Consider the following 106312-nt stretch of genomic DNA (forward strand, 5'->3'; position numbering starts at 1 on the left):
TTTCAAATGGGAGAAACTGGCCAAAATGAAGGAGCTAAAAGCCCCATGCAAGTCCAGATCCATCAAGGCAGTCAATTCTTAAAGCTGCAAAATGATCTCCTTTGACTCTATGTCTCACATCCAGGTCACACTGATGCAAGAGGTAGGTTTCCATGGTCTTGGGCAGCTCTGCCCCTGTGGCTTTGCAGGGACAACCCTTCCTCCTGGCTGCTTTTACAGGCTGGTGTTGAGTGTCTGCAGCTTTCCCAGGTGCACAGAGCAAGCTGTCAGTGGATCTACCATTCTGGGGTCTGGAGGACAGTGGTCCTCTTCTCACAGCTCCACTAGGCAGTGCCCTAGTGGGGACTCTGTGTGGGGCCTCCAATCCCACATTTCCCTTCTGCACTGCCCTAGCCCAGGTTCTCATTAAGGGCCACACCCCTGCAGCAAACTTCTGCCTGGACATCCAGGCATTTCCATACACTCTCTGAAATACAGGTGGAGGTTCTCAAACCTCAATTCTTGACTTCTGTGCACCCACAGGCTCAACACTATATGGAAACTGCCAAGGCTTAGGGATTGTACCCTCTGAAGTCATGGGCTGAGCTGTACTTTAACCCCTTTTAGCCATGGCTAGAGCGGCTGGGACACAAGTCCCTAGGCTGCACATAGCAGGGAGGACCTGAGCCAACCCAGGAAACTATTTATCCTCCTAGGCCTCCGGGCCTGTGATGAGAGGGGCTACCTCAAAGGTCTCTGACATGCCCTGGAGACATTTTCCCCATTGTCTTGGCAATTAACATCTGGCTCCTCGTTACTTATGCAAATGTCTGCAGCCAGCTTGAATTTCTCCTCAGAAAATGGGTTTTTCTTTTCTATCATGGTGTCAGGCTGCAAATTTTCTGAACTTGTATGTTTTGTTTCCCTTTTAAAACTAAATTCTTTTAACAGCACCCAAGTCACCATCTCAATGTTTTACTGCTTAGAAATTTCTTCCCCCAGATACCCTAAATCATCTCCCTCAAGTTCAAAGTTTCACAAATCTCTAGGGCAGAGACAAAATGCCCCCAGTATCTTTGCTAAAACAGAGCAAGAGTCACCTTTACTAGAGTTCCCAACATGTTCCTCCTCTCCATCTGAGACCATCTCAGCCTGAATTTCATTGTCCATATCATTATCAGCATTTTGGTCAAAGTCATTCAACAGTTCTCTAAGAAGTTCCAAACTTTCCCACGTCTTCCTGTCTTCTTCTGAGCCCTCCAAACAAACTGTTCCAACCTCTGCCCGTTACCCAGTTCCAAAGCCACTTCCACATTTTCAGGTATCTTTACAATAGCACCCCACTCTACTGGAATCAATTTACTGTGTCAGTCAGTTCTTGTTTTTTGTTCTTTGTTTTTTGTTTTTTGTTTTGAGATGGAGTCTTGCTCTGTCACCCAGGCTGGTGTGCAGTGGCGTGATCTTGGCTCACTGCAGTCAGTTCTTATGCTACTAATAAAAACATACCCAAGACTAGGCAATTTATAAAGGAAAGAGATTTAATTGACTCACAGTTCCACATGGCTGGGGTAGCCTCACAATCATGGCAGAAGGCAAAAGTCATGTCTTACATGGCAGCAGACATGAGAAGATATGAGAACAAAGTGAAAGGGGTTTCCCCTTATAAACTCATCGGATCTCATGAGACCTAGTCACTACCATGAGAAAGGTATGGGGAAAACTGCCCCCAGGATTTAATTATCTCCCACTGGGTCCCTCCCACAACATGTGGGCATTATGGGAACTACAATTCAAGATAATGATTTGGGTGGAGACACAGCCAAACCATATCAGAAGGCTACCACGATAGTCCAAGTGAGAGTTAATAATGACTTGGACTAGGATGGTGATAGCAGTGAAAGTGGAGAAAAATAGCCAACTCTAGGTATGTTTATAACGTCAAACCAACAGGACTTGCTGGTGGATTGAATACAGGTATGAGAGGGACAGTAGCATCAAGTATGGCACTAATGGAGTTGCCATGAATTTGAATGGACAAAGTACCAGGAAGAGCAACTTGAGAGGGAAATGAGGAGTTTGTTCTAGATTTGTTGGTTTTGAGATGCCTGTTAGAGACCTGTATCAACTCAGGCCACATCAGGAAGAAGAAGCCACTCTAGGCATTGCAAACAGAGGACATGGTTACACAGGTGACGGCATTGCTGAGAAGACAACCAGGGTTCGGGTGGCACCACAGAAATTATTAACAATAGTGGGAAGAGCTGGAGTATCATTGGATGAAGGAAGTATCATACCATAGACCAGAAGTTGAGCAGCAGCCTCCGTCAGAGACACTACCCCTTGCCAAGAAAGAAAGGAGCTAGAAATAGCTGGACCTTCCCTTCCTTCTTCCTTCAGTCTTCCACAAGTCCCTTCTGAGGATCCTAGACAGGCTAAAGCTGGCTGACACAAGAGCCTGCAGAGGTCAGACCACTCCACCCTCCACAAGACAGAGCAGAGCAGGGGTAGGACAGGGAATGGATTTGGAGACAAAAAGGAGAAGACTGGCAAAATATCCACATAGAGATGTTGAGTAGAGACTAGGAAATATAGATGCTGTATTCAAGCTCCAGGCTAGAGATATGATTTGTGACTAATCATATTAGAAACAGTATTTAAAGACATGAGGCTGGATGAGATCCCCTGTAAAGTAAGCATAAGTAGCAAAGAACACACATAGAGATTCAGAAGACATAAAAGCTGAGAAGACAATGAGGTTGGAGGAGAACTGAGTGTGTTGTACTTGACATGAAGTGAAGAAAGAAATTTCATGAAAGAGGAAATGATCAGCCCAGGCAAGTGCCAATGATAGCTTAAGTGAAGTGAGTACTGAGAAATGAGCAACAGATTGAGCAGCATTTCTGTGTGTCAGACATTGGGCAATATAGTTAACCTTTCTAAGCCTCAGTTTCTTCACTTGTAAAATGGGGATATAAAGGTAGTTTTGAGGATTGAATGAAACACTCTATGTAGAGGGCTTAGCACAATTTCGCAAAAGTAAAAAGTGATGCAGCCCAAAATACAACCCAGGCAAACTGAATCCAGGTTTTCATCTGTGAGTGAATGAATGAAAATATAACCACAAAGTTCCTTCACCCAGGTAGGGGAAGATTTCTCCTACTTCCTGCTTTGGGCCATTGTGATCCACAATGACTGGTGGATGACGCATACCTTTTCCATGTTAAACTTAATGAAAGAGAAAAGGAGACTCTACAGAAGAAAATGACATTGATTCAGGTTTGCAATGGGAATAAGTGTACCATATTATACTATGTGCATATTTAAAGAGGTTAAGACAAGGGGAAGTTTTTAAAGGCAAAATGAGAAAGAACAAATAAGTTGTTTTGAATCAATTGTCCTTGGCTACAAGGATCAATAACAAGGGTGGCATTGGTCCAAGGTCTGACAGACAGTTGCTGAATAGACGTCCTTGCGGAAGTATTTTCTGTGCAAGGCTGCATTTTTGGCAGTCTTTTGTGATAGTTCTGATTTTCAGGCATGTGTGTGAGAACACTCGCTTTATGACCTTCCATGGGTCCATTTGCCAGTTCTTTAATATAAAGGACTTCATTTTGATTTTGACAATTTTCACAACTATAAAAAGAAAGTTTTACAGAAAACAGGAGGTAGCAGTGGTGTGTGTGTGTGTCCATATATGCACATGTGTGTTTGGGATGGTCACTTTATATAATAAGCCAGACTGGTGAATTAAAGACAGAAACAATACTAATAGCAGTTCTGCTTCCAGCAAAGATAGAGTAACAATGACCTGATTTACTCTCCTACTTTAAACAGCTAAGGTGGAAAAAATATGAAACAATAGTTTCAGATGTTGGACAACAAATAGTGCAAAAGAAAGAACAATCCTTGAGAAGAGGAAAACAAGTGAAATGATCCCTGCACTGCCTCAGATAATTGCCTGGAGAGGTTTTCCAGGCTGTACTTTAGGGAGGCCAAATCCAAGCAAAATCCAGCCGTTGATCTGAATAGAGGAGAAACATGAGAATTCAGAAGGCATTCTCATCTGGCAGTAGGAATTCTCATAAGGCAGCAGAGTTGCAGAGCAGAGTACTGGAGCAGAGAGAGCTGAAGAGAGGGAGGCTGTGGCAAGCTGCAGATGGGTTCCTTCAGGTCTTTAACTAACAGTTTGCATGTGAAGAGACTATGCTAGATCATAGTTTACCGGAAGGAACCACCTGCAAACAGTAAGATCCCCAAGGCTCACACAGAACTTGGAATGGTTTCAGTTACAATCAGCCAGAGTGGGAAAACATTGTAATACACAACGCACTCAATAAAAAATTCTTAACACTATTGTCTCAGTATTGGAGCAAGATCAGCCCTAAATTAAGGCTGCCTTTTAAAAATAAGAATACTGAATAAGAATAAGAATACTGAATACTGGGAAGTAGACCCCCAACTGATTTTTATCAATGTTCCATGACAATTCAATGGGGAAAGAATAATCTTTTTAACAATGGTGCTAGAACACTTAAATAGCTATATGCAAAACAATGAACCTAGACCCTTAAGTCATAGAAAAATTAACTCAAAATGGACTGTACACATACATTTGAAAGTTAAAACTACAGGAGTTCCCGGAAAGAAAATAAGAAAATCTTAAGGAATTTGTGTTTTGTCAAAGATTGTTTAAACACAACACAAAGAGCACAACCTATAAAAGAAAAAATATCAACAAATTGGACCCCTTCAAAGTAAAATAACTTTTTTCTCTAAAAAAAGACACATTATAACCATGATGAGATACCACTTCATACCTACTAGGATGGCTATAAGAAAAAATACAGGTAATAACAAGTGTTGATGAGGATGTGGAGAACTGTGAACCCTTGCACACTGCTACTGGAAATGTGAAATGGTGTGGCCACTTTGGAAAACAGTCTGTCTGGAAGTTCCGCGAAAGGGTAAACATAGAGTTATCATATGACCCATCAACTGCACTTTTAAGTATATACCCAATAGAAATAAGAACTGATGTTTACATAAAAACTTGTACATGAATGTTCGTAGGAGCATCGCTCAGAATAGCCAAAAATTGGAAACAACTGTATGTTCATCAACTGATGAATAAATGAATAAATAAAATTTGATATGTTCATACAATGGAATATTCTTCCATAATTTAAAAATGAAGTACTTATACAAACTACAACATGGATGAATCTTGAAAACATTATGTCAGATTTAAAAAGCCACTCACAAAAGACCATTCCACTTGCATGAAATGTCCAGAATAGTCAAATCTCTGCAGACAGAAAGTAGGTTAGCAGTTGCCTAGGGATGATGGTGGGTTGATGGCTAAAAGATGGGGAGGAGAGGGTGTTAGGGTAATGAAAATGTTTTAAAGTTAATTGTGATGTTAGTTGCACAGCTCTGCAAATATATTGAATGCCATTTTTCCCTTTAAATGGTGAATTGAATGGTATGCTGATTGTATCTCAGTAAGTATTTTTTAACTTTATAAAATGATTTGGTCTGCTTCTTAAAAACTAAAACTCCAATCAAAAATGAGCAAAATATTTGGACAGACATTTCATTAAAGAAGATATATGGATGATGAATAAACATGTGAAAAGATGCTCAACACTGTTAATCATTAGGAAAATGCAAATGAAAGCCACGATGAGATAACACTATTCTACCCACCAGGATGGCTAAAATTAAAAAGTGTTGGCAAGGATGTGAAGCAACCAGGAATCTCTTTCATTGCCGATGGGAATGTAAAATGGGACAATCACTTTAGATAAAAGATTATAAGTAAATCTATCATATGACCCAGCTATTCTACTCTTAAGTATTTACTCAAGAGAAATGAAAGTGTTTGTGCACAAATGATCATAGCAGCTTTATTTGTAATAGCCATAAACTGGAAACAACACAAATGCCCATCAACAGGTAAATGGATAAACAAATTGTTGTGTATCTATACAATGGAATATTACTCTGCAATAAAAGAATTGTGATCTTCTGATGCACACAGCGACATGAATGACTCAAAATAATTATGCTAAGAGAAAGAAGACAGACAAAAGCAGTACATGTCTCATTTCATTTTCATAAAAATATAGAAATTGTAAATTAATCTACAGTGGTAGAAAATTAATGGTTTCCTGGAGAGGGGATATTTTTCTTTGGAGAGGAGAGGAGGCTGGATGACAGAGAGGCATGGGGAAACTTGGAGGAAATAAATATATTTGCTGTCTTCACTGTTGTGATGGTTTCACAGGTATATACACATATGAAAACTCATCAAAATGTACAATTTAAATATGTGCCGTTTAATCTTCATCTGTCATACTTGGATAAGCCTATTTTAAAAAATACTAATAGTCACTATTTATTGAGCCCTCGCTAGATGACAGATAGAATCCTAATACTTTACATTCATTATCTTGTTGAATCAGTAACCACCCAACAGAGGTGTTTTCCCTTTCTTCAGGTGATGATATAGAGACTCAAGCCATGAGATGATATTTAAACTCAAGTAGCTTAACCCCAAAGATCCAGCTCTTCTTCACTATCAAGAATTTAACCCATTTTCATTCAGCAGTTCTTTGAGCGACAGGCCACTCTCCAGAGGGTTGGAGATTCAGAGCTGAACAAGGATACCTGGCTCCTACCCTCAGTGCCTAGTGGAGGAAGCAAGAAGATGGGGAACCTGAGGCTCAAAACAGGAAGGCCCAGCTCACCTGGCTTGTGGATGAGAGGTTGGGTAGCTGCGGAGATTGGCTGAGCCAATTAGAACTGAATGTTGTCTCACCCTTCATTGCCAGCAGGGGGCAGAAGTTCCCCAGGAAGACCGAGTCTGGACCTATGCAGGCTTGGGCCTCCTCCTGGGAGGTGCCGACACATTTTGGTACTGGGGCCTCAGAGTCTCACAGGCCTTTGGCTATGTTTTCCCCACCTCCACACACATTTCAGTACTTAATAATTCAAGGTCCTCCATCTCCATATGTTCAGTAAAGGGAAAGAGGCTTTACAGAGCACATACAGGGCAGACTGCCCTGCCTCCCAAAGGGAGGCAATTTAAACATGTCCCACTGTGTTTTGTTTCCTTTGGAAGCGCTGATAAAAGGTTTACTAACATGCACTTAAAGACGGAGTTCAGGTATCCAGAACACTCCAGGCTTTGACCCGCGATGGTGAGCAAGGGTTCCTCTTCCTTTTCCTATGCTGGGCTTCTCAGTCAGTTTCATGACAAAAGGTGAAAGGTAGCTAATAGTGACACATTCCAGCACCAGAAGAATTTCTAGAAATTATTGTCTAAGGGTCTTTAATTTCCAGCCCATAGTTGCCTTTGATTCCTATTAACAACATGTATGGACACCTACTAAAGAACTAGCCTGGAGCTGAGGACACAGAAATGACTAAGTCCAAGCTTTCAGTGTCCTCCCACATAATGTGAGGAATTGGATGTGATGCCTAGTCCAGAAGTCATAGCCAGAGGCCTTCAGATATGCATCCTTTGCCAAAATAGCTGGACCCTCTGGGTGTTCTAGAAATTTGAATTAGTAGTCAACAGTTAAAAATCAGAAGAGCTCAAGACCAGACTGGCCAACATGGCAAAACCCCATCTCTACTAAAAATGCAAAAATTAGCGGGGTGTGATGGCGGACTCCTGTAATCCCAGCTACTCGGGAGGCTGAGGCAGTAGAATTGCTTGAACCCGGGAGGCAGAGGTTGCAGTGAGCTGAGATCGTGCCATTGCACTCCAGCCGGGGTGACAGAGCGAGACTCTTTCTCAATAAATAAATAAATAAATAAATAAATAAATAAATAAATAAATAAAAATTAAAATTTAAAAAATCAGAAGAGCTCACATAAAAATATATAATCCTGGCTTCTCTTGAAAAACAGAGAGAATGCTGGCTCTTGATTACAAGATGAAATAAATGTCTTAGAATTGTGGGAAAATTCATTGGCATAGGTCAAGTCCAGCCACCTGTCAGTGCAAAGGAAAATAGAACTCGTCTCATTCTGTACCTTCTGTGGTTTATTATTCTTCTTCCTTGTTCCGACCTGTGCATCTAACACTAGTTTATATTGAATGGGCTGAACTTGCTGGGATACATTAAGAAATTCTGTCTCTCTATGATTGCCCTGCAATGTGCTGTTTCTGAGCTCCCCTCCCTATCACTTAACAGCCCGGTTGATTTTTTGCCGTAACCAATCCAATTCCAATCTCATTTTTCAATTCAAAGTGCTCCCCCTTTTTTACTTCAGACCTGCTTAAGATGAAGTCCAGCCATGGGAAATAGTATGTGATCTGCTCTTTCCCTTTTCCCAGGTCTTTCCTTACCCACCTACCCAATGCTTACTGCTGGCTTCTTCAAGCTAGAATCAGGGAAAGATGAGACAATAGAAAAGGAGATTTTTCTTGTTACCTGACTGGTGCTGAGGACTTGTAAACTCCTGGTATTCCCTATGGGAAAGGATACGATTGCTAGTTCTCTCATTTAGCACACACAAATGGACTGAACTTTCCAAAATGAAAAATCAGAATATAACATCTGACAGTGGCAAGTTACTATGCAGGCAATGAGGCATGAATTAAACAGCATTGAGTGTCTAGTAAGTCTTCCCTCAGTGGCCACAGGTCATCCCTGGAGTCTGTTTACAAGCCATTCTCTTTGCCTCTGCATTCTCCATTCAGCACTTGTTGGCATCTCTCTTTTCCTTTTCTCTCTATACCTACAGCCTAAGGCTCCTAAATGACACCACAATGAGCACAGGGTCATGGAAACTCAGTATCTTTCTTCCTGTCTGAATTACAGCTTTGCAAAGCAAACCTTGACATTTTTATATCTTCACTCCGCAGATGTCCTCAGACTATCCCAGCCTTTTTACAACCTTGCTATACAAAGAATGGTCCCTGGCCCAGCACCTTGAGATCATCTGGGAAGATGTAAGAAATGCCAAAATTCCGGCCTCACCTCCAAACTATTGAATCAGAGTCTGCATATTTATCAGATCCCGGGGTGATTCCCATGAGGAATGTTTGAGAAGCACTCTTTACAAGATTCTAATTCTATATGTTAAACGTATTTTTCATATTTGTAGTAAATTTCATCAAAACAATTCCAAACCCTTTCCTCACGTTTCCTCAGAAATCCTAGTGGGCCCTTATCTAGGATTCCTCACAGTTGACAATCACTTTTTGTGAAGCGAACAGTAAAAACTGCCAAGCCCAATCACATGTGCAGTTGTTGGAGTTATGAAAACATACTAACATGTTGCTGTTGGCAGCTGATGCAGAATAAAGAGGAGCGGCAACTAGAGATTCCATCAAGTCTTCATGCATTCCTTACTCCTTTCTTCCCGGAACTTCTCTTCACATACAAAATAGATATCAGGGTATCAGGGCCAATTTGGCTTTGACTTTCACTTCTCTTCCTCCTAATTGCCCTTCACCACCTCCAAGACTCCCTCAGTGAACTTTCTTAAATGAAGTGCAAGCCTATTGGTCCATGAATAGATCCTGAATTCCTGCTGGATGACAACAGGTTTGGTTTTGCTCCAGGGTTGGTGACCTTATTCTGACTTTAGAAAGATTATAAAAACAATAGAAGGTCGTGTTAGTGGTATTGGATTTTACTTACTAAGTGCTCCATTTTGTGGGAAATTACCAGATATCTTTTGGTGGATTGCTACCAAAAACTACAAATAACACTTTTGATATGCTTGCATCTTTTGTTGGTTTTATGTTCAGGAAAACAACTTCATCTCTGTGATCCTTTCTATTTGCCATGGTAAAAACTCTCCTGTCCTCTAACCCTACCAAACGTGTCATGCCAAAGCAATACAAAACCTACACAGAAAGTTATGATTAATCAAAAGTTGCTTGAGAAGCATAGATTTAGTTCAAAGAAGTTCTGATAGCATATGGAACTGTCATAACATACTTAGGGTGTCACTTTTCCAGCCAGAAGCCTTTGTGGCTATTGGCACCTTTGCCTGAGCTTTACTCAGGCCTGCTGGGCTTGTTTTGCCCACTCGGCCTGGCAGGCTGTGCTTGGCTCATGCTAACTGACCAGATCCCATGCCTTCCAAGGGCAAGCCAGGTGTACAGTGGCAAGGGGTGCATGAGCAAGTGAGTGTGGGGTCCAGCCACTGCGGAGAGTCAGGCAAGCCAGTTGCTCTAGTGGGGTGGGCAGCTGCAGGCACCAGTACAGAAGCCAGCTCTGTGCCAGCCTACTGCTGGATAAGATGCACCACAAGCAGCTTCTGCTGTGGGCACCCAAGTCTAGATGAGGGGAATGTGCTGGCCTTCAGAGACTTGGAGATGCCAGAAACCACAAAATCCCAAAGAAGGTGTCACAGCCCTGGCTTGGGGAGCCCCTAGATTTGGGCTCCTGGAAGGGCCTCTGCTCTTCTCTGCTGCCCTTCTCTCCTTCTCATCACCGGCAACATGGCAAGCAGACAGGGTGGTGGGGGCATATTTCAGCCCTATTTGTGTTACAGCTCTTTCAGTCCCACCATTCAGGGGATCCTGAGTTCTTGTCCCACATCCAGGAAGACTGAGGTATGCAGACGACTGGAGGGTGAGCAAGGTGAAGAGGTCCTTTATTGAGCAACAGTACAGCTCTCGGAGACCCAAAGTGAGTAGCTCCTTTCCACAGGCAGGTCGTCCCAACAAGTGATCAGCTCTCAGTGGAGAGGAGATCCCCCATGGGCAGCTCCTATCTTCAGGCAGGTTGTCCCAATGACTGTGCAGCTCTCAGTGGAGAGGAGACCCGGAGTGGGTAGCTCCTATCCACAAGCAGGTAATCCCAAGTGTGTAGCCCTCCGCAGGGAGGAAACCTGGAGTGGGTAGCTCCTATTCACAGGCAGGTTGTCCTGACAAGTGGGCAGAAGCCCTCAGCAGAGAAGACACCAAGAGTGGGTAGCTCCTATCCATAGGCAGGTCATCCTGACATCTATCTGAGTCTGCTGAGTCCTGAGTTTTTATGGGCTCAGAAGGGAGGAAGTGCATGCTGATTGGTCCATAAGCGGCCATGGGTGGGCCCAGAAAAAGCACCATAAGTTCTAACTCTGGGCTGTGGACACCACCTGGAACTGACAGGTCGGCCCCCAGGCTTCAGGCCCTTCCTGGCTTCAAGGTGGTGCTTCACTGGGACTGCCCCTTTCTGCCCAGGGGCCTATCTGCTTCCTGCTGCCATCTGCATGTCATCCACGGCACCTGGGTTGTTTGTGCTGAGGGAAACCTGCAGGCCTATGCTAAGCAACCCTCAGCACCATCCTCCTCAGCCTCCCTCCCATGCTCATTGGCACCCAAATCCTGGAGGAGGCCCAGGCAGCAGGGAACTGGCATGTTGGTGCCACCCTGAGCACATCCACATCTAACCAGGTCACAACAGCACCCAGGCTTGGCCACAGCTTTGCTCTGGAGTGGGTGCCAGGAGCAGGGAGGGGCCAGGCAGTAGGAGCAGGCACTTCTGAGCCTGCAGGGGCAAGGGGCAAGGGGCAAGGGGTGGGATGCAGGAGGGTTGGGGAAGTGGGGGCCATGGGGTCCTGGGCCCCCAAACTGCAGGAATGACCAGGTCTGCAGCTACAGCTAGGCAGCTGTAGCTGTGCCTGGGAGGGTGGGGCTCCTGACCTGCCAACTCAGAAGGAGACAGGGCTCCCGCCAGCTCCATGGAGTACACAGTCCTGGTCACACCTCTCCTGGTGCAGCTGGCATCTTCACAGAGGCCACTCCAGATGGGCCACTGCTGCCATCAGAATCAGTAAACATATCCTTTTGTGGAAAATCATTTTTGAACAGTGTATAAGTAGCTTTCAACTACATAAAACAAGTGATACAGAAAAGATGCTTTTGTTCTTTGGGACTTGAATTGGAATTATTTTACTTTTCTTTTACATTTTTAAACGTTGCTCATAGGGTCAATTAATATCTAGTGAGTATTGATAATGTGCAGTCTAGTGTCTAACACTGGGAAAGATTGGAAACTCATAGAAGATGTTGTCCATGGTGCTTGACTATAGACAAACCTTTTCTTTGGCTCCTCCTAACTTGCAAGTTCTCCAATCTTTGCTGTGTTCAGACTTGTAAGATAGCTCACTAGTTAATGAGAGAGACCTCAACGTTAGAGGACTAAAAACCAAAGAAAATGCTATGTTATTATTACAGTTGGGGCATTCATTATCTGAAAATCCAAAATCCAAAATGCTCTGGCGTTCAAAGCATTTTTGGGCCAACATGAAAAATTCCTTTCTGACCTCATGTGACAGGTTGCAGTCAAAATGCATGTGTACAACACACAGTTTATTCAGCGTCCCTAAGAAAGAACCTCCCAGCCCACTTCAGCTGTGATATATGTTTTCTACACATCCCCAGATTCTCACATTAAAAAATACCTTGTACAGTAACTTTTTAATCAAAACACAGCATCATAGGTGGAGACTGAAAGCCTGCTGTTGTTCGTTGTTGCTGTCATTTAACAGCTGACGCAGATATGCCAGTGATGCTATGGTGCTGTTTAGTTACCCTAGACACATTCTTTCTCACTGTATTAATGATATATCCTTTTTTACTGTAAAATTCTTATGTGTGAATTAATGTAAGAAAATGACTGTGTATTGGTAGCATATAAATTCAGAGTCAAGAGTGATGGTGATGCCAAACAACCACAGATTGTCCACATGTGTGGCTGAGAGAGTGACACCTCTACTTTCTGATGATGGCTCACTGTACACAAACTTTGTTTTATGCACAAAGTTATCTAAAATCTTATATAAAATTACTTTCAGGCTATGTGTATAAGCTGTATATGGATCCCATGCCTGAAATATTATGTATATGCAAATAGTCCAAAATCTGAAACACTTCTAGTCCCAAGCATTTTGGATAAGGGATACTCAATCTATACTTTATGTTATCTTGAGTAGAACATAAATGGACTTTATAAAAAAATGTTTTACTCATGTCTGACTATTTTCTATTTCCCAGTTTCTAATTAAAGAGGGTCAATATGTTCCAGAGCAAGAGTGGTCTATAAAATGCTCTGTGACTTAATGTCTGTGTTTGCCAGAAGCTCTGTATATTGCCCTGAGAAGTGCAGAGAGAATTGCTTTTGTGTAATTATTCTGAGATAGCAGCATCTGTAAAACTGTAGAGTGCATCCAGATTACCATGCAACATGCTTTACAAACATTCCTAAAGTGTATCTAGCCTATCTAGGACGGAGAAATCAGGAATGGGGAATAAGGTGTGGGTGGCTATGAATGTCAAATAAAATGTCTTTGTTTATAACCATCAAGTTTACTCCCACACATTATCTATTTTTATATTGTCTTCAACCCTCCTGTTCATGTGATGTGTTTCCAAAATACTCAACGTCAGCTTTGTGAACGCAGGGATCACAACTTGTATGTCAGGATCCTAACAAGGCATTCAAAATGGAAGGATTCAAAGACAGCTGATTTGCAAACAGACTATTTAACAGTTGTTGGGCAGGGGAACCATAAGATAGTGCAGTAGCCCCAGGTAAGTAACAGTTCAGCTGTTAACCACCCTTAGGCTCAAAGAGATGAGGTTGTTACTGGAAAATGGAAGGAGAAAGTCTCATAGAAGCTTCCTTGAAAGGAAAAGTATTCCTCAGTAGACTGACACAGCCTGCTCCAGGCAGTCCCAGCAGGGAGAGAACCAAAGAAATAAATACTCTACCATCACTTTTTCCTTCTTTTCAATCTCCTGCAGGTGCCACCTTTCAACAAAACCCAACCAGTAGCTGGAGGACACTGGAACCTGCAAGTATAGTCTGCTGTAAGCCTCCCACTTTACAGGGTAGAGTGGAGAATGATGGAAAGCGGAACTCAGGGGACATAAGAAATGGGGAATAAGCTGTGGGTGGCTATGAATATGAAACTTAAAATATCTTTGTTTATGACCATCAAGTCTACTCCCACAAATTATCTATTTTTAAATTATCTTCAACCCTCCTGTTCATGTAATGTGTGCCCCAAATACTCAATGTCAGCTGCGTGTGAGAGATCCTTCACATGATCTTTATTCACTCTCCTTTGGAAGAGGAAAATGGGAGGTCTAGGATTGTAGTTAGGAGTGCAGACTCAGGGGTCAGGCTGCCCACGTTCAAGACAACATCTATAATTTGCTGGCTGTGCAAACTAGTGTAAGAATTTTAACTTCTTCTTGAGTCAGATTTCTCATCTGTAAAATAGAATTAATATTGTCTAGGGACATCTCAAAGTTTGGACAAGATAGTATGTGTTAAGTGCCTAGAATAGCACCTTGCACTCCATCGATGTTAGTTGATTGTGTATTTTAAAATATTTTTCCTGACAGTAATTTTTTTATGAATCCAAATTATTTGCTGATTATTAATGGATTCTAGTTACTATGTAGGTTCAATATAGTTACCATTTTGGTATGTACTTTCAAACTTGTTTTCCTCTGATACATAATTTCACAAAGATGGGCTCATGCTATATATATTATTTCATTATCCACTTTTATTCCCACTCAATAATAGAAATCTAAATATGTCATTCAGCATTTTTTGAAATCATTTTTAATGGTTGCATATATTATTTTGTCATTTGGAGTTACAATGATTTACTTTATGTAAAAATATTTTAAATGATTTACTTTATTTAAAAATACTTAGGGTCAGGGATGGTGGCTTACACCTCTAATCCCGGCACTTTGGGAGGCCGAGGCAGTTGGATCACCTGAGGTCAAAAGATCAAGACCATCCTGGTCAACACGGTGAAACCCCTTCTCTACTAAAAAATACAAAAAAAGTAGGTGGCACATGCCTGTAGTCCCAGCTACTCGGGAGGCTGAAGCAGGAGAATCGCTTGAACCCAGGAAGCAGAGGTTGCAGTGAACCAAGATCACACCGCTGCACTCCAGCCTGGCAACAGAGCGAGACTCCATCTCAAAAAAAAAAAAAAAAAGAATTCTTTAAGAAGTTGGTTTACTTCTATTTTTTTAAGCCAGGATAAGCTCTATAGCCATGGTAATTTCACTGGGATCATGCCCTAGAAATAAAACTTGTAATGTAGGTATATCTTCAAAGATTTTTTTTTTTGCTCTAATTAATATTTTATTCTTCTCTTCAACATTGTGTAAAGGCTCCAAAGTATTTGACAAATAAAACTTTGATGACATAATCATTACTTTTCTCTGAAGTCAGCCATATAATCCTTTAAGATGACATGAAAGTTTGTACATGAGAGGCTGGAGTTTCTGAAGCTTACGTGCTCCTCTTTTGGGGAAATGTAAAGTGATGCATTGGCAATACAGCAATGCAATTGTAGCTTCAAAAATATTAATTTCCTTACCAAAGGTTAATGTCCTATAACTGACCCTCCATACTTTGCTGTATTTAAAATTTGGGGGAGGATGAGGTTTTTTAAAAAACTTTATTCTTTACTAAAAATTGAGACTAATTTTTAACCATGAATCTGCAGGTACGGATTTGTAGGTGGCAACTTGATGAGATTACAGAGCCACTAAGGTCTTAAGTTGTGGGTATGTGGGCTTAGACTTTGGAGACAGAGTGCTTTGAATTCTGGTCAGACATAAGTTGTGTGACCTTTACTCCAATTTCTTCCTCTTTGAAGGATTGTTCAGTTATGTCTGTGCAAAGTGCAGATGGATCTTGGTAAATAGCTGTGGATTATTATTAACTGAATCAGGTGGTCACTCCAATGTAGCTACTATTCTAAATGTCTTTTTCTTGGAGATAATTGACACATTCCCTAGCATGTGGTGTGCCACAATATATTTGACAAATGTTATGTTGTCTATTTGTGTTGGTAAAGATCAGGTGAAGCAGTTTGCTTCCACCGGTCAGGGCCAGAAATCCACCTTCATTGTCCTGTTTTAGGGATATGTAATTCTCCAGAACTGCAAAGATTTTTACCAGCAAAAACTTATACTTCTCCATTTCACAATACATCATGTGGTCCAATGTGATACTGATAGTATTTGCTGATTTAGACCAAGTAAGCAGGAAATAGCACGCATTCTGGACACGTTGGCAAGACACAAGTGGGAGGGAAATAAACCCCTTATAAATTCAGAGGACTGCCACCTTATCGCGATTTCCAGAAGTTCATTGTCTGGAGCATGTTGGTATGTCCTTTCCAATGTGAAGGATACGTTTCTGTATCTGTTTTCTTCTACCACTGAAAAGGAGGCACTAATGCTAGTGGACCTCTTTGGAGGTCAACATATACCTCATTTGGGCCTGCTCCTCTAGCCCACTTCCTGAATAACCGCAAAGGCTCCCAGCTTTGAGTAGAGCCCAGAGCAAGAGAATGCAACAGCTGTAAGCTAAAGGCAAGCTGCTCTGCTACTCATATCATATGACCCAACAGATTTGATGGTGCTCAAAGTGTCTGTGACGGATAGGGATGCTCTGTGGCATCTTTAGCAGGTAAATCACAGAAGATACCCTTAGGATCTTGGAGAACAGCTATGTCAACCCCTGCAGATAACTATTCTTTTGATGAACAGTGTTGACTTACTTTGGGGCTCTAGTAGAGACTGAATGTTTAACAATGGCCCAAGACCTGAGCTATGAATTGGATGTTATCAAACTTTAAAGTTGAGTGTGCACAGCAGCATTCCATCATACGGAAGTGGTAAATGAAGTTAGACTTACATAGGTCCTGAAGGCAGAAGTCACATGAGCAAGATTCCCATGACCCCTACGCATACTACATTGCCCCTTCTCTCTCATCTGTCTTCTCATGGGGAGTTCCATGTAACCAGTTGACTGAGGAAGAGACTATTTGGTACACTTTATAGATGGTTCTGCACAATACACTGGCATTACCCAAAAATGGCCAATGCAGTATTCCTGTCACATTTAGGGACGATTCTGAAGACAGTGGTTATGGGAGATTCCCCCAGTGGAAAGAGCTTTGAATGGTTCACCTGGATATTCATTGTTCCTAGAAGGAGAGATGACCAGAGTGATGAATTTACATTGATTTGTGGCTCCATTAATCTGGAAGGTAAAACTGTCCCCAGCCACTTTGTACTCCCTATGCTAATTAACCAACAGGTTTAGAAAAGGTGATTATTGTTCTAATGGGTGATTTATCCTGGCTATGAAGGGAAAATGGGGTTGCTACCACACAGTGTGGGTAAGGAGTATGGTGGCTTGCAGGAGGTCTTCTGGGGTGCCTCTTTGTATTCCCATATCCTGAAATCAATATTAAAATGAAAACAATTCAATGCAGTGAGGACTGCTAATGGCACTGACCCTTTAAGAATGAGGTCTGGGACAGCTTACCAGATAAGGAGTCATGACAAGAACCGGTGTTTGCCAAGGGCAAGTGTAATATGGAATAGGTAGTAAAAGAAGGAAGTTATAGGCTGGGCGCAGTGGCTTACGCTTCTAATCCCAGCAGTTTGGGAGGCCAAAGCAGGCAGATCATTTGAACCTCAGGGGTTCAAGACCAGCCTGGGCAACATATCGAAGCTCCGGCTCTACAAACAAACAAACAAACAAAACCCACAAAAACTAACCAGATATACTGGCATGCACCTGTAGTCTCAGCTACTCAAGAGGTTGGAGTGGGAGGATCACTTGTGCCCGGTAGGTTGAGGCTTCAGTGAGCCAAAATTGCACCACTGCACTCCAGCCTGGGCACACAGAGTGAGACTCTGTCTTAAAAAAGAAAATTTAAAAAAAAAAAAACTTGTTTTAAGTTCAGGGGCACATGTGCACGATGTTCAGGTTTGTTACATAAGTAAATGTGTGTCATGGGGGTTAGTTGTACAGATTATTTCATCACCCAGGTATTAAGCCTAATACCCATTAGTTATTGTTCCTGATCCTCTCCCTCCTCCCACTGCCTGCCCTCCAGTAGCTCCAATGTGCATTGTTCCCCTCTATGCGTCCATGTGTTCTCATCATTTAGCTCCCACTTATAAGTGAGAACATGTGGTATTTGGTTTTTTATTCCTGTGTTAGTTTGCTAAGGATAATGGCCTCCAGCTCCATCCTTATCCCTGCAAAAGACATAATCACATTCCTTTTTATCGCTGCGTAGTATTCTATAGTGTATGTGTACCACATTTTCTTTATCTAATCTATGATAGATGGGCATTTAGGTTGATTCCATGTCTTTTCTATTGTGAATAGTGCTGCAAGGAACATATATGCGCATGTGTCTTTATAATAGAATGATTTATATTCCTCTGGGTACATACCTGGTAATGGGAATGTTGGGTTGAATGGTATTTCTGTGTTTAAGTCTTTGAGGAATCACCACACTGTCTGTCTTCCACAATGGCTAAACTAATTTACTCTCCCACCAACAGTGTAAAAGTGTTCCTTTTTCTCTACAACCTCCCTAGCATCTATTATTTTTTGACTTTTTATTAACAGCCATTCTGACTGGTGTGAGACGATATTTCATTGTGGTTTTAATTTGCATTTCTCTAATGAACAGTAATGTTGAACTTTTTTCATTTGATTGTTGTCTGCATGTATGTCTTCTTTTGAGAAGTGTTTGTTCATGTCCTTTGCCCACTTTTTAATGGAGTTGTTTTCTCTTATAAATTTGTTTAAGTTCCTTACAGATGCTGGATATTAGGCCTTTGTCAGATGCATAGATTGCAAAATGTTTCTCCCATTCTGTAGGTTGTCTGGTCACTCTGAAGACAGGTAAAAGAAAGAAGTTATAAACACTAGCTACAACCTTGTGCCCTATCACAGAAATGAAGACTAAACAGCTAACATCAGAATTCCTCTTTTGGTGGAGGGGAGGGAAGCATAAAGAATTCTTTTTTTATTTTTCTTTTTGTTTATAAAAGAAATTAACTTGATACATTTTCTAGAGTCAGAGTGGAACATTTTGTCCCTCATTGTAGGAGGAAGATGAGAGGAGGAGCTGGGTGTCCTCTGGAAAAATGGAGTTAGAGGTAGGGGGAGCTGGATGAGAAAGAGGAAGCATTTGTGGCACTATGTGTGACTATTTTGGGGGTACTGGGAAGTTAATTTCACATCTGGATCAACACAAGCAGCATAAACACGGTGTCAGGGAAGCAGGAGCTCAGGAGACCATGAGACTGGAACCCAATTTACCTAGGCTTCTGTAAAGCATCAACAAAGGCTCTGAGGAAACAGAGCTGATGGTTAAGAACATTTTTGACACCCTGAAAAGTGTTGTGCTGAAAAAAATATTGTGAAGTGGGGAACTGTGAGGAGCCTGCTAGGGAAAGAAGAAAGCCACAACTGACAGGACATTACTCATAATCTGGTCAAAGGACTTAGCCAATGTAAAGACAGACAGCATATGTGGGTATTCATTGAGATATTCTTGAGCTATTGGTCATTTATAGCAAGAAGGCAGATTAGAAATAAAACCAGGTATTTTACTGGGCCTCATTTCTTCAAGATGCTCTGTGAGCATGAAGAATTCACAGGGCCAGAGAGCAAAGGTAAACACACTACAGCTCATGGGCCTAAACCAGTCTGCCACCTGTTTTTGTAAATAAAGTTTTACAAAAAATAAAGCTATCTTTATTTTTACTTGCATTATACGCAGAACATTAGAGGCATGGAACAGTGTCTGACACATGGTTGAAATTCAATATATACTGAGTGAATTAATGAATGAATAAAGATGGATCCATAAAGATAAATGGATGGCTGGATGGACAAAGTATGTTTTCTGAGTTCAACTTCCCTAAATTTTTCCTCAGTCATTCAGAAAAATACAGAGAACACAGAGAGAACAACCACTGAAAAATTATTGGCAATTATCTCTATATTGGAGGAAACAATTTAGAACAACCTCTGCTGGTCATGATTGGGTTTAGAGATATGACTGGATTGGAGGCAGTAAGGTGCCTTCTTTCAATCATCTTCCAAGAAAACAAAGTACTACTATATTTGAACTTATCTAGTGACTTTTACTCTACGTTGTTGTTGTTGTTTTTAAAAAAAAGAAAAAAAAAAAGAAAACAAGGAACCCTCTGCACTCTTTCCTTATGTAAATATGCTTCTCTTGTTTTTGTTTGTATTTTTTTTTAAGTGTCTCATGCTCACTTACCTATATTACAAAAATAACTTGGAAACACAGAGGGCTACATAAATGTGAGGTGTAAGGGATTATATACTGCCATTTTGAGAACCCCTCATATAATCCTGCCTCTTTTCTTCAGTTTCCCTCTTTTTGATCAGATTATGCTCCTGGTATAAATCAGGCTCAGGACCAAGAACCCTGGTGGGACCAACAAGAGGGTCACAGCAAGAGAAAGAAGAACAATTTCTACCAAAACATGTTACTCAGTTTCTTTCTCTCAGGAAGTAATAACAGGAATGTTTTCATTGTCTCAGTTCTAATGATTTCATACTGAAAGAGAAAAAATAAGTCACAAGACCAGTGATCTCCATGGCTGGATTGACTCCAAGAGATAAAACCTGTGGCAAGAATAGATAGGAGTTGAGTCATTGTGCCCAGAAGGTCTGTAAACATGATTGAGGAGATAATTCTCTCTGCTTTAGTGCGGCAGGGAGGTGTGGAGAAGGGTCCAGTAACACGTATTAACAGCGTGCAGTTTGGGGCTTTTCTTGGTTTAGCTGATTTAATCCTTACAGTAAACATCTGTGATAGGAAGCAGAGGCAAAGAGAGGTTAAGCAATTTCCCCAGGGCTACACAACTAAAACGCTGCTGTATTTTGCTTCAGACCTGGAAGACCTGGCAATGGTATATGAGTTTAGAATATTAACCAAAAATATAAAATCACAAAGACAGGCTCCAAATAGTTCTTTATGCTTTGGAAAAGTAAGAAGTCTCATAAAATATAATCGAATTGTGAAAAATGTAAAATCTTCACTCTAGGTTAAAAAAAGGAATAATGAAGAACACAAAATATATGCTACTTACATATGTGTTATAGTAATTTTATTTACATATATTTATATTTTAAAATATAGAATATAAAATTACTTTTATATATAGTATAATTAAAAGAATGTACATGGTCTAAATATATTTTGATAAAAAGAATATATAGTCTTCTTTCATATGTACACACACACAGAGACATATATATAATGGCAACATACAGAATGATAAGAGGTTTTTACCAACAATTGCTTATAGCTAATGTATAACACACTTGATAAAATGGCTTCTGTGAAAGACCAGTTAGTACCAAATGATCTGCCCCCAGAAAAACAGCCACCATTCTTGACTACATTAATAGAAATAGAATAACCCCTAAAGGGAGATGAGAAGCATTCTAAGCTGCACTGATCATGAGTTCCTATGTGATGCTTTGTGTCCATTTGGAGCTCTAGTGCTTTAAAGCTGAAATGAACCCTGGCCTTTCCACCACCCTCCCTGCCCATAGTATGGTATATCCTCTTATTCCTACTCTCTCACCTTATTGAGAGTTTAATTTCCAACCAGTTCAGCCAAAGAGGACTATTCTCTAGAAAATGAGAGAGAGAATGAATTAGCAGATAAATGAAGAGTGTGAGGGAGGCCTTGGGTGGTCCTAGGGCTGGAAGAGAGTTTTGGAGATGCATTCAGGGATTTGTTTTCTACCAGGTGGCAGAAAATAGGGAAAGATAAGAGTGTAAGGGGTTTGCATCTATGGAAGGATTCCAGATTTCCAAATGTATTGGCAGGAACAAAGTTCTTGTCATGACCCTTGATTGGAGAGCAGGGCTTTGAGCCAAGCCACAAGGGATGATAGAGAACAATTGATAGAAAACTCCATTCATTTCCTGAGAAAGTAATAGGAAAATATAAACCCACAAACAAAAAAAGTGACCTTCCCATGCTCCCAGAGAGGTAACAGAATTGACAGTGCAAAGAGGAATTTTCTAGCATAAATCTGGGCTATAAGCACCGTACTTCAGTAAGGAAGTGGGAAATGGTAGCCATGTGTGAATTAAATAGCAGCTCAACACCATTTTGGACAAAAAATGGGGCCAGGATTTAAGACATGGTGTGAAGCATCTGGTCAATTTCTTTGACCTGGAAATTCTAATTTCTGGAATGCATCATATTGAAAAACCCAGACAATTGTACAAAGACGGACGTACAGTGATATTCATTTCAGCATTGTTTGTAATAGTGATAATCTGAACATAACTTAAATGTCCAGCAAAAATAGGTTAATTAAACACTAAAATATGCCTATTAAATGTTGTCCTTGAAAAAAATAGCAAGATTATAAGTACTGACTGGGAGAGATATCCAAGATTTATCATTGAATTGAAAACCACAGCTACAAAACAACATGGGTGGGGAGTGATGAAAGGATATTATGATCGAAGTTTAACTTCAGACTTTTATTTTGTTTATATTGATGAGTTTATAATATATAGATTTTTATTTTTATAATTAGAAAACATATGCCAAAAATTTAAGGGTATCAATGTGTAGCAAAAAAAAAAGCAAAAGGAAGAATCTCTCTCCCCAGTCGTTGCCTGAACATGCTCTCAGGCAAACAGGAAATGAAGCAGGAAAAGGTTCCTTGAGACACTAGAAGGCGGGGAGGGGTCTCCTGGGTACATTCTCCCTTCGCCTCCCACTACCTCGCCTGGTGTTAAACACAGCTGGAAAACTGTTTCATCAAGCATTAGTTAGATTTTCATAAGGAGTGCACAACCTACATCCCTCACATGGGCAGTTCACAATAGGGTTTGCACTCCTGTGAGAACCTAATGCCGCCACTGATCTGACAGGAGGCGGAGCTCAGATGGTAATGCTCAGTTACTGGCCACTCACCACCTTCTGTGCGGCCCAGTTCCTAAGAGGACACAGACAGGTACTGGTCCATGACTAGGGGGTAGGTATATATAATATAGTCAAACAAAGTAAGCAGCAAAACAAAATTGGAAGCAAAGATGGTTAGATCAGAATGTTTGTGAACACCTTAGTGTCCATTCCACAAACTTCCTACTGTGTATAAAGCCACACTAATCAATGTACATCATTGACTAATGTTTATTTCCAGGTGTCTCCCCTGGAAAATCTCTACCACCAGCCATCCACTCCCCCTCTTCACACACACACAAAATGCCCTCCAACTCTTTTTGCTCATCCATAATTGCATCCATCCCAAAAGAGTATTTCTGAAAAATTAGTCTCCTCCAGAAGATTGCTCTGACCACTGTCCTCTGTCTATCATACTCTGCTCTAGTTCGTTTGTTTTGTTTTGCTATCACTGTTAGGGAATTTACTTTCTGTGCAAAAAACCTTTATTGGACTCCCAGTGTTTGTCAAGTAATGTGATAAACAAGAGTGTAGCAAATGAAAAGGCGCATGCCTAACTATAGCAGTTCACACTACAATACCATGCTATCGTGCTCCAGTTGATAGCAGTTCGCATGACAATATTGAGCTATTGTGCTCCGGTTGAGAACACACACCCCCTTCCATTGTCTCATTTACCAATAAAGCAGGAGTAGCTCCAACCATTCCATATGCTCTTCAGTTTTGAAGGGCTTTCCTCTCTCCATCTCTTTAGATGTATGTAAATTTAATTTTGCAATCAGATTACAAACTCCAGAAAGACAGGGACCAGGGCTTTTATCTCATAATAATACTTATCTTCCCTGACATTGTGGGGGAATTTTAGCCTGTGGTGCTTGGCCTTGAGTGAGTAAGTGGTGGGGGCAAGGAGAGTCTCTGCCTGCATCCTTTTACTAGGCACAAAAGGAGTCTACAGGAGGGTGCAGCGTCTGATGGAAAACTGAAACACCCTAGAAGCTTGGTTTGTAAGGACCTGGTGAAGCAGCTGATGAGAGAAGTGGAGCTGTCCCTCCTGTTGATTTCAAAAATATCAGAAAGTCATATACTTGCAGATAACACTTAAACATTTCCACATATTTTCTCTAACTACCCTTACCATCCTTTATATGACCTTTTTCATCTCCCTTTTACTCACCAATGTTTTCATGATAAACTATTTTTTAATTTTTTATTCTCAGAATCAAACATTGAAAAATATTTGAGGCATTCTTTGCAATGTTTTGAATAAATACTGTCTTTGAAGAAATGTTTTAAATAAAATCTATTTTTGAATAAATGCTCTCTTTTAAGGTATACTATTGACAATGTTTCCATTTGAATACTGCAGGTTCTGGGATAAACAAAGTAAAAACAAAACCCCTATCCCTTAGTGGCAGGGATGAGTATAAAAGACTAAATGTCAAAAAGAACCTCCCCAGAGGATGGAGCCAGGTGAATGAACAGCAATGACTCAGACCAGGTGTGGTGGCTGACACCTGTAATCTCAGCAATTTGGGAGGTCAAGGCAGGCAGATCACTTGAGGTCAGGAGTTCAAGACCAGCCTGGCCAACATGACAAAATCCTGCCTCTACTAAAAACACAAAAATTAGCCGGGCATGGTAGTGCGCACCTGTAGTCTCAGCTACTCAGGAGGTAGAGGCAGGAGAGTAGCTTGAACCCAGGAAGCAGAGGTTGCAGTGAGCTGAGATTGTGTCACTGCCCTCCAGCCTGGGTGACAGAGCAAGATTCTGTCTCAAAAAAAATAAAAAAAATAAAAAATAACAATGGCTGGATAGTTCTTATCAGATAGCAAAATCAGGGTCTAATTAAGAAACTTCTGCCATTAGCAGGGAAGGGGATCTTCAAAATGTCTATCCAGCAGAATTTCATCATTGCTATAGATTCCTGACCTCTGAGATTCTTCCATTTCTTTTTTCAATTGAAAGTATTTATTATAGTTAACCTACCACAATACACATGATACCATGATACACATGAGTTATCTAGTCTTAACTAGCCTTTTGATTTTTTTTTTAAGCACCAGACCACAAGGAGTCACATACACACCTTTAGGTAGGACAGCGCTTTACTCAGAAATCCCTGACCATGAGCTGAGTGCAATGATTCCTTGACTGTGGGTTGGCTCCCCTGGGAAAGGTCTGATTATGTTCTATGTTTGGGAAGAAGGGTATACATGGTTATTTAGGGCCAGAGTAGGATACTGTGGTGGAAACAACTCATGATCCTTCCAAATTAGTGTTTCCCCTTTAATATGAAGTTGTCACCAGGAAGCGGGCTTCCTATTTCACAGCTACATGAACTAACCTTCACTTCTCCCCAGGTGGGCTGTGAACTAGTTCTTCCAAATGGAATATGAGTGAATGTGATGTATGTCATTTCCAGGTGAAGATGGTTAAGAATCAGGTGTACCCTCTTTACTCTCAATTTCCAGGCTCTCGGGGATGGTAGAGTCACAGGATGGAAGAACTCTGTGTCCTTGGATCATTGCATGGAAGAGAACTGCCAGGTGCCCAGGAACAGCAGCCTTGGACAGTTATGTGAACAAGAAATAAACTTCTTTTACAGTGTCATTTATGTTTTTGAACTTCTTTGTTATAGCAGCTAGGCATATACTAATTCAGGGATTCCATGATAGCAATATTTCTTCTCTTTTGAGTAGGTTTCCAAACCTTGCTTTTCCACAATTCTGAAATATTTTGGTTCTGGGATAAACTTTTCTACTCTTTTGGCAGCACAAAGATCCCTTTGTACAGAGGCACTAATTCTTCTTCTTCTGGAGTAGCATCCCAGTTTCTCACTGTGGCCAACAAAGAGAATAAAAGGAAAAAGAGGATCCGAAATAGCAACCCAGCTGCAGTTACCAATACCTGATAATACTATAGTCAAAGCTCCACATTAGAGAACAGACCACTTTCAGTAGCGTGACCTCTGGTCTTAGAAGTAAGTGGTATTCAAATATGGTAAAAGGTAGTGGTGGCAGTAGTACGTAGTAATAACTAACACTTATTTGGCATTTACCATGTGCCAAGCACTGTTCTCAGAGCTTTATACATAGTAGTCCACTTAATCTCCATAAAACCCTATGTGGTAAGTACTAACATAATTCCTTTTTCTTTTTTTAGAGACCTAGTCACATTCTGTCACCCAGGCTGGAGTACAATGGTGCAATCTTGGTTCACTGCAGCCTCGAACTCTGGGCTAAAGCAATCCTCCTGGGTAGCTAGAAGGACAGGCTCATGACACCATGCTTGGCTATTTTTTAAAAAAATTTTGTAGAGATAGGGTCTTGCTATATTGCCCAGGCTGGTTTCAAACTCCTGGCCTCAAGCAATTCTCCTGCCTCTGCCTCTCAAAGTGCTGAGATTACAGACATGAGCCACTGTACCTGGGCACAATTCCCATTTTAAAAATGAAGAAATTGAGGCACAGAAAGGTTTCTAATACGGTTTGGCTTTGTGTCCCCACCCAAATCTCATCTCAAATTATAATCCCCATAATCCCCACATGTCAAGGGCTGGAACTAGTGGGAGAATTGGATCATGGGGGTGGTTTCCCCTATGCTATTCTTATGATAGTGAGTGAGTTATCATGAGATCTGATGGTTTTATAAGCCTCTGACATTTCCCCTTCTTACATTCACTCCCTCCTGCCGCCTTGTAAAGAAGCGGCCTTGCTTCCCCTTTGCCTTCTGCCATGATTGCAAGTTTCCTAATCCCTCTCCAGCTATGGGGAACTGTGAGTCAGTTAAACTTCTTTCCCTCATAAATTACCCAGTCTCGGGTAATATCTTTCTAGCAGTATGAGAACAGACTAACACAGTTTCCACCTCTATTACTTAGCAGCAGCTGTCAGATCCTGACCCCTTTTCTCTAACCATATGTAATTCCTCTTACTGCTCCCACTTACTCTTTTTTTCCCATTCACTTACCCCATATTGTCTAACTTATTTATTATTGTATTAGTCTGCATTGGCTGCCATAATGAAAAATCACAGACGAGGTGGCTTAAGCAAAAGAAATCTATTTTCTCACAGTTCTAGATGCTAGAAGTCCAACTTGGTTTCTGGTGAGGCCTCTCTTCCCGGCCTGGAGACGGCAGCCTTTTCTCTGTCTTCACATGGCCTTTCCTCTGTGTGCGCTGAGAGAGAGAGAGAGAGAGATCTGAGGTCTCTTCTTTTTCTTCTTTGTATGAAGACATCAGTGTTATCAGATTAGGGGCCCCACCCTTAAGACCTCATTTAACCTTAATTACCTCCTCACAGGCCCTATTTCCAAAGTTATGTCGAGGGTTAGGGTTTCGATGATGAATTTTGGGAAAGGAGTGGGGAAGTCAATTCAGTCCATAGCAGTTGAGCTTATTGCGATCTCTCTCCTAATAGAATATAAGCTCCATGAGGACAGAGATCTTTGTGTACTGATGTATCTTAAGTGCCTAGAATGGTGTCTAGCACATAGTAGATTCTCAGTAAGTATTGACTTGATGAATGAATGGTGAATGAATGAATGAAACAAGCACTCCTAGTGTTCTAACAGAGATAAGGGTACAAATTGTCCCAGCAGAAGTTTATTTAGGGGAGTCTTATTTCTGAATAGGACTATGGAAAAGTAAAGTCATTTACCCACATCAAGTTTCCACTCAAAGACTGCCCAACTGCAGTCTGAATAATTAATGTTGAAAAATGTCTTAGTCCATTTTGTTCTGCTGTAACAGAATACCACAGATTGGTAGATTGGGAGATTGGGTAATGTATAATGAACAGACATTTATTGACTCATGGTTCTGGAAGCTGGAAAGTTCAAAATCAAGGAGGCACATGTGGCCAGGGCCCTCTCACTGGTCATCCCATGATGGAAGGGTAAAAAGGGGGTGAGGGTGAGCAAGAGAAGGTTGAAGTCATCCTTTTATATGGAACTCAGTCCCTCAATAATGTCATTAATCTATTCAAGAGGACAACGCCCCTATAACCCAAATACCTCCCATTAGGTCCCACCTCCCAAAACTGCCACATTGGGGATCAAGTTTCCAAACACATTAACTTTGGGGAACATATTCAAACCACAGCAAGAAGAAACGGTGTGTAATTAATTTTTGAAAAAGAATAAGAATGGGGAGCTGGCCAAGTGCTGTGGCTTATGCCTGTAATCCTAGCACTTTGGGAGGCTGAAGCAGGAAGATCAGTTGAGCCCAGGAGTTTGAGAGCAGCCTGGGGAACATATTGAGACCCTATCTCGACAAGAAATAAAAAATTACCTGGGTGTAGTGGTACTCACCTGTGATCCCAGCTACTCAGGAGACTGAGATGGGAGATCACTTGAGCCTGGGAGGGAGGTGAAGGCTACAGCGAGCTCTGATTGTGCCACCGCACTCCAGTCTGGGTGACAGAGCAAGACTCTGTCTGAAAAGAAAGAAAAAGGAAGAAAGGAAAGGAAAGGAAAGGAAAGGAAAGGAAAGGAAAGGAAAGGAAAGGAAAGGAAAGGAAAGGAAAGGAAAGGAAAAAAGAATGGGGAGCTATTTTATTAACCATATCAATATTTTTGAAGTTCACTTGGAAGATCATTTTAAACATATATATTTGTGAATGAGTACAGAAGAGAATGTTATATAGGTGGGAACACACTGTTTCCAAATTATAGCCCATTGTGGTGATCAAGAGAACCCACTGTCTACCTAAGTATTCCTCTAATAAGTGTGAATACTATTGAACTAGTCACCACCTCTTCTAGGTGGACAAAACTACAGTTAAACATAGACTCGAAACAACAAGAGGGTCGATTTTTACAAAAAATCTCAAGGAAAAAGCATAGAGTTTCATTTTATAGAAGTAAAAGTATTTTTGCCTACATTCAATATATTATTTGGTTCTCAGACTTTAGCATGCATTATAATTATCTGGAAGGCATATCAACACCTAGATTTCTGGGTCCCACACTGGAATTTCTGATTTTATCAGTCTACAATGGGGCCTAAGAATTTGCACTTCTAACAAGTTTCCAGGTGATGCTGATACGGCTGGTGGCCAGTTGCAATATGAGAATTATTGTGTTATACCATCTGTAGTTGATGTAACCCATTCCAGAAACAGGAAGCAAATCTATATTATATATAAACGAAACCTATTGTCCTAGGAAATATGAACAGGGCCTATATTCCAGGAAAAAGACACATATATATTTGTAGCAACCAGGGAAATCAGAACTCTTTCTAGTAAGTTTCATTTTCTCATAATAGAAATAACACCAGGAGAAAGTTGGTTTTCTTTTTCAGTTGCTATTTTGCAATCACATTGCATGCAGTCTCACACTAGCCCAGCTACTAAATCAGCTGATGCATGCTGTGGTAACATTATATACAGGCACTAGCCATACAAATTTCTGAAGTGTGAATCAGTATCTCAACTATTTCAAAGCACAGTGGTAAAAACCTTTCTCTATGCTTCTCCCCAACCAGTACCTTTGTTCATAAGATTTTTAAATTCCTGTCCAAATTCCTGTCTTGAATACTGAGTCCAAAAAATAAATCAAAACAAACCCACAGCATTTCTACTTTCCTATTTCAGCATTTCTTAAAAACCTAACATATATTTCTATAAGTACCTAATAGAACTTGTAAATAGAAGCCAGGTGCTGTGGCTCGTGCCTATAATCCCAGCACTTTGGGAGTACTTCCCAAGGCGAGCAGATCCCTTAAGGCTAGGAGTTCAAGACCAGCCAGGTCAACATGGCAATACTCCATATCTATTAAAAATACAAAAATTAGCTGGGCCTGGTAGCTGTAGTGCCAGCTACTCAAGAGGGTGAAGCACGAGAACTGCTTGAACCCGGTAGGCAGAGGTTGCAGTGAGCCAAGATCTTACCACTGTAGTCCAGCCTTGGCAACAGAGCAAGACTGTCAAAAGAAGAAGAAGAAGAAGAAGAAGAAGAAGAAGAAGAAGAAGAAGAAGAAGAAGAAGAAGAAGAAGAAGCAGCAGCAGCAGCAGCGAAGGAGGAGGAGCAGCGGAGGAGGAGGAACTTGTAAATAGAAAAGGAACTTGAAGCTCTTGAGTAAGACACAAAAGTAAGGGTTTCCAACTGGAGCAGGCTTAGCTGTGCATCCTAATCAAAGGGTAGAGACTTTTTAGGAAGGACAATTTCTTTTTCCTCCCTGCCCTAGGCGGAAAAAAAATATGATAAATAACCTTTCCCAAGACTGAATAACCTACTTAACAACCTCAGTTTTGCTGGAGAAAGTGTTCTATCTGTGCTTTGTGTAATTTTCTGACCTCAATCTTTGAGGTACTATTATTTTCTTTTGGGTCTATATACATGATTACTCCCTTTGTGACTAAGGGTATGAATAAGGAAAAATCAAGGAAAATACATTTCTTCTATCATTCCAAAACACTACAGCTGTACATTGTGATTTGGGGATGCCAAATACCAGGTCAACAAGCAGGGATTTAAAATATGGTGGGGATTCTGGTTCAGGATGACTGACTAGAGACATCAGACACCCACCCTCTTTAGAAAGAAGAACCAAAATTATGAATAGATAATTATACCTCGAATAGAACATCTAGGAGAGAACACTAGAATTCAACAGAGAAGTCATGGGAAACACCTGAGGCATAGAAGCAGCAGGAATCAAGTGACCAGCTTGGCTGAGATTGGCCAGGAGACCAGAGGGCCTTGGCATTTCAGGGAAAGGGCAAATGAGAGAACTTCAGCAGTCCACATCCCTCCTGCAAACTGCGGCAATCTGAAACATGAGAGAGTTTCTCTACCCATACAAACTCTGGCACCAGTATGGGTGGTGATTTGGAGACCCCACAAGGGTATTTCATGAGACAGGAAACTCACGCTGGGTCTCTCAGGTCCCCAAGACCTAAGCGGCACCATTGTGAGACTATAGTCATGGAATTGTGTCCTATCCTGGGAACCACAGCCCCCGTATCTCCATATCCCAGGAGCCCCCAGTGATATTTCCCAGTGTCCACCCAGTGAGCTGCAGTGACATAGCACTGGCTAGACCCAAAGGTAATACAGGGTCCGCAGCACCCCAGCCCACAGAGAGTACTACTCCCCAGGGAAAGAATGGTGCAATGTGCCAAAAAGACAGCCCCTGATACAAAGGAAACCAAAACATGTCCTTTCCAGAGTCCCCTGTTTGGGGCTGTGAGAAGTGACCCTACACTTAGCAGCACCACAAACTCTGTACTCGGCCTCACAAGTGGATAGTAAGATACCCTCCCACTGGTGCTTGGGCTTACATGTAGAGAGCGGAACCCCTTCTTGCCCTCCACACACTGCTGCAGGCACAGCCACTGATGCTACTACCAGAGAGGCTGGGGCAGGGAAACCAGAGGGCTGCCTGTCTGGTGCCGTGAGTGGTGACTGCACCCCCACTGGACGCATGGCCTCTGTGCCTAGGCTCACACATAAAGAACAGGGTCTCTCCTCTCTCTGTACAGTGCTGCGGGGTTGCTGTTATAGAGAATGAAAGAGCCTGAGAGCTGTGTGTCTGGGGCTATAGGTGGCAACCCTGCACCACAGCCACTGCCAACATCAGTGTGCACTTATCAGAACCCAAGGGGTTGTCCCACCGTTGGCTACTGCCATTGTCTAGATCACATCAGTTGCCCAGGGACTTGAGAACCCAGTCACCCACCTAGCCCACTGCTGCAACTACCATCATCTGAGCAAGCTATCTGGGGGCCCAGGAATTAGCCTACTTGGTCCCACTAACACCAGTGCCAGTGTATGTTGTTCTGGGGCCCAAGTTCAGACATCCTCAACCCACTGCTGCCACCACTGGGGACTGAAGACTGGCCCACATGGCAACCATGTTCCCAGTAAAATATCACGATAGCCTCCACTGATAACCCCACCCTAAACCATCAAGGAAATAACATATATCACTGATCACAGCCAAATAAATTTTACAGAGACTACACTACCATGTACATTCAGAATCAAAGCCAAAGTGCCTTACTCAACCAATATTGTTGATATATCTTCAGGAAAAAGTCCTCCCCTACAAAAGCAAATTCAAAAACTGAAAGAAGTGACTATTATACTAGATGCTCAGATATCAGTGAAAGGACACAGGAAGCATGTAAAAGCAAGGAAATATGATACCTTCAAAGGAATACAATTCCCCAGCAACAGATCCCAATCAAAAAGAAACCTAGGAAACCCAGGAAAAACAATTCAAAATTATGATACTAAGTACGGTGGCTCACACCTGTAATCCCAGCACTTTGGGAGGCCGAGGTGGGCATATCACCTGAGGTCAGGAGTTCGAGACCAGCCTGGCCAACACGGTGAATCCCCGTCTCTACTAAAATTACAAAAATTAGCTAGGCATGGTGGCACATGCCTGTAATCCCAGCTTGGGAGGCTGAGGAAGGAGAATCACTTGAACCTGGGAGTCAGAGGTTGCAGTGAGCAGAGATTGCACCACTGCACTCCAGCCTGGGCCACAGAGTGAGACTTCATCTCAAAAAAAAAAAAAAAAAAAAAAAAAAAAAAATATATATATATATATATACACACACACACACACACACACACACATATACATGTGTATGTGTGTGTGTGTGTGTGTGTGTGTGTGTATATATATATAATACTAAAGAAGCTCAGCAAGATACAAGAGAATTCCAAATCCAATACAATTCAAACAATACACAGATATCAGAGAAACAATTCAGGATATGAATGAGAAATGTGCCAAAGAAATAGATATCACAAAAATAACCAGACTGAAATTCTGAAACTGAAGAATTTGAATGAAATACAAAATATACAAAAAGTTTCAACAATAGACTAGACCAAGCAGAAGAGAGAACATCAGAACTTGAAGAAAGGTCTTTTGAAATAACCCAATAAGACAAAAATAAAGAAAAAATAATAATTAAAAAGTATGAACAAAGTCTTCATGATCTATGGGACACTGTAAGGTGACCAAATATATGAATTATCAGTATCCCAAAAGACAAAGAGAAACTGAAAGGGTTTGAAAACCTATATAATGAAATAATAGATGAGAACTTCCCAAGTCTAGTAAGAGATTTAGACATCCAGATACAGGAGGTCCAGCAATCCCCAATCAGATACAGTGCAAAAAGGTCTTCTCCATGGCACATTATAATCAGACTATCTAAATTCAGTGACAAAAAGAAAATGTTAAAGACGGCAAAGGAAAAGCATCTCGTCACCTACAAAGGAGCTCTGGTATACGTGACCAACAGGCATATAAAAAAATACTCAACATCACTCAACTCCAAGGAAATGCAAAAAATCACAACGAGATATCATCTAATCCCAGTTAGTATGGCTATTATTAAAAAAATAATAATAACAAATGCTGGCAATGATGCGGGGAAAGGGAACTCTTACACACCGTTGGTAGGAATGTAAATTAGTATAGTCATTATGGAAAACAGTATGGAAAGCTGTCAAAAAACTAAAAATAGAATTTTCATGAGACCCAGCAATCACACTAGTGGGTATCTATCCAAAGGAAAAAAAATGAGTAAATCAGTAAATCAAAAGGATACCTGCACTCACATGTTCATCACACCACTATTCATAATAGCAAAATATAAAATCAACATAGGTGCTCATCAGTGAACAAATGGATAAAGAAAATATTATTTATACACACAATGGAATATTATTCAGCCATTAAAGAGGAATGAAATCATGTAATTTGCAATGCAGTTGGAACTGGAGACCATTACATTAAATGCAGTAAGCCAGGCACAAAATGACAAAATACTGCACGTTCTCACTCAAATGTGGGAGCTGAAAAACTTTATCTCATGGACACTGAGAATAGAACAATGTCCCCCCTAGGAAGGGGAGTGGTGGGAAGATGAGAGTGAGGTTATGGGTACAAACATATCGTTAAATAGAAAAAATGAGTTCTACTGTTTGATAGCAGACTAGGGTGACTATACTTAACAACAATATTATGTATATTTTAAAGTAACTAGAAGAGAGGACTTGAAATGACACCAACACATAAAAATGATGAAGACTGAAGGTGATGCATACCCCAATTACCCTGACTTGATCATTAAACATTCTTTGCATGTAACAGTCACATGCAACCCATAAATATGTAAATTATTATACATCAATAAAAAGGGGGAAAATATTGTGCGGCTTGGGGAAGCCAAGAACATAAGGAGATGTTAGGAATTGTTTGGCTTAGGTCAGTGATCATGACGGATTGTTGAATGTCAGGGGAGATAAAGTTCTGGAAAAAGCAAACATTGAAATTTCCTCTGGCTGGGTGTAGTGGCTCACGCCTGTAATCCCAGCACTTTGGCAGGCCAAGACAGGCAGATCAACTGAGGTCAGGCGTTCGAGACCAGCCTGGCCAACATGGTGGAACTCCGTCTCTACTAAAAATACAAAAATCAGCCAGGCATGGTGGTGCGTGCCTGTAATCCCAGCTACTCGAGTGGCTGAGACAGGAGAATCACTTGAACTAGGGAAGTGGAGGTTGTAGTAAGTCAGGATCTTTCCACCGCACTCCAGCCTGAAAAAAAGAAAGTTTCCCCTCTGATCACTTTGGTTAACGATTTTAGATAATAATTATAATAGAAACTAACATTTACTTGTTACTGCCAGGCATTATTCTAAGGACATTTCATGTATTCTCTTATTTCATCCTCCTAACACCACAATGAACCAGTAGTGGTACTATTCCCAATTTACAAAACCAAAGCAGAGACGTTCAATAATTTTCCCCAGAGTTTCATAGCATAAAAGTGGGGGCTGATTTCAAATCCAGATAGACAGACATCACCACCCATGCTTCTAATCATGTATTCATTTATTCAACGACTACTTTTGGAATGCTTGTCACACCATGCAATGTGCAGGTAGTTTTGCAGGGACTGGAGATTCAGCAATGATTCAGACTAAAATCCCCTGACCTGTCGAGGCTAGATAACTGCTCCTTACAGTGGCCTGTGGATCATATTGGTATAAAGCAGAGCAAAGATGTGTTAATATGGTAATCACAAGGCAGAGTACTTTGTAAATATGTCCTTCTCCGAGTTGTGCTCCCGTGATGTCATCAACACATTCCACAAAGAGGAAGTTCTTCTAACTCACTACCCAGCGGGGCTTGGCTCTTACTCAAGAGCATTTTGGGGTGAAAATATCTAAGTTTACCAGACCTTGTGCAAATCTGAGATGAAGGACTACATTAAAAGTGAAATTCACCTTAGCAGGAAATGGGGTTTGCTATTCTGTGTATATCTTTAACAGTATCTGCTGAAAAGAACCCTTTTGTTAAATAATTGTATTACGAGTCCCCAACTTAGTCCTTTCGAATATGAAATAAGAGAGGGACCGTGCACAAGAGCAATGCCCCCAGACCCATCTTTAAGTGAAGCGCCGGGCGGATAAAACATCCCTCTTCTGCTGCCTTCTTTCTCTGATCGCAACTCAGCTCCCGAGGAAAAAGAGTGCTCATTTCCCTGTAAAGAGTCCTGCCAATTTCACTTTCTAGTTTCACTTTCCCTTTTGCAACGTCAGCTGAAGGGAAACAAGCAGAAAGGAACCAGAGGCCAGTTGTATATATAGGTTCCTTCAGCATTTATTGGTGGCAGAAGAGGAAGATTTCTGAAGAGTGCAGCTGCCTGAACCACAGCCCTGCCGAACAGCTGAGAATTGCACGGCAACCATGAGGTAAAGATTTTCCCTTCGTATCCGATAGTGCTGTTGAGTCATCTTGTCCAATGCAAATCCTGAGTAGCTATGCTTCCAGAGGGCCAGCTCCATTTTAATGTTTGTTTATGGCCTTACTATGCCTTTACCTCTGTCGGTTGTAAATCTGTCTTACCAATGCTGGTTTGTTCCCTCCTAAACAATCTTCTGCTTCACGCTGGCAAGCTTCCTAAATTCATCTCTGGAACTGCTCGCCTGGGGAGCTGAGTTGCAATCAGAGAAAGAAGGCAGCAGAGAGGGATGTTTCATCCCCCCGGCGCTTCACTTAAACATGGGTCTGGGGGCATTGCTCTTGTGCACGGTCCCTCTCTTATTTCATATTGGAAAGGACTAAGTTGGGGGCTCATAATACAATTATTTAACAAAAGGTTTCTTTTCAACAGATACTGTTAAAGATATACACAGAATAGCAAACCCCACTTCCTGCTAAGGTGAATTTTACTTTTAATGTAGTCTTTCATCTCAGATTTGCACAAAGGCTGGTAAGCTTAAATATTTTCACCCCAAAATGCTACTGATTGGTTAGAGTCCTCCTGAGTATGAATTAGAGATGGAGTGCTTGGAGAAAATAGTTCTCACCTCTAACATTCCCTTCTATCCCCAAAACATGAGACTGCCCTGGAGAGGAAGTGTTAGCTCATTGAGTAGGAAGGGAACTATTTTCTCCAGTTTGAGGGTGGGGTGGCCGGACCTGGTTGCCTCACCCTCATTCTGGGAGCTCTGGAATCCCGTGTTACCAACCCCAGTGCTTACTTCCTATAAGACACCTTGCCCTACTTCTGTGAGGTCCCTGATTTCTCTTCTTGAAACAATATTATTTCCTGCTAGTTTAAATGTTCTGCCTGATTTAAAAAAAAGAAAAAAGAAAATAAAGATTTGTGATATTTACAGATTTTTTTGTTTGTAGTCACCCAGAATCTATAGAACCCTTTTCTTATTTGTTAGAATTTTAGCATGGTCTTAGAATTCTTCCCATTATGATACAGACCCATCCCTCCTTCTTGCTTTCCTTATTCTTTATCTATTGTGACTTTCACTGGGCATTGCTCTTGTGCTCTAAGACAGTGGTTCTCAAAATTGAGCATGCATAAAAATTGCCTGGCCAGCTTATTAAGGACAGAGTTCTAGGGTCAATTCCCCAGAGATTCTCATTAAGTGGGAGGGGGTGGAGTCTGAGGATGTGTGTTTCTAAAAGGTTCCTCCGTGATTCTAAGACAGCTCTAAGAAACTGTGGTGGTAGCGTTAGTTCTGAGCCTGGTTGATAATGTCACTGCTGCTTTTATCCAGATAAGAGGCAATGGAAGAAATTGTTGTTGTTGTGTATACAACTGGAACTTCTATAGGAAGCAGGAGAATAGGTCCTCAGAAGCCAGAGCCCAGGAAGCAAGTGTCTGAGACCGACTTCTCTAACTTAACAGTGAAAATAAGAACCCAAAATCAAGCAGTGAAGTTGGATGCCTTTTAAATGGCTGCTCAAAGGGATTTTACATAAGTGTGTATATTAAATGTCTCTATCCTGCAAATGCACAATGGACTTTATGTTTTCTATGGTGGAGATAATCTCAATTCTATTTACTTTCTCTGTTTCTTTTGTAAAATGAGAAAGGAGCTAAGGAGTGTATGTGTTACACTCAATGTCAAACTCAAATGGAAGTTGGAAATGGAATTGAGAGGGAGCAAGGAAGCTAGAGTGAGTCTTCAGGTGTTAGGATGCGTGCTGCACATGCTTGGGATCTGAGAGTGGCCGTATTCTGTAGGACTCACCATATTCTGTAATGAATGCAGTACAGTAGAGAGTATGACACGGATGCACATGGAGAAAACACAGGGTCTGAGCCTTCCGAGCTCCCCAGTGTCCTGTTCTGATCCTCCTGGGGTCACTGCAGTTCTACCAGTGGTCCTGCGAGGCACTCTAGGAACTTTAAATCAGTTCCTGCTCATCTCTGTTTCTTGGAACAAGTGGAGACTTAACTATCCCAAGCAGAATAAACAAACAAACAAACAAACAAAAATAGGATGGAAAATACGCAGGAGTTTGTAGGAAGGACCCGCCTTTCATTCAAAGCTCCAAATAGGTCTTAGCAAAGAGTCAGGTTGTCTAAGCCTCTTAATGTAACTAACCCCAGAGGCGGGAGCCCTGGGGAGTGCTTGACTTGGTATCAGGCATCCTAATGGCAGCAGCATTCCCGTTGAAAAGCTCATGTCCAAACAGATCTGTTTTTATTCTTAGTGAGGTTACAGGAAGATTCCCAATCAAAATGGGAGTGGGAAGGAGTGGTATAAAAAGTAGGAGAGAGAGGGGCAGTTAGAAAGAGGGTTCACATAGGCCGGGTGCGGTGGCTCAAGCCTGTAATCCCAGCACTTTGGGAGGCCGAGACGGGCGGATCACGAGGTCAGGAGGTCGAGACCATCCTGGTTAACACGGTGAAACCCCGTCTCTACTACAAAATACAAAAAACTAGCCGGGCGCGGTGGCAGGCGCCTGTAGTCCCAGCGGCTCCAGAGGCAGGAGAATGGCGTAAACCCGGGAGGCGGAGCTTGCAGCGAGCCGAGATCCGGCCACTGCACTGCAGCCTGCGCGACAGAGCGAGACTCCGTCTCAAAAAAAAAAAAAAAAGAAAGAGAGGTCACATAATCTTCTATCTAGACATATATTTCAAAAGTGATCCTGCCACATTGCATGACATTCCAGATATCTATTGGTTGTATAAGAAGCCATACTATTTAGAAATATATACAAGGGTTGCTGTACAGATACCACGAAAAAAAATTTAAGTAAGAAAAAGCAACATTACAGAGACTCCAATACACAGACAGTGTTGAGAAACAATTGGGGCGTGGAATGTTATTCATCTCCAAAGTAATTCGAAGTACAGGCTTTTGTTCATTTTTCTGTTTGCTGGTTTTTTTCGCTTGTTTTTTGTTGTTGTTTTGTTGTGTTTGTTTTGTTTTGTTTTTTGGTTTGGTTGGTTTTGGTTTATTTATTTCTTTTGAGGACCAACACTGAAAGGAATGGAAAATCTTTCCAGGAGAGTCCTAAGGGTACCCTAAAGGAAAAAGAGCCCTTTCTATAAGAAAAGGGGCTAGTGGCTTTATGAGCCTTCCCTGTAGCTGCACTTCTTGCCCTTTGTTATAAAAGCAAAACGCAGAAGAGAAAAATAACATTTCAAAAAAATTAAAACAATCAAGTACAAAATTACTAATAGAGCAACTCAATGAGATGTATTAAGAACAGAAATCACCACTTTAAGAAGTAGAGGTATGGGGGTGGGGGAAAGGGAAAAAAATTACATTTTATTCCAAAATAAATGTTTAAGATATTGCTAACATAAATGATACTTGAAATTAAATGAGAGAATAATACAAAAGCAGATAAAATGAGTAAAAATTCAGAATGGTTGAAAATAAGATTCAAACGGTTAAAATGGAAAAATTCAACAGAAAAAAATGAAAATGTAGCATCGTAAAGTAATAAACCAATACAAAATAAAACCAATCTGATAAAAGCTCAGAAAGTTTGAATAGACAAAATAAATGAAGGATCTATTAAAAGCTGAAATAGAAAATCGAAAGTGGTCAAGATTTCTTTAAAGGCAAATGAAGGAAAACTAAGGAATTAAGAATATCAAAGAAAATGAAGCTGCATTTCAGAGGGATGAGAAGTTAAAATCAGTATGGCAAAACATCAAAAGACTAAAAAATTATAAAGCTGAAATTTTCAAAGTACAAAAGTAAAGCTAGGGAAGAATGAAGAACAGAAACAAAAAGCAATGAAAACCACTTACTTCTTTAAAACTACATAAATAAAACCAAGCCTCCACAGAGGCCTTCAAAAGCAGAGGGCAGAGCGATTTAACAAAAACTGTCTTATTCATGAAAATCTAGCCACAGACTCAGAGAATAACCCACTGCCCTCGCCCTAATTCTTCTGCTGCTCACAGTCTCTAAACTCCTGCTACAACATGCAGGAATTAACAATATGGCAAAACATATTATAGAAAGAAAAGAAGGAGACTTTCTTTGATTTGTGTTAACAGTCTTTAGGAGGAGGAGAATTTTATTTGCCTTGCTCCCATTTCTTGACATATAAATCTATTTCTCAAAGTGTCCATCTTTCTGTTTTCCCCTACAGTGAGAACGCTAAGAATTCCTTGGAGAGCAGCCTACGGCAACTAAAATGCCATTTCACCTGGAACTTGATGGAGGGAGAAAATTCCTTGGATGATTTTGAAGACAAAGTATTTTACCGGACTGAGTTTCAGAATCGTGAATTCAAAGCCACAATGTGCAACCTACTGGCCTATCTAAAGCACCTCAAAGGCCAAAACGAGGAAGCCCTGGAATGCTTATGTAAAGCTGAAGAGTTAATCCAGCAAGAGCATGCTGACCAAGCAGAAATCAGAAGTCTAGCCACCTGGGGAAACTATGCCTGGGTCTACTATCACATGGGCCGACTCTCAGACGCTCAGATTTATGTAGACAAGGTGAAGCACATCTGTGAGAAGTTTTCCAGTCCCTACAGAATTGAGAGTCCGGAGCTTGACTGTGAGGAAGGGTGGACACGGTTAAAGTGTGGAGGAAACCAAAATGAAAGAGCGAAGGTATGCTTTGAGAAGGCTCTGGAAAAGAAACCAAAGAACCCAGAATTCACCTCTGGACTGGCAATAGCAAGCTACCGTCTGGACAACTGGCCACCATCTCAGAACGCCATTGACCCTCTGAGGCAAGCCATTCGGCTGAATCCTGACAACCAGTACCTTAAAGTCCTCCTGGCTCTGAAGCTTCATAAGATGCGTGAAGAAGGCGAAGAGGAAGGTGAAGGAGAGAAATTAGTTCAAGAAGCCTTGGAGAAAGCCCCAGGTGTAACAGATGTACTTCGCAGCGCAGCAAAGTTTTATCGAAGAAAAGATGAGCCAGACAAAGCTATTGAACTGCTTAAAAAGGCTTTAGAATATCTACCGAACAATGCCTACCTGCATTGCCAAATTGGGTGTTGCTATAGGGCAAAAGTCCTCCAAGTAATGAATCTAAGAGAGAATGGAATATATGGGAAAAGAAAGTTACTGGAACTAATAGGACACGCTGTGGCTCATCTGAAGAAAGCTGATGAGGCCAATGATAATCTCTTCCGTGTCTGTTCCATTCTTGCCAGCCTCCATGCTCTAGCAGATCAGTATGAAGAAGCAGAGTATTACTTCCAAAAGGAATTCAGTAAAGAGCTTACTCCTGTAGCGAAACAACTGCTCCATCTGCGGTATGGCAACTTTCAGCTGTATCAAATGAAGTGTGAAGACAAGGCCATCCACCACTTTATAGAGGGAGTAAAAATAAACCAGAAATCAAGGGAGAAAGAAAAGATGAAAGACAAACTGCAAAAAATTGCCAAAATGCGACTTTCTAGAAATGCAGCAGATTCTGAGGCTTTGCATGTCTTGGCATTCCTTCAGGAGCTGAATAAAAAAATGCAACAAGCAGATGAAGACTCTGAGAGGGGTTTGGAGTCTGGAAGCCTCATCCCTTCAGCATCAAGCTGGAATGGGGAATGAAGAATAGAGATGTGGTGCCCACTAGGCTACTGCTGAAAGGGAGCTGAAATTCCTCCACCAAGTTGGTATTCAAAATATGTAATGACTGGTATGGCAAAAGATTGGACTAAGACACTGGCCATACCACTGGACAGGACTATGTTAATTGCTGGGTCTTCAGAAAGCCCAAGGAGTTCTGGGAGAGGGACCAGATTGGGGGGTAGGTCCAAGGGCTTGGTGATAGAATTATTTCTCAATTGACTTCTTGAGTGCAGTTTGAACTGTAACATTTGCTTAGTCACCTTTAGTGGAGTAGTCCACTGGGCTTGTTTCTATGTTTATATAAAGCAGCCAAATCCTTCATGTAATATTGAAGTCCATTTTTGCAATGTTGTTCCGCATTTGGAGCCATTTTGCATCCCATAGAGGTTAGTCCTGCATAGCCAGTAATGTGCTCAGTTCATCCAAAAGCTGGGGGCCAAAGTCTAAATAGGGCTCGGTATCCCCCATCTCTTACCTCTGCCTCCTTCCTCCTCCTTCCCAGCCTATCATCAATCTTGAGTATTCTACACAACGTGAATTCAAGTGCCTGATTAATTGAGGTGGCAACATAGTTGAGAAGAGAGCAGAGAACAGGAAGAGACATAGCTAGAAGCAATGGGTGCAAAAAGCAATGTGTACAAGACTTTCAGCAAGCATAGAGAGAGTTCACCTCTACTCTGCCCTCCTCATAGTCATAATGTAACATGTAAAGAATGAAAATGGATTCTGTACAATACGCTAAAAACCAACATAATGTATTTCTTTAAAACCTGTGTGGAAAAAATAAATGTTCCATCTGTAGGGATAGGGAAAAAGTAACCAAAAGAGAGAAAGAGAAGGGAATGCTGGTTTATCTTTGTAGATTGTAATCAAATGGAGAAATTTTCAATATTTTAGCCATTGTTAGGAATTTTTTTTTGGTAAAAGGAAGACTGACTTTGTTCAAATGCTTTCATGAACCTGGTTTGAGATGATAGGAAAGCAACAAAATGGGGAACCTGGGTGACTAAGGGCCTGGTGCAAGGTCTTGGGAAATGTCATTGACAATAGATGGTGGGGTTTTCCCCCCTTTAGAAATGTTGGATATTAAGTGATATAAACACTTCTAACTCTGAAAATCTTCTGAGAAATCCCAAAATTCATGGTATTCTTGGACAACTGGGATTTTCTAGGAAGATACTGAATGGCCTAGACATCAAAGTTGGTGTGAACCAAAATAGAGTCAGCTGACCCAGCATGAGACCATCAGTCATGCTCTGGGTTGGAAAATGTTTGCCTGTTGGAATTAATTTAAGCTTAAGTATATATCAACATTATTTTATTGTGCAATTAAAACAATAAAAATTCAAGGTTTTTTAAAGTTAAAAATTCTAACCACTGTAACAACAATTTTTGTGTTATTTTCTGTATTAAAAATCTTGTTGCATGCATTTGAGGTCATCAGGATGCAAAATTTGTATTCCTGAAAATGCCATATATTTTCATTAATAAATAGCCTAAATATGATAAAACATAAAGCAGTGTTCTGATTCATCTGGAATTTTGCTGTACTTTAAACCTTTCAGACTCAGCTACTGATAAATGAAATGTTACACAAGTATGAACCAAATCCAAATAACCTAGGCTGGTCTACTATCATAATCACCTGAACAGAACAAAACTTTTTCCTCAGCTTTAAGAGTCCAGGGCTTCGGATAACAGCTGCCTTCTGCCACCTGCTACCATTGACCTACATGAACACAGGCATTCTGTCTCCACCTTGATGGTGGGTGGGCTACTGCCCTTTTCTTTGTTAAATTTTGTGCTTTTATCACATTTTCTCTATTCTGACCTCTATTATGAGAAATAAATGTCACTGATTCCATTTTATGCCCCATCCTGGACTCAATCCAAATGCGTGTTAGAGAGTCTTCCCTATTAAGTAAAGAATAGGAAGAGACAAGAAATCTCCGTTATTTTTCAAGAGGCCTCTAATGGAAAATGCAAATCATGCCAACTGCAAAGGTAAACTCATTTCACTGGATCAAAATGGACAAGTGTATGTTTCAGGGGTAGATCTAGCTCACCTTGCCTGAGTAAATTAAGACTACATCTGGTTCCTGGGAAGGAACACCACACATATTCTGAGTGGAAGGTTAAAATGGAAAGGCATGCCGACCTTGAGAGAGGACCATTGGTACCTGTGTGTACTAAAGACAGATGTATGTAATCTTGTCCTTGCACGTCATGCCACCAGTCCCTTGCTGGAACAGGACCCTTAGTGGGAAAACAGAAAGAAAGGTAGGAAAGGGAAACATAACATCTTACACTTAATATTTATTTGGGGACTTAAAGTTAACAAATGATTGGAAAACAATAAAGAAAATTATGTACATAGCTCCTGTTTCCTGAAATTTCACCATCCAGGAATAACAAATGGAGTCACATTAATTGGGCTTGACTTGTAATTCCCTGCCTTTTAACCACATTTCCCAGGGCAGGACATTTGACTCCCTCCATATATTCACCCAACACAGCAAGCCCCTAGTAGATGTCTCCTACGTGCTGATGAACATGTCTATCAGAGTTATCTGATCACATTTGCTACTTGTGTAGCTTCAACACCCATATCCATCAATGACCATTGCCCCTAAAACTGCCTTCAATACATTTCACATTCTCCGTATTTGATTGCCACCTTAATATCTCTGCCAACAATGTTTTCAAGTGTGTTAGTGTCAGTGAAAGAGTGAGAAGAATTCTTCTTTTCTCTGTGTTGCTTCCAAGTAGTTGTTATTTATTTCTCTGCCTCAGAGTCCTCAGTGAAAAAGATTCATTGACTTCTGCTTGTCTTTCTCCACAGAGCTCAGACACAGTCCCTGGGGACAGCTGACCTTGAGTCATGCTGCAATTTCACCTTCCTTCATCCCCTATGTCAACTGACACATCAAATACAACTGGATCCAGTGCAACTGGAAGACTGCATGTATTAGAATCCTGATTATAACACAGGTAGGCCTTGTGTTAGGATCCCTACCATACATGCAATCAACCTTGGATGCCAATCTGAGGGTTGTAGTTTCCAACCTGAGATCATACATGCCCATTTCCTCGTTTCCTCCATTTCCCCCATCGCTGATTTTGGAAAAGGGACTAACTTAGACTAATATGTAAGAAATTTTCCCCATGATTAATAGTGCAGCTATCTCATTGCTGATTATCTACACCTTCTAGGGAGGCTGCAAAGAGGGAAACCGACTAAAATCCTTAGATGTACCTAGGTGCATGCACTTGTAAGACAGACATTCTCAGCTCTACATGGGGCCTCCCTTCAGCTGCTTTACATACAGGACTTAAGACTAGAGAAGAGACCAGAGGCAGGATTTGTTGGAAGCCTGTGGAAACAAATCCCAAACAGTTCTTCTCCTCTGGTTCTCTGCAGGCTGCTATTGAAAAGGAGGCTACCAAACAGGTAAATGATACATATTGACCCCAGAGCCTTGATTTATGTCTCGTTTGTTTTGGAAACATAATGAGTCAAAGTTTGTGTTATTTCTGAATTGGGTAACATGTAAAAATATGTAGTAAATTCTGCCCTGAACCTGGAAATTTCTGAAACCCTTCTAGAGACCTGGAAACTGGCCCCAGTGTGTTTATATATATATAATCTAATTAAAATGTTTGAAAAGTCTTTCTTTACCTTTCCAGCATCCTGGATATCCCAAGTCAATGAGCCTATTTATATTCTGCTTTTGATTTACAGATATTACGCAGCAGAGATACTGTGATATAAAACCACTGAGCACACATTTTCCTTTCTCATTTTTAAATTAAACTTACTAATTTGTCATCAAGCACTACATTTAAAAACTCAAACCTGGCCAGGCACAGTGGCTGAAGCCTAAAATACCAGCACTTTGGGAGGCTGAGGAGGGAGGATCACCTGAGGCCAGGAGTTCCAGACCAGACTGACAAATATGGTGAAACCCCGTCTCTACTAAAAAAAAAAATACAAAAAAAAAAAAAAAATTAACTGGGCGTGGTGGCGTGTGCCTGTAATTCCAGCTACTCAGGAGGTTGAGGTGGGAGAATCTCATGAACCTGGGAGGTGGTAGTTACAGTGAGATGGTGCCACTGCACTTGGTGACAGAGGGAGAACCTGTCTCAAAAAAAAAAAAAAAAAAAAAAAACAACTCAAACCTACTTGTACATTTTTTGCATTTAGTGAAAAAGCCTACATAAGTTGGAGCTTTAAAATATATGTATAAAACTATGTAATATATCTTCTAATTGTTGATTAAGAAAAACTAGAGTTTACTAGAATATTTTAAAATATGGAAACATTTTAAATAATGAGTAAGGCTTTTAGGTCATGGAAAAGAGTTGATTTGTCTAGGTGTTAAAAAGGAAATTATTATTTCCACTAGCAATGTATGAGAAATATTATTTCCAACATCTTCACCAATACTGAATATTACCAGTCTTTAATTTTTGTCAATCTGATGAGTGCATGCATATATTTCCAAAAAAGATGCTGGCATATAGATCACAGATAAATAAAATGTTCAAGTGTGGAATCTGTATGACGGAAATCCTCTTCAAACCCAGAATGCTAGTTTTCTCTCCTCTCTCTCTCTCCCCCCGCCACTTCTCTCTTCCTTTTGCTCTCTTTCTTTCTCACTTTCATCTTCCCTTTATGTCTTCTTCCTTCAAGTTTCTCTTTCTAGAGATGACTTTGAGTCTCTGTGCATGAAGTGGAAAACATCCCTACCAGTTTACTTATCTCTTCTCCTAATAATTCAGCAGAGGCCAGGTGCAGTGGTTCACACCTGTAATTGCCACACTTTGGGAGGTGGAGGTGAGCTGATTGTTTGAGCCCAGGAGTTCGAGATCAGCCTGGACAGCATGGTGAAACCCTATCTCTACAAAAAATACAAAACTTAGCTGGGCTTGGTGGCATGCACCCGTAGTCCCATCTACTTGGGATGTTGAGGTAGGAGGGTCGCTTGAGCCCAGGAGGTGGGGGCTTCAGTGAGCTGAGATCATGTCACTGCACTCCAGCCTAGGCAACACAGTGGGATGAGACCCTGTCTCAAAAAATAAATAACAATAATTCAATAATGACTTTCTAGAATCACTTTCTTCTGATCAAAATTCCAAAGAAAAATCTGTTTGTCTCATTTCAAGTCAATATCCATTACCAATAGAATCCAGTTGACCAAGAGAATGAGACCATAAGCCAGACAAAGCAGGAGCTTTGAGTGCAGGCTTTCTGCAGGAATGAGAGCAAATTATCCAAGAAGGAGACATAAGAGGAGAGAGGAAATGACTGGCAGAGGACATGGCTTGCATACCTAGAATACACTCTAGTTTTCCATCACACGAGCACAAAATTTTGTGTGTAGTCCAGCGCTGTCTTACATGTTATTACCTGTAGAATATCTAGAATTCTAACTCTTCCAGTATTTCTCAAACTTTAATGTGCAGTGCCCACTTTCATGTGCACAATCACCTAAGGATCTTGTTAAAATGTAGACTATGATTTAGAAGATCTGGGTGGAGCCTGAGACTCTATATTTCTCTCAAGCTCTCAGGTCAAATCAATGCCAGTAGTCTGTAAACTACACCTTGAATAGCAGAGATATAGACTGAACTGCAACCAATTCAATCTGGTTCCATTTTTCAGCACATCCTTTAGTCAGAAATGAAGATGAATCATACCAGCACATTGTCCTTCCTACAGCCTTCTCTCTCTTTCAGTAACTCATCTCTTAAGAGCTCAGATAAGAAAATCTGTATTACCTCGAAAATAAGTATGTTTAATGTAAAATGGTGTAGCCACTTTAGAAAATAGTTGGGCAGTTCTTCAAATGGTTAAACATAGTTACCATATGACCCAGCAATTCCATTCCTAGATACGTATGTAAGAAAAAGGAAAACATGAAAACATGTTCACACAAAACTTATGCATGAATGTTCATAGCTGTATTCATAGTTGCATTATTCATGATGGCCAAAAGGTGGACCCATCAACTGATGAAGTGATAAATGAAATATGGTATATACACATAATGGAATATTATTTGGAAACAAAAATAAATGAAGTAATTACTGATACATGATACAACACAGATGAACCTTGAAAACATGCAAAATGACAAAAGGCAATTTAAAAAGGTCACATATTGTATGATTCTGTTTATATGAAATGCTCAACAGAGGCAAATTTGTAGAGACAGAAAGTAAATTAGCAGTTGCCAAGGGTAGGGGAGGGGGTTGGGACGATGGGAGATGACAGCTTGAGAATGTTCTATAATTGATTGTGGTGCTGGTTGCATAACTGTGAATAGAATGAAAGCTATTGAATTGTATACTTTAAATGGGTGAATTGTATGATATGTGAATTATATTTTATTATAGCTGTTAAAAAATGGGACTCTTGTTCCAAATATAATAAGGAAAATTTTTCTTTTGTTATCTACTTTTACTTCGAAGTTTGTTTTCGTTGTGTTGTACCCTTATTAGTAGCATTTTGAATACTATTGTTGCTTTCACATTCAGTAGATATGTTAAATAAGTTACGTATTCTATTTGCTGAGTTGGGTATGCTACAAAAATCTAATCCCATCTGATTTTATATTTAAATACTCATATGCAGGAACCTTCCTGATTGGCAAATTGGCGCAAAGAAAGAGTCCAAATACAGAAGAGAATTTGACTCCATAGGTAAGTTCACATCTGCATGTATATAAGTTTAAGAATAATGTGAATTTAGGTCAGGCGCAGTGGCTCTTGCCTCTAATCCCAACACTTTGGGAAGCCAAGGCAGGTGGATCATGAGGTTTAGAGATCGAGACCATCCTGGCCAATGTGGTGAAATCCCGTCTCTACTAAAAATACAAAAATCAGCTGGGTGTGGTGGTGGGTGCCTGTAGTCCCAACTTTTTGGGAGGCTGAGGCAGGAGAATTTCTTGAACCCAGGAGGTGGAGGTTGCAGTGAGCTGAGATTGTGCCACTGCACTCCAGCCTGGCTACAGAGCAAGACTCTGTCAAAAAGAAAAAAAAAAAGAATAATATGAATTTCTTAATGATGCAGATTGTTATTCAGTCACCATGTGCAACTGTTGCAAATACTGTGCTAATTCATGAGTACTTTTTGAGCCAGGAATTAGAACAAAAAGAAAAACAAAAAAATGGACAATAGGTGCTACTGTACTGGAAATATAATTCTTCATTACATAAGAATCTATTGCATTCTGGTGAAAGAAAGGCTTTGAGTAGTTTGTTGAATTTGTCTTTTCTCTGATCTTTATTGCTACAATCCTCTCTGAACTCCGAAGCAGAAACTGTGTCTAAAAATCAGCTCCCTCACAATGCACAAACATGCATGATAAGATCTCCATTCATTGTGAGCAAAGAAGAGAAGATAGACAACTTTTCCCTGGGCTGGATGTTTGGGGTTTCAAATCGGATTCTACCAGAATAAAGCACTGGATTCTGAGTAACAGAGGGGCTATTTGTTCTTTTAAATTTTTGTATGTTTTTATCTGTGATATGTGGGACCCTCTAAAGCATGAGGCCAAAGGCACCTCTTAACTGAGTGTAGGGATGGTATTTATACCTTTTATGATATCACAAATATTTGTACCTTTTATAAAGATATGTCACTTTATTATGACTAGGATAACAAATTGTTAAGTTAAACAACCAATCAGAATTAGACTTTTCCAAATTGCAGGTTACTTTCATAGAATATAACAACCTCTGAACTCAAAGTATCTCATGAGACTCTGTTGTTGGAAACACCATATGTCACGTCAATTTTGCTACAAAAGAGTCTCTGCAATTACAAGATAGAGGGAATGCTTCTAGTTAATTCCTTCATCATCATATTAGTCATTACAACTATACTTCCTAGGTTTTTATGAATATTTATAGCATGGTTGGGAAGTATTATAAAATGAAAAAAAAAAAAAACCTCTCAGGGTAGTATCAACTCCTTCAGAGCTCAAAGCATAAATATATAATCCATCCATTAAACAATAATATGTGTATTACTTTTGCCCATTTTATAGCTGGGTAAACTAACTTATTATCCAGACCTTGGAGAGCTAAACAGCTCAGAGATCTCTCCAGGGCCTGGCTCCATATGTTTAGTGTGAAGCAAAAAGGAAATTCTGGCTCAATGATTTGGCCCCTGGAAAATTCAAGAGCTAGTAAGGTAAACAGAGATAATTAAATCTAGGTCTTCAGGTCTAAATTTACTTCTGGGAGATAATTTACTGGACAAAACTACTATTTAAAAAAAAAAAAAAAAAACATTTTGAAAGTCTTTCATATAACTGGGTCCCAGAAACCCCTACATCAGAATCTCCTTGAGACATTATTAAAAATGCAGTTTTGGAGGAGGTTCCAAGATGGCCAAATAGGAACAGCTCCAGTCTACAGCTCCCAGCGTGAGCTACACAGAAGATGGGTGATTTCTGCATTTCCAACTGAGGTACCAGGTTCATCTCACTGGGGCTTGTCAAACAGTGAGTGCAGCCCACGGAACGTGAACTGAAGCAGGGCAGGGCATTGCCTCACTCAGGAAGTACAAGGGGTCAGGGAATTCCCTTTCCTAGCCAAGGGAAGCTGTGACAGACAGTACCAGGAAAATCGGGACACTCCCACCCTAATACTGCATTTTTACAATTGTCTTAGCAAATGGCACACCACGAGATTATATCCCGCACCTGGCTTAGAGGGCCCCACGCCCACAGAGCCTAGCTCACTGCTAGTATAGCAGTCTGAGATTGAACTGTAAGGTGGCAGCAAGGCTTGGGGAGGGGCACCCGCCATTCCTGAGGCTTAAGTAGGTAAGCAAAGCAGCCAGGAAGCTCGAACTGGGTGGAGCCCACCACAGCTCAAGGAGGCCTGCCTGCCTTTATAGACTCCACCTCTGGGGGCAGGGCATAGCTGAACAAAAGGCAGCAGAAACTTCTGCAGACTTAAGCATCCCTGTCTGACAGCTTTGAAGAGAGTAGTGGTTCTCCTAGCATGGAGTTTGAGATCAGAGAATGGACAGACTACCTCCTCAAGTGGGTCCCTGACCCCTGAGTAGCCTAACTGGGAGGGACCTCCCAGTAGGAGCCAACTGACACCTCATACAGCGGGGTACCCCTCTGAGATGAAGCTTCCAGAGGAAGGATCAGGCAGTAACATTTGCCATTCTGCAGCTTCCACTGGTGATACCCAGGCAAACAGGGTCTGGAGTGGACCTCCAGCAAACTGCAACAGCCCTGCCACAGAGGGTCCTGACTGTTAGAGGGAAAATTAACAAACAGAAAGGACATCCACACCAAAACCCCATCTGTACGTCACCATCATCAAAGCCAAAGGTAGATAAAACCACAAAGATGGGGAGAAACCAGAGCAGAAAAGCTGAACATTCTAAAAATCAGAGCACCTCTTCTCCTCTAAAGGAATGCAGCTCCTCGCCAGCAATGGAACAAAGTTGGACGGAGATTGACTTTGACGAGTTGAGACAGGAAGGCTTCAGACAATCGGTAATAACAAACCTCTCCGAGCTAAGGGAGGATGCTTCAACTCGTCACAAAGAAGCTAAAAACCTTGAAAAACAGATTAGATGAATGGCTAACTAGAAAAAACAGCATAGAGAAGACCTTAAATGACCAGATGGAGCAGAAAACCATGGCATGAGAACTGCATGATGCATGCACAAGCTTCAGTAGCCAATTGGATCAAGTGGCAGAAAGGGTATCAGCGATTGAAGATCAAATGAATGAAATGAAACAAGAAGAGAAGTTTAGAGAAAAAAAGAGTAAAAAGAAATGAACAAAACCTCCAAGAAATATGGGACTATGTGAAAAGACCAAATCTAGGTCTGATTGGTGTACCTGAAAGTGACAGGGAGAATGAAACCAAGTTGGAAAACACTCTGCAGGATATTATCCAGGAGAACTTCCCCAACCTAGCAAGGCAGGCCAACATTCAAATTCAGAAAATACAGAGAATGCCACAAAGATATTCCTCAAGAAGAGCAACTCCAAAACAAATAATTGTCAGATTCACCAAAGTTGAAATGAAGGAAAAAATGTTAAGGGCAGCCAGAGAGAAAGGTCGGGTTACCCACAAAGGGAAGCACATCAGACTAATAGTGGATCTCTCAGCAGAAACTGTTCAAGCCAGAAGAGAGTGGGGGCCGATATTCAACATTCTTAAAGAAAAGAATTTTAAACCCAGAATTTCATATCCAGCCAAACTAAGTTTCATAAGTGAAGGAGAAATAAAATCCTTTACAAACAAGAAAATGCTGAGAGAGTTTGTCACCACCAGGCCTACCTTACGAGAGCTCCTGAAGGAAGCACTAAACTTGGAAAGGAACAACTGGTACCAGCCACTGCAAAATCATGCCAAATCGTAAAGACCATTGATGCCAGGAAGAAACTGCATCAACTAACGAGCAAAATAACCAGCTAACATCATAAGGACAGGATCAAATTCACACATAACAATATTAACCTTAAATGTAAATGGGCTAACTGCTCCAATTAAAAGACATAGACTGGCAAATTGGATAAAGAGTCAAGACCCATTGGTGTGCTGTATTCAGGAGACCTATCTCACATGCAGTGACACACATAGGCTCAAAATAAAGGGATGGAGGAAGATGTACCAAGCAAACGGAAAACAAAAAAAGCAGGGGTAACAATCCTAGTCTCTGATAAAACAGACTTTAAACCAACAAAGATCAAGAGACAAAGAAGGCCATTACATAATGGTAAAGGGATCAATTCAACAAGAAGAGCTAACTATCCTAAATATATATGCATGCAATAAAGGAGCACCAAGATTCATAAAGCAAGTCCTGAGAGACCTACAAAGAGAGTTAGACTCCCGCACAATAATAATGGGAGACTTTAACACCCCACTGTCAACATTAGACAGATCAATGAGACAGAAAGTTAACAAGGATATCTAGGAATTGAACTCAGCTCTCCACCAAGCAGAACTAATAGACATCTATAGAACTCTCCACCCCAAATCAACAGAATGTACATTCTTCTCAGCACCACACTGCACTTTTCCCAAAATTGACCACATAGTTGGAAGTAAAGCACTCCTTAGCAAATGTAAAAGAACAGAAATTATAACAAACTGTCTCTCAGACCACAGTGCAATCAAACTAGAACTCATGATTAAGAAACTCACTCAAAACTGCTCAACTACGTGGAAACTGAACAACCTAGTTCTAAATGACTACTGGGTACTTAACGAAATGAAGGCAGAGATAAAGATGTTCTTTGAAACCAATGAGAACAAAGATATAACACACCAGAATCTCTAGGACACATTTAAAGCAGTGTGTAGAGGGAAATTTATAGCACTAAATGCCCACAAGAGAAAGCAGGAAAGATCTAAAATTGACACCCTGACATCACAATTAAAAGAACTAGACAAGCAAGAGCAAACACATTCAAAAGCTAGCAGAAGGGAAGAAATAACTAAGATCAGAGCAGAACTGAAGGAGGTAGAGACACAAAAAACCCTTCAAAAAATCAATGATTCAAGGAGCTGATTTTTTGAAAAGATCAACAAAATTGATAGACCCCTAGCAAGAATAATAAAGAAGAAAAGAGAGAAGAATAAAATAGATGCAATAAAAATATGATAAAGGGGATATCGCCACCAATCCCACAGAAATACAAACTACTGTCAGAGAATACTATAAACTCCTCTGTGCAAGTAAACTAGAAAATCTAGAAGAAATAGATAGATACATGGGCACATACACTGTCCCAAGACTAAACCAGGAAGAAGCTGAATCTCTGAATAGACCAATAACATGCTGTGAAATTGAGGCAATAATTAATAGCCTACCAACCAAAAAATGTCCAGGACCAGATGAATTCACAGCCAAATTCTACCAGAGCTACAAAGAGGAGTTGGTACCATTCTTTCTGAAACTATTCCAATCAATAGAAAAACAGGGAATCCTCCCTAACTCATTTTATGAGGCCAGCATCATCCTGATACCAAAGCCTGGCAAAGACAAAATTTAAAAAAAGAGAATTTCAGGCCAATATCCTTGATGAACTTTGATGCAAAAATCCTTAATAAAATACTGGCAAACCAAATCCAGCAGCACATCAAAAAGCTTATCTGCCATGATCAAGTGGGCTTCATCCCTGGGATGGAAGACTGGGTCAACATACTCAAATCAATAAATATAATCCATCATATAAACAGAACCAAAGAAAAAATCCACATGATTATCTCAATAGATGCAGAAAAGGCCTTCAACAAAATTCAACAGACCTTCATGCTAAAAACTACCAATAAACTAGGTATTGATGGGACATACCTCAAAATAATAAGAGCTATTTATGACAAACCCACAGCCAATATCATGCTGAATGGGCAAAAACTGGAAGCATTCCCTTTGAAAACTGCCACAAGACAGGGATGCCCTCTCTCACCACTCCTATGCAACACAGTGTTGGAAATTCTGGCCAGGGCAATCAGGCAGGAGAAAGAAATAAAGGGTATTTAATTAGGAAAAGAGGAAGTCAAATTGTCCCTGTTTGCAGATGACATGATTGTATATTTAGAAAACCCCATCATCTCAGCCCAAAAGCTCCTTAAGCTGATAAGCAACTTCAGCAAAGTCTCAGGATACAAAATCAATGTGCAAAAATCACGAGCATTCCTGTACGCTAGTAACAGACAAACAGAGAGCCAAATCATGAGTGAACTCCCATTCACAATTACTACAAAGAGAATAAAATACCTAGGAATCCAACTTACAAGGGATGTGAAGGACCTCTTCAAGGAGAACTACAAACCACTGCTCAGCAAAATAAAAGAGGACACAAACAAATGGAAGAACATTCCATGCTCATGGATAGGAAGAATCAATATCTTGAAAATGACCATACTGTCCAAGGTAATTTATAGATTCAATGCCATCCCCATCAAGCTACCAATCACTTTCTTCACAGAATTGGAAAAAACTACTTAAAGTTCATATGGAACCAAAAAAGAGCCTGCATTGCCAAGACAATCATAAGCCAAAAGAACAAAGCTGGAGGCATCACGCTACCTGACTTCAAACTATACTACAAGGCTACAGTAACCCAAACAGCATGGTACTGGTACCAAAACAGAGATATAGACCAATGGAACAGAACAGAGGCCTCAGAAATAACACCACACATCTACAACCATCTGATCTTTAAAAAACCTGACAAAAACGAGAAATGGGGAAATTATTCCCTATTTAATAAATGGTGCTGGGAAAACTGGCTAGCCATATGTAGAAAGCTGAAACTGGATCCCTTCCTTAAACCCCATACAAAAATTAATTCAAGATGGATTAAAGACTTAAATGTTAGACCTAAAATCATAAGAACCCTAGAAGAAAACCTAGGCAATACCATTCAGGACATAGGCATGGGCAAGGACTTCATGACTAAAGCACCAAAAGTGATGGCAACAAAAGCCAAAATTGACAAATATAATCTAATTAAAGTAAAGAGCCTCTGAACTGCAAAATAAAGTACTGTTAGAGTGAACAGGAAAGCTACAAAATGGGAGAAAATTTTTACAATCTACCCATCTGACAAAAGGCTAATATCCAGAATCTAGAAAGAACTTAAACAAATTTACAAGAAAAAAAAATCAAACAACCCCATCAAAAAGTGGGCAAAGGATATGAGCAGACACTTCCCAAAAGAAGACATTTATACAGCCAATAGACACATAAAAAGAAGCTCATCATCACTGGTCATCAGAGAAATGCAAATCAAAACTACAATGAGATACAATCTCACACCAGTTAGAATGGTGATCATTGAAAAGTCAGGAAACAACAGGTGCTGGAGAGGATGTGGAGAAAAAAGAACACTTTTACATTGTTGGTGGGACTGTAAACTAGTTCAACCATTGTGGAAGCCAGTGTGGCAATTCCTCAAGGATCTAGAACTAGAAATACCATTTGACCCAGCAATCCCATTACTGGGTATATACCCAAAGGATTATAAATCATGCTGCTATAAAGACACATGCACATGTATGTTTATTGTGGCACTATTCACAATAGCAAAGACTTGGAACTAACCCAAATGTCCATCAATGATAGACTGGATTAAGAAAATGTGGCACATATACACCATGGAATACTATGCAGCCACAAAAAAGGATGAGTTCATGTCCTTTGTAAGGACATGGATGCAGCTGGAAACCATAATTCTCAGCAAACTATCACAAGGACAGAAAACCAAATACCACATGTTCTCACTCATAGGTGTGAATTGAACAATGAGAACACTTGGACACATGATGGGGAATATCACACACCGGAGCCTGTTGTGGGGCAGGGAGAGGGAGGAGGGATAGCATTAGGAGATATACGTAATGTAAATGATGAGTTAATGGATGCAGTACACCAAGATGGCACATGTATACATATGTAACAAACCTGCATGTTGTGCACATGTATCCTAAAACTTAAAGTATAATATAATAAAACAAAATGCAGTTTCGAGCTTGGGGTTAAGATGGTGGACTAGAAGCAACTCCTGTGCCAGGCTATCATGGAAAGGAAACAAAAGTGCTAGTGAGCATTGACCGTTCGGGCCAATCATCTGAGAAATCATGTCGGGGATTTGGGATCCTACAAGGCATAAGGGGATCGCACAGAGCAGAAAGGGGTGAAGCTAGCTACCAGCCTGTCTGGGCTCAGTATGGAGCCAGGAGAACTTCTCCAAGACTGGAAAGGGTGAGTGAGTGAGAACCCCTTAGGGGATTTACACTCTTGAGAGGGACCTGTCCAAGACTGGAAATGGGAGAATTCCCCTGAAACTCCTGCCCACCGCCCCCACCCCACCACCGTGCTTCTAGACTGAGGCAGAAAGCCACCCAGATATTTTGCAGGGCAACTCTCTAGTCCAAGGAGACTTCTGCAAGCCCTGTGCCCCTAAGAAGACCAGCACCAGTGCCACAGCCCAATAGAGGCTGCAGTCACAGTGCCCAGTAGCAGTAAGATTGCCCCACCTCAACCCCTCTCTGGATGGGACTTGGTGCCAGCTTCCAGCCTAGTGGTCCTACTTCTCTGTCTGAACTCAGCCAGTGGCCATAGCCTCCTGTTTTCCCAGGAAGTACCTGGAGGGCAAGACAGGTGACTGCATCCACCCCTGCCACTGGTAGCCAGGCAGGCAACACTTGCTGCTACATTCTTTGCAGACAATATGATTGCATACCTAGAAAACCCTGATGTCTCTACTGAAAAGCTCCTAGGTCTAATAAACAGCTTCAGCAAAGTTCCAGGATACCAAATCAACATACAAAAATGAGTAGCATTCCTATACACTAACAAAATCCAAGCCAAGAGCCAAATCAGGAAGGCAATGCATTCACAATAGTCACAAAAAGAATGAAATACCTAGAAATACAGCTAACCCAGGAGGTGAAAGATCTCTACAATGAGAATTACAAAACATACTTAAAAGAAATCAGAGATGACACAAACGAACGGAAATGCTCATGGATAGGAAGGATCAATATTGCTAAAATGGCCATACTACCCAAAGCAATTTACAAATTCAATGCTGTTTCTAACAAGCTACCAATTTCAGTCTTCATAGAATTAGAAAAATCTATTTTAAAATTCTTAAAGAACAAAAGTGCTCAAATACCCAAAGCAATCCTAAGCAAAAAGAACAAAGCTGGAGGCATCATGTTACCTGACTTTGAACTATACTACAAGGCTATAGTAACCAAAATAGCATGGTACTGGTACAAAAACAGACACATAGACCAATGGAACAGAATAGAGAGCCCAGACATAAGGGTACACACCTACAACCATCTGATCTTCAACAAAGGTGACAAAAACAAGCAATGGGAAAATGACTCCCTATTCAAGGGTGCTGGGATAACTGGCTAGCTGTATACAGAAGATTGAAATTGGACCCCTTCCTTACATCATATATGGAAATCAACTCAAGATGGATTAAATGTAAAACCTAAAACTATTAAAACCCTGGAAGATAACCTAGGCAATACCATTCTTGACATAGAACCTGGCGAAGATTTCATGATGAAGACACCAAAAGCAATTGCAACAAAACCAAAAATTAACAAATGGACCTAATTAAACTAAAGAGCTTCTGCATAGCAAAAGAAACTATCAACAGAGTAAACAGGCAACTGACAGAATGGGAGAAAATATCTGCAAACTATACATAACCAAAGGTCTAATATTGAGAATCTATAAGAAACTTAAGCAAATTAACAAGCAAAAAAGCAAAAAACTCCATTAAAAAGTGGGCAAAGGACATGAACAGATACTTTTTAAAAGAAGACATGCATGCAGCCAACAAAAAAATGAAAAAATATGTGGTGTTCGGTTTCTGTCCTTGTGATATTTTGCTGAGAATGATGGTTTCCAGCTTCATCCATGTCCCTGCAAAGGACGCAACTCATCCTTTTTTATGGCTGCATTGTATTCCATGGTGTATATGTGCCACGTTTTCTTTATCCAGTCTATTGGGTTGCTTCCAAGTCTTTGCTATTGTGAATAGTGCTGCAATAAACATACAAACCAACACAGCACACGTATGCCTATGTAACAAACTTGCACATCACACACATGTACCCAAGAAATTAAAGTGTAGTAATAAAAAAAGAAAAGAAATTTCTTCCTTCAGATACCCTAAAAAAAAAGAATCTGAAAAAATACTCAATATTACTAATCATTAGAAGAATGAAAATCAAAACCACAATGAGATATCATGTCATACCAGTCAGAATGACTATTATTAAAAAGTCAACAAAAATAACAGATACTGGTGAGGTTACAGAGAAAAGGGAACCCTTATAAACTGCTGGTGAGAATGTAAATTAGTTCAGCCATTATGGAAAGCAATGTGGCAATTTCTCAAAGAACTTAAAACAGAAGTACCATTCAACCCAGCAATCCCATTACTGGGTCCACACCCAAAGGAATATAAATCATTCTGCCATAAAGACACATGCACGAATCCCTGATAGGGGGCGGAGCAAGATGGCCGAATAGGAACAGCTCCAGTCTCCAACTCCCAGCGCGAGCGACACAGAAGACCGGTGATTTCTGCATTTCCAACTGAGGTACTGGGTTCATCTCACTGGGGAGTGCCGGACGATCGGTGCTGGTCAGCTGCTGCAGCCCGACCAGCGAGAGCTGAAGCAGGGCGAGGCATCGCCTCACCTGGGAAGCGCAAGGGGGAAGGGAATCCCTTTTCCTAGCCAGGGGAACTGAGACACACAACACCTGGAAAATCGGGTAACTCCCACCCCAATACTGCGCTTTAAGCAATCAGGCACACCAGGAGATCATATCCCACACCTGGCCGGGAGGGTCCCACGCCCACGGAGCCTCCCTCATTGCTAGCACAGCAGTCTGCAATATCACGGCAAGGCAGCAACGAGGCTGGGGGAGGGGCGCGCGCCATTGCTGAGGCTTAAGTAGGTAAACAAAGCTGCTGGGAAGCTCGAACTGGGTGGAGCTCACAGCAGCTCAAGGAAACCTGCCTGTCTCTGTAGACTCCACCTCTGGGGACAGGGCACAGTAAAAATAACAAAAACAGCAGAAACCTCTGCAGACGCAAACGACTCTGTCTGACAGCTTTGAAGAGAGCAGTGGATCTCCCAACATGGAGGTTGAGATCTGAGAAGGGACAGACTCCCTGCTCAAGTGGGTCCCTGACCCCTGAGTAGCCTAACTGGGAGACATCCCCCACTAGGGGCAGTCTGACACCCCACACCTCACAGGGTGGAGTACACCCCTGAGAGGAAGCTTCCAAAGCAAGAATCAGACAGGTACACTCGCTGTTCAGAAATATTCTATCTTCTGCAGCCTCTGCTTCTGATACCCAGGCAAACAGGGTCTGGAGTGGACCTCAAGCAATCTCCAACAGACCTACAACTGAGGGTCCTGACTGTTAGAAGGAAAACTATCAACCAGGAAGGACACCTACACCAAAACCCCATCAGTACATCACCATCATCAAAGACCAGAGGCAGATAAAACCACAAAGATGGGGGAAAAGCAGGGCAGAAAAGCTGGAAATTCAAAAAATAATAGCGCATCTCCCCCGGCAAAGGAGCGCAGCTCATCGCCAGCAACGGATCAAAGCTGGATGGAGAATGACTTTGACGAGATGAGAGAAGAAGGCTTCAGTCCATCAAACTTCTCAGAGCTAAAGGAGGAATTACGTACCCAGCGCAAAGAAACTAAAAATCTTGAAAAAAAAGTGGAAGAATTGATGGCTAGAGTAATTAATGCAGAGAAGGTCATAAACGAAATGAAAGAGATGAAAACCATGACACGAGAAATACGTGACAAATGCACAAGCTTCAGTAACCGACTCGATCAACTGGAAGAAAGAGTATCAGCGATTGAGGATCAAATGAATGAAATGAAGCGAGAAGAGAAACCAAAAGAAAAAAGAAGAAAAAGAAATGAACAAAGCCTGCAAGAAGTATGGGATTATGTAAAAAGACCAAATCTACGTCTGATTGGGGTGCCTGAAAGTGAGGGGGAAGATGGAACCAAGTTGGAAAACACTCTTCAGGATATCATCCAGGAGAACTTCCCCAACCTAGTAGGGCAGGCCAACATTCAAATCCAGGAAATACAGAGAACGCCACAAAGATACTCCTCGAGAAGAGCAACTCCAAGACACATAATTGCCAGATTCACCAAAGTTGAAATGAAGGAAAAAATCTTAAGGGCAGCCAGAGAGAAAGGTCGGGTTACCCACAAAGGGAAGCCCATCAGACTAACAGCAGATCTCTCAGCAGAAACTCTACAAGCCAGAAGAGAGTGGGGGCCAATATTCAACATTCTTAAAGAAAAGAATTTTCAACCCAGAATTTCATATCCAGCCAAACTAAGTTTCGTAAGTGAAGGAGAAATAAAATCCTTTACAGATAAGCAAATGCTTAGAGATTTTGTCACCACTAGGCCTGCCTTACAAGAGACCCTGAAGGAAGCACTAAACATGGAAAGGAACAACCGGTACCAGCCATTGCAAAAACATGCCAAAATGTAAAGACCGTCGAGGCTAGGAAGAAACTGCATCAACTAACAAGCAAAATAACCAGTTAATATCATAATGGCAGGATCAAGTTCACACATAACAATATTAACCTTAAATGTAAATGGACTAAATGCTCCAATTAAAAGACATAGACTGGCAAACTGGATAAAGAGTCAAGACCCATCAGTCTGCTGTATTCAGGAGACCCATCTCACACGCAGAGACATACATAGGCTCAAAATAAAGGGATGGAGGAAGATTTACCAAGCAAATGGAGAACAAAAAAAAGCAGGGGTTGCAATACTAGTCTCTGATAAAACAGACTTTAAACCATCAAAGATCAAAAGAGACAAAGAAGACCATTACATAATGGTAAAGGGATCAATTCAACAGGAAGAGCTAACTATCCTAAATATATGTGCACCCAATACAGGAGCACCGAGATTCATCAAGCAAGTCCTTAGAGACTTACAAAGAGACTTAGACTCCCATACAATAATAATGGGACTCCACTGTCAACATCAGACAGATCAACGAGACAGAAAGTTAACAAGGATATCCAGGAATTGAACTCATCTCTGCAGCAAGCAGACCTAATAGACATCTATAGAACTCTCCACCCCAAATCAACAGAATATACATTCTTCTCAGCACCACATCGTACTTACTCCAAAATCGACCACGTAATTGGAAGTAAAGCACTCCTCAGCAAATGTACAAGAACAGAAATTATAACAAACTGTCTCTCAGACCACAGTGCAATCAAACTAGAACTCAGGACTAAGAAACTCAATCAAAACCGCTCAACTACATGGAAACTGAACAACCTGCTCCTGAATGACTACTGGGTACATAACGAAATGAAGGCAGAAATAAAGATGTTCTTTGAAACCTATGAGAACAAAGATACAACATACCAGAATCTCTGGGACACATTTAAAGCAGTGTGTAGAGGGAAATTTATAGCACTAAATGCCCACAAGAGAAAGCAGGAAAGATCTAAAATTGACACTCTAACATCGCAATTAAAAGAACTAGAGAAGCAAGAGCAAACACATTCGAAAGCTAGCAGAAGGCAAGAAATAACTAAGATCAGAGCAGAACTGAAGGAGATAGAGACACAAAAAACCCTCCAAAAAATCAATGAATCCAGGAGTTGGTTTTTTGAAAAGATCAACAAAATTGACAGACCACTAGCAAGACTAATAAAGAAGAAAAGAGAGAAGAATCAAATCGACGCAATTAAAAATGATAAAGGGGATATCACCACCGACCCCACAGAAATACAAACTACCATCAGAGAATACTATAAACACCTCTACGCAAATAAACTGGAAAATCTAGAAGAAATGGATAATTTCCTGGACACTTACACTCTTCCAAGACTAAACCAGGAAGAAATTGAATCCCTGAATAGACCAAGAGCAGGCTCTGAAATTGAGGCAATAATTAATAGCCTACCAACCAAAAAAAGTCCAGGACCAGATGGATTCACAGCTGAATTCTACCAGAGGTACAAGGAGGAGTTGGTACCATTCCTTCTGAAACTATTCCAATCAATAGAAAAAGAGGGAATCCTCCCTAACTCATTTTATGAGGCCAACATCATCCTGATACCAAAGCCTGGCAGAGACACAACAAAAAAAGAGAATTTTAGACCAATATCCCTGATGAACATCGATGCAAAAATCCTCAATAAAATACTGGCAAACCGGATTCAGCAACACATCGAAAAGCTTATCCACCATGATCAAGTGGGCTTCATCCCTGGGATGCAAGGCTGGTTCAACATTCGCAAATCAATAAACATAATCCAGCATATAAACAGAACCAAAGACAAGAACCACATGATTATCTCAATAGATGCAGAAAAGGCTTTTGACAAAATTCAACAGCCCTTCATGCTAAAAACGCTCAATAAATTCGGTATTGATGGAACGTACCTCAAAATAATAAGAGCTATTTATGACAAACCCACAGCCAATATCATACTGAATGGGCAAAAACTGGAAAAATTCCCTTTGAAAACTGGCACAAGACAGGGATGCCCTCTCTCACCACTCCTATTCAACATAGTGTTGGAAGTTCTGGCTAGGGCAATTAGGCAAGAGAAAGAAATCAAGGGTATTCAGTTAGGAAAAGAAGAAGTCAAATTGTCCCTCTTTGCAGATGACATCATTGTATATTTAGAAAACCCCATTGTCTCAGCCCAAAATCTCCTCAAGCTGATAAGCAACTTCAGCAAAGTCTCAGGATACAAAATTAATGTGCAAAAATCACAAGCATTCTTATACACCAGTAACAGACAAACAGAGAGCCAAATCAGGAATGAACTTCCATTCACAATTGCTTCAAAGAGAATAAAATACCTAGGAATCCAACTTACAAGGGATGTAAAGGACCTCTTCAAGGAGAACTACAAACCACTGCTCAGTGAAATAAAAGAGGACACAAGCAAATGGAAGAACATACCATGCTCATGGATAGGAAGAATCAATATCGTGAAAATGGCCATACTGCCCAAGGTTATTTATAGATTCAATGCCATCCCCATCAAGCTACCAATGAGTTTCTTCACAGAATTGGAAAAAACTGCTTTAAAGTTCATATGGAACCAAAAAAGAGCCCGCATCTCCAAGACAATCCTAAGTCAAAAGAACAAAGCTGGAGGCATCACGCTACCTGACTTCAAACTATACTACAAGGCTACAGAAACCAAAACAGCATGGTACTGGTACCAAAACAGAGATATAGACCAATGGAACAGAACAGAGTCCTCAGAAATAATACCACACATCTACAGCCATCTGATCTTTGACAAACCTGAGAGAAACAAGAAATGGGGAAAGGATTCCCTATTTAATAAATGGTGCTGGGAAAATTGGCTAGCCATAAGTAGAAAGCTGAAACTGGATCCTTTCCTTACTCCTTATATGAAAATTAATTCAAGATGGATTAGAGACTTAAATGTTAGACCTAATACCATAAAAATCCTAGAGGAAAACCTAGGTAGTACCATTCAGGACATAGGCATGGGCAAAGACTTCATGTCTAAAACACCAAAAGCAACAGCAGCAAAAGCCAAAATTGACAAATGGGATCTAATTAAACTAAAGAGCTTCTGCACAGCAAAAGAAACTACCATCAGAGTGAACAGGCAACCTACAGAATGGGAGAAAATTTTTGCAATCTACTCATCTGACAAAGGGCTAATATCCAGAACCTACAAAGAACTCAAACAAATTTACAAGAAAAAAACAAACAACCCCATCAAAAAGTGGGCAAAGGATATGAACAGACATTTCTCAAAAGAAGACATTCATACAGCCAACAGACACATGAAAAAATGCTCATCATCACTGGCCATCAGAGAAATGCAAATCAAAACCACAATGAGATACCATCTCACACCAGTTAGAATGGCGATCATTAAAAAGTCAGGAAACAACAGGTGCTGGAGAGGATGTGGAGAAATAGGAACACTTTTACACTGTTGGTGGGATTGTAAACTAGTTCAACCATTATGGAAAACAGTATGGCGATTCCTCAAGGATCTAGAACTAGATGTACCATATGACCCAGCCATCCCATTACTGGGTATATACCCAAAGGATTATAAATTATGCTGCTATAAAGACACATGCACACGTATGTTTATTGCGGCACTATTCACAATAGCAAAGACTTGGAACCAACCCAAATGTCCATCAGTGACAGATTGGATTAAGAAAATGTGGCACATATACACCATGGAATACTATGCAGCCATAAAAAAGGATGAGTTTGTGTCCTTTGTAGGGACATGGATGCAGCTGGAAACCATCATTCTTAGCAAACTATCACAAGAACAGAAAACCAAACACCGCATGTTCTCACTCATAGGTGGGAACTGAACAATGAGATCACTTGGACTCGGGAAGGGGAACATCACACACTGGGGCCTATCATGGGGAGGGGGGAGGGGGGAGGGATTGCATTGGGAGTTATACCTGACGTAAATGACAAGTTGATGGGTGCTGACGAGTTGATGGGTGCAGCACAGCAACATGGCACAAGTATACATATGTAACAAACCTGCACGTTATGCACATGTACCCTAGAACTTAAAGTATAATAATAATAAATAAATTAAAAAAAATATAATAATCCCTGATAATTTATTATTAGGTAAGAGAAACCCAGGGAAGCCCACCAGAATGTCAATGAAATAGTTGAATATGGTATTTAAAGGATCTAAATTTTGTTAGAGAATGAAACACAACATTTCTTCATTAGAATATTCCTATTTAAAAATGACTTTTGTTTGTTGTAATGCAATGTTATGTGTATAATTCTAGAAATAATGTTTTCTAAAGCTACATGTCAGCCTGACACCACAAAAATTGTTGGCACGTTTGAAAAACTAGTATACATAAAATTAATTATGTAAAAACATTGGATTTCATGGAATTGGATCTAGTTTGTAAGTGGGCTCCATGTCTCCTGTGTGGAGAAGAAAGATAAATAAATAAAAAATAAAAATATTAATTTAAGAGACACCCAAAAAAAAAAAAAAAAAAAAGACACATGCACAACCATCACAGCACTATTCACAATAGCAAAGACATGGACTCAACCTAAATGCCCATCAACAGAAGACCGGATAAGGAAAATGTGGTACATATACACCATAGAATACTACGCAACCACAAAAAAAAAAAAAAAAAAGAAGAATGAGCTCATGTCCTTTGCAGTAACATGAATGGAACTGGAGGCCATTATCCTCAGTAAACTAACGCAGGAAGAGAAAACAAAATACCGCATGTTCTCACTTATAAGTGGGAACTGAACATCATGGACACAAAGAGGGGAACAGACACTGGGGCCTACTTGAGGGTGACGCATGGGAGAAAGGAGAGGACTGAAAAACTACCTATCATATACTATGCCTATTACCTGGGTGACTAAATAATCTGTACACTAAACCCTCATGACATGCAATTTACCTAAATAACAAACCTATACATGTACACCTGAACATAAAATAAAAGTTAAAAAAAAAAACCTGCAATGAGATATGATCTCACCCTTGTTAAAATTGCTTATATCCAAAAGACAGGCAATAACAAATGCTAGCAAGGATGTGGAGAAAAGGGAACCCTTGTACACTGTTGGCGGGAATGTAAACTATTGTAACTACTATGGATAACAGTTTGGAGGTTCCTCAAAAAACTAAAAAAAGAACTACCATATGATCTAGTAATCCCACTGCCAGGAATATATCAAAAAGAAAGGAAATCAGTACATCAAAGAGATACCTGCACTCCCATGTTTATTGCAGCACTATTCACAATAGCCAAGATTTGGAAGCAACCTGAGTGTCCATCAACAGAAGAACGGATAAAGAAAATGTGATACATTTACACAATGGAGTACTCTTCAGCCACAAAAAGAATGAGATCCTGTCATTTGCAACAACATGGATAGAACTGGAAGTCATTATAAGTGAATTATGCCAGGCGCAGAAAGACAAATTTTACATATTCTCACTTGTTTGTGGAAGCTAAAAATATTAAGACAATTGAACACATGGAGATAGAGATTAGAATGATGATTACTACAGGCTGGGAAGACTAGTAGTGGGGGAAGTGGGGATGCTTAATGGGTACAAAAATATACCTAGATAGAATTAATAAGATCTAGTGTTTGTTAGAACAAGAAGATGACTATAGTCAACAATAATTTATTGCATATTTCAAAATAACTAAAAGAGTATAATTAGATTGTTTGTAATACAAAGAATAAATGCTTGAGGTCATTTACCCTGATGTGATTATTACTCATTGTATGCTGTATCAAATATTTCATGTACCCCATAAATATATATACCTTCTATGTGGCCACAAAAATTTTTTTAAATAAGAATTGGCTTAAAAAATGCAGTTTCCTATGGTCAGATACCTAATATGGACAAAAAAAGTCAAACTCTGTAAAACATTTGAAGAGATTTATTCTAAGCCAAATATGAGTGACCTGTGGCCTATGACACAGCCCTCAGGAGATCCTGAGAACAAGTGCTAGGCTACGACTTGGTTTTTATACATTTTAGGGAGACATAAGACATCAATCAATACATGTAAGGTGTACATTGGCTAGGTCCAGAAAGGTGGGACGATTGGAAACAGGGAAGCAGGGCAGCTTCCAAGTCATAGGCAGATTCAAAGATTTTCTGATTGATGATTGGTTGAAAGAGTTATTATCAATAGAAACGAATGTCTGGAGACATTCAGTAGAAATTCAATAGACAATCAATAGAAAGGAATGTCCGGGTTGTGGAGACCAAGATTTTATTATGCAGATGAAGCCTGCAGGTAGCAGACTTCAGAGAGAATAGGATGTAAATGTTTCTTGTAACACTTGAAAAGAGCATGTTGTGGCTGGGTGCAGTGGCTCACGCCTGTAATCCCAGCACTTTTGGAGGCCGAGGTGGGTGGATCACCTGAGGTCAGGAGTTCAAGACCAGCCTGACCAACATGGTGAAACACCATCTCTACTGAAAATACAAAAATTAGCTGGGCGTGGTGGTGGGCGCCTCTAATCCCAGCTACTCGGGAGGCTGAGGCAAAAGAATCACTTGAACCCAGAAGGCAGAGGTTGCAGTAAGCTGAGATCATGCCACTGCATTCCAGCCTGGGCAACAAAGTAAGACCCTGTCTCAAAAAAAAAAAAAAAAAAAGAGTGTGTTCTATTAGTAATTCTAAAAGGAAAAAGGGTGTAATGAGGTATATCCAGCTTCCCCTTCCCATCAATTTTCAGGTTAACTTTGGAATGCCGTTGGCCAAAAGCAGGGGTCCAGTCACGTGGTTGGTGAGTATGGCCTTAGAATTTAATTTTTTGATTTACATTAGGAATACTTCCACATTCTCTCAAACAAATTTTAGTCATGGTTTTGAACAATGTACTCTGGCTCACCCGTTGCAGGTCTCAAGCTGTTAGGTTTCATTTTCCTCCACCTGACGATTTTAAATTAGTTTCACTTTCCAGTTTCCTCTTCCTTTCCCTAAGAGCAATTACTCAAAACATCAGCTGATGCGTGCCCTACTCTCCCACCCCTTTATGTAGTTCCTTCAGTATTTACTTGAGGCAGACAGGAAGATTTCTGAAGAACAAATCGGCCTGGTTACCAGCTTTTTGGAACAGCAGAGACGCAGAGAGCAGTCATGAGGTCAGTGAAATAAAAATGCAGAATCATGCTTGTTATTGAGTGCAAATTGTAAGTTGAGCTTCTTACTGTGCAGGCACATTCCTGAATTGTCCTGATGTTTATAGATTCAATATGTCTTTATCAGTCTGAGCATTTATAAGATGTTTGAGGGTTTTTTCCCTGTGGCTTTTTTTGGTGTATACACAGGCTCCTTAAGTTTCTGGAACTGTTCCCTATGGAACTATATAGGGGGAGGCAGAGTGGGGAATGCATCAGCTCATGTTTCCTCCTTGTGTGCAGCTATTCCCTGTGATGAGAGGAAGGCTTGGCAGGAGCAGTGTATTTCACTCAGCCACAAACTTTGCGATTCAAGAGTAGACCTAAGGGAATTACTCTTCTGGGGCTTTTCTGTTACTGTCATTTTGCTTGAAAAGATTAAGTCACAGGCGTTTTTTCTTGTAATTTTAAAAGGAGGAATTTATTTTCAACAGATACTGTGAGAGATACAATCAATACCGCAGACCCACTCATGAAGAGGGCAATTTTGCCCTGAAACGTTGCATTACTTTAAGGTGGGAAGTGCAAGAAACAATTCTTACAAAGGAGCGTTTTTGTCATTTCTTATATAAAAACAAACCCAAAGTTTAGCACTTATTTTTATTGATGTAGTGAATGCTGGTCAGCAGCAGAAAAGAATTTCTCCTCAAAAGTGTAATGACCTAATCTCTTATCTAAAACTGTTCTAATCTCTAATGATGGAAAGCAAATCAGTGGTTGCCTGGAGATGTGGGGGATTGAGTAGGAAGGCTCCCAAAAGAATCTTTTGGAATCATAGGAATAGTCTATAGGGAGGTAGTGGTGGTGGCTACATAAGCATAAACATTTATCAAAACTCATCAGACTATACACTGAAAATGGGTGCATCTTAAAGTATAATCTCAGTAAACTTGATTTTTAAATATATATGTTGACCTCCTGGAGTTCTTCAGGGGATAGCACGTCAGGGAGAACTAAGAGAAAAGGATGCCTTTCCCACCAAGCATCTCCAGGGAAGGAGTGAGGAAGTGATTGCCAGGGAGGGAAGACCCCATCAACCATTTAGGGGGACAGAAAAGGAAAACTGGATTCCCTACCCTCTGCCCCAAGGACTTGAAGATGCTCTGCAATGTCATGTTTGGGGATGAAATGGGTAAGAGGAATTCACTGCCAAATACCTCAGGCTAACCCTTTTATATAGAATAAGTTCCTGGTCAAGAGCGATGTCAATTGTGTCTGTGTGAGTGGGGTTGACCAGAAGCCAGGCACTACCCAGCATCTTAGTAAGCAGCTTGCAGGAAAGGTTTTGCAGGGTCCTGTCTTTAGGTGTGTCTATAGCCACTAACCTGAGGAGGTCTGAGGGGGACTCTCTGAACTATGCTGGACTCAGGTTCACATCAAGGTGCTCCTATTTCCAGAGGCTGTAGGAACAGGATGAGGTTGGGCTGCTCCTCTCCAGCAGTGCTAAAAATTTCCAAATGGGAAAATCACCTGGAGAACTTGCTGGCACATGCCAGCTGATGGGCATCCTCCTCTGCCCCATCCACCGAGGAACTCTGTTGCCCCCTTTACACACTCACAAATTCACTTAAAATTATAACACAAATATATTAATACCAGCAATCATGGTGGTAACATTTCTTTGTGATCTGTAGTTAGTGGGCACTGTGTTAAACGCTTTTTATGCATGACCTCATATCACCCTTCCAACAGCCCTAGAAGTAAGAGCTATTATTTCCATTATTAGCCTCATTTTCTAGATGACCAAAATGGGGCTTAGAAGGGCAAATTACTTGCCCAAGACATCAGGTAGAGAGCAGGTGTCAGAGCAGAGTCATTAATGGAGGCGCCAAACTCTAATGCTGATCATCTGACTCTATGCCCCATGGTCAAAAGGTGAAAGATCGTAATGCTTTCAACTATGCTCACTTTAAAGAGGGGGCCAGGGATGGGCCTCCTATCTGGAGAGATTGGGCCAGTCTTTGATGGTTACCCACCCCTTAGAGTGGTCAAAGCCATAAGAGCTGAACCCAGATCTTGGAGAAGGGTGAAAGTGGTTCTCCCCAGGGCATAATTTTCTATCAATTGGATGGAGGGAAAAAGGAAATTCATCCCAGGGCGTTTTAAGGATAAGAGAATGAGGTTCAGTTATGTGACTCAAGAAATATCCCAGAACTAAGTAAAGAGGTCACTGAAATCCAGGTGTCCTGTGGTTTTTTTCCCTTCACTCAAGCTTGTCTGATAATGCTTCTTAATTCACCACATTAGCTCCACAAATAAAGGGGAAAACTGCTTTTAAAAATACGTCTACAGCAGCACTTCTCAGAATGTGGTACAGGAGCTCCTGCCACTGAATTTCCAAGGCACTTGTGAAAACACAGGTTTCTAAGCTCACATCAGATTCATTGCACCAGAATCTCTGGGAGTAGGACCATATAATTAGTACTGTCAACATACAATAATCAGAAGGCTCAGGATCCAGTTAAAAGAGTTTATTCCAGCAAAAAGTTGAGGGCGGCAATCCCAGGAGTAGAGCTACACCCAAGAATGGTGAACAACATTCCCAGTGTAGAGAAAAATGAGGACTGTTTACATAGGCAAAGACAGAGGTGTTGAACAGAATGACAGCTTCTGTTGTTGTTGTTGTTTTTGAGACAGAGACTTACTCTGTCACCCAGGCTGGAGTGCAGTGGCTCAGTCATGGCTCACTGCAGCCTCAGACTCCTGGGTTCAAGGGATTCTTCCACCCAGCCTCCCAAGTAGCTGGGACTATAGGAGCACACCACTACGCCTGGTTAATTTTTTGTATTTTAGTAGAGATGGGGTTTTGCCATGTTGGTAAGGTTGGTCTTGAATTCCTAACCTTAAGTGATGCACCCACCTTGGCCTCCCAAAATGCTGGGATTACAGGCATGAGCCACCGTGCCTGGCCAACATCTTCCATACAGAGAAAACATACAGATATACAATTTGATTGGCTACTATTGATTACAGTCCAAGGGAATTGCTTAATATTCTTTTGCAAAGAGGTAACATGGCTGGCCACAGTGGCTCACGCCCACAAGTCCAACACTTTGGGAGGAAGGGGAGGGCAGATGCTTGAGCTCAGGAGTTGGAGACCAGCCTGGGCAACATAGTGAGACCCCATTTCTACTAAAAATACAAAAATCAACCAGGCGTGGTGGCATGTGCCTATAGTCTCATCGACTGGAGAGGCTGAGGTGGGAGGATCGCTTGAGCCTGGGAGGCAGAGGTTGCAGTAAGCTGAGATCGTACTACTGCACTCCAGCCTGGATGACAGAGTGAGATCCTGTCTCCAAAAAAAAAAAAAAAAAAGTAACAATCAGAAGGGTCTCTGTTTCCATAACATGAGGTCTAGGTTTTAATAAAGACTAGGTTGTCTGAGGCCGGGCACGGTGGTGCACGGCTATAATCCCAGCACTTTGGGAGGCTGAGGCGGGCAGGTCACGAGGTCAGGAGTTCGAGACCAGCCTGACCAACATGGTGAAACCCTGCCTCTACTAAAAATACAAAAATTATCCAGGCATGGTGGTGCATGCCTGTAATCCTAGCTACTCAGGAGGCTGAGGCAGGAGAATCACTTGAACCCAAGAGGGAGAAGTTGCAGTGAGACTTGTGAGTCTGGTTAATGTGTAACCTCTCACCACACAGGTCAGGGAGCAACAGTCATGCACCTGAGAAAAAAAACCAGTCACATTACGTGAGTCAGTTTTCAGGGCTTAACTTTGCCTCTTGACATAATACATTTGGAAGCTTTTAAAATTTTATTTTCTTTTTACAGTGCATTTTTACAACTTTCAAACTACAGTTTTCCAAATCTGTCTGGAACATATTCCTGGCACGAGTCAGCTCAGTTCTTACAGATTCTGTTTCAGTTTCCCTTCAAGAAGGATCTTGATAGGGTTCCATCAGTTTCACTTTCCTTTCGCCTTTCATAAAAGCACAGACCTAACAGCAGCCTGGTTAGAAACCTCTTCAGCATTTGCTTGGAATCAATAAGCTAAAAACAAAATCAACTGGGACTCCAGCTTTTCAGAACTGCAGGGAAACAGCCATCATGAGGTAAATAGTCCCTGCTTCTCTGATAGGAAACAGAATTTCTTAGGTACAACTTGCTGACTTACGCTATTTCAGTGTTTGCTTAGGGATGAAATATGCGTTTATCTAATTCAAGCATAAATCTGCCTTACCCATTTGTGCATTTTTATTTCTGTAGCTTTTTGTGATGTATAGAGTCAGGCAGCCAAAGGACGCAGGGAAAGGGGAGCTGGGAGCTGGGAAGGGACGGGGCACATTGAGAGAGATCCTAGAGAGCTGGTGCTCATATCCTTTCAGGCAAAATCGGGTCAGTGAAAGTTGAGGCCTAGAAGGAAGTTACTGGAGGTCCGGGTTCATCTTTTGTTTCTTATATTTAGAAAGCCTAAGTCAGAGGTTTGTGGGTTTTGTTGTGATTGTGGTTATTTTAAAACTATGCTTGCTTCTCAGCAAATGTGTCAATGATTAATTCAGCACTGCGAAATTCCAATTTATGTTGAGGTCACTTTTACCTTGAAATGCACTTTTTCATAATTGGGGGATATGTCTACCTGAGTTGTCCTCTAGGAGGTCTAGTGACCTGCTAAGCCTCCCATGTGATCAACGAACAGGGAGGAAGTGTTGCTTGCAGTCTCTCAAACTGTGGTTTGCGAGTGGCATGAATCATATCAACCTGAGTCTTATGATAGAATGCAAATTTCTAGGTACTGCATTCTGAAATCCTGATTGAGTAAAACAGAAATAAGGTCCAGAAACAAACACATATTTAAAGAGGACCACAAGTACTTCATAGGCACACTGAATGGCTTATAGAAGAAATGTCCATCTCCAAATCCTCTCTTCCTTAAATGCATACAAGGCTTCCTGCGTTGTATGTGTGTACATGTGAAGGAGGAAACCCCAAGAGTCAGGAGTGGGGAGGGGTGGGAAGAACGTTGAAATAAAGCAAAGCTTGTGCCTGGGCACAGTGGCTAAGCCTGTAATCCCGGCACTTTGGGAGGCTGAGGCAGGAGGATTGTTTGAGACAAGGAGGTCGAGACCAGTCTTGGCAACAAAGTGAGACCTACAAAAAAACAAAAATAAAAATGAAGCAAAGCTTGCCTGTTGAAGGGGTATTTTAAGTATGGGAAACTGGGGACTGGAAATCACTGCTAAAAACGGAAGTCTTCCCAGAGCCTTGCTGCTCACAGTGTGGTCTGAATCTGAGATCCCCCCGGAAGTTCTAAGACAGGCAACATCCCAGCTTATCTGAATCCAGATCTGCATTTTAAAAAGATTCCCAGGTGTTTGCGTCCATAAGTACATTAAAGGTTGAGAAGCCCAGCTCTGGAGAGTTTCTTCACTTGCTTTCTAAAGTGAGGGACTCCTTGGATAGGGCCTGTTCTGACCAACCAACTGAGCATAGGTCTGCTGGGGTTCCTTCACGTAGTCAGTTGGAGCATAACCAGCACATGTGCGGGACAAGCTGCACATGTGCAGACAAGAGTGGGGAAATCCCCACTCTTACCACTTCAAGATGGCCACTTTCTGAAAATTTCAAGATTCTACTCTAGTAATGGCTTTGACTGGGAAGGAGATGTGGTATCTACCCTGGAGTCTGTGAGCAAGACAGGCGATCACGATCTGGGTTAGGTGAGAGACTGTAACAATGTTGATTCTGGGGATTTCCTGAGGACTAGCAGCACTAACTTTAACTGCTTTAGTAAGCGAAATTTCATGTCTGCAATCCGGTGTCATGGGAAATCTCTTTCTGCACCCGAGGGAATCCTATCTCCCTAAGGTCTTCTACTAGATGCAGACCATCCAGGTAGGACTGGCATTTTACTCCCCACATTTCATCTGAACCTAGCTTTTTTTTTTTTTTGAGACGGAGTTTTGCTCTTTCGCCCAGGCTGGAGTGCAGTGGCCCGATCTCGGCTCACTGCAACCTCCGCCTTCCGGTTTCAAGCAATTTTCCTGCCTCAGCTTCCTGAGTAACTGGGATTACAGGCGCCCGCCACCACGCCCGGCTAATTTTTGTATTTTTAATAGAGACGGGGTTTCATCATGTTAGCCAGGCTGGTCTCGAACTCCTGACCTCATGATCCAACCCCCTCCCAGCCTCCCAAAATGTTGGGATTACAAGCGTGAGCCACTGCACCCGGCCACCTAGCTTTCTTTACCAAGTGACTGTAGTCATCATCCCACCTGCCTGCTTGTATTTCTTTAAATATCTGCATTAATTACTATTAACTAACTTATTTATACATATAAGAAGTATTCAGAATAACTTTCAAAAACGCATATGAGAAATTATTAAGTGAGGAAACCTTGGCAAATGGAGTATTTGTTTTAAGAGGGCAATAGTATTATAATGCAAACCTCCTGACCTCTGGCTCTAGGGTTCATGTTTCTTCTTATCAAGGTCTTAGGGCTTCCAGTCCAATATATTTTGCTCCAAATTTTACTTCAAGGAGAGAGCAGGTATCAAATACCTCATCAAATTGGAAACTTTAGGGAGTAAGGTTTAGGAAAAATCAAGAGAATCAAGGGACCTGAATTCCAATTTTCAGTGCGTTTTATAATCATAAAGTCATATGAGTGGTTGGCTATCTTCCTGAATAAATAGCTCCATGTTATCATTAAATGTCTCAGCCTGGCCAACTCTAGCATTGGTAAAGCATTGGTGGGGATGGAATATCCCTGAGAGATCCATATTCAGAGCTCTTTCACAAGTCCAGAAATGTTCAGTGTGCTTTTCGGCTTGTCCAACACTTTCTTGAGCAATTGATACCTTCTGAAGCTGATACATGACAGGGTGGAAATATATTTCATCTTAGAGGGAGAATCTTGAGCTATAAGTGCTTAAAATTTAGTTTAGTAAGATCCCTGGTGCATTGATATGTCGAAGCCCTCTGCCCTCCAAAAAAAAAAAAAAAAGAGAGAGAGAGAGAGAGAGAGATAGTGTCATCAGAGTTGCAAGGTGATTTCTGGTTTCGTTGAGGTAAACACAACCAATGTCTCTTGTCATTCTGCAGGTCCACTGTATACTCTCTATTAATCACTAGAGTGTTCAGCTATTATTTTCAGGCACCTATATGTACCTACAAATTTGCAGATATATTCTATTGATCTGAGACTCACCCTTTCTCTCCTTTCTCCTTCTAACCTTCCTACTTCACCCATCTGCAAAGTTAACTCTTGTTTCCATGACTTTATTATGATTTAGTGGCATAACAGACATAAGCAGAGTTGTTCAATTATCATCATTATAACTTACTCTTGGTATTCATTTTTTAAATAATTGCTAACTTGACTTTTGACTTGTAGTCCTTCATACAGGGTAGTTAGAATCCCCAGGTGAAGCCAAATTGAAAACCCCTAGGGCCAGGTGTGGTGGCTCACACCTGTAATCCCAACACTTTGGGATGTCAAGGCAGAAGGATTGCTTGAGACCAGAAGTTTGAGACCACTCTGGGCAATATAGTGAGACCCTGTCTCTACAAGAAAAGGAAGGAAGCAAGGAAAGAAGGAAATGCATCTTTTTACTTACAATGTTTTCAATTTATGATGAGTTTATCAGGATGTAACCCCATCATAAGTCAAGGAACATCTATATATAAAGAGATTTATTATGAGGAATTGGTTCACCTGATTATGGAGACTGGTAAATCCCATAATCTGTTGTCTGCAAGCTGGAGACCAAGGAAAGTTGATAGTGTAGTCCCAGTCCAAGTCTAAAAGCCTGAGAACCAGGCAAGCCAATGGTGAAAGTTCTAGTCCAAGTCTAGTCCAAGGGCAGAAAAAGATCAATGTCCTAGCTCAAGTATCGGGAGAACCCACTCCCGATGTTTAACATGGGTTCTTTTCTATTTCCTAAGTGTCTCGGCTGGGTTGAGAAATAAAGGGAAAGAGAGAAATTTAAAGCTGGGTGTCTGGGGGAGACATCACATGTCGGCAGGATCCGTGATGTTCCCTGAGCCGTAAAACCAGCAAGTTTTTATTGGCGATTTTCAAATGGGGAGGGAGTTCACGAATGGGGTATGGGTCACAGAGATCACATACTTCACAAGGTAATAAAATATCACAAAGCAAATGGAGGCAGGACGAGATCACAGGACCACCGGATGAGGTGAAATTAGAATTACTAATGAAGTTTCGGGCACGCATTGTCATTGATAACATCTTATCAGGAAACAGGGTTTGAGAGCTGGTAACCTGTCTGACCAGAATTTATTAGGTAGGAATTTTCCCATCCTAGGAGACCGGGGCTTATTTCATCCCATTGGCTTCAACCATAAAAGACAGGACACCTTAAAAAGGGGTCGTCTCTAGGCCTACTTTCAGGGTGCATTCTCTTTCTTGGGGATGTTCCTTGCTGAGAAAAAGAATTCAGGGATATTTCTCCTATTTGCTTATGAAAGAGGAGGAATATAGCTCTGTTCCGTCCGGATCACCGGCGGCCAGTTCAAAGTTACCTCTCTTGTTCCCTGAACATCGCTGTTATCCTGTTCTTTTTTAAAGACACCCACATTTCATATTCAAACACATGCTCTTCAAACAATTTGTGCAGTTGACACAATCACAGGGTCCTGAGGCGACATTCATCCTCCTCAGCTTACAAAGAAGATGACGGGATTAAGAGATAAGTAAAGACAGGTATAGGAAATCACAAGGATATTCATTGGGGACGTGATAAGTGTCCATGAAATCTTCACAATTTATGTTCAGAGATTACAGTAAAGACAGGTGTAAGAAATCATAAAAGTATTAATTTGGGGAACTAATAAATGTCCATGAAATCTTCACAATTTATGTTCTTCTGCCGCGGCTTCAGCTGGTCCCTCCGTTCGGGGTTCCTGACTTCCCGCAACACTCAAGCAGTCGGGCAGAGGGAGAATTCTCCCTTCCTCTGCCTTTTTGTTCTATTAACGCCCACAACAGAATGGAGACGCCCACCCATCCTGGGGAGAGCAATCTGCTCTACTCAGTCCACTAATTCACAGGTTCATGTCTTCCAGAAACAACATCACATACACACCTAGAAATAATGTTGGACCACATATCTGGGCATCCTGTGGCCCAGTTCAATTGACATATAAAATTAATGATCACAGGGTGCAGTGCTTGGCAGTGTACATCACAGTGACCATGTTTATTTTCTCCACAGTGAGGTCACCAAGAATTCCCTGGAGCAAATCCTTCCACAACTGAAATGCCATTTCACCTGGAACTTATTCAAGGAAGAAAGTGTCTCAAGGGATCTGGAAGACAGAGTGTGTAACCAGATTGAATTTTTAAATACTGAGTTCAAAGCTACAATGTACAACTTGTTGGCCTACATAAAACACCTAGATGGTAAAAACGAGGCAGCCCTGGAATGCTTACGGCAAGCTGAAGAGTTAATCCAGCAAGAGCATGCTGACCAAGCAGAAATCAGAAGTCTAGTCACTTGGGGAAACTACGCCTGGGTCTACTATCACTTGGGCAGACTCTCAGATGCTCAGATTTATGTAGACAAGGTAAAACAAACCTGCAAGAAATTTTCAAATCCATACAGTATTGAGTATCCTGAACTTGACTGTGAGGAAGGGTGGACACAACTGAAGTGTGGAAGAAATGAAAGGGCGAAGGTGTGTTTTGAGAAGGCTCTGGAAGAAAAACCTAACAACCCAGAATTCTCCTCTGGACTGGCAATTGCGATGTACCATCTGGATAATAACCCAGAGAAACAGTTCTCTACTGATGTTTTGAAACAGGCCATTGAGCTGAGTCCTGATAACCAGTATGTCAAGGTTCTCTTGGGCCTCAAACTGCAGAAGATGAATAAAGAAGCCGAAGGAGAGCAGTTGGTTGAAGAAGCCTTGGAAAAGGCTCCTTGCCAAACAGATGTCCTCCGCAGTGCAGCCAAATTTTACAGAAGAAAAGGTGACCTAGACAAAGCTATTGAACTGTTTCAACGGGCATTGGAATCCACACCAAACAATGGCTACCTCTATCACCAGATTGGGTGCTGCTACAAGGCAAAAGTAAGGCAAATGCAGAATACAGGAGAATCTGAAGCTAGTGGAAATAAAGAGAAAATTGAAGCACTAAAGCAATATGCTATGGACTATTCGAATAAAGCTCTTGAGAAGGGACTGAATCCTCTGGATGCGTACTCCGATCTTGCTGAGTTCCTGGAGGCAGAATGTTATCAGACACCATTCAGTAAGGAAGACCCTGATGCTGAGAAGCGACAATCCCATCAGCACTATTGCAACCTTCAGAAATATAACGGGAAGTCTGAAGACACTGCTCTCCAACGTGGTTTAGAGGGTTTGTCCATAAGCAAAAAATCAACTGAGAAGGAAGAGATCAAAGACCAACCACAGAATGTATCTGAAAATCTGCTTCCACAAAATGCACCGAATTATTGGTATCATCAAGGATTAATTCATAAGCAGAATGGAGATCTGCTGCAAGCAGTCAAATGTTATGAGAAGGAACTGGGCCGCCTGCTAAGGAATGCCCCTTCAGGCATAGGCAGTTTTTTCCTGTCAGCATCTGAGCTTGAGGATGGCAGTGAGGAAATGGGCCAGGACGCAGTCAGCTCCAATCCTAGAGAGCTCGTCTCTAACTCAGAGTAACTGAATTGAGACAGAGGAGGAAAACAGAGCATCAGAAGCCTAAAATGATGGTTGTGAAGGGTAGGAAGATAGGAAGACAGGGGGCCCCAGCTTGGGGTTGCTGAGCAGGGAAGTTTTGCATGTTGCTTTAAAGTACATTTTTAAAGAATTGTTTTGCATGTTCATTATAGTTAATTAAAGTTATGTAGTCAGAAGGTCTGATAACTAATCACTGGTAGCAATAAATGCTTCAGGCCCACATGTTGCTGATTAGTTCTGAGTTTTCATTCAGTTCACCATATAACCCTCATTCCAGCCCTTCCTGCCAAGAGTCATAATTGGTGACTGCCTAACAACAAAATTTGCAGTCTCATCTCATTTTCATCTAGCCTTCTGGACCTCAAAGATTAACTTTTGACTAACCCTGGAGTATCTCTTGTCTCACTTATGGCTTCAGCCTTGTATTTATATGTATTCTTGATAGCAATACTGTAATCAATGTGTATTCTTGATAGTAATGCTACAATAAATCCATACATTTCAACTCTGTTAGAATAGAAGTAATTGTGTGGTTTGTGTATGGGACTATGACAGTAACATTAATTCCCAAAGTTTCTCCTACTAGGAACAGTGGGTAATTGCTAAGCCACACTGTACAATTCTCAACATGTCCATTTGAGCCCCTCCCTCAGAATGAACACCCTCCCCGTGCAGCCAGCTTATCCTTACATTGTACGAACTATGATTCTCTTTCTAGCCTAGGAGCCCCAGCTAAGCCCCGTGCCCAGTTAGCAGCTGCTGCTGTTGACAGGGTTGCTATGAGCCCAGGAATACCTGGGCAAATGGCTCCCTGACAGAGTGTGAGGGACACCACTATGAGGCTGGCCAAAAGGGCAGAGATCCATCCAGGTCTACAGCAGTCCCTTTCAAACTGCCAGCGTGTGACATGGTGAGCTCCATTTTGTTCAGGTTAAAGTCAGACCTGTACAGCAAGGGTCTCTTAAACACATGGGTATAGTCTCCCTGCACTTTTAAGATTTTCATCTGCAGTTCATTTTTAATTCATTCATGAATGTAATATCTAGTGACAAGGGTGTCAACAGAAAGGTAAAAGTGTATAAATGTGTAAGATGATAATTTGAACACTTTCCTTTTAAATTCCTTATCCCCTAGGAATTAATGTAATATTTGAAATAAATTCTGAAATGATTCCCTAGATGATTTAACATCCAGAAACTTGCTTGTAGGTTCATAAGTGGCAGAAAGACTGTGGCCCCAAAGGAGTTCATCTCTCTGAATTTAGAATTTAGACCCTACACCAGGAACCCACAAACAGTTGCCCCCTGGTATTCACAGACATAGTATATACACCTTGGACCATTTCCAAACTCAAAGATCCAGACCTGCTAGGGATTTTGAGTTTTGCCAAAGCATTATACCATATTAAGAGGCTAACATAGTACATCATGGTGACTATAGTTAATAATGATATGTTGCATACTTGAAAATTGCTGAGAGAGTAGATTTTGTGTTCTCACTACAAAAAGAAAGGTAAGTAGCTGAGGTAATGCATATGCTAAATAATTTGATTTAACCATTCTACAATGTATACAGATATTAAAACATGCTGTACACCATAAATATGTACAATTTTTACATGTCAACTAAATTTTTACTTTTTATTAAAAAAAGCTAATGTGCGGTGACTGCAGCTAATGAGTAAACATCCAATAGGTCCAGCATTCCCATGTCAAGTGTCCTCTGCCTGTCATCATTTATACAATAATTCTTTTGAAATGCTAGATGGAATGGGATATATCACTCAAGAATACCACAGATGATCACCCTTAAGATATTATAAGATGGGCAGAGAGCACAGACTTCCACTCTTAACTCTTGCCTGGCTGATCACAAATCGTATCCCAGCTCAGGTCCAGGGACCTACTTGCTTCCTTACAAACGAGGAGACCCTGGTTCTAAGACTTTTGCTGAGAGCAGAAATAATCTCCCTTATCCTCCTGCTCCTTAAACAAGAGAAGATTTAGGGCAATTGTCTAAAAGGAAACAGCATACCGGAAACACAATTCCTGGGTTAAAGCAAGCAAAGCTGCTTTCCTAATGACTCCCATTTTCTATGCATACCCTGGGTCCAGCATCCCATCTTCCAGGTGTGGTTAGAAAAGAGATCAGACCTTAGTTAGCGACTGCTGGTAAAGTGAATTGCATGCTGCAGTCCCTCATCAGCATCTTTGTACAGCTCAGTTTCAGGTTTTCTGCAGAATCAGGAGCTGACAATCAAAATGGCCCCTCACTCACACTCATTGGTCAGACTGGGCTTGTGATAACAATTTAGACTAATCACTGACAAGCAGGGATGGGGAGCACTGAAGTCGGCTATTGGCTGTGTCCAGGAGCAGTCAGGCATTCTGCCACTGGATGCTGCTTTTGTAATCTTGTCATATAAAGCACTATGATGTTCTTTTGTTTTCCTTGGATTGGCTTAAGGGCTGGTGAGAAGCAGGAAGTATTCTGCCATGGGAAGTCTAGTGACCTGCAAAAATTTATCAAAATACACAGAAGCAGGAATGGAAGGTAGAAAAATTACAAACTGTGATGATCAGCTCCAAGAGCATGTAGGGGTAAAGGAGGTAATACCTCTCATCACTCATTGTAAGACTCATGGCTGACACTGCTATAACAAAAGATAAGTTAACAAGAGAAAAGCGAAACAAATTTACTTAATCAAAGTTTTATGTGATATGAGAGCCTTCAGAAATGAAGACCCAAAGATCCAAGGAAAACTGGTTTTGTGCTTAGGTTCCATGAAGAATCTAAGGGCAGCTGTGTAGATATGTGTTTGGACAAGAGTATGATCTTATGGTTATAGACTGGGGGTGAAGGAGGGAGTGTGTTCAAATTCTTCTTGGACTCTCTGTGTAGCATTTCTTCCTTGCAAGTATGGAGCAGGATTCCTCTGGAATACGGGACTTCAAATGAGAAGGGAGAAGGGGGAGAGTGACCTTCCTAAGTTTTATGGCTTGCTTTGGGGAGAGGGCTTCTAGTTTCTATGATCTGTCTTGCGGAAGAGGAATTCTAATTTCCACGGTTCACTCCAGGGGAGAAAGAAGCATGAAAGACAGGAGGGCAGGAGGAGGTCAAAGAGATCTTTCTTCGGAGGCCCTTCCAATGTCTTTCAGTTCAAAGTACTCAGCACGCCAAGGCACTATACTTTGGGTATCATGTTCTGAGAGCCAACAGCTACAATGAAGTATGAGAGCAGTCACTGAGGGAGGGAGTTTTCAACTAACTTAGAGGAGCAGGGCCTGACCCTAGCAAGCATTCCTGGGGCTTCCCGATTGCCGTATAGGGCAGTACTTATGTGTGGGACAGTGATATGAGGAGCTACACTCAGGAAACTTCCTGATCTCAATTTTTATTATGATTTGTTTCTGATTTGGGATCTTCCTAACTGAATTAAAGAACTTATATCAATTTCTAGCTTAATTCAGACAGGAGTTAGTCCAAGTATCATTTGACAAATTTTATTAATCTTTTGAAGGTGTCTTGGCCTTGGGTTTAGACCTATTTCAACCTCATCTTCATCACTTAGGATCTCTACAGTGTTGGGAAAAATCACTTAAACTCTGTGACCCTAAGACATTCCTATAGAAAACCTGGGAATAATAAATTATACCTCACAGAAGATTAAATGTGTTTCCTTACAAGCATTATGGTAGACCAGATACACACAGAACAAAAAGGCTGTGTATCACAATGAAAAATGCTATATAATCTGCAAAACATATTTTTTAAATGCAAAACTGCATTTAAAAGAGAGTAAGGAATTCCCTGAAGTCCAGAAATGTCAGGAAAGTGAAAATCCACCAGAATAAGCGTGTGTGCATTTGTGTTGGTGATCTACATCACTTTCTGATGGCCTACCTTACATTATGAAGGAGATAGAAGACAAAGTCTGGGGCCTGCACATGGTACATTGTATCATAGAAGTCACATAAAATCAGGACCCATTCAGAGGGTAAACTGGAGAACAAACTCCTTGCAGACCTAAATGATGGCACTACACATGCCTGTTTTTGGCTTTGGCCCTAAGTAAAGCAGGGAGGAAAAAAGTCATTGATAATTTCTAATCTTAAGCAGAGAAGCATGATTGTTTCAGTCTGAAATTCTCACTATGTGGCAAAAAAAAAAAAAAAAAAAAAAAAAAAAAAAAAAAAAAAAAAACCTCAGGTAGAAAATTTCATTTTAAGCAATTCTGGCTTGGTAATGCTCCCATGCACCTAACAAAAGCAAATAAAAACACCCCTCAAAAGGAAATATTTCTTACATAGCTCCCAAAGAATTTTCAAGTTTGATAAAGTTCCAAGGAATATTAGGTCATAATACAAAATCAAAGAATACACACAAATAAATAAGCCACAATGTGCAAAAGTTACCAGATAGTAAACTATAAGCCAGAGCAACAAAACTGCAGATATTGCAATTGAATATAGAATATAAAAGAATGTATTTAGTACATTTTGGGAGGCCGAGGCAGGTGTATCACTGAGGTCAGGAGTTAGACACCAGCCTGGCCAGATGGTAGAATCCAGTTTCTACTAAAAATACAAAAATTAGCCAGGCGTGGTGGCATGCATCTGTAATCCCAGTCACTTGGGAAGCTAAGGCAGAAGAATGTCTTAAATCTAGGAGATGGAGGTTGCAGCGAACTGAGATCTCACCACTGCACTCCAGCCTGGGCAACAGAGTAACTCTATCTCAAAAAAAAAAAAAAAAAAAAAAAAAAAAAAGAATGTATTAATGTATTTAGTAAATTTCAAGATATTGAAAGAAAAAATTAAGTTTTAACAAAGGAACAGGCCAGGCGTGGTGGCTCACGCCTGTAATCCCAGCACTTTGGGAAGCCGAGGTGAGCAGATTGCCCGAGGTCAGGAGTTCAAGACCAGCCTGGCCAACATGGTGAAAACCCATCTCCACTAAAAATACAAAATTATCGAGGTGTGGTGATGGGTGCTTGTAATCCCAGCTACTTGAGAGGCTGAGGCAGGAGAGTCTCTTGAACACAGAAGACAAAAGTTGCAGTGAGCTGAGATCGTGCCACTGCACTCCAGCCTGGGTGACAGGTCGAGACTCTGTCTCAAAAAAATAAATAAATAAATAAAGGAGCAATAGTGTATTAAATTTGATTAGGCATATTTGCAGAAGAACCAAACAAAACTTGGAAATAAAAAAACTAACATAATAGAAATTTAAAACTCAAAGGATTTGTTGAAAAGTAGTTTATACATAGCTGAAAAGCATTTATTGATTTAGAAGACAGATTTGAAGAAACTACTCAGAATGCAGCATAGAAAAACAATGAGATGGAAAATCGACAGAGATATTCAGGGATGTGGACAACAAAGTGAGGAAGTTAAAATACATGTGATCTGAGTTGCAGAAGGACAAATAAAAGAGAATGGAGCAAAGGCAATAGTTGAAGAGACGATGACCGAAATTTTTGGAATTAATGAAAAATGCTAATCCTCAAATACATGAATTCCAAAAAGATCACCCAAGCAGATGTCATCTAAAAACATAGTGGTACCGTTTAAGTGCCTTTGAGGCAGGAAGATTTTTAAAACCACAAAAAAACAAAAGAAATATCTCTGAAGGAATTGGTATTAGGTTAAGCTTGGACTTCTCAATAGCAACCAAAACACAGTGGGAAACAGTTTCAAAAGGCCAAGAGAAAATAATTGTCAGCCTAGAATTTGACTTTTTAATGCCTTTTGATTTGAAATTATTTTAGACTTAAAGTTGTAAAAATGGTGCCCAGAGTTCCCATATACCCTTTATGCAGCTTCCCATCATGTTAACACCTTACATAACCATAGAATAATCTTTTAGACAGGAAATTAACATTGACAATATATAATCAATTAATCTACAAGTCCTGTTCAAATTTTACCAACTGTACCACTAATATTTTTCTTCTAGTTCAACATCCAACCTGGGATCTTCCCCAAAATGACCTTTGTTCACAATGTCATAATTCACCTTGCAACACAAGCTCTGCTCAACCAGAGTTTGATGAATAAAATGATTTTCTCTTTGCCAGTGTCCCCTTATATGAATATCTCATAAAGCATAAAGGTTGGGGTGGTTCCTGTTAGAATATTCTCTTCCCTTGATTCCCTGACAAATATCATTACACAACCCTCCTGAGCTCCCTCACGATTATAAAGGGAAAGACATTGACTCCAGTCTGATGTAATAAACAGAAGAGTTTTTGATGACCTTGTACCTCTTTTCTTCTGATTTCTGTGGAACATACTGGCAACAAAATCCTGAACCAAGATCCACCAGGGGATGGACAGTTGTCCTAGGTATGCCCAAGAATTATGCAACATCCCCAGCCACGTGCAGGATGGTTGAGGAATCTGGGGGCAGCTATTGTGTGGAAGGAAAGTCTTACTAAGGGAAATCCTCATAGGAAATTGCGTAGGTTGGAGAAAGAGTCACACTCAGTCAACCTTAGCCTGTCTTTTCTCTCCTTTGGTCTAATCAGAGGGAGCTGTTATCTTCTAATAGACTGCTGCTTTGTCTTTTTTCTAATGAGAATTCTTGGAAGTTGACATCAGGGTCTCCAAGACTACCCCTAGATTTGATGACCAGAAAGATGAGCAGGATTCAACATATGGTCATACTCACAGCTAAGACTTGTTGTAACAAAAGTATACAGAGCAAAATTAGCACAGACAAAAAGTGTATGGGGCCAAGTCCAAAGAAAATCAGGTATAGGTTTCCAAGAGTGCTGGTAGAGTCATCAGGTTGTGCTTAATTCCTCCAGCATCAAACTGTGACAACACATGTGAAGCCAGTTAGACTGTGTGCCCAAGGGTTTTACTGGGGACTGATCATGTACACACCCTCTGCCTAGCATGTACCAAAATTCCAGGCTTCGAGAAGGGAAGCAAGTGTTAGCATAAACTCCATCATTTGCATAAACAGTCTTAGCATAGTAAGCCAACCATATCAGCTATAGAATAGCTAGAAAACTCCAAAAATCCAAGTTCCCTGATGTTAGCCAAGGGCCAGCCTTTCAAGCAAGTCTTTCTAAAGATAACAGTCTCAAACTTGCCCTGCTAACTCTGCATGGTCCATCCCCTTAGTCCTTAGCAAGGCAAAATATAGTAAAAGTATTATTTGTAGGATCTCTGTCAGGATTGATCCCAGTTTTTTCCAATACACTCAGTATTTACCCTCTTTTAAGGATCCTGAATTTAGCCAGCTTCAACAAATCTGCTTAATTATAAAGGTCTATCTTAGAAGTCCAGGTAGCTTCCTCTGTACATGTCTGTATTAAACTTTTTACCTGGTGGCACATCACAACTCAGGCCAGGAAAGTAAAGTGGACCTGAACATCTTCCTGGGCTGAGACAGTGTCATGATAATCAGGTACACACAGACACAAAGCACAATCCCAGAGGACATGCATGGCAGCCCAAGCAGGACATGCCTTAGGCAGTACAGGTTAACAACCCCCACCAAGCGGCCTTCCATGCCGCGGCCTTCCACGGTGGGGCCTAGCACCATAAGGTTTCCATTCCAGTCCAAAAAATTCACTGAAGTCCTTGGTTTCAGAGGAACTGCCTTCAAGCTATCAGTTCCCAACACAGGAGTGAGGATGACACCTGAGGTTTTCTGGATGGGAAGTTCCGGAGTGGATCCCCACCTCCACCCCCAGTGTTGTCTGGTGTGCTCAGAGACTCAGCAGTCTGAATTCAAAGCATTAAGTAGGAGTTTGGAAAGACAGCGTGGGAAGATTTCTGTCAGACAGAAGGGAAAGCTTCCAGGAACAGTTCTGAAAAACAAAAAGATTGTTAATGACTTCCTCTCCTTTATGCCTCCCTGGGGGTCTGAGTTTCTATTTTTTTCATTGCTATGAAAAAGTCAGAGGTCCTATTCAGCAATCATATCATATTTTTAAAAATTATATCTCATTCTCATGCAGATTTTTCAACTGGAAAAAGTGTATACAAAAAGGACGAAAGGACTTTCACCAAAAAACATTTGCATGCAATTTAAGCATAAAGAGGTATCATGCTCATATTGTCTGTTACTGAACCAAACTGGGGTCCACTTGCCCAGCCCAGCAAAGCTAAACACCCACACTGGGGTTTTGCAACAAGAGAAAGGAGGGCATTTGTTTGCAGGTTCCCACACAAGGAGAATCATGCAACTCACACTGAAGACCCTATTTTTAGTTTCTATAGAGAACCAAACATCACCTGACTCTAACTTCCTTGGCTATTGTTTTAAGCTATTATTACCTTCTTGTTTATCAGCTTGCAAACTTACTTCTTAGGGCCAGCTAGTGCCTGGAATTTCCCTTGAAGGAACTTCAGATGTTCCTTTATTTCCATGCTTGCGTGGGGGGCCTGGCAGGCCACTAAGAAGGAGTCCCTGCTCCGTCTTATGTCCAGAATGAAATCCTGAATTTTCAAAAACTTAAAAAATTGGCTAGCATAAACTCCCACCTCTTTCATCCAAATTATACAGTGAGCCTAGAAATTAATAATCCTTTTCTGGGGTCAATTGCATTTAATAATCAAACTTCTGAAGGTCAGGAAATGCCATCCCAAAATATACCGCTTTGGACTTAAAACTGAAGGTGCTTGAGAAACAGCAAATGCAAGACAGGACTTTCTCTGAGCTCCCTTTATCTGCATAAAGATAGACCCTCCAAAAGGAACTCAGATGTCATGAATCCCTTCCCAGGGAATCTTATCAACCAGGGAAGATTAAATTGGGATCACTGGAGAGGATACTGGAGGCTGACCCCGTGTCCAGACAGACTTTGTCACAGGCTGTCACATATTCTTCTGAGGGCTCATTCATTTTTCACCAAAACAATTTACTCCCGCTAAGTTGCCTACATCTCCCCTCCCCTCTCCTTTAAGAAGAAGGTACATAGCTTCTAGATCTCCCTGGGTTTGGGGCGTTAACTTTCCTTTCGTATCATGCCCCATGCACATAATGAGTTTGTATACCTTTTGTCCTGTTAATCTGCCAGTTTTCAGTTTATTTCATAGATTCAATTATCAAGCCCTCAAAAGGTATAGGGGAAAATGTGTCCTTCCCCTACCTTACTAAGGTGTGTGTGTGTTAAAACAAAGGTGAAAGATGCAGATTCAGGCTGTCAGTGTATTTTCACAGATTGAAACTAATTGGGAAAGTTGAAAACAGCAAGTCAACAGCAATGAGATAGTCTCAAGATGGGAAGAGTCCAATCTGTCAGGAGTGGGTGGAGGGGTCACACTCCCTGTGATGTGTCCTCCTCCAACTTACAGCTTTCAACGGGGATTATAAATCAGAAATGCAGTTAGCCTCTGTATCATGAAGGGGCTCGGACTATGCCACCCCAAAACATGCCATTTTGACATAAGAATTATTTTGAGCTAAAGGGAATTGAATGTTCCCTTTAGACAGGATGAGCTGTCTGCCCTACTTCTATCTGCCTGAAAGCAGAACATAAATGTCTCTTGCGATGGTATCCCCAACCCCTACTTCCATTCAAGAAAGGGGATAACAACCTTATCACTGGACAAAGTCTACACAAACAAATCTTAATAACTAGCCCTCATCTACCATTAGTTCCCCCAAATATTTGTCTTTGCGCAATTTGACACCCTCAGACTCAAAGCTCCTTCTTTTTTATCTGGCCACTTCTCTAAAAATGTATGTTAAGATGCTCAATAAGCCCCAATTTCTAGCCACTTCTTCCACTTGCTCATTGAGTTCTCCAGTGTGTATGCACTATGTATGTGTTAATAAACATCTGCCTGTTTTTCTCTTGTTAATCTGTCTCATGTCAGTCTAATTTGCAGTGTTGTGGAATCTTTAAGGAATTAGAAAGAACGATGGGGTTCAGGAGGATATGATATTTATTAATTATTTAGGTGCACCAGCCCAGTCGGATTAATATCTAAAGGACTGAGCCCCGAACAAAGAGTGAAGTTACCTTTTAAGCATTTCTTGGGTGGGGGGGAGATCTGTGCAGGGGGAAGCATACTACAGAAGAGAGAAACAAAGGCAGTTATTCAATTGAGACATGCATTATATCATTTCTTACTTTTTAAGGAAAAGCATGTTTTGCGACTTGAGTTTATCTGTCTAGTGACCTTGCTGCTGCACAGCTAAGGAAACAGGGTCTTCACAATGCCTGGGAAGGGAGGAGAGATAAGGCTCACTAGCCACAGAAAAACAGGCAGTTAATTTTTTAAAGGACTCCAGTTCTTTCTGTTTCTCAGGGGGATTTTCTTACATACAACGGAGTTGTTGCTTACACACTCTTTAATTTCTTTTAATTCCTGTTTCAATAGGGCCCCAACCTACGAATGTAAGATAGGAAGAGGAAATCATGTTTGCTGAGCCAGGCACAGTGGCTCACGCCTGTAATCCCAGAACTTTGGGAGGCTGAGGTGGGCGGATCACTTGAGCCCAGGAGTTTGAGACCAGCCTGGGCACCATGACAAAACCATGTCTCTATAAAAAATACAAAAATTAGCGAGGTGTAGTGGCACATGCCTGTAGTCCCAGCTACTCAGGAGGCTGAGGTAGGAAGATGGCTTGAGCCCAGGAAGTCGAGGCTACAGTCAGCTGTGATCGTGCCACTGCACTCCAGCCTGGGGAACAGAGCAGAAATCCTGTCTCAATAAAAATCTTTAATGCACAGAATGTGTTTTCCTCTTCTACAATCACAAATATGCAATCAGCAACTGGATTTCAGATGGCCTAATCAGAGAGAAATCCAAATAGTCCAGAAAAATCCAAAAAGTATCCATGATGATTTGATAAATTAGGGCTCCACAGAGCAGTGATTTGCAAGGATCCCAGAATCGGAGTTCTGTCCACTGAGCCTATGTCTGCTTTCGGTTCAGCACAGCACAAACTAAGGCTGAAACGACCTAACAGCAGGCAGCCACAGGTTTCAGCTTAAAGTCAGAACAGGCAATTAGAATATGTGAATTCTGGATTTCAAAGGAGCCAGCTGCTTTTCTTCCTACAGCAACAAAACCGAGATACTTTAGGGTCAGAGAGCCACAGTCCAAGTCCAAGGGACAAGAAATGCTTTCCCAGGCCCTTTTTATTTTGTCAGGCTTAGAGTTTTAATTGACCTACTCAAAAAATATGCACATCAGCCTGGAAAATCATCAGCCTTAAAGAGTCCGACATCTGACATCACAAGGTCTCTCTAGCAACTAAAAGTTAATTTTTCAAACTCAGTGTGTCTCCATCTGGAGACAACCTCTGAGAAATAAAAATAAAATCCTAAGCCCCATGAGGGCTTAGGATTTTTCCATATCCCCTCTTGGCCACGGGGATCCCAGTGAAACCTTAAGAACTGAGTGCCCGATCATGATGGGATGAAAAGTCAGACACATCCCTTCCTTATTAATCTTTAATCAGAATTATTTCCTAAGGAGTAAGCAGAAAGCTTCTTTGGAAAACAAGAAACAGAGGACACATTCCTTTATTGCCTTTAGCCAATCATCTGAGGCCACCGCTCAACTCCCCCTCCCTCTTTGCAGTTTCAACGTGACAGCTGGCCAGTTTCACAACGCAACCCTTTCTAAAAACTGATCTCTATTCCCAGACCAGTTTTGGCCCAATCACAGAGGAAGGGCAGTGTGGGTTTTCATGTCCTGTACTTCACCTTTTGATAAGAGAAGGCCAAAAACTCCACCCATGGATCACACTAACACCACCGTCTTTTGTACATACGATTCATGAAAAGGCACAAGGCTAAATTGCACATGGCTCAATTGCACATGTGCATATTTTCCCTTTCATGAATATTCATGACTCCTCCTATAGTTTATCAAATATGTATATTTGGACACCTCATTCAGCAAAAATTTTTGTCTTAGTGTTCCCTCCCACAAAGTGCCTGTGGCTTCTGGTTGGAGGCTATGCTTTCCAGCTTATCAGAATGGCTAGCTTTGTAACTGCCTGAGGGTTTTTTCCCGCCCACTGCACAAAGACCATAGCATTGTGGTAGAGAAAATTTTAATAGACACGTGAAAGGAAAATAAATCTTGGGACCCCTAAACCACTAAGCCAAAGGGAAAAGTCAAGCTGTGAACTGCATCAGGCAAACCTGCTCCCATTTTATTCCTAAATAACATAGCTACAAAGATTTAAAAAAAAAAAAAGAAAAAGCTACATACCTCCTTCACAATTTGCCCACAAGGAAATTCCTTGTGGGCCTCAAGATCTTTACCCTAAAAACAGTTCTGTTGAATTTTACCCTAGCAACATAAACTGATAGCTTGTCTTTACCAGCATGGGACAGAAAGTCATAACTCTGCTTGCCTGAGACAAATGCCTATCTGGTTGCTTCCTCTGCCCTATGGTTCACGTAAAACTGCAGATTCACTGAGACAGACTAAGGCATAAATTGTTAGAGTAGGTAGTTAGTCAGACATGAACAGGGCAGGAGAGGAGACCCCTCTCCTACCAGGCGACCATCAGGTGATGGTCAGGCAGTTGTTAAACTGTCCCCAAAATGATCATTGGTTGAAGCCAATGCCAGGCAAGGGCCATCTCCCAGTAGAAATACCTGAAATTGGTAATCAGCAATTTCCAAGTAAGATCTCAGGAGTTGGGCAAGTGGGCTCAAGCATGTGCACTAAGAGGCAAAATGGCAGAGTTGAACTGGTATATGAACTTCCTCTAGGAACACTCAACTGGTAGGGAAACAATGCCTCAAGTGAGCATGTGCACAATTTCAGTAAAGACGCTGAGCATGCAGCCCCTCCCAAGTGCTGGCAGACCGCTGCACACATGGACTGCCCAACCCAAGGGAAGAAACAGGAGAGAAATAACAAAAGACCCCAGAAGCATGCCAACTTGCAAACCCCAAGTCAAAGGTTAAACCATGCACTTGAATCTCTTCAGTTACCCTCTTCGCCCTCTTTCAAGGTCAAAAATATAAAGTACATTGAGAGGCCAAGGTGGGCAGATCACGAGGTCAAGAGATCAAGACCATTCTGGCTAACACGGTGAAACCCTGTCTTTACTAAAAATACAAAAAAATTAGCTGGGTGTGGCGGCATGCACCTGTAGTCCCAGCTGCTGCGGAGGCTGAGGCACGAGAATGGTGTGAACCAGGGAGGCAGAGCCTTCAGTGAGCTGAGATTGTGCCACAGCACTCCAGCCTAGGTGACAGAGCAAGACTCGGTCTCAAAAAAAAAAAAAAAAAGAATATAAAGTACATTTAAGTACTTCACTTCCCCTTGTTCCTGCTCTAAAACTTTTTAATAAACTTTCTCTCCTGCTCTGAAACTTGCCTCAATCTCTCTATTTGCCTTTTCCCCTCAGTTGAATTCTTTCTTCTAAGGAGGCAAAAATTAAGGTTGCTGCAAACCTGTATGGATTTGCTGCTGCTAACCAAATGACTATTCCTCTACCCCACCACCATATATAAATTATGTATTCAGTGAACGGCTGATCAAAGACCCAAAAGAATGCAACCTTTTGTCTCTTATCCACCTATGACCTGGAAGCTCCCACTTTGAGTTGTGCCACCTTTCTGAACCAAACCAATGTACATCTTACATGCATTGATTGATGTCTCATGTCTTCCTAAAATGTATAAAACCAAGCTGTGCCCTGATTACCTTGGGCACATGTCCTCAGGATCTCCTAAGGGCAATGACATGGGCCATTGGTCACTCATATTTGGCTCAGAATAAATCTTTTCAAATATTTTAGAGTTTGACTCTCTTCATTGACAGACACAAAACTAGTCATGCCATGTAGGAGATGGAGTTCGTATTCAAGTCATTCTCCTTCAAAGCTCATAAGTTAGAAGTTTTGTTTTTGTTTTTTCTGAGATAGAGTCTCACTCTGTCGCCCAAGCTGGAGTGCAATGGTGCAATCTCGGCTCACTGCAACCTCTGCCTCTTGGGTTCAATCGATTCTACTGCCTTAGCTTCCCAAGTGGCTGGGATTACAGGCGCCCACCACCATGCCCAGCTAAGTTTTGTATTTTTAGTAGAGGTGGAGTTTCACCATCTTGGCCAGGTTGGTCTTGAACTCCTGACCTCATGATCCACCCGCCTTGGACTCCCAAAGTGCTGGATTACAGGTGTGCACCACCGTGCCCAGCATAAGTTAGAAGTTTTTCAAAGCATGGAGGTGGCTAGGCTTGCTGCTGACTGGTTGGGCAAGACAAAATCATAGATTGTTGAAGCTGTCCTACTGCATGCTGAATTGCTTCTGGGTGGGGCCACAGGAGGAGGATTGGTAGGTTCAGGTGGGTCCAGGTGGAGCCATGGGTGTCAGACATGCATAAAATCCGAAAAGATGTGTCAAAAGGCCAATCTTAGGGTCCTACAATAGTGGTGTTATTTGCAGTAGTAATTGGGGAAGTTGTGTGTTATTTAACCTCAGGAATAATGGCTGTCAATCATTTATGTCTGCCCCCTAGTAGGATTCAAGTTTCGCTCCTCCACGCAGCCTGAGGGACTCTCCTTAGCTTTACAAAAGTGGTTGAGTTTGGGGGACAGCCTATTACCATTTAAACCTATGTCTTCTGAAGTTAGCTCAACCCAATAATCCAGAAATAATTATGGGAAAGGTAAGATGGGGGTTGGTGAGTTAGCTCAGATCTCATTCCTTGTCATAATTTTCTCACTGATACAATTTTTGCAAAGATGGTTTCAGCCTGAAGGCTGCAATCGCCTTATGAGAAATAAAGCTCTCCTTTCAAAATTAATGAACTTTGTTATTCTTCAGTTGAAATTATAAAGGATACAACTATTAGAGATATTTGAACCAGAGAAACTCCATCTTGAATAGGGGCTGGGTGAAAAAAGGCTGAGACCTACTGGGCTGCACTCCCAAGAGCTTAGGCATTCTAGTCCCAGCTGATGAAACAGGATGCAGTAAAGAAGCCAGCCAAAACCAAGATGGCAATGAAAGTGACCTCTGGTCATCCTCACTGCTCGTTATATGCTAATTATAATGCTAAACTTAGCATTATAATTTAGCATTAGCATGCTAAAATACACTCCCATCAGCACCATGGCAGTTTATAAATGCCATGGCAGCATTCAGAAGTTACCCTATATGGTCTAAAAGTGGGAGGAATCCTCGGTTCCGGGAATTGCCTGCCCTTTTCCCAGAACATTCATGAATAATCCATCCCTTGTTTAGCATGTAATCAAGAAATAACTTTAAATGTACACAGTTGAACAGCCCATGCTGCTGCTCTGCCTATGGAGTAGCCATTCTTTATTCCTTTACTTTCTTAATAAACTTGCTTTCACTTTACTCTGTGGACTTGCCCTGAATTGTTTCTTGTGTGAGATCCAAGAATCCCCTTTTAGACTCTGGATTGGGACCACTTTCCTGTAACACAACTAAGGAACAACCAACTGGAAGAGTTGTATAGGGCAAGGTATGGGGTGAATAGGGGGAGGAAGGGTGGGCATGGAGCTTCCTTACTTTTGCTTGGGATGCTACTCTTCCAGCACCTCAATGTGTTCACCAACTCAAAAGCTCTCAGAACTCCATCCTTTAGAGCAGGTGTCCCCAGTCCCTGGGCTACAGACTGGTACTGGTCTGAGGCCTGTTAGGAACTGGGCTGTAGAGCAGGAGATGAGTGGCAGGCGAGCAATCAAAGCTTGGTCTGTATTAACAGTTGCTCCCCATTGCTCGCATTACTGCCTGAGCTCCACCTCCTGTCAGATTAGCAGCAGCATTAGATTCTCACAGGAGTGTGAACCCTCTTGTGAACTGTGCTTGTGAGGAATCTAGATTGCGCACTCCTTATGAAAATCTAATGCCTGATGATCTGTCACTGTCTCCCATCACCCCCAGATGGGACCGTCTAGTTGCAGGAAAACAAGCTCAGGACTCCCACTGATTCTACATTATGGTGAGTTGCATAATTATTTCATTTATATTATAATGTAATGATAATAGAAATAAAGTGCACAATAAATGTAATGTGCTTGAATCATCCCAAAACCATCCCCGCCCTTGTCTGTGGAAAAACTGACTTCCAAGAAACCAGTCCCTGGTGCCAAAAAAGTTGGGGATTGCTGCTTGAGGGGTTTTTATGGAGGATCACAATATATAGGTAAGAATTTGGTGACTGATTGAATCCTTGGCCACTAGTGATTGAACTCAATTTCCAGCTCTTCTTCCCTCTCCAGAGGTTGGGGGATGGGGCTGAACGTTCTAACCGTCTAACCATGCCTTGGTCTTTCTGGCAACCAACCTCCGTAATGAACTATCTAGGGGCCCCCAAAAGTGTGACTTCATTAACAGAAACTCAGGCACGGTTGAAAGGGGCCTGTTATGAATAAGAAAACATGCTTCATATCACTCTTGGAAATTCCAAGGATTTTAAAAGCTCTGTGACAGGAACCAGGGGCAAAGGCTAAAAATATGGTATAGCAAAGGCTATACCATAGCAGTCATATTTACATGGGAAACAAGATCACCAGGCAATCCTCCTTGAATGTAAACCCCTCAATTGCCTAAGAAGCACCAAAAGACACAGGACAAACCCGAGGAGCCTCTCAGCTGGAACCAAGCACTACGTAGTAACTGTATCTGTCACAGAAACCATGAGATCAACCTCTTGGTGCTCCTGGACTTTTGTTTCTAGCATATTTTTAAATTCTTGTATTTTTCTTGAAGGCAAATTCCCTGCAGACTCCTCCTAAGAAAGGCAAATTTTTTAACTCTTCTATTATGCTTTCTTATTAGTTAACAGACCCAGACCCAGAAAGAAAATAAAGTTGTGTTAACAGTAAAAGTCATTGCATTTGTGTCATAATTCTGACTGAATGAAGACATCACAAGAGATACAAGAGATGCTCATAGAATTGCAAACCAGACAAAACTGACCTGAGGTATGAGAGGAGTTGAGTAGGACAGGATGATGGGAGGAGTGAGTTTTAATCTATTCAGGCTAAGATGGATCACTCAAAGGTAGGTAGTAAAATACAAGAATTTTAAAGGTAGCTATGTTCGGTTTTTATTTGAAAGCATCAATGCTTGGGGTTTTATTGTGATGATAACCATTAAAATAAGATTTATCTTTTCAACGAATGTTAGGAAATCTAAAACCTAACCAAAATTAAGGTATATCTTATTCAAAAGATACACATTCCTCTCTTTCCTGTTTGGTTTTTTGCTGGTAAATTGAGGAAAGTATTTTCTTCTCAACATTATACTGACAGGCTTGCTAGAATCTTTCCATCTGATATAGTGTCGGGAGAAGGAGAACTGAGAAAAAAAAAAAAAGAGGACCCTATTCTCAGATGCATTTTCCACCATTTAAATACCTGTAACTGCCTGCTGCGAAGAGTTCTGCAGGAAGGACGGAGACCACTTCCTATTAGCTCCTCCATACGGTGAGAAGATAATCTGGCCACCTAAACCACAAGTCCCGGGAGTTCCCATTAAATGCCCTGCAGAATCAAAATCACAGTAAGATAACATCTCATCGTAGTTAGAATGCCTACTATCAAAAAAACAAAAATAACGAATGCTGGTAAGGATGCAGCGAATAGTGAACGTCATATACTGTTGGTGGGAACGTGAATTAGTACCAACACTATGGAAAACAGTATGACATTTCCCCTCAAAACTGAAAATGGATTTATTATACAATCCAGCAATCCCACTGCTGGATATATATTTTTAAAAATTGATATCAAATTATCAAAGAGATACCTGTATTCTCACGTTCATTGGAGCACTATTCACAATAGCCAAGATATAAAAACAACCTAAGTGTCCATCAGTGAATGAATAAAGAAAATATAGCATATATACACAGTGGAATATTATTCAACTGCAAAAAATGAAATCCTGTCATTTGCAACAACATGGATAGAATTGGAGGTCATTATGTTAAGTGAAATAAGCTAGGCACAGAAAGGCAAATATTGCACATTCTTGATCATATGTGGGAACTAAGAACAAAGTGGATTTCATGGACATACAGCGTGGAATGTTGTTTACCAAAGGCTGGGAAGGGTACAGGGGAGGGAAGATAAAGAGGGGTTTGTTAATGGGCACAAAAATATCACTAAATCGAAGGAATAATTTCCAGTGTTCGATAGTACAGTAGGGTGGCTATAAGTTATTGTATATTTCAAAATAGCTAGAAGAATTGGAATTTCTCAACACACAGAAAAAAAAAATTATTGAGATGATGGACATCCCAATAACCCTGATTTGGTCATTACGCACTGTATACATGTATCAAAATATCAGTTCTTTCAGTGAATGGGGCAGAGGAGGATGCCCCTCAGCCAGCAGGTGCCAGGGGTTTTCTCAGGTGAGCTGCCCTTTTGTCCATTTTTGGCACTGCTGGGGAGGAGCAGCCCAACCTGTCCGTGGTCTTGGGCCTCTGAGAATAGAGGAAGCTTGATGTGGGCTTCAGTCCAACATAATCTGGAGAGTTTGCCTTAGGCATATTTTAGAGATGGAGGACACATTTTGGGGCACATATGTTTTATATTTTTGTACCCCAAAATATATAAAACTATTATGCCTCAATAAAATAAGTAAATTGATGAATTAGTTAATTAAAAATAAAAATAAATGCCCTGCATGGCAGTATTTGAGGAATAGGATATTGGTGAGAGAGATTCAGTACTAAGAGGTTTCCTGGTCATGAAATCATGTTAATCCTAGTGCTACACATGGGGTTGACCAGGAAACCAGGTTGACCTGCCCAGGGCCTTAACAGCCAGCCTGCTTGTCAGCAAAATGCTTGAGTGTGTCCAGAGCTCTCTGATCTGAAGGGCCTCAGGGAGAACTTCTAGGTTATGCTGGACTGAAGCCTTCATCAAGCTGCCCCTATTCCCAGAGGCTCAAGACCATGCCAAGGTGGGCTGCTCCTCCCAGAAATGCCAAACATTGACAAAAGGGGAGCTCACATGGGAAAACACTTGTCACTTACTTGTTGATGGGCATCTTCCTCTGACCCATCCCCACCAAGGGCCTGGATCTCCTCTCTCTCTCTCTCTCTCTCTCTCTCTCTCTCTCACACACACACACACACACACAATGATAATGTCAACCCTAATGCTATTGACTAATTTCTATATTCTGCTTGATAATTAGCTCACTCTGCCTTGATCTCTTATTGCGTTACTTCAGCATTCTCACTATAGTTCTATAACTAGGAATGATTATAACTATTACTGGGTCATTTTGCAAATGAAGTATTTGGAAATTGAAGTTAATTACTTCAAATCACACATGTACTAATTGGGGCAGAATTGTGTTGTTAACCAGCTTCCCTGACTCTCTGCTTCCTAATCATACAACATATGAGAATGAACTGTCTTACTGCCCTTTATTTGCTCAGTTTTTAAAAGAAATGGGAACTTGGAGGATTTTGTGTGCCTAGCATCTATTGAGAGAGTAACAACTACTGTTTAATAACATTTCACTCCAGAATGTGCCTGTGGCTTACAATCTAGAGAGGAAAATGTGGGGAAAAGAAAGATCAGCCTGTTACTATGTCTATATAGAAAGAAGTAGACATAAGAGAGTTCATTTTGTTCTGTATTTGAGATGCTGTTAATCTGTGACCCTACCCCTAACCTTGTCCTTGCAAGAGACATGTGCTGTGGTAACTCAAGGTTTAATGGATTTTGGGCGTGCAGGGTGTGTCTTTGTTCCTAGAAAAAGCTAGGTATTGTCCAAGATTTATCCCCATGTGATAGGATGAAACAATGCCGCTAAAAGGTTTATCTCAAGGCACAGGATTTTCCTTTAAATGTATTCCTGTCACAGAGATCCTTGTTCTTATGTCTTACTGCTGATTTCCTCCCTAAAAATGATCCTATTGTCCTGCCACTCCCTTATCTTTAAGATGGTAAAGATAATTATCTATAAATACTAAGGGAACTCAGAGACCGGTGCGGCGTGGGTCCTCTGTAAGCTGAGCGCCGGTCCCCTGGGCCCCCGCTTTTCTTTCTCTATACTTTGTCTCTGTGTCTTATTTCTTTTCTCAAGTCTCTCGTTCCACCTAACGAGAAACACCCACAGGTGTGGAGGGGCAGGCCACCCCTTCAGAAAAGATGGCCCATGTCAGGGAGGACAAACCCATAATCAACACAAAAGAAAAATGTCTCCTGCTTGTCGCCAAGGCATTATTGTTCAGATTATTCATTAGCCAAAAGGACAAGGGAGGAGAATGAAACCGAGTCTACATTTGGCTGACCAAGATAAGCGTCCTGGCAAGGGACACATATACTCACAGAAAAGGGCACTCTTTCCTAATTTGCACAAGCACCACAGAGACTAGAGGTGGTGCATGTGAGGCTAAGAGTGATAGTTTAAAAAGAACTGGATTTTTAGTAGAGACCAGTTTTCTCCATGTTGGTCAGGCTGGGCTTGAACTCCCAACCTCAGGTGATCCACCTGCCTCGTCCTCCCAAAGCGCTAGGATTACAGGCATGAGCCACCGAACCTGGCTCATTCCCCATCAAACATGGGGATTCCCTAAGGTCACAGCAGTCAATCCAAATGATCTTTCCTACTTCAATGTTTTCTCTGTGTATTAATTTCCTAGGGCTGCCATAACATAGTACCACAAATTGGGTGGCTTAAAACAACAGAAATTTGTTCTCTCTCAGTTTTGGAGCCCAGAAGTCTAAAATCAAGGTATCAGCAGAGCCACACTCCCTTTGAAACTCCCCATAGAATCCTTCCTTGCCTCCTCTTAGGTGCCATGCTCTCTCTTAACATGGCATCCTTCCTTGTGTTTTTATATCTTCCCTCTGTGTGTGTCTGACTCTGTGTCTCATTTCCTCTCCTTATAAGGACATCGGTCACATTGGGTTAACCTCCTCCCAATGCGCTCATCTTAACTTGATTATATCTGCAAAGACCCTGTTTCCAAATAAGGTCACATTCACAGCTACTGAGGGCCAGGACTTCAGAGCATCTTTTTGGTGGACACAGTTCAACCGAAAAGACCCTCGAAAATGTCATAGATAGGACTGAGCATAAAGGAGTAGTTGGCTCAAAAGCTGCTCCTAACCAATTCTCTTTTGGCATGTTGATGACTCTAAGAAATAATTCTTTGTAAGAAAAAGGAGAAGACCATGCCTGATACTGAGTTTATTCAGAAAAGTCACTTTGCCCCATCCCACCGTCTTGTTTTAGGGGAAAGAATAAAACTAGAAATATTTATTTCACTATTTCAGCCTTGGGGAAAGAAGCAGTTGTTTTCATATTTTAATGGACCAAGTTGGAAACCTAGAGAAAAGTGAGAAAGAGCTTCTCCTTGCCCCAGTTCATTTCTCCTGACAGCATTATTGCTTTTTGATACATGTGATCTGCTATGAAATCCTGAGAAACATAAGTGTCATATAGCATTGAGGAATTCAAAACTGCATTAGTTTTCAAACTAATCTAAGTCACTGGCAGATTTAATCCCTTTCAGCTGATATTCAAGCAGACAAAATGCATTTGCTGATATCACAATGTTGATAATTTTTAACTAAGGCTTCCCAGCCTAGTATGGCTTCTCCTTAGGATGTTGTAGGGGCAACACCAAACACCTGGCAATATGGAATGACGTTGACAATGTTAAACTTTATCTAAGCCCTATGCTCCTGGAAAATAACTATGGGGGAAAAAAAAATCCACCCCCCACCCTGCACCTGCCTTTTTTTTTTTTTTTTTTGAGACAGGATCTCACTGTGTCACTCTGGTTGGAGGGCAGTGATATGATCATAGCTCACACTGCAGCCTCAACATCCTGGGCTCAAGCAATCCTCCCACCTCAGCCTCCCTGGGTAGCTGGGACTACAGGTGTGTGCCACCATGCCCAGATAAATTTTTTTTCATTTTTTGTAGAGCTAGAGTTTTGCCATGTTGCCCAGGCAGATCTTGAACTCCTAAGCTCAAGCTATCCGCCCACCTTGGCCTCCCAAAGTACTAGGATTACAGGTATGAGCCACTGTGTCCAACTATTTAACAATGTTTCTACCTATCTTTTCATTAGATAGCATTCCATTTCCATCAGAAAATCACGCAAATACTTCCTGCTTATTTTCACAGTAGAAATGCTGATTATCATGGAGTCAAGAATAGGCTTGAGCAGTTGAGATGTCATTTTACATGGGGGCTGCTAATTGAAGCCCCTGAAATTCCTGATTTAGAAAACAGGGTCTTGGAAGATATTCAGTTCGTGGACACAAAATACAGTGTGGGAATACACAACCTACTTCTCATTCTTGTAAACAAGATGGCTATAGTTTTCCATTACTGGCTCATCTAGGCATATAGAAACCAAAGGACATATTGTTCTTTCTTGGTTAAAAGTTACATAGAAAATTTACTACAAGTTAGATTGCATTATTTACAGAAGTTGACTAACAGGCAAGTTCATTTGCATAAATCTGATGGGGAGATATTGAATCTCATTGTGCTCCTTCACACCTTCCCCTGGTGCTGGAAACCAAAGCTGGTTTCCCTAGTAACCAGCACCTATTATGTATGAGAGAACTGTGAATGTGAGTTTTGAGTGTTTGTGTGTGTATTTGGGTAATTACTGCTAACTGAGGTTTTCAATACAGCATGAATTTTACTTGTGCCAGAAACAGAAACTTTTTTTTTTCAGAGACAGGGCCTTGCTGTGTCACCAAAGCTGGACTGCAGTGGCATGATCATAGCTCAATGCAGCCTCAAACTCTTCGGCTCAAGGAATCGTTCCACCTCAGCCTTCCAATTAGCTAGGACTACAGGTGTGCACCACCATGCCTGCCTGATTTTTCTTTTATTTTTTGCAGAGTTAGGTCTCACTATGTTGCCCAGGCTAGTCTCAAACTCCTGATCTCAAGCAATCCTCCTGCCTTGGCCTGTCAAAGCTCTGGGAAGAAACTATTAAACAAAGTTGATTTTGAAGTGTCGTCAATTGACTCTCTTGATGTTGGGCTGCATATGAGTGCTTTCTGTGGGGCACAAGACCTGGAGGAAAAGAGGGAAGAATGAAAATAGTGTGGTGAACTTGTGAATTCATATTCCACTAGCACGGAGCTATTAAGAAATCTTCCCCAGTGATCCTATCGTAAACTCTGGCTACACTTCTATCTATAATCCATATGCACCACATCTCACAAGCCTTTGGTTACATTCCATTTGTGTGTTAGGCCTAAATTATGACAGCTTTAGCCCAAACAGATCAGAATACCAGAAAGGGTCCCCAGCTCTCTCAAACATTCCAAAGAGGACTTCCACAAACATGCTCAGCCGATATTCATCACCTTCTTCCTCTCCAGCCCCTCCGGACACCAACTCCACTCACTGTTCTGCTGATGGATTTCATGGGCTTACTGCTCTCTTGGGACCATTGTCTTAAGTGGATTATAGAAAATATACACATATTTAATATTTGTTTTAAAATGTACTTATTGAGCTCTCAATGTGTGTAAGATATAAACATGGTGAAAAAAAAGAAAATTAAAATTAAGATGGTGAGAGAAAAAAGGAATAGCCAGGTCTAACACATCAGGTAAGTTGTCCACTTTTCCTGCTCTGGCCCTGGCTTGGTGCTAATTATAACTCAGGTTCAAGTTGCTAAGGATGGAGAAAAAAATTTGGAGGAATCCAAAGCAGATAGAGAAAGATATGCCCCCAGAGCATCACTTTAACTACCCACAAACATATAAACTTACACACACATACAAACTCACACACTCACAAACACAAACACAAAACTCACACACACACATACACACATGGTTAGAAGGCATCTGAATCTGCTTTTCCCAGCTCTGGAATTCTTTGGAGCTGCCAGGTGTCTACCACAGGGATTGGATTATATTCCTTAAGCTCAATGTCAGTCTTTTTCCTTGGGCAGTGCTGACTCCACAGCCTTCTCCACAGCCTACGGCAAAGGAAATAACTCCTTAGAATGACACGTACATACAACAGAAGCATTTTACTTGTACATTCTTCTTCTACATACAAAAGAAGCATTCACTCCAAGCTCAGGGAAGAGAAACTCATCTCCTGCCTTTCTGGGGCCCCAGAATGTCTCTTAAGTGCCCTTCCAACTAGTGCTTGGTAAACAGGACACTGGGCTGAGGAAACCACTGACCACAGGCCACGTCTTCCCTCTGCAAGCTTCTAGATTCAATTGCCAGGCTGGGCTCCTGGACTGTGCCTATTCTACTGGACAATGATTAAGAGTCATCTCTGTGCCGTTTCACTTCAGGCAGCTGAGGAGGGGATGGCAGTGAGCAGCCAAGAAGTGGTTTCTCTCAATCCTGGGAACCAAGCCATTGAGCTAAGTTCTGAAAACTGGTATGTTGGAGTTATCTTTATCAAGAAACTTCAAAAAGTTCATGAAAAAGCTGAAGAAGAGAGATTAATGAGGAGAGTCATAAAGGAATATTCTATGGACAACAGACAATGTTTTTCAATGAGTTTTTCCTAAATAGAACCATTTCCTATATGGAGGTATCTGCACCCTCTACTACCTTCAGCTGCTACTTCTCAGCAAATTATCCCCTGAATATAAAGTCTTCCTTAGATATAGCACACAAATCTTTTGAGTTTTTTAAAAAGGAGATTCATCAGGATATATGGATGGAAGGAAAGGCAGAGAGAATGGCATTCCTAGTCTCCTCTGAAGCAGGGATGCATACTATATTCCTCACATATAGCCAAAGATCACTGTGCCCAGAACATGTAGGAAGTTTCTTAATGAACTACATTAAAGCTGTAAAAGCTGCAGCTCAAGAAACTGGTATGTGCTGCCTAAGGCATGTGCTGCTTCCATCAGGTGTTGTATCAAGCATCTGATACTGCAGGCTTTTATGTAGAGCTGGGAGGTCTGATATGAAGCCACTATGCAGTTATTTCAATTTCTATTTAAATTAATTAAAATAAAATCTAAAACCCAATTCTTCAGATGCACTAGTTACACTTGTAGTGCTCAATAGTAACATACAGCTAGTGGTGGCACAGATTTAGAATGTTTTCTTTTTTTTTCTTTTTGAGGCAGGATCTGTCTCTGTTGCCCAGACTGGAGTGCTGCAACACAGTCATGGCTCACTGCAACCTCAAACTCCTGAGCTCAAGCAATCCTCCTGCCTCAGCCTTCCAACTAACTAGGACTACAGGCTCACACTACCACACCGGGCTAAGATTTTTTTTTTTTTTTTTTTTGTAGAGACAGGGTCTCTCCATGTTGCCCAGGCTGGTCTGAAACTGCCACGCTCAAGTGATCTTCCCAACGTGGCATTGCAAAGTGCTGGGATTACAGGTGTGAGCCACCCAACCTGGCCTAGAACATTTTTAACATTGCAGAAAGTCCTTTTGGAACTAATGTAGGGTTTTTCAGTCTAAGCACTATTGTCATTTGGGGCCAGATAACTCTTTGCTGTGAGGGGCTGTTCTGTACATTATAGGATGTTTGGCATCAGCAATGACCTCTACCCAGTGGATGTCAGTAGCACCCACATCTCCAGTTGTGATAATCCAAAGTGTCTCCAGGAGCCAGGTGTGGTGGCTCATGCCTGTAATCCAGCACTTTGGGAAGCTGAGGCAGGCAGGTCACCAGAGGTCAGGAGTTCAAAACCAGCCTGGCCAATATGGTGAAACCCCATTTCTACACAAAAAGCACAAAAATTAGCTGGGCATGCCTGGGTGACAGAGCGAGATTCTGTCTAAAAAAAAAAAAAAAAAAAAAAAAAAAAGTGTCTCCAGGTACTCCAGGTATTACCAATGCCCCCAGGGGCAAAATTGCCCCCATTTGAGAACACTTCATTTAAAGCAATAATCAGTTCAAGTACGGATTGGTCAGATCCCACCAAAAGGAGATATCACAGAACTCACACAGACAGCCTGGTTAAGTTGGTGGGTAAGAGTATCTAATGAAAGACCAGGCACTCCTACATCATGTTCCACTGCCACTTAATGCATACGGCTTAAGACATATGGGTGAATAAGGCTAAGCTTGTGGCCTGCTTACAGATGGGGAATCTTGATAATTCCATGACTCTCCATGTTAGTTCACATCAGAACTATAACTCTTTATTTACCTTAAGGTTGGAGATCAATAACATGATCCAAAATGTCTTCTATGAGCCTCACAAAGTAGTGTTTCTTTTCTCTGTGCTTACACAGCATCAGAACTGTACATGTTTTAGTACAATAAAATCAAATATGTTCTAATCTGTCTCTGTCTCCCACAAGATAGCAAACCACTGTCGATGGAGGGGAAGAAGGGGCATCTCCATCATTTTCCCAACTGGTGTTCTCAGAATGCCAGGCATGCCACAGGTGAGCATTACTGGTTTGCTGAACATTTGAACTGACGAGAAGCCCCTAACAATGGATGCTGCTTTGGAGGCTTGTGAGTACTACTTGTGAAGATCGCCTACCACCTGACCAATTATTTTTACTGTTGGAACCTTAAACATCTTTGGAATTCTCAGAGCTATAAGAATAACATGGGTGTTGATCTATGTTCTTTTTAGCCCATCTAATTTCGGATTCTAAATTTTGGTTGCACGGAGTACTATGCAGTCAAAGAAAAAGATCATGTCCTTTGCGCAACATGGATAGAGCTGAAGGCCATTATCCTAAGCGAACTAGCACAGGAACAGAAAACAAAATACTGCATGTTCTCACTTACCAGTGGGAGCTAAACACTGAGTACATATGGACACAAAGAAGGGAACGACACAAATATGGGACCTACCTGAGGGTAGATGATAGGAGGAAGCCCCTCTAAGAGGCCCCTATCACACAAAACTTCCTGTCTCCAGTGTACCAATTTGTGTAGTCAGCAGGCAGTTTCACTGTTGCACATTCCTTCGTATCTGCTTTTGCAGGATTACCATGACTTGACATACCAGAACAGTTTTATGGTCCTGGACCAAAGCCTTTCCCCTAGTGTGTGCAGCCAGCATCGTTGCACACTGCAAGAGTAGCCACGGGGCCCCTTTGGGGTCAGGCCTGCTCACAGACTAGACAGTCTTGGGATTATTCTCCCAGTAGGGGAGACAACAGGATTAGGATTTTGCCAAACACTTCAGGTTGAAGACCAAAAGTTAACCAAGGAAGTTTTTCATGAACCTCAGGAAGAGATAAATATTCAATTCTCTGTTATTTCAAAGCAACCAATGTGTACTGCTTTTATTAAAAGGAAATTAAGTGCTTATCAATCTGTCTCCTACTACAAGACAGGTCACTTGAGAAGAGGAAACATGTCCTGTGGGTCCCAACAGAGTACCTGGCCTGTACCTAATGATAATTCATAGCTTGCTGATTTTGGAAATCGACAAGGAGCTTAGAGCAATGAAGGCTGCCTTGACCATGCTAACGATATGTTTGGAACACAGGTTCCTTAAACCTTTTTGGTTTTCCCAGAACCACGGGAATGGCACAACTGTTAGAACTTGTTTGTTCAGCTCAATTTATAATCCTAAATTTCAGTTACATCTAGAAAACATCTTCACCTCTTCTCATTTCCTTTATAGGCATGGACTTTTCAAGTCCCAAGATACTTCAGACAGTCTAAAAACAACTTGCTTTCCAGGCAACTGAGGACTTCTCCAACAGACATTATAGGATCTATGAAATATCTTGAGTTTAGTTCAGTGATGTAAATGTTTCCTGCAATTTATATAGACAACTCCAAGTGAATGAATGTTTGACATGTAAAATAATGAAAGCACAGAAATTCGGTTAGAACTGGAACACGTGGGAGTCAGCCAGAAAAGTAAATCAGAGTAGCCCAAAGATAGCCATCAAGACCCCTGAGGTGGTATGAAGATTACCAGGACTTTCAGAGCAGAGAAGTTCCTAGTAGCTGAGCATTGTCTCAGTGGATACGATTGGTGCAAGTTTGTAAACATGAGTAGTCTCAAAAGCAAACATCAGACACTCTCTGTAGAGGTCAATGCACTTTGACCTACATCCTTTCTGGTATTGCATGGATTATCAAGGTACACATGGGGAAACCAAAGCATAGAAGAATAAAGTTCTAGACTCAGAGTCTCATAGAAAGATAGGTATTTATTAGGAATAAGTCCCTGATCCAAAGCATTTGGACCTGAAAGGGATCCAGGGATCATTTGGAAAAGTATCCATCAAACTTTAATGTACCAGCAAATCATCTGGCCATGCTAAAAGGCAAGTTCTCATTCAGGAGATCTGTGGAGGGGCCTGATGTTCTGCATTTCTAGGCTTTTAGTAGATGATGATGCCACTGTAACAAACCA

At 41.2% G+C, this 106312-nt stretch overlaps 2 protein-coding genes and 1 long non-coding RNA gene across 4 annotated transcripts; 2 read left to right on the top strand and 1 right to left on the bottom strand.

The window, feature by feature from the left end:
* Nucleotides 1-22093: 22093 nt before the first annotated feature.
* LOC123566833 (uncharacterized) lies at nucleotides 22094-67338 on the bottom strand. Its single transcript, XR_006689481.3, has 4 exons — nucleotides 67110-67338; nucleotides 28073-28197; nucleotides 26834-26939; nucleotides 22094-25599 (listed from the first exon to the last, which is right to left on the bottom strand). It is a non-coding gene; the product is annotated as an uncharacterized lncRNA (long non-coding RNA).
* Nucleotides 35405-42611, top strand: IFIT2 (interferon induced protein with tetratricopeptide repeats 2). The gene is made up of 2 exons (XM_005565906.4): nucleotides 35405-35488; nucleotides 39660-42611. Exons 1-2 carry the CDS (start codon nucleotides 35484-35486, stop codon nucleotides 41071-41073), a joined length of 1419 nt encoding a protein of 472 aa, XP_005565963.3. The 5' UTR covers nucleotides 35405-35483; the 3' UTR covers nucleotides 41074-42611.
* On the top strand, nucleotides 67283-78572 carry IFIT3 (interferon induced protein with tetratricopeptide repeats 3). Of its 2 annotated transcripts, none has more exons than XM_015456370.4 (2): nucleotides 67283-67362; nucleotides 76583-78572. In XM_015456370.4, the coding sequence occupies exons 1-2, from the start codon at nucleotides 67358-67360 to the stop codon at nucleotides 78039-78041; spliced, it is 1464 nt and encodes a 487-aa protein (XP_015311856.3). In that variant the 5' UTR covers nucleotides 67283-67357; the 3' UTR covers nucleotides 78042-78572. The 2 variants fall into 2 exon arrangements, with proteins under 2 accessions (XP_015311856.3, XP_073858269.1); XM_074002168.1 differs by lacking the exon at nucleotides 67283-67362 and adding an exon at nucleotides 71326-71460.
* Nucleotides 78573-106312: the final 27740 nt, after the last annotated feature.

The sequence above is a fragment of the Macaca fascicularis genome, chromosome 9, assembly GCF_037993035.2.
Source record: "Macaca fascicularis isolate 582-1 chromosome 9, T2T-MFA8v1.1".
Taxonomy (NCBI): Eukaryota; Metazoa; Chordata; class Mammalia; order Primates; family Cercopithecidae; genus Macaca; species Macaca fascicularis.